Source organism: Neoarius graeffei, chromosome 24, assembly GCF_027579695.1.
Source record: "Neoarius graeffei isolate fNeoGra1 chromosome 24, fNeoGra1.pri, whole genome shotgun sequence".
Classification (NCBI taxonomy): Eukaryota; Metazoa; Chordata; class Actinopteri; order Siluriformes; family Ariidae; genus Neoarius; species Neoarius graeffei.
In genome coordinates this window covers 33945321-34089499 of record NC_083592.1, presented here as the reverse complement: position 1 = coordinate 34089499, position 144179 = coordinate 33945321, and the positions used below count along the sequence as shown (strand labels likewise).

Below are 144179 nucleotides of genomic sequence, written 5' to 3'. Positions count from 1 at the left end.
CCAATGTAATTATGTTATTTTTGTCCATATTTTGCAGCTCTGTTTACATCTATACAATTTAAAATAGATGACTTTGTCCTGACCATACAGTATTTTGCTTGCCAGGGGTCCCTTATAGCAGCATTTTATTCTGTAACAAGCTCAAAAACAGTGCAGGCCTTGTCCAAGTGATGGTGTCTTTCTCCTAACAGATGTCAAAGGAGGAATGACAGCTGTCACGTCTTATTAATCTACTGTGCTAGACTATGTGCTGGTTCGCTGGTCAATAGAGACTAGCATAGAGCCTGAGACCAAGTTGTTTGTACACAAAGGAAACTGAAGAATGTATGATTTTTAGAGGCTTGTTCAAAAGAAAGCATCACAATTTAAGATTACATGTCTTAATTACATGTTAATTACTACTTAATAGCAACTTAATAAGGCTCCAGACAATCTAGCCCATGGATCATTGAAGCACAACGTATGAATTTGTTAAAATGTGTTAAAAAATCATTTCTCACACGTATTAGACACTGATGAACAGCATATACTGCAAAATAAAAGTCCACATGGTCAAGTTGATGTGAAAAAACCAATTCACTTTATTGAAAATGGTTCATTGGTACAAAAATAACAGTGTGCAATATTTTATTTTGCCAAAACACACAATAAATGAGATGAGTGCTCGAGTTCATTTTTCAACTCTCTATCTTTTTCCAAAGTAAATGGATAATCGTTTAGCACTGAATAAATTGCTCTTTTTTTCCTCATTAACGTCAAACCCAGCCTGCTTCCTACTATATTCCTAGAACCAGTCTTCAAATTACTCACAACCACTAGGATGCACTTCCTCTCTCATGACATATTTCCTGTCTATGCTTATAATTAGATGATGCTGAGCCACAGCCATGAAAGCCATGACAGATACCTCCAGACTGATAAGGAAGAGCATATGGAAGTAGGAAGTAGCAAAGCAGATCCGTGTGTTTGTCTAGCCTGCAGGATGTGTTCTTTGGCCAAAAGCAGGCTTCTTCTTTTTTTTTTTTTTTTCCCACACACGGTGTTGGCAGGCTGTGAGTTCACCCATCCCCCTCTACAGTTCCACAGCCTGGGTGTCTAGAGTTATTGCATTTCTCTGCCAGCACCCCACACTGACAATCAGCAGCTACTGGGCTGTATGAGGGGCGACTGGTCTAGCATGGAACCAGGTATGATTCCCCCACTGACAGCCTGCATCTTGTCTGCTGGGTGAAAAATGAGAGTTCTTCCCAACAAACAAAGCACAGGAAAAACCATGCAGTGCATGCGTCATGGCCAAATTCAAGCAAATAAATAAATAAATAAATAAATATACACATCGTGACTATTTTATAGAGACAATCAAATGCAGGGTTGAACAGCCACAAATCCATGCAAGAGGAAATGTTTTGTTGAGTGACAATAAAAGAAACGTTGCATAGATCATTGATTTTACAATCATGTAAGTAACGACTTTATAAAAATATTTACCACAAAATCTATCCAGCTCCAATGTACACGCTGTTCGGATGGTGGGAAAATAATGTCGCGTTGCAGTCTGAGTGTCTGCCTGGCTCCCCTTTGGCTGCCCTCCATGCCCTGCTGTCTTATTTCAGTGTACAGGAGACTCCCTCATCTCCGTTTATTAGCTGCTGACAGGCCTGGCCTAACACACGCAGGAATTTAATTACACTCATCTCATCTCAGCAGTCTAGGGGAGGTTCCACACATCAGGTGTGTATGAGTGAGTGAGTGAGGGGGAGGGAGTTTTGCAGAACACCCCAGGAGCACATTTTCACACTAATCAACACGATCTAGACTTCCTAGAGGTGACGCTATGAGCTGTAGGCAGAAGAATATTTACATGCATGCACACCCAAAACTGGAGATCAGAACATAATGGGGCATAGAGGCAGTGTCACAAACACTGGGGATTTTCTTGGGTGTTACATACATATATATATATACATACATACATACATAAAAATGATTGATGGTAGCCAGTGTTATACATAGCATCATTACTGATCACCATATGATCAAAAGTCCAGGTTTGTTCAAAGGCAGATTACACCGTATCAGAGCTGTCGAGTCAGTGTAGCTATGCTTCGCTGCCACTTTCCCATGTACGACCTTGTACTTTTTTGACAATCCTTTCGATGCCAAATTCACAGATCTCCAAAGAAGCCCATTACTATCTGATTGCAGGTGTGAGTGCTGCGAGTAAGACCACATGGCATACATTCCTGAAAGAAAAGTAGAAAATAAACCCAAGACTTTGTCTGCACTGCCATGCCTCTATTCACCCCGGGCAATTACCTGACCAAGCTACAATAGGGTCCGACCCTGGTCTTTATATAACCATGCATGGAAGATATGCGTCTACCTTCTCTGTCACCTTACTCAGTATGGAAACGCTCTCAGTGCATGCGTAGCTCTTTTGTTGTATGCCTGCATATATGCCTGCTATTCAATATGAGCCCCTGTGTGTGTGTGTGTGTGTGTGTGTGTGTGTGTGTGTGTGTGTGTGTGTGTGTGTGTGTGTGTGTGTGTGTGTGTGTGTGTGTGCATGCCAATTCATGCCTGTGTATGAGTTGGGTGTGGGCGCATGGAACCAAGCATTAGCACTCATTTCCCGCACACTTGCCTCGACGGTGCCATAAGGGCTTACAGAGATGAAAGCGAAATGCAAATGCTGCTGCAGCGCTGCCCTGTTTTAAGCAGCCACCTTTGAAATAATTAAGACACTGAAGTGGATTGGGCCTGCCAGAACAGGGAACAGAAATTTGGCCAGGAAGAATCGCGATGGCACGATGACATGAATAAGACTGAGAAACCGAGACAATTAAAACAATTTGGCGTTAAGACAATTTCCGTCTCTTCTAATCAGTGTTAAAATGGGCTGAGCATTATCTAACAGCAATTGGCATCTACGAGAGATATGGGCACACCTTCATTCGTATCCAAAGTTAGATTGGAGCAGTGAGGATTTAAATATCAATATAATGGTTTACCAAGGTTCTCGCCACAGGCCACGTAGCAAATATATATTCATTTGGAATTTCTCCAGATCATGAGGTGCTATAGATGAATACAGTCTGTGATAACATGCATTGGGTTCCACCCTGCATTTGTGCAAAGGGCGCGTGTTGTGCATGGATAAGATGCGCCGCTGCTTGCCATGAGCCATTCGCATATAAAACTGATAGTAACAGGGGGAGGGGGAGTCGATGCATGCAAATGAGCCGCTCAGCATGCACGGCTTCAGTGATACTGGATAATTTTGTAATTGATGAGTGCACGTTAGCAAGGAGGATGCGCGAGCCTGTGCCAGCGGACATTTTAGGTCCCTACCCTCTTCCGCGTGCTCGCCACTGCTAAGCCCTTTAAGATGGTGGCACCTTGAAAGAAGGAAGCACTGTTGCACAGAAGCGGCTCCAGACCCTGCAGTACCACGTCGTGGACAGATCGAAGGGTACAATCTGCCTACCCAACCTCTGCCATCAATTTTTAATCCCCGCTCCTTCTAATAAGGATATTAAGCAGGCAGCTCCAGGGGCCGCCGCATATATGCATGAGGTGGTGCTCATCAAATTTGCATAACGTTGAGATTCTAATGTAAGCGCGGTTCACTGCATGACGTAGCCAGTGCCTGTGACAGGTGCAGCGTTTAAATTATTTAATTGGAAGGCTCGTGCATTTAGAAACAACAGCGACCACTTACAAACAGGATAAAGCCAATTTATTGCAGATTTGAAGGCAGTCTCAGGGTTTAGATCTTCTCTTGTTAATTCTGTCTCGTCTAAATTTGGACCAGATAATTAGGGCTTTGGTGAAATCAGGTTCTGGGAGCTGTGAAACAGTATTTGTGTCACCCACATACAGTAATTTAGTTTCTACTAGAGGATATTTCGAACAAATTCGTCCTCATTTGGGAGAAAAATCATTTTTAATAATTTTAACTCCTTTTTTTTCTCCTCAAACAAAGAAATAGATTATATTATCTTGTACTCTGTGAACAACTCGGTTGTGTTGGCAGTTATTTGTAATTAATATGTATAAGTGAATAATTCACCAGCATGAAATGTTATTTAGGTTTCTTTTTTTTTCATCTGACAGGATTGAGGTGTTTTTCAGTGTAATTATATCCATTTACTTATATCATGAGGTTCATTTGCATAATCTAAATTCAGCCGAGCGTCGCAGAATTTAAATGGACTCTCAGCCAGTCAGTTCCATTTGAACACGATAAAACCATCACTAATAGATGCACGCAGCCTCGGTCCTGTACTGAGTCAGGTTTTTGTATTACGGGGGAATTCTGAATTGTTTATGATTATACAGCAGAAAAAAAAATATATATTAATAATTAGCTCAGGGCAGCCAAGTTAGTGTAAGGCATGACAGATCTTTAAAATGGGACAATGTAGCACTTAAAATGAGCTAAATCATTCATCGAGGCTTTTACAAGCTTTACTCACCTGCTCAATCTGCTCTAAGTGTAAGAGCTGGTTTAAACCTTTTACCAATGAGTTACCTCTCTCTCTCTCTCTCTCTGTCTCTCTCTCTCTGTAGATCATTTCTGTGGTTCTTCCAAGGAACGTAATTAATACGAACACTAAAAAGAGCGCCGAGAAAAGCTCAGGACCAGATATCTGAGGAAGCAGATTAGGTTATTGCACAACTGGGCTGCACTGCCTAGACATGGATGCTATTTCTGCTTATTCCTTTATACAATCAAAATGAATATAGGACTACCATCCCTTTTTTCAGCTCACATAGAGAATCTCAGAAACCCATATCGTTCATGAGGCATGCTTGTAAAGTGGCAAGGCGTCATATCGTATTCAAATCGGGTGGAGCATTAAAGTGTAATGAACAGAGATTTGACCTAATGGAGAAGCAGGAAGATGAAAGGTGTCTTGTTATATGCCATATGCCGCAAACTCACGCATGCCTACACCCCTAATTTTGCACATACGCATTTATAGCGAATGCCTCAGATACATATGCAAATGCATACACATATACACACATATACGCACACACACACTGACACTCTTTCACACGCACCCTCTGAGCTCACCTCCAGTTGCCAGAGCGACACCAACCAACATGAAAAGCAAGGTACATGTGACAAGGACCAGCGCATAAAGGGGCGGGACCATGCACGGCTCCTGGTAGCATTGTGCTCATTTAAATGCTCTACTTACAGCCTTAAACAATCACCTACTCAATCTATTTTCAGTCTCCCCTTATATTGAGCTACAATAGACCAATAATAGAAACGTAGTATTGTAGGAGACCATCTGCTGTAATTGTTATTACCATGCGAGGTATCTTCCTGTCTGATCCTATTGACTGTGTTATACAATAATGGTTCTAAAAAACCTCAAAAAACAAAGTCGATTAAAATAAATAAAAAAGAAATTAATAAAAGCATATCAGGATTGATCCAGATGTTATCATTAAGCATCAATGAAGATGTCAAGTTCAAGCCAAGGCACTGGCTTGAAAGACTGTCACCTTTCATGCCGATAGATACAATAATTACCATACTGGCTTATCTTATTATCTTGATGTCATGAAGAAATCTCTTATAGCAAGTCATCTCTAATCTAAAGCATCTAGACACAATCAAATAACCATACAGTATATGCAGTACATAAACTGTCTATAAATGTGTATTAGGTTGAAGGGGAAATAATGCATTTAACATTCAATATTATAAGTTCAAATATGCCACTACAGTATATTGACATCAATAAGGTCCATGATAGTCATTTTAAAAATATAAATGGGTATGGATCTGAGACTTCCTACTATCAAGGGGGTCAGAACAGCCAGGCAGGAGGCCTTGGCATTTGAAGAAAGTGGAGTAGTCCAAAATATGAAGATTGCTCACCCAATGAATACTTATCAGCTGCCTCAGTCGCCATGGTTATACTATTCAGCCAATCAAAAAGGCAGGATTTTTTCCCCCCTGTTCACTGTAAATGTGCCCAAGACACACACACACACACACACACACACACACAATCAAGAAAATCTTTCATACAGCGTAGCCTAGTGCATGAACATTCATTACACTTGCAGTTATGTGCTGAAGTGATCTCTGCAAACCTCATACGTAACATGGCCACATGCATCAAATGACAAGCAGAGAATTAAATGTTTAATTCTAATTTTATCTCCTTTGTGAAATAACAATATCGGTCAGAAATGGGATAGAGGGGCATAAACCTTAAGAGAAATCCCAGCATGCATTTTTCTAAGGAGCATATCACCGCAGCAGCTATTCTACACAGAGCATATACTGGCTTGCCAGAATACTGATATCCTTGAAAAATGTGACCCATTTCTATCACTCAAAGCATGTGGCACTGCCATAATGAAAGACTCCTTCAAAATATAATTTGCAGAGATTCCAGTCCACTCACCACCTTTCTGCCATACATCCCTCCATTAAATCGCAGCGGTGACATTTAGAATAGATTCGAATGACTTTCTAACCTCTGTGCCTAACACTCGTTTAGAATAGCTGAAATGAAGGGCTCGTCAGCAAAGGCTCGAGATAAAAAGAAATACATATAAATAATCAAAATCGATTAGTGGAAACAATAAACAACAAATTTGTCTAGAATATTTTGCCACTGTTAAAAGTGTGATGAGTAAAATATCATGGACTGAGCTGTTACACACTGATTTCATTACAGTAATGAGAGAAACGGGCCATGGTAACAGCGTGGATCTTCACGATTAAAAGTGCAAAAGAGTGAGTTATTTTGTTTCGTCCAGCTAATTTAACTTGCTCCGAATGCTTAACACAACACTGATATGTCAAGTCTTGACAACAAGGACTCATTCAAAGGGCAAGGCAGCTGTTTCACTCTGCATTGAGTCTCAGTTCGACTCTGCACCTGAACACTTCATGCTCTCAGGGTTTTTTTTTTTTCTTCTTCTTCTGAGGCGTTGGATAATGGTAGTCTCACACACACACACACACACACACACACACACACACACACACACGGTGACACTATGACTTAGTTAATGAATTATTATTATTATTATTATTATTATTATTATGATGATGAACCTAATTAACAGCACCAATAATAATAATAATAATAATAATAATAATAATAATAATAATAATAATACAGGTCAAATTAGTGTGTAAAATTGAATTTGATATGTTTTGTGTGTGTGTGTGTGTGTGTGTGTGTGTGTGTGTGTGTGTGTGTGTGTGTGTGTGTAAGAAATAAATACCCTTAGGTCTGTTTATTTAGCTTAGACCTGCCATCTTATAATTGAACCTGTTCTCACGGTTTGTCTCCGTGAACCGGACCGCGTTTAAGCGCCATGTCGGGATGATAATAAAAGCAATATGGGCGTCAGACCGACCGAAAGAAAATCTGCCAGTTCTCAAGTTCAAGTACAATGCGAGCACAAAGGATGTGATGTCATCTTTTCAGTGTGCCTGGATGTAGCCCCTTTATTCTGTATAGGCCGCGTTGACGCGTTACTCTAAAGTGAACAATAAAATAGTTTAATAAAGGAGACAGAAGTTTCTGTTCAGCCCGCGGATCCAGAGGCCTGTGGTGTCGAAGCCCAGCGCGCGCTCAGCACTGCAGCTCGCCCGGTCCGGTCGGGGGCCCGCGTGCGCGCGCTGCATGAGGACCGACACTTTCTAAAGTGATGCAGATGAGTCGGGTGCGCTTCACGTCTTTTCATGACCCTTGTTGCCCACTCCACTTCTCTTCCCCCCCCCTTTTTTTTTTCTTCGTCCTCCCCCTCTCCTAAAGCCCACCAAACCCCGCCGGCTCTGTGTGTCATATTCGTTTCGGCCTGTGGCACCGCCGCTTGCCCCCGAGCGTGGGAATGGGAGCGTCCGCTCGTTCACATCTCCTGCGCTCCGTTTTAACGGAATCAATTAAGGAGGAGCGACTCCCCACCCCCACCCCCCAAACCCCTAACGCTGTCCCATGCGCCCACCTCTTTTCATTTTTTTTTTTTTTTTTGTCAGCTCTGTATATGTCCTAATTATTTCTGTTCGGGATGCCAGCGCCGTTTCCTGGCCAAAGGCGACAGAGCAGAAATAATAATAATAATAATAATAATAATAATAATAATAATAATAATAATAATAATAATAATAATAATTTTTACAAAAAGAATAAGAATAAGAATAAACAGTGCAAAGCAAAGCGTGCACGTGACTTTTGCAAGAAAGAAAGAAAGACTGTCACATTTTCCAGAACTACTGCCACTACAGAAGTTCGTCCAATGTGTGCAAAGAAGGCATTCTTCACCTCTGCATCAATAAAGCAAAGGGGGGAAAAAAGTGGGTGGGATTATTTAAAGACAATTTTCTAACACGTGTGTGTGTGTGTGTGTGTGTGTGTGTGTGTGTGTGTGTGTGTGTGTGTGTGTGTGTCAGACAGACAGAGAGAGAGAGAGAGATTTAAAAATATCCTCAACCTCGTGTAAGATCCCCACCCTCTTCTCATTTCGCAGTGTAAAACTTTAGAATGTTTGCATCACATCACATCAACATCAACATCACATCACATCACATGGATCCCACACTTTCTTAAAGCCATCAGGTCTTGCAGCATAGGCAGAGAGGTCGATGAGCATGGAGGCAGTTTTTACTTTCGGTTATCTAGCTTTATGACGGCCAACACACTCATACAGCTAGATAACCAAAGATAACAACTCGCTTCCAGGTCAGTTCCTGTGACACTAATCCGTCCAGAAGCTCTTCGATGGTGCACATCCACATAGTGAAGTTGTCCAAGCAACTCCTTAATTATCAGGTGGTCCTGAGTTTGCTCGCAAAGTGGAGCTAAAATGACGCTTTCCTCAGAAGTTTAACAAAAAAAAAAAAAATGTATATATAATGCACAAATGAGGCTATAGCCTGGGCTATGCTGGCTGTATAATCCCCCGGACTCGTGACATAAACCAATATTAGAGTTGGAGGGAGCGAGCGGTGAGGAAGGAAGGTGCAGCCATCCTTGCACAGGCCCTCATTTGCATTGCAATTTTACAAAAGCCTCCTCTGCTCCGATTAGAGTGCGCAGGCGGTGATCGGTCGCTTTCCCGCGGAACCGGCGGCCACTTTACAAAAGGAGAAAATCCGATTCCGGAGGAAGAGTGAACACATCAATGAATAACACCGCGCTGGTGTCGCCACAAAATATACAGCTCGGGCTTTTCCTTTTTTTTTTTTTTTGCATCATTTTGACGACGGGAGACGGGTTCCGTGTGCGGAAACGTATTAATCGCGAGAAGGGTGGTGGGGGGGAAATGCTGCCATAATAAAGCGAGTGGAGGAGAAATTCCGCTGCCGTCTCGCCGCTGCCACCAACGGTCTGAGGAAAGGCAATAGGGCCATCTCAGGGACTAAAGGGGGGAACTTAAGGGGCGGAGGGGACAGCCATGGCCATCCACTATAGCAAAAATCTGGACCAACCACACAAGGTCAAAGGTCTCGGACCAGCGGGAGTGTTAAGGTAATGATGATGTCATTAGAAACGCGGAGTTTGCTATATTTGCGTGCGCCGTCGGCACGCGCTATTTTAGCCGCGCTGTGGACGAGATGTGACATCGCAGGGGGGTGGGAGAGAGAGAGAGAGAGAGAGAGAGAGAGAGAGAGAGACGCCTCTCTCCCTGAAGATGGAGATTTTTCAAGCACTAAAGAAAATGGAGGTATGCAGGAAGCCATGCATGGTCAGTGTTGTACTGAACCTGGCACAGACTGTGAGTCGCCTTTATAGCCTGTGTGTGAATGTGAGATGCCTTTATATTCGATTCTGTTCCTGTAAGGCAGTCTCTAACCTTTTACTCTGACCATCTCCATTTTCAGATACATTCCCAAAGCAGAGACTGCCATTTTCCATGTGTGACATGCTATTTGGATTCTAACAATACAAATAATCCTCTTCAAAGCATGTTTCATTCTGTTATCACAGCTTAGGTGACAGACCTTCATTCCATGTGATGGCAGACAGATTTAAAAAAAAAAAAAAACGTGTTTGCAGGGTGCAAGGAATAATAAATAGACTGATGTAACTGTGGGTGAGAATGTGGAATACTTTTTTTTATGGGAATGTTTGATAATCTGGCTTGTCCTGATGAAGTAAAGAGAAAAAAAATCAGCATTAATTGTAGAAATTGTAGGGTTAGGTTCATACAAGGGAGTGGAAAAACACCACAAATACCTCTAGCAGTACACAAATAAAGCAATAGGCTAAAATGATTTTGTGTGTGTGACTGTGGTGGTGGTGGTGGTGGTGTGTGGTGATGATGGTTGAGTACAGGTGGGTGGTGCTGAAGAGGGAGCCACCTATTAAGCGTGGGAAAACAATAAAGTTTTCTTTATCGCTTCAGTTCTTGTTTCCTGTCACAGTACACCTAGAATACAGAACCTTGCTTTGAACCAATAGAACTAGGACCTTTTTTAGGCTGTTTGTGAATTTGTACTCAGATAAACAGGATAATTCTCTGTACTCATTCTCTGAGTTAATTACAGTGCAATGAATAAAACAAGCTACATGACTCTTATTGATTTTCCACTCTTGATCGATCTGAAAACATCAGATCCTTTCCTTGATGTGTGACTGAATCAGCTGACGAAATAAATGTCTTTAAAATTGTGGCTTCTATCGTAATTATTCAGATCCACTAATGTAGGCCCTCCACCTGATACACTCAGTGTATTTCAGTGTCTCCATCTACTGAAAGCTACTGATATTTCATAAGGAAACTATCAGCTTGCTTCACTCGCCTTGGTTTTATCACACGTCTCATATCTGACTTCTGAGATGAACACAATCCTTGCAACACATTTTGGAGTACAATCCCTAGAGTTACAAATAACCAATTTTAATAAACAAATATACCTGATGTCATGTGATCATATGGGTTTTAAATAAGGCACTCTGCATAAGCAGCAAAAAGACATGGAAATGACTGACCCACCTGAGAACCTGAGCTAACACCCGAATGCAGCAATGTAAGATCAGAAATACTGTCTGCAACATCATATAGCTTCCCAATGACGAGGCTGTTTAACTTTATGTTTCCACCAAGGCTGAGTTAGATGTGATACCGGATGCACCACAGTAATATGACCTTCAAATAATTGCCTTAACCAAATCTCGTCCAGGTAAAGATCCACCATTGTCAAGCAGAGAACTTCAGGACCTTTTATAGATAAAAAGCTATGAAACATACATTAATGCTACTTTTTTTGGGTCGCATTAACTTACACTTCAAAGTTCATCTATATTTGCGCCACACAGCTGGAGTGAAAGTGCGCGTCAGAGAGAAACTTTACAAGGAAATGAGTGCTCATGTCGGTCTATAGGGAAGGAGCTCAGGGTTACTCACTTTCTCTCCAAGCGTCTTTCCGGACATTCAGTATCCGTTCCCGGTGCGCAAAATCGCCGTCTCACTAACTACAACGAGTCCACCCTGTTATATGCTATATGATGTTGCACCCTGTGTGCATGTGGTTCAAAATTGCCGCTAATATACTCAGCTCATTACGCGCGCTTCCCTGCTCCGGGTAGTCCACGCGCGCTATAGAGACAGCACGAGAGTGTGTGAGGGACTGAGAGAGACAGCGCAAGATGGGGGGAGACAGATAGGAGGGGTCGAGAAGTTTCCCATAACCTATTTGTCTACAGCACCAAATGGGAAAAGTGCACTGTTGAGAGGAGAAGGCTTGGCATGGCATGATTTTTTTTTTTTAGTGTTGGGGTGGGGGAAGATTGGGGGGCGGCTGTTGGGTGGGTGGGTGGGTGGATGGGTGTTTGGTGGTGTGTGTGTGTGGGGGGGGGCAGCAGAACCTCTCCCTCTCTGTGAGAGAGAGAGAAAGAAAGGACGTGCTCGGAAATTCAAACAAGTTGGCCAGGTCTTTTGTTGGACTTGAACTGAGGAGCCATTGTTCCCCTTATTGGCGTGGACTGTATAGCCCCCCAGTTTCCCAGAGCAGGTTACGCACTGACTGCGCTAATGAATTTGCCTCGAGCTTTTTTTTTTTTCCTGCCCCACACGACACGAGAGGACTGACGGAACGCGCTCACCGTCTTTAAACACAGCGAGGACATTATTATAACGGGGGGGAACGCTGCTCTGGAGAAAGCATCAGTGAAAAAAAAAATTATCTAGAAGTCTAACTTTAGCCATAAGGCCACTCATTTATTCATTAAAAAAGCACACACGAGGCCTTAGCACTAATAAGTGAACATTGTTTGGAATAAAAGTGCGCACTGAGTATTCTAATACATCCAGAATATTCTAATAAGCCAATTATTAGCCCTCTATTATTATTATTATTATTATTATTATTATTATTATTATTATGTTCCTTGTACTCTTTCTCATCAGGTTTAAGTTCAAGTTCAACTTTTTTTTCTTTTTAAATAAGTTTTTTTTTTTTGTATTAGAAAATTATTAGTAATGACGTTACAGCACGCAATTCTGTCCCTCTTTCTAATTCCCCATGATTGCAAGCGGATTCGCGTTTAGATTTAACAACGAGGTCACGTCCAGTGACGTAGACAAGCCGCTCTGCTACGCGCAGCCATATTTAAATACATCAAGGAAATTAGCGCATCAAATATGCAAATCCCCTTACGTCGCCTTTCTATCTGCGCTCGGAGTAAATTTTTGCCCTCGTCGGCTCCGAAGAGGCTCGTCTTCTATTTAAACAGAATAGACCCGAATTGTTGTTTGTTTGTTTCTTGTTTTGTTTACTGTTTGGAACATGGTGGCGAGCTTCTTCCTCAGCATCTGCATGACGGGATCCGGAGCGCGCGCTGAAGGAGAGACCGCTGGCGGCGCGCGCGCTCAGGCACCGCTCGGTTCACCGCTGCACGCGCTTCCAGCATGTGTGTTATTTTAAATATTGATGCATATGTAAAAGGTATATTTGCATCTCTTTTGCATTCACCGTGACTGTGACTGTGGCTGTTGTTTTCTTTGATTTCTTCTTCTGTTGAAACACCAGCGGTCGGTTCTGAATGTTCATTTGTCATTGTTTTGCCTTTATAGTCTATTTTCACACCTCAGAGAGCTGCGCCTTATAGAAATGCGATTTTATAAAGTCTCGGATTTGCAATATATATGAGCCTATACAATTTCTTAGAATTACACTATTCAAATACAACATGCACGGACAAAGACAGCCGAACAAAAGACCAATAAGCGTTTAGGAACAATTTGCATCATTTTGCATGATCACTTAACAATACATGTGAGTTATAAGGCCTCATTGAAGTAGATACTTAAAATTGTAAATATATATATATATATATTTTTAAAACAGCATATTAATTCTATTAGGTGTGTGTGTGTGTGACAGACAGTCTGCACATCCTGGCTGTATTAGACTGCTATAACTGCATAATGAGGCTGCATGCTGTATGCAAATGAACTGACTACAGCTATAAACCACTCAAGTACTGTATTCACTGCTCAGGATGATGATGACGATGATGATGATGATTCTGTTTCCTAGCCTCTGTTAACAAGAAATCAGTAATCGGTTGCAGGTTCAGCTGTTATATACCTATAGTATTTAACTTCATATGAACAGACACATCATTTTGCGTCACACTTACCCTTAAAGCCAACCCTTAGTGTTCGATGCCCATTAATAACCTAATAAACCTTTTGCACGCTGATAGTCAAGGCAACACGCATCCCCGGAACTTTTTTTTTTTTTGGTGTGTCAGAGCTCTTCAGCTTGTGCACCTTTGCTCCGAGCTGCTCAGCTGAGGTGGCGCCCAGTAGAAGTGGCCAGGCGGCTGCACACGTAAAGATTTTCCTCCCAGGCGGCTCGAGACACGTGCTGTCCTAAATGCACGCGTGTTGCTCGGCTCATGCGTATTTTCAGGACAAGCCCAGTTTGCGTCTGGTTGTTTGTTATGCCGAGAGAAAGTGAACTTTAGTTGTACGGTAGTTTATCCACTGGCCCCCGTCCTCCAGCTACACGCAGTGAGAGGGCCCCAAGTTTGTGAAGCGCACGTGAGCGACGGGGCTACGCCTGTGCGCGACCCAATTATCATGGTGATGCATATTTACCATGCCATTAGAATAGGAAGGCGCTTGTCCCCCATAACAAAGCGGGGTGTGTGTGGGGGGGGAGGGGGTGGTGGTGGTGGTGTGTGTGTGTGTGTGGGGGGTTGTTGTTGTTGTTGTTGATGATGATGAACTTATCTAAAACAAAACGAGGATGAGAGATATCTTTTCAACGATTTCCTTTTTCCTTTTTTCATAACATGCGACATTCAGTACTATACATTTCATTCTTAATATATTCAATTTAATAAATGGGCTACGCGTTCATGATATGGACTGTTTCTACTAACACCTGCACACACACACACACACACACACACACACACACACACACACACACACACACACACATCTTTCAGCCATAAAAGAATTCAAAGCGACTGAACTGTAATGAGAAACGTAACCAATTAGACCACCGAGAGCATCAGTCACTCAAATCATCCTGATTAAAACCGGCTCTGGAGACCTTGTCCTCATCTACTCAACCACGTTTCATGTTCTTTAGGCTGGGTGTTTAATGCCTGCTTGGAAATCCTTGATGCTCATGCTTCTCCACCTTTTAAAGTCTGAGTATTTTCTTAGCTTCTTTCACTATTTTCTAACACATGATATCATTGTAAATAAATGAAGACATTATTATTATTATTATTATTATTATTATTATTATTATTATTATTATTATTATTAAATTCTTGGCGAAGTTTTCTAGACTATATTTTCTTTTTAACCTGAATTAATAATTTGTATGAATCTGTATGAAATATTACACGTGTCAGGTATCTATAGTTCTAAAATAATATACAATTTGAAAAGGAAAAATGCCGCTTTGGTCGTTTTCAGAACAGAAATATTACATGTAATGATGGATTATCCTGGTCTTTTCTTGAGTCGTGGTATAATAGTGCACTGTAATTTCGTTTACAAATCAACGAAGACAGATAGCCGAACTGGACATCAGTAAGTGAATGGTAGAAATATACAGGCCTTTATTATTTTGACACTTTATTCAGATTGCAAAATGCACGCGCTAAATATTTGCATGTAGATACACATAACCTAAGCCGTGTGTGTGTGTGTGTGTGTGTGTGTGTGTGTGTGTGCTATGTTTAACAAAAAGAAAAAAAAACACTGATTTTTTTTTCCTTATCACAAATGTAACTGGTGTCATATATTTTCGTTAGAAGCACAGTAGGCTTATAGGCTATAGGCCTAATTATGTGATAAAATGTTGCATATATTTGGGAAAATATTATTTCTTTGCAGCTGACCTTTTTTTAATGAAGTATATTTTATTAAAATGTTGTAGCTTATGAGATCTCTGTGCGTAGGTGCACAGCCACCTCCTCCCTGGGTGTCAGGGTGAATGTGTGACCAGCAAGAGTCTTTTAAAAGTAAATATTTATCATGCAGTTATCGCAGAAATGGTCAACAAATAAAGCTGCAAGTTTTTAATTTGAACACTTCATAGCTTTATTTCAAATTAAGGAAAATTAAATCTGGGTCAGTGGAAAGCTGTTCTGTGATGCTTGGCGACACCTAGCGATGTCTCCTGGTAAAACATGTGCCGTGTTTTATCCATTTCAGAGAAATTTAACGGCTTGTAGTGGATAAATGGGGTAATATATCTAAACATTTTTTATTTGTTCATATTATTATTATTATTATTATTATTATTATTATTATTATTATTGTTGTTGTTGTTGGTGGTGGTGGTGGTGGAAAGTACACATATTTTAATACACTTTTTTTATTTGTCCTCTCCTACAGAACATATCTGATATTCTCAGACTGACATACACACAAGTTCATTTATTTGACTAATTTTTTAATTACGTGTGAAAATGATCCTGAATTTTCAGTCTCACGCAAGGAATTAGACAATAGGATGTAATATTCGTTATCAAAATATTTCTTCAAATTGGGATATGAAGTGGACACAAAAATAAAAATCTAATTTAAAAAAATCAAACCGCCTTTCTTCTTCTTCTTCTATTATTATTATTATTATTATTATTATTATTATTATTATTATTATTGTTGTTGTTGTTGTTGTTGTTTCTTCTTCTTCTTCTTCTTCTTCTTCTTCTTCTTCTTCTTCTTCTTCTTCTTCTTCGTTTTTAACTGTGAGATAGATTTTAAATAATGGGCATTTCTCTAACCCTATACTGCAATCAGTCTTTTACACAATATTGCATTTGATCTATTAGAGGACGTGTTTAAAAAAAAAGAAGAAGAAGAAGAAAAGAAAAATACTGAGTCCGGTGTGTGTAATCTACCAAGAACAAAGCAGAGCAGATCATTCTTGAGGAATTAAAAAACAAGCAACAACAAAATAAAAAAGCCACAGTTTAGATGATGAATGGATGCAGTGAGGCTTCTTGTATCGTTCACTAAAATACCTGCACGTGTTCACGCTGCTTGTAGTCTACTTAGGTCACGTGTCCGTTTCCTGTTTCCTTTCCGAACGTGTTCCGGCTCGTGCAGGAGATCAGATGGACGCGTAAAGCGGCTACAATTATTTCCATCAGTGTTCCTCCTGAGCTCAACCACACACAGCACACTGATTAACCGATTACCTGATAATACCAGTCTAATAAGAAATTAACACTGAATGAAATGTAACAGTAGAGCATCACATATCTGAAACACTTTACATCTGATTATCTAATTGTTTCATTAAAAAAAGAAAAAAAATCAGATCAAGTTCACTGCACATCGTATGCACTGCCCATGTCGTGTTTTGCGCTTCCTGAGAAATTAAACTCAGCTCCACGTTTTATCAGATGCACCAGAATGAGATGATAAACTTCCACTAGATGTGAGTGAGCTCTACAGAATTTATTTATGCTGTAATGAACAGGGTGACTGTTCTACACGAATATTCATTATCAGCTTTCACTTTGTGCTTCCTGTTTGTTTGTTTGTCTGTTTTCCTCCTAGTGAAAGAAGCAGTCTGGCCTGCCATAGAGCTCATTTACACTGTACACAAACATGCTGTGAGTTCTGATCTCTGACACACTACAGGCTCATTTTCATTTGTGGTGTTAAAGGTGTATTTTATACTCAGTTAAAAAAAATCCACATAGCAGAAGAGATTTCTTTGGAAAGGCATTTCGAGTGTATTTCTTTTCTTTTGTCTCATATGAAGAATTGCTTTTGTAAAATGGCGCGATGGATTTCACTGTTTAGTGGAAGTTAATAAATTCATTAAGTGCTGCTCACTATCAATAATTTGTCTCCTTCAGGATCACTATATGCTCCAGCTGCAAACATGCCAATGTTTTTTTGTTTTGTTTTTTCTTGTTTTTTTTTCCTGTGAAATTATTGTTTCGTGCAAGAAAACTGAATAAAATTTCGCAAATGAATTATAGGATCTTTGAATGATTCTTTATCCTTCAGACATACATTTGATGCAATATTTTGCAAATATTAAATAAACATTATATACTAATAATCATCATGTGCGTTTCAGAATAACATAAGAGCAAAATATTTTGACTTGTTTAATCATGCTGAGAATAATCCGGGCATTTATTAGCCACCAGTTAGTTTCCGAAATGCTTTTAAAATAATTCTTTCGAAATGTGCTCCGTTTCTGAGTCACTTTTGTTATATATATATATATATATATATATATATATATATATATATATATATATATATATATATAAAATTTATTTATTTTTTTAATTCGACTGTTGGGACAAATGACCAACCCTGACCTCAATCCAAATAAAACCACTTTTTCCTTTTTGCATACAGCACCTTTTTATTACACAACAAACAAACAAACAAACAAACAAACAAACAAACAAACAAACAAACATTTAAAAAAAAAAGTCCGTCAAGGGTTCACTGGATAATTCAGTGTTCTTGGCTTTTTAATGTGGTTCTAATTCTTTCAGATAAACATTCTCAAAGGCATTAAAGGATCTTTCAAGGATTAAAAATTAAGTGTAAATTTTAAACTAGTAAACATTAAAATTCTTTTAGCTACCAAAATATCAGAAACTCGGTATCGGTATTACCATGAAGCAGGTTATTAAAGCTCATCAAATATCAAGAGGCAACTTTGGATCAACAGTGCCCTCTAGTGACTAGTAAAGTTACGAGTGGAGAAAAATAATACAATGCTGCCACCTCATGGCGATGTGGTGTGTTACACTGTCAACAGCAAACACTGCAAAGAGCAGGGGATGCAAAAAGTTTCACCTGAAGTTTAATAGTTGGTTTTAATTAAGGTTTATTTCTTGAAACATCCACCCACAGACATACTACTACTACTACTACTAATAATAATAATAATAATAATAATAAACGTGAAAACAAACAAACCTTTCCTGCGCCGCGAAAATGAAAGTTATGGTTTAGCGTACAGAACGTTTTCCTAACGTTCCCGTAACCTTTAAATTATTTCATCTTTATGTAACCTTCAGAGACGAGGGGCGTTATTGGGGAAAGTTCTCCGAAACATCACCATAAAAACCTGTTAAACTGGGATTTATTAAAAGGACATGAGGAAGGCAAGTTGAAAGGTCAAACTCAAATGTTGAACAGTCACGTGAATTCTACAACCCAGAAACAGATGGGAGCTCCGCTTTTCAGCAGTGCCTAAATCTACTGTGTGTGTGTGTGTGATTGTGAACAGGTGAGCCTTATCACAAGTCCTGTACCCGGGAACATGGGACATGTGATGGGTCATGTGACGCAGCAGTGGTTATAGAATATCACTGAAATATCAGGGAATATGGTTTAAAAAGCAACAATTTACAATCCCGGTTCAAAATAAATAAATAATAAAAACCACAAACTGGTTTGGATGCTAGTCTCATCTCATCTCATTATCTCTAGCCACTTTATCCTGTTCTACAGGGTCGCAGGCAAGCTGGAGCCTATCCCAGCTGACTACGGGCGAAAGGCGGGGTACACCCTGGACAAGTCGCCAGGTCATCACAGGGCTGACACATAGACACAGACAACCATTCACACTCACATTCACACCTACGGTCAATTTAGAGTCACCGGTTAACCTAACCTGCATGTCTTTGGACTGTGGGGGAAACCGGAGCACCTGGAGGAAACCCACGCGGACACGGGAAGAACATGCAAACTCCACACAGAAAGGCCCTCGCCGGCCACGGGGCTCGAACCCGGACCTTCTTGCTGTGAGGCGACAGCGCTAACCACTACACCAGCGTGCCGCCGGTTTGGATGCTGTGTAAAATGTAAATAAAAACTAAAAACCAGATTTTTTTTTTTGTAAATATACACTCATTCTGAATTTGATTCCTGTAACACATTCCAAAAAAGTTGGGACAGGGGCATGCTTACGACTGTGTTACAGCACCTTTTCTTTTAACAACTCAGTAAGCTTTGGGGTACTGAGCATACTAATTGCTTTAGTTTTGAACATCTCATCTCATCTCATTATCTCTAGCCGCTTTATCCTTCTACAGGGTCGCAGGCAAGCTGGAGCCTATCCCAGCTGACTACGGGCGAAAGGCGGGGTACACCCTGGACAAGTCGCCAGGTCATCACAGGGCTGACACATAGACACAGACAACCATTCACACTCACATTCACACCTACGGTCAATTTAGAGTCACCAGTTAACCTAACCTGCATGTCTTTGGACTGTGGGGGAAACCGGAGCACCCGGAGGAAACCCACGCAGACACGGGGAGAACATGCAAACTCCACACAGAAAGGCCCTCGCCGGCCCCGGGGCTCGAACCCAGGACCTTCTTGCTGTGAGGCGACAGCGCTAACCACTACACCACCGTGCCGCCTAGTTTTGAACATGAAATTCTTTTCCATTCTTGCTTGATATATGGCTTAAGTTGCTCAATAGTCTGGGTTCTTTGTTGTCATATTTTTCACTTCATAATGCTCCACACATTTTCAGTGGGAGGCAGGCAGGCCAGTTTAGCACCTGCATTCTTTTACTATGAAGCCATGCAGTTGTAACATGTGCAGAATGTGGCTTGGCATTGTCTTGTTGGAAAAAGCAGGGATGTCAGTGAAAAAGACATCGTCCAAATATGGCAGCATATGTTGCTCCAAAACCTGTATGTACTTTTCAGCAGTAATGGTGCCTTCACAGATGTGCAAGTTGCCCATGCTATGATCACTAACACACCCCCAAACCATCACATATGCAGGCTTTTGAACTTTGTACTGGCATTAATATGGATGGGCTTTTACTCTTTAACCTGGAGGACACACATCCATAATATTTAAAAACAATTTGAAATGTGGACTCGTCAGACCACAGCACACTTTCCTACTTTATATCAGTCCATCTTAGATGAGCTCAAGCTCAGAGAATTCGGTGTTGTTTCTGGATATTGTTGATGGCTTTCGCTTTGCATGGCAGATGTAATGACGAAATATGTTTACTGACAATGGTTTTCCACAGTGTTCCCAAGCCCATGTAGTAATGTCCTTTATACAATCTTGTTTTTAATGCAGTGCTGCCTGAAGGATCAAAGGTCATGGCTTTGCCACTTACTGTATGTACAGAGATTTCTCTGGATTCTCTGAATCTTTTGAATATATTATGGGTTGTTGATGGTGAAATCCCTAAATTCATTGCAATTGTATGTGGAGAAGCATTGCTCTTAAAAATATTGGACTATTCGTCCATGCAGTTTTTCATGAAGTGGTGAATCTCACCCCATCATTTCTTTTGAACAACTGAGCCTTACCAATTACCAATTGATTAAACTGATTACTGCTAGAATGTTCCAAACAGGTGGAGTTTTTTTTTAGCATTCCACAACTTTCCCAGTCTTTTGTTGCATTGTTTTTATTTTTGTACTGCACAGCATCCCAGGGGGGCGGCACGGTGGTGTAGTGGTTAGCGCTGTCGCCTCACAGCAAGAAGGTCCGGGTTCTAGCCCCGTGGCCGGCGAGGGCCTTTCTGTGTGGAGTTTGCATGTTCTCCCCGTGTCCGCGTGGGTTTCCTCCGGGTGCTCCGGTTTCCCCCACAGTCCAAAGACATGCAGGTTAGGTTAACTGGTGACTCTAAATTGACCGTAGGTGTGAATGTGAGTGTGAATGGTTGTCTGTGTCTATGTGTCAGCCCTGTGATGACCTGGTGACTTGTCCAGGGTGTACCCCGCCTTTCGCCCATAGTCAGCTGGGATAGGCTCCAGCTTGCCTGCGACCCTGTAGAAGGATAAAGCGGCTAGAGATAATGAGATGAGATGAGACAGCATCCCAGGGGCGGCACGGTGGTGTAGTGGTTAGCGCTGTCGCCTCACAGCAAGAAGGTCCGGGTTCGAGCCCCGTGGCCGGCGAGGGCCTTTCTGTGTGGAGTTTGCATGTTCTCCCCATGTCCACGTGGGTTTCCTCCGGGTGCTCCGGTTTCCCCCACAGTCCAAAGACATGCAAGTTAGGTTAACTGGTGACTCTAAATTGACCGTAGGTGTGAATGTGAGTGTGAATGGTTGTCTGTGTCTATGTGTCAGCCCTGTGATGACCTGGTGACTTGTCCAGGGTGTATCCTGCCTTTCGCCCGTAGTCAGCTGGGATAGGCTCCAGCTTGCCTGCAACCCTGTAGAACAGGATAAAGAGGCTAGAGATAATGAGATGAGATGAGACACAGCATCCCAACTTTTTTGGAATTGGGGTTGTATTTGGAAAAAGGCCTTCCTGAGAACAACCACTAAAATACAACACCTTTTAGTGTCTTGGGAACTCTTTGGCCATGAACACTATCAGCCTATAAAAAAGGGAACTTCATCCAAGGAAAAGACCAAAAACACACTGTAATGTATGATGGTCATTCATTCATTCATTCATTCATTCATTTTCTATACCATTGATCCATTGCAGGTGGTGGGTGAGCTGGAGCCAATCCCAGCTGAACTTGGGTGAGAGGCCGTGTACACCCTGGACAGGTCGCCAAACTATCACAGGGCTAACACAGAGAAACAGACAGCCATCCACACTTACATTCACACCTATCAGTACTTTAGAGTAGTTGACCTAATCTACATGTCTTTGGACTGTGGGAGAAAACCAGAGGAAACCCACGTGGGCACATGCAAACTCCACACACAGAGAAGCCCCAGTTGACTGTCATGTTTGAACCCAGAACCTGCTTACTGTGAGACACGGGCGATTGCTCGAAGACAACGAGGGAGGCTCAGCCTCCTCTAAAAATGACGAACATCATGTAGGATGAATTGCGCTAGGCTTATGTTATAGCTGACCTCATAACATTGCTATTTCAGATCCAGAATCATAGAAATATATGTGCTCAACCCAACTACAGTGCAAAATCATTCCGTTATAACTTTCCCCAGTTCGCCTAATGTGTGCATGAGTTTTTCCCCCTCGTGACAACGTGATGCAGCCCAGCCTCAGTGGACTTCAATGGCATTTGGGAGCTATGCGCTTTTCAATATCAAAATGCAAGACGATTATTGGACAAATACTGCGAAAACGCCCGCCCACGGAGTCCCACGGACTCCCAGCTTCAGTGGACTTCAATGGCATTTGGGAGCTATGCGCTTTTCAATCTCAAAATGCAAGACGGTTATTGGACAAATACTGCGAAAACGCCCGCCCACGGACTCCCAGCCTCACATGGGAGGGACATGGCAAAGCTTTCCGTGAGGAGACTGGTGATTGGTGAAAGCGGCTGGATATTTTCTTTGATTGACAGCTCGTTTCAAATATAGACAGGCAGCGGTGAATTTCAGTTCAGTCCCATGCGGATTCGCAAGTGCTGTGGTGTATTGTAAGAGATCAGCTTACATTTCGATTTCATTCATTACATACGGTTTCTACCAGCTTTTTTAGTTTGTATATATTTTCATTGTAAATAAAGTGTAAATATAGTGTTGTCAAGTTTGCTATCCTAGTTCCAGAAATTTCATTTATTTGAGTGACTGAACTTGAACTTGAGGGGGCTAGTCAGCTAGCAAGAAAGCTGCGCACGGATGCCAAGCATTGCTGATTTAATTTTGGCGAAGCCATTTGCCAGTCTTCCTTTCGAGGAAAAAATTAAAATTAAAGAGCAGGGTAGACCAACGCCTCAAATTGACTTGGTGAAAAAGGTAGGGAATAATACTCCTTCCTTTCAGCTCTCCTGGTACGAGAAAGTGAATTGGCTAACAGCAAGTGACCCACATCAACAACAGTAAATAGGCTACTTTAGTAATATGTCATGGATGGACCAAAAATATAGAATCTATTTAAAATGTTTATGCTGAGTATATTATATTGGAATATATATTTTTCTGGATATGAATTAAACACAGCTACAATTTGGAAAACATTTTTAAACAAAAACACAGCCGAGAACATTTCACACTACAGACCTGGATTAAAAGTGAAGGGTTATCAAAATTGTCAATAAAACATTTCTCAGTCAAAATAAGTAAAATATAGGGAAAGTGTCATTGAATGAAATGTGTGGCACCCAGCTCTGTGTTTGGCTCCCCAAGGTCAGTGCTTGTGCCTATTCCAGAACACTCTGCTGTTACTGCTGAGGTTCCTGATAAAGAGCTGCTTTCAATAATGATCAATTTTTAAATAACATGCCACATGCCACAATTTTAAAATATAAAATGTTAAAATATACCCCTCCCCAACACCACCATCATGTATATTGGACAGTAGGCTAATGGGCCAAAAGAACCTGTTATTTCACAGTTTGTGACCCTGCCAACAATCAGCCAGATCAGAGGCAAGAGTATGGGCAAAATTGATGTGTTTTTTCTTTTTTCTTTTAAAATCTGGAAATATCGTAACCGACCAGCCTCCCCTGTTTGAAAGACTACCAGCCACCACTGCTGTGAGATGACAGTAATAATCATTGCAGTGGTGAATCACTGGCCAAACCACATCCGTGCTCATATTCAGTACAACAGCATGTTGAGATTGCTTTTATACAGCAGTCTGTGAACAAGAAAATAATATCAAGTAACAGACATTTCAGACGGGTGGCACGGTGGTGTAGTGGTTAGCGCTGTCGCCTCACAGCAAGAAGGTCTGGGTTCAAGCCCTGTGGCCGGCAAGGGCCTTTCTGTGCGGAATTTGCATGCGTCCACGTGGGTTTCCTCCGGGTGGTCCGGTTTCCCCCACAGTCCAAAGACATGCAGGTTAGGTTAACTGGTGACTCTAAATTGACCGTAGGTGTGAATGTGAGTGTGAATGGTTGTCTGTGTCTATGTGTCAGCCCTGTGATGACCTGGCGACTTGTCCAGGGTGTACTTCGCCTTTCGCCCGTAGTCAGTTGGGATAGGCTCCAGCTTGCCTGCGACCCTGTAGAACAGGATGAAGCAGCTAGAGATAATGAGATGAGATGAGATTTTTTCAGACACAATATGGCCAAATATTTTGTTTACTTTTGCTCCACCAATGGAAAATAGTTCCCAAAGAAGCCACAACTGAGTAGAGTGTTGCGTGTTGCCATGCCAATGCACAGACTAAGAGCCCGTAATAAGTGTAGTAACAGTTTCAGTGTAATGCTAGAAAATGTATTGCTAGAATTTACTTTTTTTTTTTTTGTCCTGAACACAGACAGGCAGAATGATACACAAAGTGAAATGTCCCAGTGCTCTGATACTAAATATCAGCACACTTGCAAGTTTGCTTGTGCAAGCAAATTAGTGGACTGGAACTAATTATTGTATAAAATCAAATAGCTTTTTGCATAGACAACCCTTCTGAAAAATCCATTTCAGGCTGTGCAACCAGTTGCTGAACTGGTCAAACTGGTATACCATTTTAGTTAACTGTAAGTTATTTCCCAGTTTCCTTATTGCTTAATTAAATTAATCTATAAATGTTTAAGACTTTCTAATCACCTCATTCTTTTGTTGTTGCCTTAAAAACAACTTGTATATGACGTAACAGTAACTCAGAAACTGGTTTCTTTCAGTTAGCACTTACCAGCTGGCAAAGGTGGTCTCCCAATTTGACCAGCTCTGGCTGTGTATTGGTACGTAGCAGCTAGTTAGACTAAACTGGATTTTTCAGTAGGGAGCACATGTAGGAATTAACTGGCATTCACTGTCTGGATATCTTTAAAACAGTTTAGAAAACTAGTCTAAATTATAGGTTTCTCATGGAAAACGATTGCTGTGGTATTATATCAGTTGACCAGTGGCGGCTGCTGGTTTTTAAAACAGGGGAAGCCCATTTTACGCATTCATCGTAAAACCTGTAGGCCGGATATCAAAGCATAGAAAGGTGTGCCCCATTAGCATAGTGAACTAGACAACCCTACCTAGTGGCAGAAAGTATTTTTGCTTGTACATTTCATGTTATAGTCTGGCTTGCCAGGCTAGTGCCTCATATCCTTAATCAAAAATATCAAACATCCAAAAATCACTGGCTATTCAATGAAGAGCCTTGAACATCATACCCTGATATGCAACACAGAGTCTTTAACACAACGCCCAGCTGTGCAACACATCCTTGAACATCTTCTGCAACACAGTCTGGAAATTCATAACCAGGTAGGCTATGCAACACACAGAACCTTGAATATTATACCCAGGTATAACCTATAACACAGAGCCCACCATTCTCTTAACATTACTGAACAATATACACACTTCAGATTCATGAACATGAACACTATTTATACACAAATTCTGCCCTCCGCTCCTTTTCCAGAAAATGGTCTGTGACCCTGTCATACCAGCTGGTTGTGCTTTCCAGAGACTTCACCAATTTCTGTTAGCAGCTAGCACTGCAGATCCCAGTAAGGCTCAAGCTAGCCTACAACCAGATTGAACTACAAATGAAATAAACGAGTGAATTCATGAATGATCAAACTGATAGAATGGATGAAAGTTAACGGAGCACAACGAGTAATATTTACATTTATTTACAGGGTAATGTACAGAGACATCAATGAGAAGAACCGTTTATATGAAAATAAATTCGGACAGCACTTTAGTACACGACTACACTTTCTCGACATCCGCTAGGGACTGACTGATCATACTTCCGTGTTCCTCACCGAAGTACCGCCCTCCTCATGTCTTTCAAACACTACCTCCAATAATCCTTTATCAGCCCGGCTTCTTGTCCCTCCCACTGTCTCGTTTAGTCCCAGAGAAGCCCGGCTTCCCTGGAAGTGACGATTTTGTTGATTTTAACCAATAACAACTAGCCAAAATTGGCTGTTCAGAGCCTTCTCGTAGACTGCAACGGATACCCGGCTGCCAGTCAGTGTTGCCAGATACTGCTGACGTTTTCCACCCAAAATATGTTCAAAACCCGCCAAAATGCACTTAAAACTGCCCAATCTGGCAACACTGCTGCCAGTCCATAGAGCCCATTGAAATAAGAAAGGTTACAGCCAGGCTGGCAGCAAAAGTGATTCTCGTAGCGAACTGCAAGTTCGTCAGACATCACTCAAATAAGTTACAGGATAGTTATGAACATAAATACAATCTTGGGCATATATTATGTTATGCAAGTTATTGTTTTAATGAGAATTCAACGTCGTAGACGCCGCAGTTTGGGGAGAGAATTTTAGGGGAAGCTCGGCTTCCCTTGTTGTCTCTGAGAAATCGCCCCTGCAGTTGACACATTACCTCTGTTATCCACCAGACTACATGCATCAAAATGACAATTAATGAAGCTTCAAAACGAGGGTTATGTATATAACCGCGGTTCTATGAGTTTCGGATGACCGCCAGAGGCGGTGCTTTCAGCACATGGATATCCATCACACGAACGTGCAGGTCGAGTAATAGTAACAACAAAGTCACGTGTGACCTGGGTGATGTCACCCCGTGACCCCGGCATAAAAAACCGGTAAACCCAGGAAGTGACCTCTTGGCAAATCTTCTCGTGTACACTCCGAGTGACTGCCAAGCTCTGGCGGTCATCCGAAACTCATAGAACCGCGGTTATATACATAACCCTCGTTCTATTTCGTTTCTCCTGACCGCCAGAGGCGGTGCTTTCAGCACATGGATGACTAATACCAACCAGGTCATGAGGAGTGCCTACCCGTAGTCAGTGCTGCTGCGACGGGCCTGGAATGACAGCCGTCGCCACAGGATTATGTGGGACGACATTAAGACGGTAAAACCTGGTGAAGGTGCAGCTGGAAGCCCAGGAGGCTGCGCTGCATATGTCTGAAAGGGGCACGCCCTTCAGTGATACCCATGAGGCCACCACGCCCCGTGCAGAGTGCGCCCTGACAGCCGGAGGAATCGGGGAGCCACTGTGCCTGTAGGCATGTAATATGGCCTTGACTATCCACTTGGATAGCCTCTGCTTAGAGAGCGCCAGACCCCTCCTCGGCCCTGTGTGGCACAGAAACAGGGCATCATTCCTACGGAAGCCCTCTGTACGGGACACGTACACCCTGAGGGCGCGAACTGGGCACAAAAAGTTCCGACCTCTCACCATGGCCCGCCTCGAACGCCGCAAGGCTAAGGGGCTGGTTGGCGAAGGTAGCAGAGAGGGTCTTCAGGAGGAAAGAGGGGTTAGGCCACAGAGTGACCCCACTGTCGCCGGAGTGCCGCTGCAGGCACTCCCCACTGACTGACAGCGCGTGTAATTCCCCGACGCGCCTCGTCGATGTAATGGCCAGAAGAAAAGCAGTCTTCAGGGAGAGCCATGAAATGTCTGCCATGAGCAGGGGCTCAAACGGTGCGTCGCAGAGAGCCTGCAGCACCAAGTGAAGATCCCATGTGGGTACCCGGTTCCATCGGGGGGGTCTCAACCGGAGAGCACCCTTCAAGAAACGTGCCACCAAGGGGTGGGACCCCACGGTCCTTCCCCCAACTCTGGCATGCTGAGCAGAGATGGCAGCTGCATAGACCTTGATGGTGGCAGGAGTAAGACCCTTATCAAACAGAGACTGGAGGAACAGTAGAATGGTCGGCAGGGGGCAGCATGTAGGCTCCTTCCCCCGAGTTAAGCACCAGTTGGAGAAAAGCCTCCATCTGTTGGCGTAGAGGGCATTGGTGGAGGGTGCCCGAGAGCTTGCAATGGTGTTGACCACTGCCGGCTCACAAAGACCTGGCAGGGGGTGCGGCCCTTCAGCGGCCACACCCAGAGCTGCAGACAGGCTGGATCCGGGTGCCAGATCTGCCCTCCCAGCTGTGATAGCAGGTCCGTCCTCACTGGCAGGCACCAGGGGTCGCCGTTCAGAAGTTGCAGCAGCTTGGGAAACCACACTCGGCCCGGCCACCGAGGGGCGACAAGCAGCAGCCCGTGGTGGTCCATCGCAACCCTGTGTAGGGTTGGCACAATCAGCGGCAGAGGGGGGAAGGCATACAGCAGTTGCCTCGGCCAAGCATGCGCCAGTGCATCCTGGCCCAGGGAGCTGGGGCCGTGGAGGCTGAACCACAGAGGGCAGTGTGTCGACTCCTGGCAGGCAAAGAGGTCCACCTCTGCCCTGCCAAAATGTTCCCAGATGGCGAGAACCACCGCTGGGTTGAGTCTCCATTCCCCGGGATCGGGGTCCTGGCGGGACAGCAGATCCGCTGCCCTGTTGGCGGTGCCTGGCAAGTGCATGGCACGCAGGCTCAAGAGATGTCGATGGGCCCACCGCAGAAGTTGGCCGGCCACTTCCAAGCACTGGAGGGACTTGGTGCCTCCCTGGTGGTTGATGTAGTACACTACCGTAGCGTTGTCCATCCGCACCAGAACGTGTCTGCCGGCCAGGCCTGGGAGGAAGTGCTGTAGGCCGAGGAACACAGCCCGTAGCTCCAGCACGTTGATGTGCTGCTGTCGCTGCCCTGGACTCCAGTAGCCTCTGACGGTCTGGCATTGCCAGACTGCACCCCAGCCTCCCAGGGAAGCATCCGTGGTGATGACCTCCCTCCGGGAGGGGATAGCCGCCAGCGGAACACCCCGCAGAAGGTAAGCCCTCCTCCTCCATGGACGGAGGAGCCTGAAAAAAGTATCCGTCACCTTCACGAGCCTGTGCCCGTGCAGCACCGGGTGGAGGTGGAGATCGTTGAGCCACCTCTGAAGCGGGCGTAAGTCCAGGAGTCCCAGCAGGACCAGAGAGGAGGCTGCCGTAAGCATGCCCAGCAGGCGCTGAAAGGTCTTCAGGGTGAGTGACCTGCCCCGTCCGAAGCGGCCAAGCAGCAGGCGGATGTTGTGGATCCTGGTCTGGGAGGGTGTTGCCATCAACGACCTCGAATCCAGGTGCATGCCCAAGAAAGTTGTCTCCTGGCTGGGCACCAGCGAGCTCTTCTTGTAATTCACCCTGAGCCCCAGCTCTGCGACATGTGAGAGCACAGTCGCGATGTCGGTGTGGGCCTGAGCTGCTGACCGTGAACAGACGAGCCAGTCGTCCAGGTAAGGCAGGACACGCAAACCCCTTGCCTGAAGTGGTGCCAATGCCACTGCCACACACCTGGTGAACACACGGGGTGCCAGCGATATCCCAAAGGGCAGAACATTGAACTCGAAAGCCTGGCCCTCGAAGGCAAACCGCAGGAACTGCCTGTGGTGTGGCGCAATGGGAACATGGAAGTAGGCGTCTTTCAGGTCGATGGTGGCAAACCAGTCGCCCGCCTGGATGTGGTGTAAGACATCCACTGTACGCAGCATGCGGAATCTCATGGTCTTCAAGTGGGAGTTGAGGGACCTCAGGTCGAGGATCGGGCGGATACCACCGTCCTTCTTCGGAACCAGAAAATACCTGGAGTAGAACCCACCTTGCTGTCTCTGCCTGTCGACGGGAGAGATTGCTCCTTTCTCCAGGAGGGTGGAGATTTCCTGCCGGAGGACGAGGGACTTCCCCGGATGGCTCACGGTGGTGTGTTTGACCCCATGAAAACGTGGCGGTCGGCGGCAGAACTGGATGCGGTAACCCTCGGTGAGGGTCACCAGCACCCAGGGGTCTGGGGTCAACGCTTTCCAGCTTTGGAGCTGTTCGCTGGAAAAGCGGCCGACCGCTGGCGCGCTGATGTCAGCGCCGTCCAGAGCACCCCCGTCGGTCACCATGGGGGCGACGAGGAGTGGACTGGGTGTAGGGGGCGGCACCGCAGGTCCGGGAGGTGGTGGGGCGATGAAAGTCATCAACCCGTCTGGTCTCCTGGCGGGTGCGTGGCCGAGACAGAGTCGGTGTGGGCCCCCTGGAGGACTGGGCAGTATTGCCATGGCGGTGGACCTGGCGGAGGCCAGCGAACTGCTGCCGCGCCTGGACGACCTGGGCACTCCGGTACAGGGCTTGCTGAGCGGCCTCGCCAAACAGCTCCCCGGGGACAACAGGGAGAGAGCGCAGCACATGGCGGTCGGGCTCGGCCAGAGGGGACTGTGCCAGCCATATCTGCCGGCGGGCGAGGGTGAGATACGACATCAGCCGGCCCAGTTCCCGCGACGAGTAGGCAAAGGCCTGGAGAGCCGCGTCGCACAGCTCCCGTGATGCCGCGCTCGTCCCCTCCAGCGTCTGGGCGAGGGCCAGCAGCAGATGGGACATGGAATTGTCAATACGACCCATTCGTGCCGCCGTGTCGTATCCCCGCACGATGAGGTCGTCGGTTGCACGGCATTGGGTGCGGGGGCATCGGGCGTCAGGCCGCAGAGCCTCGTTGGGCAAAAGGACGAGGGCAGCCACGGAGGGCTCAATGTTGGGCATCTGCTGGAGGCCATAGGTAGGGGCGTCCTGCATTGCTGCCAGGGCCCTGCAGTCACTAGGGAGGTGGGAGAGGCGTCTAGGGTCCGCCCAACACCTCTGTAACTCCTCGATGTATGGGGCCGAGGGCGGAACAGACAACGAGGAAGGCTGTGTGGAACCTCTGAAGAAAGCGCTCTGATGCTGGGCCACCGGGGGCGTGTCCAACCCCAGACGGGCCAATGCAGCCCTCAGCGTTGGCTGGATGGATGAGCGTCCGCCTTCCGACGCTGCCACGGTGCCATGGCTGGTGGACTGGGAACTGGCCGTAGAGGTGGAGTCATGACCGTCAGACCCACCGCAGTCAAAGCTCTCCGACGCCCGGATCGACAGTTCATCCAGGCCGCGTGCATCAACGGCCGGTGACAGAAGCGGTGGTGATTGTGAACGGTCGGGCTGCCAGGCAGAAGGGGTGGCTGCGGGAACACTGCTGCCCTGTGGCGGAGGCTGGAGATTCACCGGCAGGGCCTTCATCTCCTCCAGCCCAGTGGACATCACCTCCACCTTCCGAGCCAAATCGCCTGAGCGCTTCTTTTTCGCCTTAGAAGCGGAGACGCGTGGGGGAGCCCCACGGCGCTTGCTGGGCCCCACTGCTGCAGCCGGCACCATGTCCTGTCCCCCCGAGGCCCGGGGGATGTCAGACGGAGGGTCCAACCGAGCCAGCCTGGCGGTCCGCGCAGCCACACTCAGGCACATGCAGTCTGCGCAGGCCATGTCCGTCAGCCCGTGCCGCAGGTGATCAATACCCAGGCACGAGGGGCACTCGCGGTGGCCGTCCTCCTGCTCGAGGGGGGCCCGGCAGTTGCGCAGCGAGAGAGTAGGTCCATGACACCTGGCTGGCAGAAGGGAACTTAAAAAATAGGGCGAGAACACCCCAAGTAAGTATCCCAATATAAACAATCAGGCGGCAATGAAAAAACAACCGGGCGAACACACCCGTGGTCGGGAATATTAACAAGGAGAGGCGCCGTGCGCCACAGAACTGATAAACAGCGGCGAGAAACACCGCTTTAATTTAAATGAATGAAAACCGCTTACCTGAGCGACAACAAGCCGGCCTCCAGCGGTGAGGACACCGCCTCGGAGGGCTAGTCAGCTAACTCCACCGAGCGAGAGCGCTCAGCTTAATGGAGTAACGAATACAACACCCAAGACAGCCGGCCCGTGAGCAGGCCGGAGACAAGGCTACACAAAATAAGGCGGTCGATAATATTAACAAGGATAGGCGCCGTGCGCCACAGAACTGATAAACAGCGGCGAGAAACACCGCTTTAATTTAAATGAATGAAAACCGCTTACCTGAACGAAAGCAAGCCGGCCTCCAGCGGCGAGGACACGCCTCGGAGGGCTAGTCAACTAACTCCACCGAGCGAGAGCGCTCAGCTTAACGGAGTAACAATACGAATACAACACACAAGACAGCCGGCCCGTGAGCAGGCCGGAGGCAAGGCTACACAAAATAAGGCGGTCGGGAATATTAACAAGGATAGGCGCCGTGCACCACAGAACTGATAAACAGCGGCGAGAAACACCGCTTTAATTTAAATGAATGAACCACTTACCTGAACGAAGCAAGCCGGCCTCCAGCGGCGAGAACACCGCCTCGGAGGGCTAGTCAGCTAACTCCACCGAGCGAGAGCGCTCCGCTTAATGGAGTAACAACAATACGAATACAACACACAAGACAGCCGGCCCGTGAGCAGGCCGGAGGCAAGGCTACACAAAACAAAGCGGTTGATAATATTAACAAGGATAGGCGCCGTGCGCCGCAGAACTGATAACAGCGGCGAGAAACGCCGCTTTAATTTAAATGAATGAAAACCGCTTACCTGAACGAAAACAAGCCGGCCTCCAGCGGCGAGGACACGCCTCGGAGAGCTAATCAGCTAACTCCACCGAGCGAGAGCGCTCAGCTTAACGGAGTAACAAATCAGCGAATATAGCGACAAGAGAAAAGAATTGGTGGACTTAACGCAGTTTCTTGGAGGGTGCGTAAGCACAGCCCCAACCCTACGGGTAATGAAACTAACACGCGTTTTGTCCAAATTCCAACTCGCAACCTGCAAACGCGAGAAGATGCAAGAGGTCACTTCCTGGGTTTACCGGTCTTTTATGCCGGGGTCACGGGGTGACGTCACCCAGGTCACACGTGACTTTGTTGTTACTATTACTCGACCTGCACGTTCGTGTGATGGATATCCATGTGCTGAAAGCACCGCCTCTGGCGGTCAGGAGAAACGAAATAGAACTACACATTGAATATGGCTATGCTAAGGAGATCAAAGTTAAATCCAACAAGAGTGTGTGTGAGAGAAGGTGTTGAGGGGTGCCGCAAAATATGTTGTTGTTGTTGTTGTCGTCTTAAACCGTGGACCTGTTGGGCAAAACGGTAAGACCAACATGAAGTCCAAACTGAAAGATGTCATGGCCATGCTGATTGACGAGCAAAACTTTGCTCCTCAGTTTATCCCCCAGAAGGAAGAGGTGGGGTGGAAGTGTGTGTTGTGTGATGTTTTTTTTGGGGGGGTGTTGTTTTAAAGACCTAAATTTCATTAAAAAGCAGCTTTACTAAGATTTAAATGACACTCCAAGGTCATTATGGTCATTATCATTGCAACTTTAATATCAATAAGACAGATCAGCCATGAAATTATTTTAAAAGAATCAAACAGAGGAGTGTTATAAACAGAATAATGTCCTTGAGAAGTGTATATTACACTAACTATTTTCATTTCCTTTGATGGTTATTGCCAACTGTTTACAGTGGTCATGCAACAGAGGGAAGTTCATGGAGTATAGTACCACTAATATATTCATTCAGAGTTCAGGCTCATGATGTGATCAGAATATTGTACAATGCTGAGAGCTGAAAAACCTCTTAATCAATATGTCCGCTGTCAAATTTGTAACAAGGTTTCCAGTGAAGGACAATTACAGTACATTCATTAGAGATGATCTGCCTGTTGAAAATATCCTTTTCTTTTCTAAGGCTCAGAAAAAAACCCAAAAACTGCTGCATAAAATGTCCTGTTCGTACCTGTAATTACACTGCTGTCATTATTCTGAACTTTCTGTGTAGCTTGTCCTCAAAAACGTTTGAGGTCTTGTTTTTTGAAAACACACAGACTACAGAATTCTAAATCCTTATACTGTGATGACTAGTGATTTAAAGGGGAAAAAATCACACTGAACAACTTGCATATCAATATTTATAATTCATATGTGATCTTTAGTGGTGCAAATTATTAAATTCTAAGTTGAACTTTTCTGGTTTCAACATCTTTCATTGACAAGTTGGCCTATTTTGTCTTTGCTTAAAAGAAAAGAAAACCCATTTTTAAAATACAGTTATGAAGATAGGGGCGGCGCGGTGGTGTAGTGGTTAGCGCTGTCACCTCACAGCAAGAAGGTCCGGGTTCGAGCCCCGTGGCCGGTGAGGGCCTTTATGTGCGGAGTTTGCATGTTCTCCCCGTGTCCACGTGGGTTTCCTCCGGGTGCTCCGGTTTCCCCTACGGTCCAAAGACATGCAAGTTAGGTTAACTGGTGGCTCTAAATTGACCGTAGGTGTGAATGTGAGTGTGAATGGTTGTCTGTGTCTATGTGTCAGCCCTGTGATGACCTGGTGACTTGTCCCCGCCTTTCGCCCATAGTCAGCTGGGATAGGCTCCAGCTTGCCTGCGACCCTGTAGAAGGATAAAGCAGCTAAAGATAATGAGATGAGATGAGTTATGAAGATAGATTATGATATAAACTAATGATTCATGTGAATAATTGAAAATAAGAAGCTCACACACAGACCCGTTGCAACAAGGTAGGCAGACTTGGCAATTGCCTAGGGCCCCAGCCCTCGAAGGGCCCCCGCTGCCGAACGACTGGTTATGTGTTCAATAGCAATGACAACTTTTTGAGCGCGGCAGCACAGCGCCTAATGACACTTGTTGAAATACCCTAGTTCCAAGGGGGGCCCCCTAATGCACAACAGCGCCTCCCTACATGCTTTGGCCGAAAAGTGCAATGACAGTCTGTTGTCAACCCCTCAATGCCAATCTCTGTCCAGTCAAGTGGTTGCAGAGCTCCGCGGCAAAAAAACAAAAAACAAAATCAAATATGAAGCGAAATTACCCCTCAGGGAGCCAGAAGAGAAAGAAGAAAAGGGAAGAGGAAGACAGAAAAAAACAAGACACTGGTAAGTGAGAATGTACACACTCATTAATACCAAGCGGGTCGACAAGCAAATTTGGTAGCTAGCTTACGTTAATGGTAGTTATCTTGTAGACAGTGTTTATAACAGTGATGTAAACGTTGTCATGCACAACAGGCTTACAAACTTGCAAGGACTGGCTAAAAATTATAATATGTGCCACACAAATAGGTGAAAGACTGTCAACTTCTCCCAGATTAACTTATTGTGTTTATCAAAATGTCATAGTCAGAGTTAGTTTCAGCGAGCTGCATGGCTTTCATCAGAAGTAGCTAGTGTGTCGTGAGCATGAATGGAGTAGGACAGGGGATGGCTCACAAGAAAGCTCTTTTTTACATAAACAGCCTATTTATGTAAAAAGTGGCACTGATGTCAATTGAATGTGATGTCCGCAGGTCTTTGGACATGGAGGGTATTGTGGCTGCCTTTGCTGAAGCCAAAGCCCGCAAGCAGCAGTTTTAGACATTTTGCCCATGATTCTAGTTGTGTATTCTTAAATTTTTATGTGTTTTTCTATACCTTTTGTACTTTTCTGTGTGTGCTGGTCCTTATTAAGATTCTTATTCATGTTTGTAATCATTTAATCACCATTTGAAGTTATTTCTACTTGTGTATATACTGTAAATATTTAGTGTTGTGTTATTTGCACATTTTATATTACTTTGTCTTATTTTCATATTTTATATATGTGTGTGTGTGTGTGTATTTTGTCTATTCTTGTGTTTAATTGGGTTTGATAATTATTTATAATAATGTAAAGAGTTCATTTATTAAGTAAAAATCGTAAGAATGATTACAATATGTGTGATGTTTATTTATTAAGTCTTCAGTGGGTAGGTGGCCATAAGGCCTTTCGTCGAGGGGGGGATAATTATGGGCCCCAGATCCCTCTTTGCCTAGGGCCCCCAAATAGCTTGAAATGGGCCTGCTCACACAACTAAGATATCCATCTCCAAAAATCAAGTTTCTATGCAGAATGGACGATTTCATAGAGGCCGCCATTGCAAATATTTTAACCAATCAGAAAAATCTCCCCGATCGTTTCCGGCAATGCTCTGACATCATTTGGGTGCGTGACACAGAAGCTGTGCATAGCGAGTAAGACTTGAAGCTGCCACTGGCTGGAGATTATGTCATTAAAAGTTTATATGAAAAAACAATTGAAATTCCATTTCTCTAACAAAAAAGTGGAGGGGGAAAGATAATACTGATGTCACTGATAAACAGCGAGGGAAGAGTGAACAGCTGATGTATTTCAATGTGACTGAATGCAGGGAGATAATTTTTCATATTTATATCCCTGGTACAGGTAGTGCTGCTGTGACAGCCTCATTCTGCAGACTGTAACCTTGCTAGACAACCTACAAACAGATCTGCATACAATCTGACTTAACTAAATCTGTTGAAGAGGCAAGTGCGCAAGTTTTTCTGCGTACCTGGAAGCATAAGCACTCGTTAGCACACTTAGTATGCTCTCAACTCATTCATGAAAAACTTCCTCGTCAAGACATCACCAGGCTAGTCTACCGTAATTACCGTAGTACAGGGGCGGATCTAGAAAAATATTTATGGGGTGGCAAGAGGGGGGCAGGAATTTTTGAGGGGTGGCAACGTATTACAGACGTATATATACTGAATTTAATCACAGTTATCACAGTTTGATGACAAATAGTATGTACACACTACAAAAGGGCACGGGCTGCCATTTACAAACTCATACAGACAAACTTAATCTCATGCTTTTATTGTTCACGAAGAACACACATTCTCAGATGAGGTCTATACCGTTTCTGGACAGTTTTATACTGTATATGCAAAAGATCAGACACTAAAAAACAACAACAATAACAACACTGCTTCAAGTTCAGCATGATTTAAACCATTTACACCAGTGTCACATTTTATAGTTTTTTTTTCTCACGCTTTGTAAAGGCTCACCAGTGAGCATAACATGAACTTGTCATGCCTACAACAGCTGAATGTGGCAATTTCCATGTTGCTCAGCAAAACGCTTCACAAATTCCTTGACAGACGTTGAATCAATATTAACTTTTGTGGCCGACTTTACACAAAACTAATGTCAGACCTAGCTAACATTACATGTATAGTTAGCTAAATAACATTCTCCAACCTGATTTTTATTCTTTCAAAATCAGCATCGCAACTATGCTAGCACTATTCATTCATTATAATTTCATTTCTTGATTGATAGTTAATCAGCTTTTACCTCTTTCCTCCCGTGTCTCCTTTCCTCACGACTTCTGGCTCCCTCGCTTCGCGCCTCTCAATTTTCCAAAACAACCAATCTCTGGCGTTATCTCGTGCTGCATTCGCCGGAGTCAGACATTGGAAATTCGCACACGTAAATGTCAAATTGGCCGTAATTTTTCTTTGAATTCGTTGCTGCCAACTGGGGTGGCAGCAGGGGTGGCAAGGCTTTCTTTTAGGGTGGCATTTGCCACCCTATGCCACCCCAGTAGATCCGCCCATGCCGTAGTAGAGTGTCCAACACCCACTGCAACACAGAAAGAGGGTAAACAAACACTGCTTCACGCAGCTCGTGTGCTCGGAACATTTTGAAGAAAATTGTTTCACTCAGACAACTCGGATGCACCGGCATTAGGAATACCGTACAAGCCAGCGCTGAATCCAGATGCGGTTCTCACAATCTTCGGCCAAAAAGCGGACAAGACAAACAAGACAACACGGTCAGTAGTCCACAAAAGAGACGTTCAAAGGGTAAGAAAACACTTTTTATGACTTCCCTAACTTTTTATTAAACGTGATGTTATTTTGAGCTCCTTTAAGCATAAATGTAATAATTGCTGATGCAGCTAAGTGGCTCGATGTTTGTTGGGTGTCTTGCTTTGATTCAGTGTTATCAGAAAAGCCTCGGTAATGACTAACTAAAACAACTCTGTAAATATTGTTCACTTGTGTGTAATCAATTGATATGGTAATGCTTGTTTTTCATGATCATCATCGTTATTCATATCATTGTCCAAAATACTTGAGGAAATCAGTGAAGAAATGTCGCTGGCACTGTGGTCCATTTTGTCAAATATGGCCCTGTATTGTAAGTGATGTCACACTTTAAGGAAAACATTCAGAGTTCTTTTAGGTTTACAGGAATTTGTTTGTGGAATAGCTGACCTCGATCAGTGCAATCTAGTCAAACGTGATAATTTCAAGAAACAGGTGAAGCAATTTTTATGGAGTAAATTCCAAACCCAGTTTTATGATGTGTATATAACTAATTTTTTTTATCATTTTGGTGCCATTTCTGTAATCTAGTTGTACTCTGGGATAATTACAGCTAGCATATATTGCTTTGTTTATGACTTTCATCATTGTTTATACAATTTTGTCAATTTATTATTGTCTCTTATATTTTATTGTTTCTTGTTGTCATCAAGAGGACTACATTGGAAATAAGTGTATTTTATACTATGTGTTATCCTCTGCGCTATTTATACTGTATCTTTTACATGTATGAATTTTACCAAATAAATCCAGACCATACCAGCAGCTCAGGTGTTTCTGGCAATATTTCCATCTTTTTTTGTACAAGTGCATCCTGCTGTAACATTCACATGAATCCTGTATAGTAAAGCAGTGTTTGTTTACCCTCTTTCTGCGTTGCCATGGGGGTTGGACTGCCTACTATGGTAATTACAGTAGGCTAGCCTGGGGACGTCTTGATGAGGAAGTTTTTCATGAATGAGTCGAGAGCATGCGAATGAGTAGTATAACGCATAGTTTCAGCCTCGTGTTACAGGTAAAGAGTTCAGGTTTGTCCATAAGTCAGGGTTGCAGCTCATTAATGCACTATTTCAGATGTATAGTGAAAAAATCGACATTGTTACCTTAGTAGACCTTTCACTTTGCCCCTTCAGTACTGAAGTATACACTCAGCCTTGCGCCCAAATGACATCATGCATCGCCCTTCCAACAGGCAACATGGCAGCCTCCTGGTGGCATTAGAGCAGCAATACAAAAACGCTCACAACTTTCTTATAAATGGTCAAACATGCCTGAAACTTTTCTTACAGGCTCTCAATATTACAAGCTACCAACCCATGCATGTATTTACTTTGCATTTTCTATTACTTTAATGGTTTCCTACATAATCCAGAATGGCATTTAACTACCTGCTCATAGTGGTGCAGTGGGATTTACCCCTCCTTCATCTGTACCTATAAAAGAGCAATGCAGCAGTGGTTTAGTCCTTTTGTCTGCCCAGTTCTTTTACCTCCTCACTTGTACACTCAAGAAGCTCAAACAGCTTCCAAAGCTTCAACCATTGTGCTTGTCACCTCGTCAATCACTAAGCAACCATAACTCATACAGCTGCATCGCATTCTGGAACTTTGAGTCCAGCATTTGCTGCCTCTACTAGGACTACACTGGATTTCTCATTAATATGCTGATCTATGACATCCTTCCCAGCCCATCCAATCTGTTCACATGGGGCAAAGTAGAAACACCTGCATGCCCCCTGTGTTCCAAGACAGGAACCCTTGAGCACATCCTGAGCAGCTGCTCCAAGGCACTGAGTGATGACCAGTATTGCTGGAGACACAACCAAGTCCTCAAGTCCATTGCTGAGGCAATCAGCAAGGGGATCAAGGATAGCAGATACACCCATACTGCAGCCAAGGCCATCCACTTTATTAAGGAGGGACAGGTGCTGAAGAGAACACCAAAAGACTGGTCTGTAGGTTTGCTCTCCACGGCCCCAGATTGGATGATGATGGTTGACCTGCAGAGGCAGCTGAAAATTCCACCACACTTCACCCAGTCCACATTGAGACCTGACATCATCTTAAAGACCACAAAGCAGCTGATACTGCTGAAGCTAATGGTACCCTGGGAGTAGAGGATGGCGGAGGCTCAAGAGAGGAAGAAAGTGAGATACCAGGAGCTGGTGGAGGGTTGTCGGAGGAACGGGTGGTGGACCAGATGTATGCCAGTGGAGGTGGGCTGTAGGGGATTTGTTGGTCACTCCCTGCACAAGGCCTATGAAACTCTGGGCATAACCGGTAGAAGAAGAAGAAGATCCATTGGTAACAATGTGGTGGCAGTCGAGAGAGCATCCGGATAGCTCTGGTTGAAGAAGGGGGCGCAGTGGGGACAGCAGAATGCCACTAGGACATGGGCCGAGGTCGGGTTGCCTGGAAGAAGGTGTCTGTTGTACCGTAAGATCTGAAACACCCAATGACTCCAGGAAACAACACTGATGATGTGTCCTAATGTGTGCATCAGAGAACGCTTTGGAGAACTGGTGAGTTAGAAGGACATAACAAAACATTTCAAAAATTTGTTTCCTATAAAATGCAATTTTAACGGTGCTCACAGAGTCTCTGTGTGACATCAGCATGGAACACGATCACCAACTTCTCACAGGGTGAGTCAAAATACATACTGCACCAACCAACCAACCAACCAACCAACCAACCAACCAACCAGTTCGAACCAGTATTGCTATCCACTTCCCAAATATGTGAATACAAACATATGTTAAATAAGTTAAATGCTTATTTAATGTGATGCATGAATAATAAAAAAAAATAATCTGGCCTAAATGCACAATGTTTGTAAGGGAGGCTTGGGCTTCAGCAACTACAATCATTGAAGATCTGACTTTACTTAACCAGTCTGGGTCAGACATGTACAGCAGGCATTTTCCCCTGGTCTACCACCAGTGTGCCCACACATGTGGCAGTGTGTGTGTGGGCCAATGGTGGGCAACCAGCCCGTGGCGAAGCTCGACTCATCCCCTGTGTGGTCCCTGACCACGGCGTTAGGTTGAAGCACCATAGCTGCAAAATCCTCCATGATGACTGAACAAATCACACATTTTTCTGCTTGAGTCATTTGTATTTTCACCATTACAGTGCATTACGGCACTCGGTCAGTAAAGAACAACAACTTCTAGAAGAGGCCTGTGGCTTTTCTGCAGCCTTCTACATCCTGCACACTTGAGGAGCAGAGGTAGAACCCACTCGCTCCAGGAGCTGATGAGTGAAAATTAGAGGAACACGTGTTAATACGCATGTTTCCCCAGCTCCCAGAGAGATTTCGAGGTTATTTGAGAGATATTAAAAGCAATGGAGCACTGCCAGGAAAAACCGGGAGTGGAATGCAAAGCCACAAAGCGTTCACACAGATCAGCATTTATAGGTAAAGTACACATTCATAGTGCTTGAATATTGTTATTTTGGAGGGCAGGAAATTTTTGTACATATAATACATTTTGTAATTTCATATGTGATTATAAGTATTGCCTACATAAAGTACAAAGCTTCAAAGATACAGTATATTTTTAAGTGATTTTTTTAACTGTCTGGTAATGAAATTAGTGCTTTTTTTAGTCTTATATTGAACCTATAGAGTTGTTTCATGTATGACATCTTATTAAAGCTAATATTCTGTTATTTCATTTAACGTTGCTTTATTGTTTCATTTACATTCATATACAGGAGAATTGTATTAAATAAAAACAAAATAACAAAATAAACACTATCCACTTGCAATTTAAGCTGTCTAATCATTTTTTGGTGGTAAAATGTTGAATGTTTAATCCTGCATGGTATTTCCCAGTATATAATTTCAGATTTAACTCAAAATAAGATTTATGATATCTACACCGTGTTTTGAATCGTGTTGACCTTTTCAGCTTGTATTACATAGTATTTGAAAATGACTGTAATGAGATGCAAAAAATAGACAACACACAAAAGAAATACACATTAGAGCACCAGTGGTAACTAAGAAAGCCAGTAACTTTACTGAGTTCTCTGCAAAATACAAATACCTTTTTGAATCCCAGCAGGAGAAAATGATTTTTTTTAATATCCATACATTAATTTTTCACTACATACAGCTGAATCAAGTCCCTTGAGATACAGAGATGTGATTTTTTTTTAATTTAATGACATCTTGTCTTCAAGTGGCGACAAAGTCCAGCTTATGCCGCTGAAAGCCTCTTTCTCCTGGTTTGAAAAAAAAAAAATAATAATAAAATAAAAAGGAAAACAAAAAGAGAGAAACACACTTCCTTTCCACCTTACCAATGTAGGTTTATACAAGCTACATTTGTTACTACATTTTTTTTGTAACTTTTTTGTTATTTGCATTTTTTTAATGGAAACAATATTTTAAGGAAAAAGAACAGCAAACCAAAAAGGGTGAACCAGGGAGTCATATGTGTACATAATGCGATATTTTATAGAAGAAACAATGGCATACTGAGTCACAATACTGTACATTTTTTCGGTTCTTATGATTTTTTTCTTATTTTTTTAAAATAAATTTTGTTTTGTTTTTATTTTTTTCCACCCCATTTCTCATCACAATTGGTTGAATGGTAATTTGAGGTACTGGGAGGGTGCATATGAGGTACCAGTATTATTGTAAATTACATAAAGCAAAACAACATATTCAGAAATATGACCTTCTCAAATCCCAAAGAGGATGGAATATAACAAAGCCAAGATAACACTGCTCCATATCTTTGGTAGAAAAGATTTTAACAAATGTCCAGGCTCCGATTAATGCGAAATCAAAACGATGATATTGTAGCGATCTCAGTATGATCAGAGGAAACGGGTACATGTGTTATTGTGATGGGACAAACTAGCAAAACACACACGATCAAGGATTCACATACATATGCCTCATCATAACCATGGATCCATAATAATAGCATGATATATCCCTTATTAAAAAACCATTAACTTCTCTTTTAAATCTTTCAGTGCAATGTCAATTCAAGTGAAACTACTGATTCCTTGTTTAGAGTTTTAACATCATCTGCTTTGGTTCACAGACTAAAGGTTTGTCATATCAGAAAGTTTGTGCTTCTTCCTAACCAAAGCACACATTTGGATAAATGTTTTGTGCTCACTGAAAGTTATACAGAAACACAAGCAAGCTGACCACTGCTATAGCAACAAGAAATGATCAATTCTGCTATGAATGTAAGTGAACAGGACCTTTATTACTGCAAAATGTGAATTTAACCATCAGCAAATATATCTGATAGTAGGTGTGCTTACTTTGAGAGCCTACACGTTCTTCACCTGAGTGTCATTATATCATTACTATGCAAAGAGGTGTATCTTTCCCAAACTAGATATTCAATTGATAGACAATTGCCGTTTGTGTAATTTACACTGAATCTAAGGTTCTGGCTGGGTTTCCATTGAAAGATTCAGAATGGAGCAAAAAGAAAAAAAAGACGAAACAAACATGTGCAACTGTACTTATGTAACCTCATACTGACAAAAAAAAAAGTTATGACCATAATTATTATCATATATATTTATATATTAGAAAGCTATACACAAGCATGTTAATTTCACAGATATTTAAAAGAATCTTAATATTATTATTCAATATTATTAGAAATACACATAAAAAAACTCTACAAAATGAAAAAAAAAAAAAACTTCAGCAAAGCAAGGGTTTTCAGATGTCATGGCTTAGTTTTGAAAAGCCCAAGGTTAATCACTCTTATACAACTATCATTTTTCATATAGGCAAAGCTTTCAGAACTCATTCTGGTTTATATAAACTACAAAACGCCACAAAAATGCTTTGCATTGTATTCCTTTTTATATGAAAATATAAGCAAGAGTATTATACAATTGTTTCTTTTTCTTGGGTTTTTTTTTTAATACTGAACATTTAAAGCAAGTCCTAGGTTTGTGATTTCATCAGAATAAACTAACATGGCTCTTAATTTAAGGTATGGTCCTTCATCTACTGACTGCCATTTTCACAAATAACACTCCCATTTCTTTAAAAAAAAAAAAAAAGCGCTTGATTCCTCAGAGGTTCTAAAATACTCCTTCTCCTTGACTAAAGCCTAAGGGGCTGTACATCTGTACAATCCTTCAAAAAATCTTGCATAAAAGCTTCCGTTTGAGATCAATGTCCAATGTCTGGCAACCTCAACCCATCCCCCTTGTCCCCGCCCGCCCTCTATGTACAATACGTTGAACCTGCAACATGACTTTGTCAATCATAACATACATTTAGCGAGGGAACATTCTGCAGAGAGTGGCGAAGACAACTAAATCTGTACACAAAGTACTGGTAGAGCAACTCAAGTGCTTGCCTGTCGGCGCTGGCCCTCAGCTGAGCTTCTCCCATGGCTGAATGTCGCTGAGGAAAGTTGTAAATACTTTTACAAAAAAATTCGAGAGTACCTGACGATTTTTTGTTACTATGCATATATGTACACCTACACACACGTGTAAATATATATGCATATATGGTTAAGTCTTGAAAGTCAAATCCACACACAGCAAAAGTTATGCATAGTAACCCCACCCACTAAAACCCTCTAATGCTAGCCCCTACCTCCCTTTCCCTCCCTGACACCCATCAATCACGACAACATGTACATTTGACACTCTTTGAAAAACAGAGCGAAAAACAAGTAAATTGAAGAAAAGCCCTCCTGTCTGTTTACATTGTGTGTGACTTGACAGAGCTTGGAGGGCTACGATTCATCAGAACAGATCGAGAGAACGTGTGAATGTGATGATGGACCGAGGTCAAGTGTGGGGGCTGCTGAGGTGGGGGCGTGGTTTATCATGTGGCCCAGCCCTCAGAAAGGCGGACTCGCTTGACAGAAGGACTGTCGCGCTCGTCCAGGCCAGGCCGCCCCATGCCAAGGGGTGAGTGGAAGTCGGGTCGGTGCTCATCGCGCTCACTGCCCTCGCTGCTCAGGCTGTCAGTTGGTGAGCGGCCCTGTGGGGGCGGAGCCTGTTGTGGGGGTGGGGCCTGATGCTGCTGCGGGTGGGAAGGGGGTGGAGCATAGCCACCAGGCGTGGCGCTGCTGGAGCGGTCTCTAGGAGGAGAAACAGGTTCGGACTTGATGTGCAGGCTTTGGGTAGAGGGCAGGGAGAGATTTGAACCCTGACATAAGTGAGTGCTAGTGCAATTTCTGTAGGAAGGAAAGGAGACGAAGGGGGTGTTACAGAACATGGCGAGTGCCCCGCGCACTCACGTACACACATACTGACACATATATCATTTACTATTCACTGTTAAACTATGTGTTCTACTTATTCTACAATTTTTAAAACCTAAATCAGGAATTGTTACTGACAGTGGATTGTACTACAACAAATCTACAACCAAAAATTTTAGCATTTGTATGTTTGCTAATACACTGGAGGTCTACTACAAATTCATTAATTCTTAACTATGGCCTTAAGATATACCTGACATCATAAAATGAAGACATTTAAAAAAATGTGAGTGAGAAATGTGTGAATCAAAGATGAGTGAAACATCATCACAGTGCTACAAACTAACAAGCAGGAGTGAATAATGTCACTTTAACGTGTGCACATGCGTGTGGCTGTGTTAAAGCTCACCCCAGCTGGCCGAGGGCAGAATGCTGCATGTTCTGGAGGTGCTGCTGCTGCCAGCCACTCATTGAGCCCAGGTGCAGGGTGTTGGCACTGCTAAAGCCAGATATAGATGACAGGTCGGCACTGCTTAGAGAATATTCTGGAGCAGAAAACAGCAGAACAACAAAGTTAGAAATCTATAAATCTGAGGTATTCACATGCTTTGAATTACCAGAAGATGAGGCAGAGTTTCGTAAGTCTATCAAAATCCACATTTGCGAGATAAACGTTAGCATTGCATTCAGGTTAGAATAATATGTGCATCGATTTACAAATGACAAAAACAGTAAAGTGCAGTAAGCATATTCACTCGATTATACACACATTATGTAGAAGTATAGCTGTATGTTTGCTATAGCTTATTAAATACAGTGGAGGTCTACTACAAATGCAGTGCATCTCATTAATTCTTAACTATGGCCTTAAAGTGCCATTCCACCATTGGATGTATTCTTTGGCATAAAATACAATATATTTTATGACAACATGACTAGACAGAGAAATCTTTTAGCTTCAAAATGATATATCAAACATAATTTTTTGACAACGACAAGTATATTAATTTTGCGACCAAAGTCACCTACCCTTTTAATTTCCGCGCGGTAGTGAAACGTGATGTCATCGGCAGGTTCCCCTTCTTGTGTACCACGTCACGTGTGACGTGGCACAGATTATCAGCAACGGCGGATAGAACGCGATTTCCACTTGTTGATTGCTGTGCCGATATTCACCATCGACAGTCTCCTTTGGGCATCACTTGCTATTTTCCTTCGCTTCTTTTCCGAAGCTGACAATCGCGTTCTATCCGCCATTGCTGATAATCTGTGCCACGTCACACGTGACGTGGTACACAAGAAGGGGAACCTGCCGATGACATCATGTTTCACTACCACGCGGAAATTAAAAGGGTAGGTGACTTTGGTCGCAAAATTAATATACTTGTCGTTGTCAAAAAATTATGTTTGATATATCATTTTGAAGCTAAAAGATTTCTCTGTCTAGTCATGTTGTCATAAAATATATTGTATTTTATGCCAAAAAAATACATCAAATGGTGGAATGGCACTTTCAGATATACCTGACATCATAAAATGAAGTCATTAAAAAAATGTGAGTGAGAAATGTGTGAATCAAAGAGGATAGCTGCACTTCCTATAGCTATCCTCTCAAATTATGCACAAGTCTGTACTTCAAGCTCACCAAGATCGTTTCTTTTCAAACTCAGAACCGAAGTAATAAGTTATCTCATCTCATCTCATTATCTCTAGCCGCTTTATCCTTCTACAGGGTCGCAGGCAAGCTGGAGCCTATCCCAGCTGACTACGGGCGAAAGGCGGGGTACACCCTGGACAAGTCGCCAGGTCATCACAGGGCTGACACATAGACACAGACAACCATTCACACTCACACCTACGGTCAATTTAGAGTCACCAGTTAACCTAACCTGCATGTCTTTGGACTGTGGGGGAAACCGGAGCACCCGGAGGAAACCCACGCGGACACGGGGAGAACATGCAAACTCCACACAGAAAGGCCCTCGCCGGCCCCGGGGCTCGAACCCAGGACCTTCTTGCTGTGAGGCGACAGCTCTAACCACTACACCACCGTGCCACCCCGTAATAAGTTATAGTGAAATAAAATTTGTGCAAGTTGAGGATAAACTTTGCCTTTTTTATAGGTGTAATTATTATAATCTCCCAGAATGCAGGCGATGATAGTGATACTGAACTTCACTTTGGTTTAGGGACTAAAAAGCTTTGTTGCTTTGCTGAGTTCTACGTACCAGTACCATAGGAGGTGGAGATCGCTGAAGGGTAACCACCCATGCCCTGGCCTGGTAGAGTGGGTGTTGCCACAGAAACCACAGGGGTGGCCAGTGACTGTGCGGACTGCGAGTTGTTTATTCTCTGATTCTGTGGCAAAAAGAAGAAGAAAGAACATACATGATTAAAGGAAGAAGATACTGGCTAGCGAGCTAACTTGCAGGGAAGAAATGAATCACTTGACACGCAGAACCACCAAACTCTCACAAACTATCATTTACAACCGCCTGCAGGGCGCCTTGTCGCTATAGTAACCCATGCAGTCTCCAAGGCAACAGGATCAGCAACAGCAGGGGGTGGGGCTGTGCTTTTTTTTTCTAGAATGATGACTGATGAGGTACAAATGTGCCTCGTTCTGTGGGTAGAGAAAAGCTTTAATGGAAGCAGAGATGGAGCTGAAGCAGAAATGGAGGGGTCAAACTGATTTGGTGGGCAGCACCAGGTGACAAAAGGGTGTGTTTACTTTAAACCACCACTAGGAGTCTCACTTGTTTCTCACTACAGCAGTTTTTAAGCAAGAGATGCCAAGTGTTGTTTATTAGATCAGGTGAGAATAAAAGTTACCTGTAGGGTTCACTACATTTTGGTGAACTATCATATGAGTAGGTGAGTGAGTCCTTGCTCACACTTTATATGTCATTTAACCTCTTCAAATCTGAGTTAAAACTAATTGCCATCTATTAAAACATGACAGCTGTTGGAGGATGACATATGGCCTTTAAGTCTATTAGTCTGTGTCACTGTTTTGAGTGACAGTCCCACTTACCAATAGAAGGTCAACATCATCAGACTGATGGCAGTAAAGAGGGGAGGGTGATAAATTCAGAATTAGTGTCAGTGGATGAGGGAGGCACTCGGCCAATCTAAATGATAACTATGGGTCAGAGCTACTGTGCATGATGTGAAAAACAGCATAACTACAGGGAGTTCCTGTATTGTCTATAAAACTAGAAAACTAGTGACCGCTCATGAGGACAAGAAGAGAATTGGAAGTGCAGAGACGAGATTTAGAGAAGACAGTAAAATACGGAAGAGCTACTTACAATTGAAGGCATGTTGTTCTTGGTTCCTGGTGGGATGAGCACGCGCAGGTCAGGCTTTCGGCTGTTCATACCCAGGTTCATCGGCGGAGGAGACTTGGCCTGCATGTTCTTGTTCATACCCCCAGAGGACACCAGCAATCCAGGAGAGTTACGGTGGTTTCCATAGCCGTTTCCTAACAGAAAAAGAAAGAAAGAGTCATACACACTTACACGGTGCCAAATATAGCACATCAAGCTTTCATTATAACACAACTTTTAATCGTGCTCCATTTGACTTACTAACCTCAACTAAAATATGCCATTTTCCAAGCCATCTACAATAAAGCTTCCTTTCAGGCATGTCTCAACATATCGTTTTATTTCCATATTCCTTTCACCAAGCATGACCATTAAAGAAACATCTGACCCGTTCTGGGGTATTGCACCTTTGATCATTTTTCACCTGAAATGTGAGCTTTTGATTTCATCATTTCCCCTAGTTTTCATGTGCACAAAGCCCTCACAGAATATACCTTATCCATCAGCGCTCAGAAAACCGCAGGGAATTAGCTATCTCTCATCAGACATAACCCTTTTCAGTTTTCCTTCCCTCTGGGTCTCATCATTTTAACACTTGTGAGCAAGGGAAGATTATAGAGATGTGGTTTCATTTTTAAGCTTTTAATGCAATGAATTTGGATTTTGGTGGTAAAATGAAAGATCAGTGTGAAAAAATAAAACATCAGTGGGAGCTTGTATGTGTGAATGAGAAACTGATTTGGTAACAGGATCACAGAAAGTGGTGTAAGAGAATAATCATAACTCTGTTTTTTGGACTGAGGTGCCTTTAAGAAACTTCTACAGTTATCTTTGAACACATGAAAATTGACTTTTGTTTAGGGGTTAAATGACGTCAAGGCCTGGCACTATACTCTTTTCTATACGTGCACCTCTGATGTCTGCCTTATCCGTATCTGCAGAGCAGTGAAGAAATCGCTAACCAGGGCACCTGGGACAAGCAGATTATGAGTCTGAGCTATTTGTAATCACCCAGCATACATGCAGGCTGAGCGGACTGCTGATATAGTGGTCAGAAACATATTTTTCTCCCATCAACCAATCAGAAAAAAAAAAGTCCTATAGACATTTTATTAGGATATTGACATTGTTAAGATATAATAAACAGTGACTGTGCAGGAGCACTGGATTTCAGAACTCACTCATTTTTGGTTTTATTAATATCCTTAGCTAGTTAAGCTTGCCATTCTTTAGGGCTGAAATACATCACCTACCTTCTTAGCTTAGTTCATCAGGTTTCCACACAACCAAAAACATGGGATGGGGCAAGTACACTAGAGCTTTCACTGGCCTGGTGGGCTAGCAACAAATTTATGATTTGTCCACTGCTGCTGAACATTTCTGTTCCATATAAACCCTGTAACCTCTCCTCTGAAAGCAAATAGCCTCCATCAGCTATCTTTAGAAAAGATGAGTATGTGTGTGTGCCAGAGAGAGAGAGAGAGTGAGAGAGAGAGAGAGAGAGAGAGAGAGGAGTCGCATTTCTTCCTCCTGTGGTTTTGTGGTAACGAGGCAGGTGGTTGGTGAATAGAGAAAACTTGTTAACTCTTGGTTTCTGAGAAATCTAATGGCTAAAATAAAAAGTTCATAAATAGTTTGTGTAAATATATGTGTAAATCACAATAAAATTACGATCAAATTTATTTTTATAATACCTGAAGATTTTCGATATCCTACTCAAACATGACGAGACAATATAACATCCTTTACTTGGTTAAAAATCATTAAAATAAAATCTTGCCTAAAATATATCAAAATTTTAGATGGTTAGAAACGGAAAATCTCCATTTTTTTCCAGTCACCATAAAGCCTGCTGTCTGCTTGATGACTGCGATTTGCCATAAATGATTAAAAAAAAAAAGTTTTTGACTCAAACACCATCATTTACCAATGAGGGAAAAATGCGTGTGCCTGCCCATAAATGACCAGCAACAGACGTGTAATTCCTAGTAACAGCTAGTAATAATACTAGTAATAGCTAGTTCACAGCTGCTACACCAACTGTTACTTCATCTACTCCATCAAATCCTGAGGTATATATTACAGTGGGAAAAAGAGACAGACGTATGGTGTCTTTGTTACTTCTGATATCCCATTTTCTTTGTGGCTTAAAACATGAAGCGCTTTTCACTTGCTGCCACTTAAAAGAGGGGCAGGAATTATATGTTAGACATAAATGAACTTCCTAATCATACGCTGAAGGGGAAAACGAGACACAGATGTTGTCCTCGGCAATTTTTCTGCAGTGATCTTTCTTTAATTTGAAGGCAATGGTTTTTTGTTGTTTTGAAATGAAAAGTCTGAAAAGCGCAATTTGTATGATTCGAGGAAAATGAGGGGGAGAGGCGGGTTGGGAACTAGGAGTGTGTGTGTGTGTGTGCCATTTGCAGTGATGTATTTCCTGCCTCCTTTCATACAGTGAAGTATAGGCTGCAAGCAGCTGGCTCTAGTACTTTTCTGAACACTTGAAGACTCAACAACTACAGATCATTGTTAATGATTCAGGCGGAGAGAGCGATACAGGGGACAAAATACATCCTTTTTCCCCTTTCAAAAACAGATGTATTCATCCTAAAACTACCTCCATAATTTAAAATAATTTCGGTAAAATGTGATGTATTGTAAGCCAGTCTTGTAAACATACACACTATAGAAATGTAAGCAGTTGAAAGTTCTGCAGATCTTCTAGAGTAGAGTACACTGTGGCGCTCTGTTTTACCCTGGTTGTCATGGAGACATGCTAGATTTCACAATGTGCGAGAGATTAAAATTGAGGGCGGCCATTACACGAAACAATCATATAGTGTTTATGAAGCTCTCCAATTACATCACATGATGAGTGTTGTGAATATTGTTCGGAAGCTGCTACTGATGCTTTTGAATTAAAGTGGTACAGCTAAAGTCAATTATTGCGAATGACAATCGTGTACAAAGATGAATGAAACTGAAAAAAAAATCAGTCAATACGCACAAAGATTTAACAGGCGCTTTAAACTGAAAATATACAGTGGATAAAATGCCAATATCAGACCATTAACTAACTACTAATTCAGTTGTAATTCATCAGCTCTATTTTGTCGTATTCGTTAGAATCCACTATCAATTGGATCGGATAATTCTTGAGGGTCCATTTCAAATCTCAAATACTGATAAAAATAAAATCTTCACCACTGCTGTAGGACTACACCACTTCTGTATTTAAACTCAGAGTGAGAAAATTCTGGACAAGTGAGAGAACAGTTGGCTATGGAAGACCAATCTCCAGAAATGCAACACGCCATTGACCTTCAAACTGTTCTGTTGCTCTGTGACTGAATGGTAGTCTCTCTCTCTCTCTCTCTCTCTCTCTCTCACTCTCCCATCTCACTCACAATGGGGAAGTGCTAAAATTACAGCTGGCCAGATACCAGCAGTCCCCTCCACCCGCCCAAATGACTTGATGTGTACCTTTGATAAAGAGCCTGAGGCTATTTCTGGGCCTTCGCAGAAGAGGACTAACTGTTACTGCACACGGACTGAGTTTCCTTGTAAGGGTCTACCGGGGCTAGTGGCCATGATAGTATGGATAATTACACTTTGGACATGTGCTGATGCTTTGTCTTGGTGTAATGGCTATATTGAATTTTTGTTTTGTCTATACATATCGTCCACTGGCCTTGAGGTTTTGAATGATGGCCAAGGTTTGCCCAATAAAAGAATATTATTGAAGTACAATTGCTAATTGAGTGAGTAGCACCTCATCAGCCATGGGTGAGTAGAAGCATCTTGATTTATTCCCGTAATTTGACGTCTCCCTGATGTGTTCACAAGATGCGATGTGGAGCTTTTTTCCACAGTCTAACTGACCCTTCTGCCATGCCTGATCAACATGTGACCTACTGAAATAAATGCACATACACACTCCAGTGCGCAGAAGTTGTGGTTGTCTGACAAGGCCACATTTGGCACATAAAGAACTGTATGAATGGAAAATTATCCAGTCATAGTAAACACACTGTATGGCAAAAGCTAAAGCCAGAGACATTGTTCCATTTTCCAAACGAGTTGTGATTAAGACTCTCTCGTGCTATTCATCATTTACTGTAATGCCATTTTAACCACACAGTGTGTCTCTTCAAATAGACTGCAGGGAGCATTTTTAAACAGCTGCCATGCCACGCTATGAAAAACCTCAGCCATGACTAAGAGCGAATTGGAGTAAAAAAAAAAAACCCTGAATATTCATCCCGTATGCCTAGTTGTGGCCCATTAATCTGAAGGACACTTGAATGGAACGTCTTTGAGTGCCTCATGACTTCTCCCTGGCTCTTGTTTCCAATCGGATGGCCTGTATCAGAGCTACAGTGTGCTCTCTGTTCGGCTTCCCTAGGACACAATGGTTGCATTGGACAGCCAAAGACTTTGAATGTTGATGGTAGAGCCGCTGCCATAAGAGGTACTTTTGTATAAGAGGGACAGTAAAGGAGAGGAGATAGACGGAGGGACCTCGGCCTCAACTCTCTCCACTGGCCCTGGGGGCACTGCAGGGCCAGACAAGGTTACCAGCTGGGCTAAACTGAGCTCCATGTCAGTTTCCAAGAAGCTACTGTCCTGATTTTTATATAGAATATAGCCATGCTTCTGTGGTGACCACTGCTGAGCTGTTCAGACAGACATACACACATACACCCATGCCCGCGCACACACACACACACACACATGCACAAACACACATATGCATGCATAAGCTGTCTCTGAAGCAACCACAAGTCAAAGCCCCAGTATGTATCCACATGCACTATAACTTTCCCTTTCAAGTGGATTACACACACACACACACACACCAAGAACATACACATTCCAAAAGCTATTTATGGGCAAACACACTCGTCCTTACACTCCAAACATATGCTAGTAGTTATGCCATACAAGAAATCAAGAACCTGAAGGGGCGTGGCCAGGCAAGTGATATGCATGTTGCAACATTCTGCTTGAATTAGATTCTGGGTCAAACAACAACAACAAAAAAAAAAGACCCTGACATTGTCTATGTTATTTAAAAAAGGTACTAGTATTTATGTAACTTGCTACGGAGACTAAAGCCCTAAGCTCATGGTGCATGCATGTAAGACTTAGCCAAACCTCAGAAGACGTATTCGGAAAATGTTGTGATACCCCCCTCAAACCTCCTAGTGTTCGACAATAATTGTTATTTATCCAGACAAAATGGGTCAAGTATTGAAAATGATTGTCATTAACTTGCATTAACATCATTACACAGTAATTACTTCCTATAATGGATGACAGGCATCGTTTATTTCAGGTATGCTTGCTCACTAGGTTTTGTTGTTTATTCTACATTTATTCCAACCCACAAACTGAATGTTAATGTGAATGTTAACAACTTCAAGAAAATCATTAGCACAAGCCTAGCCTTCCTCAAATCTTTTTAGTCTGCTTAGGCTGCAAGAAAATGTGAGTTGTGGGTGAGTAAAAGACAAGAGGGGACATACTGTAGAAGGTGGGGATGCCATCCTTACCAGCACTGGTGCCAGGGCCTGTGGTGAGATCAGCACCCATCAGACCACCTAGAACAGAGGAAGAGAGAAAAGAAGGGGCGGTGTTTCAATAACCTCATTGCACTTGACGTTCACATCCTACAGAAAAAACAAAACAACAACAACAAAAAAAAACGTTCCTCCAGACCTATCACATAATTTGTTAAGCTTCATCTTCAGCCATATCCCCAGCCAAAGAAAAGCCAAGGTGACAAGAAAGAGCATGTGTAAGTATGTACGAGGGAACAAGAAACTGCCCTTTTTTGTTAACAGTATGTTTAGGGTGGCTGGGGCGTTAGGGGGTGTTGGGGAGGGGGGGGCTGTGGCCAGAGAGGCCGGGCTTCTGCATCCAAGAAAAATGACACATTTTTATTTTTAAATCAGCAGTGTAGCGGTTGTGGTCAGGCAGAGCACGGGGCTGGGCCAAAGCTCATATTTAGCCGGCCCTCCTGTACTGGGCGGCTGATTGCATCAGGAGAGCATGACTGCTAATGACAGGGCTGAAGGGGCGAGAGCGAGCTGTTGCCTTAGCAAGCCAGAGACCTAAAGAGAAAACTGCGAACGGGGCTAGATGGTGTGAGTGTGTGTCACTAGGTGTATTTACAATGTATATGCAGGACAAAATTAGTAATATGCGCTCTTTTTGAATAATTATAGTCTACTATTTTATAGAAAGGAATCAGTGGCAAATTATAACAAGGTTAAACTTCATTATAGCTTCAATATAAGTCATCAGTTTTAAGGCTTGCACAAAAATGTGTGACAAATTAAAAGAAAACCCAGCATTAAGTGTTAGGCCATTGCAAGTCACCTGTACACAGCTCCAACATTCTTCCAAAAGATATTCCCTCAACTGGCATTTTGATGATAGTGGAGGAGAACGCTGTCTCACACGTCACTATAAAATCTCCCATAGGTGTTCAACTGCATTGAGATGCAGTGACTTAAATCCACAGCTTGTGATTTACATCCTATTCATCCTCATCAGTGAGCTCTAATGCTCTATGGATGAGGGTGGAGTCATCCTTGAAGCGACCACTCCCATCAGGAGAGAAATGTTTCATCATGGGATCATGGGCAGCATGGTGGTGTAGTGGTTAGCATGGTCGCCTCACAGCAAGAAGGTTCTGTGTTCGAACCCAGCGGCTGGCGAGGGCCTTTCTGTGTGGAGTTTGCATGTTCTCCCCGTGTCTGCGTGGGTTTCCTCCGGGTGCTCTGGTTTCCCCCACAATCCAAAGACATGCGGTTAGGTTAATATGGGACGGCCTTGGGCTGAGGTGCCCTTGAGCGAGGCACCTAACTCCCAACTGCTCCCCGGGCGCTGTTAGTGTGGCTGCCTGCTGCTCTGGGTATGTGTGTGTGCTCATTGCGCATGTGTGTGTTCACTGCTTCAGATGGGTTAAATGCAGAGAGGAAATTTCACAAGTGTGTGATGAATAAAGTTGTGTTTTCTTTTTCTTTCTTTAAAGATGATCAGTTAGAATAACTGTGTATTGATCTGCAATGACGCTTCTCTCTAAGGGGGCCAGTGGACCCAGCAGATTTTCCTTTAATTTGTCAGATATCTGTACATACGTGCAGCATGTATATGAGTATATATTATGTGTTACCTGCACTTGGAGGTCTGTGTGTGACACCTGGAGACATGCTGTTCCTCTGTATGCCGTGATGGGACAGTGGAACCAGGTTATGGTTGCCTAGGGATCCTCCAGGGTGGCTGTAGATCTGGTTGCTTACTGGGATGGACACTGGCATGTCGTAGTTGGAAGGGGGCACGGCCTAAACGTATGGAAAAGCTATAGTTAATAATAATAGCACAGAGCTACAGTGAACATTGCCAGCGACAATAGAAAGAATAGGGAAAAATCATAATTATCAAACGCATTTTACATCAATAGGGTAAAACACAGAAAACAAAGAAGGGTAGAGAAAGATAGAAAGTTGGCAAGAGAAAGAGATCTTATCTGATCTTCTTTCATTTACCACGTTACTCTATGAGAGGCTTAACCTTGAGGAGAGCAGACGTGTGAGCTCTTTCTCTTCCATGTTGTGTTTCCTAAGGAGAAAATAGCCCCTAATTGCAGCCATGTGTCCTAAGGGTCCGTAAGTGCTCATCTGGGGGAGCATCAGCCGGCAGAAACCGGAGACGAGAGCCTTGTCCCTCTCTCTCCACGTCTTTCTCTCTTTCTGTCCGCAAGGCTGAAGCAATCATTTGCTCAGAGCTGGGCAAATATTTTCGTTCTGTGTAGAAGGTCTCCTCTTTCCCTCGTGTGTTCACTTTTGCTTTCTTTCGTTATCCCTCCTCCCTCTGCCTAAGGTGTTCCCTGTCATATTTTTCCGCAAAAATCCCAAACAACTCTTCAGGTTTTAGTATCATGAATAACCCTTTGTTTTACTACTAAATTTATCCACAAGTGCACTCAGAATCCTATCATTTCTGTGATCATGCGGAGTGTCTCGTTTCTTCCTCCCTCTGTCTATCATGCACTTAGTATTTCGCTACATCTTTTTGCAGGCTGTTATTTGCGTGGTGCCATCCTTCCTGTTCAAGCCGCTCTATAACTCAGAGAACATGGCCGAACCACTGTGACCGCAAACTAAACTGGCCATCACAATAGCCACTATTCTAGACTCCACCATATACTACTCTCTCATGTTGTCTGTGTGTGTGTGTGTGTGTGTGTGTGTGTGTGTGTGTGTGTGTGTGTGTGTGTGTGCACTGCTATAGTACCACTTGGTAAAATGTTTCATATAAAACACATAGGAATAATTTTAACTGCTTAAAATGACCAGATAAACATAATTAGAATAGATGGTAAATACCATTTTCGAATATTTAAAAACGATTAGGATTGATATTTATTTAATTCGACACTTTTATTTCATAATATAAATGAGGTATAAAGTTTATAGTGAGTGGGGGTTAAGGGTGTTTCTCAAGAGCGCAAGAGTGATTCCCAGACTTCATCGGAATTCTACTACATCATCATCACCAGGTCTTTGGAGACTTCATCTGATGAGAAACAAGCGTGATCACGTAACTGTGTGTGTACGTGACTGTGGGAGAGTGTATGGCTGCCTGTACGATGCTGTTTTCTGCATAGGTTTTTTTTTTCAGACACATAACCTATTGCGCACTTTCAGCTAGCATGCTCTGATGAGAGGATGAAAGAAACTCATGCAAATTTAACCTTCAAAGTCAGCGTTCACATAAACCAGAACTGGACTGTATGTGAGGTTAGAAAGCATTTTTGACTAAATGTAATTAATAGATGTTTAGCTTTTTTGAAAAGTCGCATTAAGATTCTCATGACACACAAAGAACTGTTGGTGAATGCTGAGTCAAGACTCTTCATCTTGTTTGAGGATGACTGGTGACGGCAACAAAACTCAAACCTCAAACCACACGATTCAATTCAGCAAGCACGGAATAGGAATAGTTAGCAACATGCTAGCTTTTGTAGCTAACCACGAGCTTCTTCCAAGCCTCCAATTCAAATGACTAGCTTTCCTGAGAAAGTGGTTAGCACTACTATAGCAAGGTAGCATGGCTGTTAGATCTCTGCCTGTTGTCCTCTGTAGCTGCTGTACTTACAGGGATTTTATAAGTCTTGATCATATGATCAAACTCTTCGTTAATCAGTTTGTATTTCTCTTCTGTGCGTGGAGTGAGAGCGAGAGCAGACTCAAGCTCCGGGCTCTCGCTGCCCTTGTTCTCCTTCTTGCTCAACGCCTGAAGGCCACAGAGAGAGAGAGAGAGAGAGAGAGAGAGAGGGAGTGAGAGTGGTGTTTATGGATGGAGGTACTTACACACAGTCTCTGTCTGCTGATCATTAGGTCTATGTCCTCGTTGATTTTGCGGTACTTGTCCTCAGACTCAGGGCTGTGACCGACTGAATCGTCTGCGTCTGGGTCGGGGCTGTCACACCCATTTAGGCCCTTCTTTCTCAATGTCTGTAAACACAGCGTTAAAATGTCATCAAACGTGGAAGAAACTTTAAGTCAGAAATGTAGAGCTGGAGTTTTTTTTTTGTGTGTGCTTTTTTGTTATTTTGATGATTCAGTACTAAATTAATTACTTGAAAAAATATCTTGTTTAATTAGCTCAAAAAATTTTTATTTGTAGGACTGAACATGTGTCACTTTGGAAATCTATATAAAATATGTACTGTATTTTCGGAAAGAAATACTTATATCTGTAATTATATATCGTATATATTGTAGTGAATATATGGAAAATGCATGAAACATGGTACATGCATATATATATATAAATAATAAAGAGACAAAAAGGCTGAACTCATGAGATTTATAAGCATTAAACACTCTCGGATTCATGGAATTCTAGATATTCCAGAGTATATCCACAGCCAGCAGTTTTCCTCTCAGCCACCTGATGGCCACCTTCTAGTAGAAATAACACTTTCCTCACATGGTGAATTCAGCCTCAAAACTGTGTCTGTACTGTACCCTATTTTGATTGTTCAGCACAAACAGAATACAGCACCACAGTCTGGCTTTTTTCCACATTCATTTCCTAAATGACTTCATCAGTGGCTGTCTGTATACATGTACACAAATAGCCGGTGTCCTCTTGCGAATTAAACAAGTCTTAACTGTCACAAAGTAACTCGTAACAGGCAGCTCAAGATGCTTCATCAAAAACAATGCGAGAGGGTATAATAAGGAGACATTAGCGTATATGGGGGCACAGCTACTCGCTAACGACGTGCACGGTTAGCGCACTCGCACACGCTTACACAGACGTGCAGCGTCCCTTTCATCTGCCTGTCTACAGCACAAACCCTGTAATTAAATTTACTTTGCAGTCGCCAAGATTTGATGAAGACGGACAAAGAAAGTGAGATGAGATGAGTTAGGATTCATCTGCATCAAACACACATATAACAATCTGGTGTTTGAAAAGAATAAAAATATTCTACTTACACGTGGTTTTTTTTTTTTACCTTACCATTATAAGAAATATAGTGAGTGGTCATCAGTAACATTCAACACTATTCTACACTATAAAATCCAGAAAAAAAAAACTCTTAGTACTAGGTGGTCTTTAAATGAACTTGGCTGAATGCAGTGATATTTAGATTCACTGCAGCACTAAAGAGTAGTGAGTGACTGAACTGACGGAGGGAGTGTACTGTTGGAGAATTGATGGCAGTGAAGGGTAAAGAGGCAGTGTTGCACTGATGTGAGGTCATGCTGGCATGCGGAGCTTTCATGCAGGGCCTGGCAGTTTAAGAGCCAGCGTGGGGCCGCCGTGGGGGCCGCTTGCAATGCCACTCATTCCACAAATGTGCACCTGTCAGAGCGCCCACACCTGTCACCAGCCGTCTCACACACACACACACACACACACACACACACACACACACACACACACACTGCAGGGGGGCAGGAGAAGAGCCAATCATGAGTTTGGATCCAAAAGATGGCCATAGATGGCTCGCTGGCTCTTGATTCTCGCTCTCAATTTCTCCATGTCTTTCTCTCCCCCCCTTTTTTCGATCTCTAACGGTCTAATAGCTGGCACATGTAGCACATATAATCACAGGTTAAATTAAATGACTACACACGACAAGCTTGATTAAAAAAAATATCTGACAAATAAATCAATTTCCCAACACACCACTCTCCATCTTTAATGTTTCCAGTTTGTGTGACTAAAAATACGCGGCTACAGAGAACGGACCCTTTTTGTACCTGAAGTGAGTGGAGAAATCATTTCCTAGTCTGACATCTTAATAGCTTCAGTAGATGAAAGCTGCATGATCTACCGTCCAAAACATTATTGATGAGGAGTAATCAATCTAACAAAGCGGAAAATGGCCTTGCAAAGAGGAGGAGGAGGAGGGAAATTCAGGGGCCAATATGGTGGAGCGAAGAAAGAGACAGAAGGTAAAATGGGAGGATAGAGCTAAAAAAAAAAAGGCAGACAAAGACAGTGAAAATAAAGCCTTCAGAGGCACACTCCTAATTAAACAGCTTCCTCCTGATGCTGCCTCGCCACTTTGGCCTACATACACTCATCTTTTCTAACCTTCAGCCCAACACGTGCACAAGCATGTGTGTATGTCTGTCAAACCAAATGTCATACCAGGTTCTGCTGTCTATAACAAGTGTAGTCTAAACACTTTCCGTCCATTAGGTACTATTTAATAAGCTTAACTCCTATTCTAACATCCTTTGCCAATTCAGTTGTAAACCTGATGAATTAATCAAGCAACTCAAGGTTCAGAACCTCAGACCAGTGCATCAGACAGCCTCCCATGTGCCCACTTTATCCTCTATCTACTGTGTTAGCCTTCAGTCAGTCACGGCTGACCTTCAGACACACTGGAATCAGGCCCAGAAATGTGGGGGACTAAAGTCTAGACAAGCACTACAGATTTGGGGTTAGCTGCAAGAATCATACAAAAAGAGGCCATCTATTCCTGGGGCAACTCTGGCATCCTAGCGATGTGGAGAGAAGCCCACATTTCACAACGTGTTTATGAAGGCGAAAAGACAAGCCAACAACAACACAACAAAACAAATTCGGCCCCTTTTCTTACTGTAAATAGCAGCTGAGCCATGCTGCCATGTTCAGACCATGTTTCATGAACAAAAAAACAAGCTCATGGCCCTGAAGGCTTCAAACCCAAGTGAAATAAAAGCTCACCGAATACTAATATATTTTTTGGTGAAATCTCATAACTGTAGCTTGGATCTCTGTCAAACCAATATACTCAAGAGTCTGGTCCTCTGATAAATCGTGTTCGCAGGTCATGTGAAAAAAAAAAGAAGAATGTTTTCATATGAAGTTCATATTTCAGCAGTTGGGTGGTTTGCCTTATTCAGCATGTAGTGGAACAGAAAGCCTTTTCCATTCTGCACTATAGACTCATGCAGAAAGCTGCCGACTCTGAGGTGGTCCCATTAGGCCAGCAAAAATGACTTCATGCCACTCAGCAGCCCCGCCTCTGTCGTGTGTATGTGGGGTGTGTGAGGCTGCGGGAGAGGGCGAGAGGGTGGAGAGTTCCACACACTCTATTACACATCATTTTATGGCACCTTGCTGAAACTCCATGTGTGGAGGAGATGCTTTTACACACATATCAACACACACACAAAGAAAGACTCAAAGCAGACCCAACGGCCCACACATTCAGCCAAGCATCCCATGTGTCTGCTGTGTCGAGCAAATGAGATCCCCTTCCGAGAGAATGCGAGAGAGGTCGCAGCTTATTGGAAGCAGGTGGTCGGCTGGGAGTAGGGGAAGCCGCTACTTCATTAAGTGCGGTTTGAACATGCTACTACGGATGGAGATGACAAGGGGCAGGGATGTCATATGTGTGCATGTGTGTGTGTGTGTGTGTCTGAGAATTTGTGCCTATATGTGCATCAAACCACCTCTCTGTGGTATATTGGGAGAAGATTTTACAATAAAGACTCTCCTCCTTACACAATTACGAAAAATAAAGGGCTTTTTGATTCGCCAAATGCACTAGATTGGTTACTTTACCACACACACACACACACACACACACACACACACACACAGAGTGTCTCCATCCATGCAATGAAATCTAGTATCAAAGAGATGAGCTTAAGACCCATCAGCCCACAGTTGAAGCAATACCGCACTTTAAGGATGTAATTACAGCTGTCTGTGGTTTACGGGGGGGGGATGGGGGTCAGGCTCAAGGAAAATCCATGCACACAGATAAATTCTGTCACTGGGCGCTGCTCAATATGAGCTAATCCCAGTACAAAGACATACAGTATAGGACTGTGCAGACAAATGGCACAATAGTGAACCAAGTGGCACCCTATTCAAGAACCCAGCTGCTCCTCATAGAAAACATCCATGTGCATCAAAAACGAAGAACCATTTAATTATCTGGGGCTTTTAACGTATCCTAAGGGTATGGATTTTATCTAAGGCTTATGCTTTTCGAGCAATACTTTCCAAAACCCATCAAACATGTTTAGTGCATTAAGACTGAAATGAGTAAAGATAGATAAAAATTTATAACGCCATATGATATCACTGCTTCACTATCCTATAGAGAATAATGTTTGTTTCACGTCATTGAAAGACAGCATCTGTCTGTTTGAGCTTTAGGAGTGTAAAAAGCAGCATCTCATGTCCTCTCACTGTGTTTGCATTAACAAGAAGGACACTGAAGTCTTTCATTGTTTATGACCCATCCCAAATCCACACAATGGCACCCTAGTCATTGGATAAAGCGGTGCTTATAGCATGGTCATCTTTCTATACGCTACACATCTGAGATACTGACTTTCTTCTTTATTTTGAGAGATGGATATGTGTGCACACCCCCTTCACACACACACGCACACAAACGCGAACAAACACGTACAACATGCTGCAAATCTTTTTTTGGCTGGTGGTGAGTTAAAGTTTTCTCTCTTAAGTGTGAAAACACACACACACACACACACACACACACACACACACACACACACACACACACACACAGATCAGTTATCAGCTTTTGTCTACTGCATGGCCTCTTATCGTGCAGCTGCATTACAGGAAGAGGCTGAGAGCTTTGAGGAACAATGAGCAGGCACCTGACCTCTCTGGCATGACCTTGTGTTTCCACACCCGGCAGGCCCGAAGGGAGCCCACGGAGTGCTGCTGAATGCCATCTACACCCACAGCCCAAAATAGCCTCTCGTTTTTCCGCCCACACTCACAGGGAGCACGAGGAGGGTGCGACTCTCATTTTATGTTATTTTGAAATTTAAAAAAAAACAACATTTGATTACTGGTATATCACATAAAAATTCTCTGTGTCTGACCTCCACATGTACTGCACTTTTCTTCTACTCTCGCTTATTATTGCGTTTGTGGAGAAAACAAATGTGGTTGAAAAACGCCTGATCTATTGTCCTTTTCTTTCCATAAGAACACAGCAGCATGAGGGTAAGAAAGTCACATTTGACATTTTTTGCCCTCTTAACAAAAGCAAAGTGTTTCACTTTACTGCTACTGTGAAGGAATGAGAAAGATTGGGAAAAAAAAATCTCACACACACACACACAAAACTGAGGCGTAAATAATAAAGAACCTTTATCCTGACGATCAAATGTTTATTGGCACCCTGAGGTCTGGTGGTACAGGAAAGGGGAGATTTGAGTCTTGTGCCTTCGCTGGCCAAGGGCAGCAGTTCATCGGGTGCTGAATGAATAGAGGCTTGCTTACTCACCCTGTCTCTCCACGCCTATTCTTCTCCATTCGCTTCGCCAGAGCAGTAAGCCAAGCGCTAAATTTAGCATCGTTGGTTGCTATTTTTAGGCCACTACTGGTTTTTTTGAGGCATTTATTAGGGGAAGAACACTAAAAAAACACACAGACTCTCACGCACACACACACACGCACACGCGCGCACACACACACACACACACACACACGGAGGGAGTGAGTGGGAGGGAGACAGAAAGAGAGGGAGGAGGAGGAGGAGATGGTGGAAGGGGCTCCCAATTTGGACATCTGAAATGCACTCGGTTTTAAAGTGTTGCTGCGTGTGCTCTGCAGCTGTTTCCAATCAGATGACAGCTAGGGAAAACAAGAGAGAGAGACATGCACACACTGGAAGAGAGAGAGAGAGAGAGAGAGAGAGACAGAGCATGCAAATGCCCCTTAAGAATTCATCAGCCACGAGGTATAAGTACAACAAGTTGTTCTGTTGCCGTCTGTCCAAACAGCTTTAGATGAGGAGGCCTGGGAGGCTTGAAGAGCACAAAGAAGCTCCTCACTCTCTGACTGATTAGCCTTGCTTTGAAAATTGAAAGGAATCTCACAAACAGAGAAAACAATTTTTTTCAACTGATCTTACTTGTTGAAAAAGGACTGTGGCTCATTTCTGCTCAGGGGGAACTGCATGATATCTTCATAGAAAGACGTTTTTAAAAATGGTGAATAAGCCGAGCAGCAGCTAAAATTTTAAAAATGGACATAAACCAATTTAAGCATTACTGAACTAATTACTGATATAATATTCAGTTCTTTCTATTATTCCATCTTATTTGATTTCTCTGGTTCTCAACCGTAGGATTTCTTCATATGGTGTGTGTGTGTGTAGGGTTACATACATATTTGCCCTATTTGTTCTTGAAATGAAATCTGTGCTGTGATCATAAGGTGGTCCTTAGATACAAAAAGTTTAAGGAGCCCTGCTGTAGTGGTGTTACAGCACCACTGTGCCACTAAGAGGGAAAAAAAAAGAAAGAAAAAAAGAAAATGACACAACTGAAGAAAAAAAGGGTACGTCGACCTTAAATCCAAAATCCATCCAGAGTGACAGAAGTGATTGCTCATATTCCATCTTATCTAATATCCATAAAATGTATACGATTTGCTGTTACACACTTGGCCTCTAAACAGGGGAGAAGGACAGGAGAGTTTATATTTTGCTCAATCATGATAAGCACAAACACTTCAACTTATCTGATTGGAGCTTAAAAGAGCATTCTGAGTTAATGTAGTTGTTTTGGTGAGTTATCACATAGCAGCTCTTTGTAAGTAGAATGAATAGTCCTTCATATGCAGTGCTGAGAGAGAACCGCTCTGGGCGAATGATCCTTCTGATGTCGGCACTACAAACAAGTCAGGAAAGAGTGAACGAGACGTCTGAGGCAGAGTGCTCTAGCAGGCTGTTGACGTGAAAGCACTCACACGAGCCAAATATCTTTTAATTAAGTCATAACGGCTACTTTGAAGAAAAATTAAACTGAAATCAGTCCAATTAATTAGCGTTTCTTGGCAACATTAAGCATTCTGCAAGACATTTAATGAACCTGAGTTGACGCTTCTGTGTAGGATTTTTTTTTCCTTTCCCTTCCTTCACTCCATCTCTGCTTCAGGCAGGCAACAGTGTAGTGGAGGTGAATGCCCTGCATGTGCGCTCTCACACATCTCACCATACAGAGAACTATACGAGGGCAAAACATCGTGAGGGAGCTTTGCAGAATCTCATTAGCTGAGCAGGTAGTCATTAACAGAATGACCTTTGAAAATAATTACCGACCTCTCTTCTTCTCACACGCTGTTCCCTCAACACCTCTGCCACCTTTATTCGCTCGCTCCCATTCAGAAGTTGCAGGTGGAGGATGGTGCTAGCACTAGCCAAGATTAAAAGGTGAATGTTCAGATTAGGTTAATCTGGACAGGGAACGAGATTGGCCCAAGATGTCCACTGGCTCCATGTGGATGTGCATGTGAAAGGGTTGACTTGAAGGTTGTTGTGCTGTTCCCATATCCTCTTATTTATGTACTTATCTCACATTTGCTCACATTAGGAAAAGAACCCCACAAATTATGTGATAATGATTAATGTCAAATCCTAATTAAGACTGTAAAATAAAGCTTGATATATTGTTTCATCGTGTAAAAAGCTAGCCAATTAAACCTGATCCTAGAGTGAAGCCTTGTTAAAGGATAGGAAGACTTTGAAGAGCATCGCCAGTAACTAAGCACTTTCGGTGCAACATAGCTAGTCTTCAGTATCACTAATTCATGCTGGAAATGAATGTAACAGCCCGCTGATTTTCCCAACCCTGTCTCGGCTCTTCTCTAATGCACCTCACATGTCGGGTAGCCTTGCCTGGCAATTGCCGTTATAGGAACTCTATCTGTCTGTTTGAGTTTTTCATCTGCTGCCAAATAAACCATTTGCTGTATCCGTGCCAGCACAACATTTGACATCCCACTCCGTCAACTGTGTTGCGCTGCTTTCTTCCTGCTAGTCTGAAACAGACTAATTTTACCTTATGTAAGCACCTGTAATTTGGTCCTTCTTTGCAACTTTACATGTAATTACCTGGACCTGCCCACCTATTGTCGAGCCTCAGATGTTGCTTTGCAGGAGACTTTAAATGGGTTTTTGTGTAAGAAAAAAAAAGTGCCAATGAAAACAATTTGCCTGAGATGAACCAATACACCAAGAAAGCACAACTATGTTATGGCCATATTCAGCCGGCTTTGACAGTGCTGTGAACACTGATTTGTTGTAAGCGGTCTTTTCTGAGTTGGCATTGCTTTAATAAGTCTCAGTCGGTGCGGGTTCTCCAAAGATTCATCACATTTAACGCATCTTCGATTTCTTATGAGTGCTAAAACATACTGCAGGAATGCATAAAAAGATGGTTTGGTTTCTACTCATTTTGACATGAATCATTAACACTGGAGCAAATTCTCTCTTGATCTTTCTCTTTAGCTCTTTTTGGCCTTTTTTTTTTTTAAATGTGCTGTATGTAGAGTCTTATTACAGCATGCTGGATTGAGAGGCTAATCTAGCAGACATTTAGGTTAAAAGAAGAACTGTCCTGACCCTGAAGAGCCAGGATGAAAATCAAGCGAATGGAAGAGGAGAGAGGCAAAGTGTGATGATGAGTGCTGGGGTGAAGGAGTAGGGCCTTCAGGCCCTCGCAAACACAGCTAAAGAGGCTGGGCAGAGCCTGCTGCTGCCACTCTCTCAGCAACGCTAATTATCAGCCGAAGACATGCTAATTACATGGAGCTTTATTGCTAATGTAGCAGGCCGCTCTTCGAGACGCCCACATGCTGTGCCCAGCTCCCATGCCTCTCCTTATCCTCCCACTGCACCCTCCAAGGCATGCTGGGCAAAGACAGGAACAACTACGTTTATCCTTGAGCTTATTTTTTTTGAACCCTTATATGAGCCTTTATGGATTCTTTCATATCTATCTATCTATCTATCTATCTATCTATCTATCTATCTATCTATCTATCTATCTATCTATCTATCTATCTATACACAGTGCTCAGTGTAAATGAGTACACCCCCTTTGAAAAGTAACATTTTAAACAATATTTCAATGAACACAAACAATTTCCAAAATGTTGAAAAGACAAAGTTTAATATAACATCTGTTTAACTTATAATGTGAAAGTAAGGTTAATAATATAACTTAGATTACACATTTAAATGTGACTGGATGCTGGATGGAGAGTGATGCTCAACTTGTCTCTTCAGAATTTCCCAAAGAAAATAATTTCTTTACATCACAAAGGTGAAGGCTACAAGAAGATCAGCAAAGCTTTACTTATCAGTCAGAATACTGTAGCAAAAGTGGTGCAAAAATTTAAGAAAGATGGAACTGCAACCATCTCACAGAGACGTCCAGGTCGTCCACGGAAGTTAACACCTCGACAGGAGCGTCTTCTGATGAGAAGGGTTGAAGAAAATTGGCATGCAAGTTCACTGCAGTTATCTAAAGAAGTAGAAAGCCAAACTGGGGTGACTATTTCCCGTGACACAATACGGCGTATACTGCAGAGGAATGGCATGCATGGATGCCGTCCACGAAAGAAGCCTCTCCTAAAGCCCAGGCACAAAAAAGCCCGCCTAGAGTTTGCCAGGGCCCATGCTGACAAAGATGAAGACTACTGGGACTCTATACTCTGGAGTGATGAGACCAAGATAAATGTTTTTGGAACTGATGGCTTCAAAACTGTATGGCATCGCAAAGGTGAGGAATACAAAGAAAAATGCATGGTGCCTACAGTGAAACATGGTGGTGGCAGTGTCCTTAAGTGGGGCTGCATGAGTGCTGCTGGTGTCGGGGAACTGCATTTCACTGATGGTATCATGAATTCACAGATGTATTGCTCTATACTGAAAGAGAAGATGCTACCATCACTCCGTGCCCTTGGTCGTCATGCACTTTTCCAACATGACTAAACACACATCTAAGGCCACTGTTGGATTTCTGAAGAAGAACAGGGTGAAAGTGATTCAGTGGCCGAGTATGTCTCCTGATCTGAACCCAATCGAACACCTATGGGGAATTCTGAAGAGACAAGTTGAGCATCACTCTCCATCCAGCATCCAGTCACTAAAAGAGGTCATTGTTGAAGAATGGAAAAAGATCGATGTTGCAAAATGTCGCCAACTTGTTCATTCCATGCCTAGAAGACTTGGTGCTGTCATTAAAAATCATGGAGGCCATACAAAGTACTAGATGTAGTAGTTTTTGTTGTGGGGTGTACTCATTTTTGCACCACCCTAATTTGAGTAAAACTGAAAAATGTGTAATCTAAGTTATATTATTAACCTTACTTTCACATTATAAGTAAACAGATGTTATATTAAACTTTGTCTTTTCAACATTTTGGAAATTGTTTGTGTTCATTGAGATATTTAAAATGTTACTTTTCAAAGGGGGTGTACTCATTTATGCTGAGCACTGTATATATATATATATATATATATATATATATATATATATATATATATATATATATATACAACCCCGATTCTAAAAAAGTTGGGACAAAGTACAAATTGTAAATAAAAACGGAATGCAATGATATGGAAGTTTCAAAAGTCCATATTTTATTCAGAATAGAACATAGATGACATATCAAATGTTTAAACTGAGAAAATGTATCATTTAAAGAGAAAAATTAGGTGATTTTAAATTTCATGACAACAACACATCTCAAAAAAGTTGGGACAAGGCCATGTTTACCACTGTGAGACATCCCCTTTTCTCTTTACAACAGTCTGTAAACATCTGGGGACTGAGGAGACAAGTTGCTCAAGTTTAGGGATAGGAATGTTAACCCATTCTTGTCTAATGTAGGATTCTAGTTGCTCAACTGTCTTCGGTCTTTTTTGTCGTATCTTCCGTTTTATGATGCGCCAAATGTTTTCTATGGGTGAAAGATCTGGACTGCAGGCTGGCCAGTTCAGTACCCGGACCCTTCTTCTACGCAGCCATGATGCTGTAATTGATGCAGTATGTGGTTTGACATTGTCATGTTGGAAAATGCAAGGCCTTCCCTGAAAGAGACGTCATCTGGATGGGAGCATATGTTGCTCTAGAACCTGGATATACCTTTCAGCATTGATGGTGTCTTTCCAGATGTGTAAGCTGCCCATGCCACACACACTAATGCAACCCCATACCATCAGAGATGCAGGCTCCTGAACTGAGCGCTGATAACAACTCGGGTCGTCCTTCTCCTCTTTAGTCCGAATGACACGGCGTCCCTGATTTCCATAAAGAACTTCAAATTTTGATTCGTCTGACCACAGAACAGTTTTCCACTTTGCCACAGTCCATTTTAAATGAGCCTCGGCCCAGAGAAGACGTCTGCGCTTCTGGATCATGTTTAGATACGGCTGCTTCTTTGAACTATAGAGTTTTAGCTGGCAACGGCGGATGGCACGGTGAATTGTGTTCACAGATAATGTTCTCTGGAAATATTCCTGAGCCCATTTTGTGATTTCCAATACAGAAGCATGCCTGTATGTGATGCAGTGCCGTCTAAGGGCCCGAAGATCACGGGCACCCAGTATGGTTTTCTGGCCTTGACCCTTACGCACAGAGATTCTTCCAGATTCTCTGAATCTTTTGATGATATTATGCACTGTAGATGATGATATGTTCAAACTCTTTGCAATTTTACACTGTCGAACTCCTTTCTGATATTGCTCCACTATTTGTCGGCGCAGAATTAGGGGGATTGGTGATCCTCTTCCCGTCTTTACTTCTGAGAGCCGTTGCCACTCCAAGATGCTCTTTTTATACCCAGTCATGTTAATGACCTATTGCCAATTGACCTAATGAGTTGCAATTTGGTCCTCCAGCTGTTCCTTTTTTGTACCTTTAACTTTTCCAGCCTCTTATTGCCCCTGTCCCAACTTTTTTGAGATGTGTTGCTGTCATGAAATTTCAAATGAGCCAATATTTGGCATGAAATTTCAAAATGTCTCACTTTTGACATTTGATATGTTGTCTATGTTCTATTGTGAATACAATATCAGTTTTTGAGATTTGTAAATTATTGCATTCCATTTTTATTTACAATTTGTACTTTGTCCCAACTTTTTTGGAATCGGGGTTGTATATATATATATATATATATATACACACACACACACACACACACACACACACATGGGTGTATATATATATATATATATATATATATATATATATATATATATATATACACAGTATATATATATATATATATATATATATATATATATATATATATATATATATATATAAAATGACAGAATATTTACTTGTGGATGTATATACGAACGTTAAGTGCATGGATGTATGTTTGCTGCAGATGTACGTCTTTTCAGTCTTTTTCTTTTATTTGCACAAAAGTATCCATGTGCTAAACTAGCATCCACCTCCCAGTTTCAGCCCTCTTCCTGAAGCCCAGCTGAAGGCTTCAACCCTATCCTGCCAACGCAACAGTAAGTCTGCTTTGTTTCTCTTGACCTCCCGCTACCCCATCTCCCCCGGCCGTGATGTAACCTAGCAGCAGCCAAATGGGGGCCCTGAAGGAGCTCGCATGCTCGCAAATCCAGTTAGCTTGCTGCCTCAGGCGCACTCCCAATCAATTTTCACTAGCACAAATCTGCCAGGGTGGAGAACGAGCTAGCACTAACTCCTGTTTCTTCTCCAACCGCACTGTTCTTTTCTTCACACCGCTTTCCCTTTGGCACATCTGAACAGATTATCCTCAGGTGGTTTAAATTATGGATCTTTTATAATGTGCGCTTAAAACACCCATGTTTGGAATTTTGGCTGTTTGTCTCGATATTTCACTAAATCAAAGCTTCCCAAACATTTCAGACATTGTGTAATTTGGGCCAGTTTGGAACGTGTGCTTTCTATAATCAGTTATGAATGACATGACAGCCTGATATAAAATGACGTGACCCAAAATGGCATGGTCACTTATTTCTGAGGTGGCTGCTTAACATTTATTGTTTTTAAATGTGATGTAGCCTTCGGATATCTAATGCTACCAGATATGCTCTTATCTTACCACTTAATGGATAGTAATGCACTTATGCACTTTGGTTTCAAGGAATTCCAAAGTGAAGCAAGACAATTTATAATTCATTCCCTGGCTGAAGTTTAGGTCTAGACGAGATTAAAAGTCTACGATACAACATGTCTATAATGCATTAAGGGAGCGTAGTGGTCTCCTGTCTTCGCTTGGCAAGCATATGTGCTGTGCTCGAATATGAAGTAGACAATAGGTTTTATCCAGTCTCAGTATGGTATACAGTTCACAATCAAAGGCGATTCTTATCAATAATCTGAAATGATGATCACAGCACATGTTCTTCACTGCTCTTCTAGATACATTTCAAGTGTTTATTCAGTGTGTAAGGATGCCTCAACATTATGAATATACAGTATGAAGGAACAAAGAAAGGGGAAAAAAATCTTAATTTACAGTAATATTGAGCAACTGAAAAAAAAAAGCTTTTGTATACACAGGCTTGTGTGAAATGGAGATGAGAGAGGGAACTGAAGGAAAGTGTGCTGTGACTCTGGAGAGTTTATGCAATATTTCTGAGAGACAGAGAGAGAGAGAGAGAGAGAGAGAGAGAGAGAGAGAGAGAAAGAACAGAAAAAATGGCCATCTGAATCAATGGCACAGTAAAGGATAATTCTAGTGCTATTTAACCACAACAGAAGAGCTTGATTAATTTTGTGTACTGTATGATTCTCAAGCTTTTATAACGAGAAGGGTATATTTACATTCTTACTGTGAAGCCATCATTTGGAATTAAAAACAAGCAAGTCAGGTGGAAGATTTAGCTTCAACTTTTTTTTTTTGAAAATGATCACAAAGATGGGCAGCACGGTGGTGTAGTGGTTAGCGCTGTCGCCTCACAGCAAGAAGGTCCGGGTTCGAGCCCCGTGGCCGGCGAGGGCCTTTCTGTGTGGAGTTTGCATGTTCTCCCCGTGTCCGCGTGGGTTTCCTCCGGGTGCTCCGGTTTCCCCCACAGTCCAAAGACATGCAGGTTAGGTTAACTGGTGACTCTAAATTGACCGTAGGTGTGAATGTGAGTGTGAATGGTTGTCTGTGTCTATGTGTCAGCCCTGTGATGACCTGGCAACTTGTCCAGGGTGTACCCCGCCTTTCGCCTGTAGTCAGCTGGGATAGGCTCCAGCTTGCCTGCGACCCTGTAGAACAGGATAAAGCGACTAGAGATAATGAGATGAGATCATAAAGATCAAAATGGCATAATTGACCCAAATCTTCGTTTATGTTCCTTAACGATATGTACATTCCCAGTCTTGTGGATGCTCTTTTCCATACTGGAAACTCACCTGAATCAACATACGGGTAGTAATGTTGAGCTGACAAGCTGAATCAGAAAGAACACTAGATTATAACCATATTTGGATGGCGGCTGGGAAAAAGGGATCGCTAAGGTGTGTCTCTGGCTGACACTTGTACCAATCCAGAGAGGACAAACAGCATCTTTTCCCATAAATCCTTAAGTGCCTCAGAAGCCCTTGAGTCCTTGGCCACGTCTGTGTGGAAAGCTTGTTGCGCAAGCGACTCACGCTGGGCTTAACATTTGCTACTGGACGTCTGCCTCGTGATTGGCCTCTGTCATGGCTGTTTAGCTCGGACTGAACCCGGCTTTGGTTTCAGGAACGAGGCCAATGCTGGCGCAGCAACCAGCAGACAGCATGTCTCTGAGGCCTGAGACTTATCCAAGGCTTTAGCATGTTTCGATCACTGTTGTGAGACACAAAGTGGCCAGAGACAGGCAGGATACAAGGAGCTTGTGTCATACACACTGGCTAATGTCTGTTTGCTAAAACAGTAGCAGTGGTCTGGCACTAGAGCATGCCCTCTAGTAACACTACGGTTCTCTCTTACTCTACATGCATGGAAGAAGCTTCACATGCAATTGGGATGTATTGCAATTTATGATTTTGTACTTTATCTCCCCAATGAATATATTAAAACCCACAACACCTATCACTCTCTGCTCCATTCATTTCTCTTCAATTCAACTTGTACATGCAGTGTGTATGCTTCAGCTAGCTGAAGTACAACAGATTCCTCACCTCCACAATATCAGAATTGGTCCTGCTCTCATGAGGCTCGTTGTACTCTGTGTACTTCAGTAACACTTTGTCCATGTCGGTGCTGGCGTATTGGAAGAGCTTGTTGGTGCTGTTGAAGATGATGAGGGCAATCTCACAGTCGCATAGCACACTCAGCTCATAGGCTTTCTTCATCAGTCCAAACTTCCTCTTGGTGAATGTCACCTATGTTGTGACAGGATAGGGAGAGAGGGGGTGGAGGGGGGAGAAAACACTGTTTAAAGGGCATTACACAAGTTTGGAAAGGTGTGAGAATATTGTCTTGAATCTCTCTCGTTCATGAGCTGCACTGAACAGTAATACTGTTGGAAAATCAATGTTTTTCGTTTTTTCTTTTTTGTTCATCCAAAATGTCTGGGAAAACAGACGCTGGCATAATCAGACTTTTTCCACTCATATATCAAGCAAAGGTTACAGAAAAGAATTTCTTGCAAAAATCTGGGTTTATAGAAAAAAGTCAAACCCTGTGTGTTATTAGAACATGCTTAAGCATTAAAATACCTCAGATTAACCTCTAATGTCCTGCCTTCAGACAGACTCGGTAGTATACAACTGTGAAGAGATAATTATTCTGACACTACTCAATTATAATCACTTCTTGTTTAAACTTCTTCTTATTAAAGTTTGTATCTTGAATTTGCTAGTGTAGTTTATAAGGCAAGGTGAATCTTTGAGAAAGAAAATGGATACAGCTGGAACTTCTAACTCCGAAAGAATAAAATCCCACATATATAGACAGATTACACACACACACACACACACACACACACACAGAGTGAGAGAGAGAGAGCGAGCGAGAGAGAGAGAGAGATCGTCATCTCTCATTGCTCACAGTGCTGACATGTAACTTCTCAGTAAATGTTCCTGTCTATCAAATTAGTAACATTAAAAATAAACACCCTTGGACATCCCCCAGTGCGTGTTTCAACATGCTCGGTCCTGAGAAATGCATCTTTACTGAAAACACGATACTGATACTGAATAAAAACTGTTTAGAAGAAATGAGTGCAGCCTTCTAGACTCAGAGAAAAATAAACAAAGCAGTTGAATTTCAGATAAACAAAAATACCTCAGGTGATATTTCAGGAAGTTTATAAGCTCACTAGCTCAAACACACGTCAGAACAACATAATTAAGATGGAAAAACGGAATATGTTAAACACACACACACACACACACACACACACACACACACACACACACACACACACACACACACACACACAGAATCACACCAAGTTGCATATGTGCTGAAAATGAAGCTCATAGTCTCTCATTTCCCCCCTTTTGTTCAGCCCTGCCACTCTTCAAGTTCAAAACAAAAGATTCTTTCAGGTAGCAAAGGAGCGATGACCCCAGGGCTGGCCCACACTTTCATCTGGCTCACATACGGTTGTGGAATGCCCTCAAAAGAATCCGCCTGCCACAGCAGGGCCACAAACACTGCCTCGATGGGACCACATGTCCAGTATAGACCAGAATGTAAAGTTTTGTGCTGCACAATTTATAATACACGAGCATGGAATATGGCCCAGATTACAAATGCTATTAAATATAATACACAGTTCCACTGCAGGAACCGTTTTAGGAAACCAGGCACTCGGTATCTCTGAAACATTAAGCACATTTCCCCTGGAGGAACCAGGAGCGATTTCTGCTAAGACATAGTTACAAATGTTCCCGAATCTAAGTGGACGTGTGCTTCTTAAATGTAGTTGCTTATAGTTGGTTCACTTTTGTCTCATTCTATATGCATTGCTGCTATTACTGACCCTTATGTGCCATATTTAACTCAGAACTGCCTAATACTGCATATGGGCTTGCAACAAAGCCAATTATTTGGGGTGTGATGCTGTACAGATACGACAATACAGCATTATGCTAGAGTTTTATGCTCAAATATGTATCTTGAAATAAAGTTCAAAATTTGTTCTGATAAACTGAAGGCTGAGCACTATACTCTAAACAAGTGTGCTTAAAAAAAAACGATAACTATAGTTTCCCTAACTGATTGCTGTAGTTTTATATGGCTTTTATTTATTTATTTTAAATAATTGTGATGCTGTAAGCATAGTGAAACTGACTGGAAGTTCTGCATAGGGCGTTCCTCTAAATATAGCAGTATACATGACAACACTGTATAACATCTAACTAGTTTGATAATTCACCACAATGTTGTGACTAGCTAGCTGAATAGCTTTGATAATTACCTAATCAACATAACCCTGTGTAGCTGACGAGTAAGTATCAATTTCAAAATAAGCATTCATGACAGCATTAATTTCAAATTTGCCCATTCTTCTATATCCTTGTACTACTGATCAACTGTTATAGAAGTTATCCTGTTATTCATTCATAGCTGCTAGTGTGGGCGAGTTTATTTGTGTTTTGAAGCACAAAATCATATCTTAGTATCTCAGAGCAATATTAGCTACCTAAACATGTTTATATCCAAGCAACACAAGCTAGCCAATGTCAACAAACTTTTACAACAAAAGCTAGCAAACATCACAGAATATCCCCAAACAGGGTTTGCTAGTTAACATCCTTAAACAAAACCAGCTAGATAAAGTTAAAGAATGTGCCACGATAAAGCTAGCTAACACTGGGGAAAAATAGCCTGGATCTGATTCATGTGTATCATATATCTAGCTAACAACCTACGATATTACCCGAGAGAAGTAGGGAGTCAATTGGTTATTCAAATAGGGACAATATTCCTATGTGTAATATATTGAAACCTGTGGTATTTATTTGTATGATTATCATAGTGATTTTTTTATGCCTAGATGTTTGACAAAAGGGTAAACATATCGGCTGTGACACAGTAAATCTTTCATTAAAGACTGAAACAAAGCATTGCATTAATTAGTTCACCAACTCAATATCTGACATCTGCTGTGTTTTTGATACAGATGATTTTAAGACTGTGTATGCACCCACACACAGTACAAACACACACACACACACACACACACACACACACACACACACACACACCCTGACATGCACCCACACCTGTCTTCTTCTTCACAGAAATGCCATGCAGTTGGTGACAGTACTGTGCAGTGGCAGATACCTGTGGCCTCTCCCACTGACAGCTCCTGTAAAATAAAATTACTTCTATGGTTACTTCTACTTGTCTTGTCAACGGCCTGCTGTCATTCCTCTCCGCTGAGCCAAAAAGGAAGTGATTATGTTTTGATTATATCTCATCAGCCATGTTCATTAGGGAAAGTTTGGAGAACACCATCGATTGTTTTGACAGGTCTGCTTCTATTGAAGTGTAGGCCATGATGATGAGAGCTTTAACAAAAAGTTGGTGCTGTAGAGCCCACTGAATGTATGAACTTTCTTCATGATGCTGTTGCTGACTCAATTTGTAGATGATGAAGAAAGTGTAAGCCAGGTTTGAATTTTTTGGTGTGTCAGGGAACATCCGGTTCACACATTAGAAGGACATTTGTAAAGAATTACATGTACCACAAATTGCGAGAAAAGAAAGAAAAAAAATCAGAGTCAGCAAGCCATAGGGGGATACACCCAAACAAAAACAGGACCCTGTGCTAAAATGTGGTTTCAGGTTATGTGTATGCTCCCATCGTGACAATGATTTGTCCTCTTCTTTGGGCATACAGTAGATGATCCATTGGCTTACAGTTGTTTTAAAATCAGAAAATCTTTGTTGTCTCCTTTATTCATCAGTGACAACAACACAATGACAGTCTAATAGGGTACTCGAATTAATGGAGACAACACGCTCTGGCCTCACTAATTTCTTGTCTCTGGTCACAATGTAGGTGAAGTAAATGAACATTTATGCTGGGGCTACCACTTATTATTAAAAAAAAAAAGATCTTATGCTATAAAATGATGAAGTCACTGTGGAGGTAAACAAATTATATCATCTCGAGCCCTTTTAAGAGCCATTCCATGCTATGCAAACTTCTCCACTTATACTGCTGCTGTTGTAATGGCAAGACACAAGAGCCTACAACATGACTCTCTTCCTTTTCTCCGGTTCTCTGTTCAAGCTGCCCCTATGGTGTCATGCCTCAGTCTTCCGGGTGCTCTCGAGCCTTCGGCAAGTCAGTGCGTTAATTGCTGAAAACAGCACTTATGGCACCTTCTCCACTACATAGTTAGTGGGTGAGAACAGTCAAGAGACTGCTGTGCAAAATCAGTTGCAAGAAGGGTTACTACTAATACTGGCTTGAAGACCTCAGTGTGAAATACAAACACAGTCACGAACTTGAACACTTGGTATTGGCCAGGCGTCATCAATCCCTCTATATTACCAAATGTAATACAGAAGAAGTACCAGCTCTAACAGGACCAACACCAGAGGAATTGGTTGACGCATTTAACTTTTAAAATCGTACCGCAGGGTGCTAGTGACCTATGACCTCGTTTCTCTCCTCGAAATCATTTCAGTTATGTGCTCACTCCCCTCATATTTCTCAATCATTAAATACATAACTGGTAAAATAACATTACGTTACAATACTTATATTTTTTACAATCAGTTGTGAGCAGCAATCTGTATTGTGTAGCTCAATGCATTTGTGATTCAAGTGACAATCAAAAGCAATAATCTAACCAAAAATACTTTACCATTTTGTCAAATATCTTGATGGTTTAACCCTGACAAGGTTGTTAATATGTTAGTTTGCCAACAACCTAAACTATGTATAAACCATTGGTCATGCATTAAAGGGATAATAAGGACGGCTGTATGAAGAAAAACAAACCAAATGGCGAAACGATTAGAAGAAACAAGGTCAGTAACAGTCTGACTCCCTGGCCCTTCATGAGAGGGGGTTGGAGACATGGGGGCAGGAAGCACATTTCTGTGTATTTCCTCTCATAACAGGAAGTGCCTGACGGCTTCCCCTTCACAATGGCTTCGCTTCTGCTTCCCGCCTCCCGGGCTTGCTGTTTTCCCCAGGAGAGTTCTGCCGGTGGACAGAGACAGAGAAGACGAGTAGTCATTTGTCACCATGCCGCCCCCCGCCCTTATGTCCCTCACACTGGATCATCCACATACTGCACGCAGACCCTGGAGACCCATTCTCCTGTACCACCCATTTACACACATCTTAATTGGGGGTGTGCACGCTTAAGCTTGACAGTGAAGCCTTTTGTATGACTATGTGTCTTTATTTATGCTGACTTCAACACTATCTCTATACCCTTCTGAGTGACCCACATTTTACAGGAAAGAACACTACAAGTATCTATCAGAAGATGCGTGTGAAGAAGATTAAAGTATTAAAGGTGAACTCTATCGCGTAAATTTGGCTTGGAATAACACACATCAGTATAACGTGTCTTTCTCGCCTAACTGCCAAAGTTTCCCTTATTCATTCAGTTTCCTTATTATTCATTAATAATGTAAATTGTAAACTAGGAGGAAATGTGTGAAAACCAAATAAAAATGGTGGGCTAAAAGAGGAAGATGTACAATAATAAGAAAAAAGAAGGAATAATAATGAATGCAAGAGGAAGTATAGGACTTGTGGAGATCTAGTTCAAAGAAGAGTAATTTGGAGAATTTGTTAAAATAAAGGGACTTCGAGAGGAAGAAGAAAAGAAGAAGAAGAAGAAAAGAAGAAGAAGAATTCAGTGCAGTGCATTTTTTGAGTAGACAGACGCAAAGGAAACGATCAGAGGAGCAAGGTGAGAATCAGAGGAAGGTGAGTAGGGGTGATGGGATACCCAGAGGGCCTCATTATTTTCCTGCTGTTAATTTCACTCAAACTGTTTCACACCTCACCACTGTTGATTGGAGAGATGTCTCTGTTGTCACGAATGCTGAGATCCGGCTCCAGCTCAATGCCATCACTCCACCATGAAGTGCAGATGAAGAGAAACTGTACTCGATGTAAAGTCGAAATTCTTAGCTAAATCTTTTAATCTTAAAATACTGGTGAAATGATAATTGCGGGGGCGATAAATAAACAGATCATGCTGGACGTTCAGGAGAACTTGTTTTATACTTATAAGCTATAAGCACGCTGAGTACTGATAATTATTATTATGTGGCTTTTTCAAATTTTACATCAGTTGTTCACACTGTTTGTCCTGTTAAAGTGTTGTGTTATGAAGATAAGATTTTTATTCAAGCTATGTCTTGGAGATGTCATGGAAAGGCTTTTATGCAAACGCCATAATGCATTTTGGGCCAGCGTCTTAAGAAACTGGGAGGAATAAACTGGGAACGCTACGAGAAGAAATAGCAGCGGTGTTGCTAATCCAAACTGAACTGTTACATCTAAACAGCTAATGTACAATTAATGATGTGAATTGATTTGGCAATGGTTCATGTCCATTTTTCAAAATGTAATGCAGCATGATGTAATCTCCAGATTTATACCCCTCTACACACGCACATTTCTCGATATTAACTGAATTTATAAAAGCCATTACTTCTGTACTAACATGCCAAAAAAATGTCTTCTGCTTTTTCTTCTTCTTCTTCTTCTTCTTGAAGCACAATGGGTCAGCTGCAAACCATTTATCCTTTCTATGACTAATGACATCCCTTATCCTGCCCACTGCCATCAGGGGCCACTTCCTCCCTGGCCTCTCTTGACCTGACCCAAGTTTGTTTCACCACCTGGTCAGATGGATCACAACCCTGAATTAGCCACCCTCCATTAGACCCAATTACAGCCGACTCCAATGAGGCTACTTCCCTACTGGCAGTGAGGCGTCTCACTTAGAACGATTCCATTTGATTCAGCTGTGATCTGATGCGACCGTCTCATTTGCCCTTTGTTTCAGAGAATCTTTATGAGAATGAACTGCTGCTGGATTGAGAATTCTTAATGAGGAAGAGACTAGCAGCGAGTTAGCATGGTGGCTAATGCATTTTAGCACACAGGGGATCCTTTCATGTTGATGCGCCCGGGAAAGTGTTTGAGTGGTCAGAGGGCAGGTAGCCAGGCCTCACACACTAATGCCCTGTGTGGCCGTCCGGGCAGTCAGTCAACTGGCCATGCTCTGGGGAAGTGCTTTCGAGGGTAGTGGAGGTAGGGGGTTCAAGTGGCCGCCCAAGGCGATGAGGGTCCGGTGCCTGCAAGCAAGGTACTGCAGGCAGGGTGGCCAGCTATACACTTGCCACTCAAATGAGGGTGATATAAGAGATAAAATGGTGTAAAAAAGACATCTGTAACTATGTTTTTTCAGTGTTACAGCTTGTGGTGACTGTCTCAAAATATTGGCATAAAAACTGGGCATTGGGGGGGGGGGTGTGTATATATACAGGAGAATTATTGGCCGAAAACCTAGCTATTGGAACAAACTGAACTAATTTAAACATTTGGTTTTTCTCTCAGTGATAAAACAGTGGGGTCTTGCTGAGGAACTGGATCATCAAACACTGAATGTGATGGTATTTGCATGAAAGCCCTGCAAAAAATCTCAAGAATGTTGCACCAAAGGTAACACCATTGAAGCGGGCAGCTGTTTATTTTGCTTTGGTATGGAAAGATTTCCTTAAAGGGGAAGTGAAAATATGCAAAGGCCCAGCCACGACTTCAACAAATTGAGGGCAGAGGGGAGGGGAGAAAAAAAAAAAAAAGGGTTGTGAGTCAAAGGTCCTTCATTCTTGTCTTGTGATGTCTGTCTTCATGGTTTCCTTGTATCACACAGAACTAAGTACTCTGATACAGTCAGTCAAAGATCTTTATTGGGGAAGGACAGCTATCTTTAAAGATCTTTGATAGGCTACATCTGCACACAACTTCTTGATACAGACATAAGCATTATTTTTAACAGTGTAATGATAATACTGCAGGGTTTTTTCTCCCAGTTCCTATAAACTTAACACTATCACTAGTCTCATAGCTAGTTTTATTCACAATAAAAACATATTACTGATAAGGTGTGAAGCTACTTCTTCTTTTCTAAATAAAATCCTAAAAGCGTCTCTAGTTTTCTTATTGCCTCACTTTGCCCTCTTGTTCTCCCTCTTGATCTCAAGTCCCGGAAAGCTGTGGCATCGACTCTCATCAGGTGTCCTTCCTGTATCAATCTCTGATCTTGAGGGATGGGAGGGAGAAAACGTGAGAGAGTAGGAGAAGGACAGCAAGAGAAAGAAGGAAAGAGAGTAGTGATAACACCAGGACAGGATGCTTTCTGTGCAATACGATAGCCTCCCCCAAAAACATCCTGACCTAGACCATGCATCCTTCTTGTTCTCTTTCCTCTTTCTTTCTCTCTTCTCTTCTATTGTGGCTATTCATCAAAGAATCTACGCCTCTGCCCTGACCATTTCTACTTCATCATATCATCTCAACACATTGATTATAAATTATTACTGAAAGAGTGAAATGAAGGGTGAAGAAACAGTGCCTTGAAAGAATCTTACTTAAGCATATTTTACCTTATTAATGCAAAATAAAATAAAATAAATAAATAAATAAATAAAGCCAGTAAGAAGGGCTGCAAAACAGAGTCTTGAAATTATTCAAAGATTACTAGAGATGTATTTTTTCCCAGCAGTCTGAAGAGAAAAACAAGAAGAGACTGCTGGTATGATAAGGGCTTTGACTCATTTGTGTGAATCTTTGGTTCTCCGCCATGTGCATGTGAGCCTCTGGTTTCCTCAGGGGGGAGAACTCACTCAACCCACGAGTGCCAAATGACTAATGCCACCGTTCCCCTGCCGTCTGTGCCGCCTGACACACCCATTACTTTCCACTCTCCTCTTCCTCTTCTCTCCCTCACTCCTCCTCTGCCCCTTGTTCCGCCTTCAATAATTGATCAGCCCTTCCCAAAGTCCAGACAGCAGTCATTAACTGGAGTGTGGACCTGTTCCGTGCCATCAAAACCGCTGGCTACAGTAAGTCACAAAAGGTTGGGTTTTTTTTTTGAAATATACAATAAAGTCACAATAAGTGAAAACTAGAGTCTCTCTAGATCTTGCTGCCTTTGACAGATTGCCCTCTGAAGGCACCTTTAAACTCCTATTTCTCTGGCAGCTGCCGAGCGTAAACATCAGATGCACAGAGAAGAGAAGAGCTCATTGATCTTGCTGTAAAACAAGTACCTATGTTACTGGCACCACTATAATCGATACAAGTACAGAATTTGTTAGATATGATATCTGTCTGTGTTTGCAGCCCTGGCTGGCTGGTGTCTCATGTCCTGAGTGTTTAGGTCATGAAAAGACTCATATTAGTAACCTACATTTCATCCTAAATCCAAATGAAATCATTCAGACGATAAATAGCAAAACTTAGCTCGGACTATATAATCCATCCCCGAACATAATGATTACAGTCATTTCATTGTGTTTGAAGGTTGCGTCATTACAGACAAGAATCTGAGGATATGTGGAAAAATACCAGGTTATAAAAGATAAAAACAATAACTGTAGAAAGGCCACATAGGCCACGAGCATGATGTCATGCTAAGGGCTCATATCCCATTGGCCTCCACCTACAACCTGATCTGTAAAAGGAAAACTACTGGGCCAAGTGGTACGGCCCCAAAGATCCGCCCACCTCGCAATTTCTCTCTCTGCGTGCCTTAGAGGTTGTTTGTCTGTTTGTTTGTGCTCCCCTCCCACTCTGTACCCACCCCTGCTAAAATAATCTTTCACTGACATTAGCTACAGCTGGTGGCACGTCGGCCATGGGCCATATGAAGGGTGTTGAGAGCCGCTGGTGCTATTTTTAAAGGATCATTTCAGTTTGAAAGTACGCCACTCTCAAAGTTGTCAAACGTCTGAATTCAGTGTTATATAGCCATTGAATGGTGCATCTTACCTGTCTGTTGCGTTCGTCCATAATCCGCGTGATCTGAATCTTTTTTCTCCCCATTGTCCCGTTTCTTTCTTCGCTCTCTTCTTTCACCAAATAACTTTATGGCCTTCTCTCTGTCTCTCTCTCGTTCTCTCTCGCTCTCTCTCTTTTTTGTGTTTCCTCAAACCAAGCTTTCTTCTCTGTACTTGCTCCACTCAATTCAAAGATTCCAGCAGCTGTACCTGTGATACACAGAGAGAGAGAGAGAGAGAGAGAGAGAGAGAGAGAGAGAGAAACAGAGACAATCTTTATGGCAGATCGTGGAGAAGAAGGAAGCAAAAAGCATAATCTCAGCACATGGGATGGTGAATAAAGACAAAAGGATCTGTCAACATTTTTGTGAGAGTGCTCTGTTTTTCACTGTCGATATCATGCAAATCAGAGCCAGCACTTCGGTGCTCTGACTACGAGAGGAGACAGCACTGTCACGCTCTCTCCACAGTCGCCCGGATTTTGACAAGGTTTTATGAAGTGACACGAACTTAACGGCTCTAATCACGCACAATGTAATATTTATGCCATGCTGAACAGCAGTGAATCTAGTATCAAAAAAAAAATCCTACTCTCAGAAAATGCTAGCACATGTATTACAAGACGCAAGACAACAACTCAGTTGATTTCATGTTTAAGCATGACTGATTTACCAAACCACTTCAGGTATTAGTGGATCTTAAAGAGAGGCCTGATGCCAAAAACTGGTGGTCTAGTTTGTTCTGCAATACACACTCAGTACGTCTATCTCTGCCATGAACCTGTAAGCACTTCGTGGCTCATCTTTCCTGCCGAGAGCTCGGTTTGAAAGGGCTGCCCTCTCTCGAGCAGCTAACCTGGCTTCGCATAAACCATCTCATCTTTGAGACATACACATATTAAGGGAGCCAGCAAACACAAACAGCATGCGTGTGTAAGAGTGTGTGCGTGTACGCATGTAAGTGCACCTCCCTGGTGCTGTAAAGTAGGCCAACCCAATTCATCTCAGGGAGGAGCAGCAGAAGTGTTGTTGTGTTTTCTTCTGACAGTAGAGGTGATAACGTCCCTCGTTATGCAAATGAGCATCCCATTATTTAGGCTGGGTGTAATGCAGCGAAGCTGTCAGTGGTGTCGCATTAAAATCTCTCCATCGTTCACCTTCTTCTTGTTTTTTCTCCTCTTCTTCTTCTTCTTCTTCCCTTGTCCCTTCTTCTTTTTGGCTCTTTCTGAAACACATTTCCAGGCAGCTGCCAGAACGAGTCAGAAACACTGATGTTGATACGTGTGAAAGATGTGTCACTCTGTCTTCCACTCTGTCTACATATCTGCCTCTCTCTCGCCCTTTGATAAGAAGATCTCAGAAAGTTAAGTAAGAGATGTTCGCACAGGCAAACCCTGTACATCTTGCTTGGTGTTAAAATGTTGTATCTGAGTGAGCGTTGTAAGGAGAGAGTCTATGTTGTTGAGGTCAGTGCCACGAGTCGTTCATTATACAGAGCAGTTCACTTCTGTCTCAGTGTTCTCCATATCATCATGCCATGTGGCTATTTCATAAAATTCTACACGCAGTTATTAAAATCTCTCGTGACGTATTTGTCAAAACCTATTTGTCAAAGACACACATTCTTCAAGATGAAGAAAAATTTAGTGCTGTTAATAATCAGCCGGTGTTTGTCTTCTGTGGTCTCTATTAATAATGAGCCTCGATGTAATGCCTTATTAGCATCCGCACGCCGCTCGTCACACTTTGTGCGAACTGTTAGCCAGCGTGTGTCTTAGCACCTGCATGACGAAATTAAAGCTAGCGTGATGATTGTTTGAAGGACTACTGCTGAACAAGGAGCTAAACAACTCAGAGACAAGCTGGTGATAATGACTAGATTACTGGGTAAATATTTACCGAGATGCAGTCAAGAAGTTGGCACAAGCCATGTTCACCATGCTCAATCGTGCTTGGCCTAGCTGAAAGCTCAATCAATTAAGCAGCTAAATAAATCAGAGAGTGTGTGTTGTGTTCACATCACTCAAAGAAACACTCTTATTAATTAAATAAGCTTTGTTCTTCCTGGTTCGTCGGGTTGTTTAGGGGTAGTAATATGGTAAGACAGTCAGAGTTTGAAGCACAACACACACGTCCACATCATCATCTGCATCATCATCATCATCATTTTAGATTACCACAGATGAGCGCAATCCAATTTATACTAGAACGATGAACTACTGTGTAGACATGAGCACAGCTGGTAAAACAACTCTGTCAACCACACACACGCACACATTGGGAAGACTGATCTTCCCACACAAGTGTGGTCGTCCGGATGAGAATAATCTAGTGCTGCTTGTGTACGTGTGACTGGGTGTGTAGACTATGTTTGTGTTTCAGGCTGACAGATAGACAAAGATAGAGAGAGACAGAGATAGAGAAGGACAGAGAGAGAGAGAGAGAGAGAGAGAGAGAATGTGTTAAGCCAATTTACTAATCCATGGCCAAAGCGTATGAAGAGAGAGAGAGAGAAGGAGGAGGAGGACGACAGGAGAGAGCCAAGAGTGAGATCCTTGGCTTACTGTGAGAGAGGTCATAGTGGATGCCATAAGACTGTGATGGCAGCTTAGTTTGATAAGCTGGGTCCTTATGTAAGTGTGACTGCAAGGACAGCAGAAACGAGCAAAACATGAAGAGAACATGGGAAAAGCAGAGAGTATGAGAGAGAGAGAGAGAGAGAGAGAGAGAGAGAGAGATGTGCTGTTGCTGACCCTCCCATCTGTTAACTACGCCTCTTTTCTACTGTCACAAATAAGAATGCTGGAGAGGAAGAGAGTGTGAGCGGGAAGAAAAGAAAGACAAAGAGAAAAAGAGCTCCAGCACAGAGATGTAATGAGCTGCTAGGCATCTTTCTTTCTTTCTTTCTTTCTTTCTTTCTTTCTTTCTTTCTTTCTTTCTTTCTTTCTTTCCATTTCCCCCTCTCTCAATGAGAACTGGAGCTAAAAGGGCAATGGGTACGAACAAAAGCAGGCGCAATTCTGGGTCGTTTCATTCCCAAGTGTTCCACTTAGGAAGAAAAAAATTACACTCAATTGTATTTGTCAAAGTCTTAATAGAGTGAATATGACTTCTTGTGCTTTGCTTATCAGATACAGGCTGCAATGTTTAAGTGTATTAGAACACTACTGTGTGCTTGGTTAATGTGCTGTAATGAAACGTCATTACAGCAACTACACATTGATGTTGTATCATTTTACAGTCCTGATCCTAACACAGCACATATAGGTCAAAACCTTTAAATCATAATTATGAAATCTCCATTCGTATCCTGTATCAGGCCACGCCGAAGACCTTGTTACCCATCTCAGCTTGCATTGTCACCACAGTCGTCTCTCTCTCTCTCTCTCTCTCCTGAACATCTGCAACATATTTGGTAATTGCATGTGCTTGAGAAAAGGCAAGTACCCTCTATCCTCATAGGGAAATGTGGTCGCAGAGATTTGAAATAACATATTACAGCACAGTAAGTAAACCTTTTAGGAGGTGTGCGATACATTAAATAAACCCCTGCGCTTTTCAAATAAACTCCCATTTCCTTGAAGAGACCAGAAAAAAACGTCTTCAATGGTTCTTCCCGAATAATTTGCGTGTTAGGACAATTTCTAGTCGAGTCTCACACTTGGAAGTCTTTTTTCCTCTTCTTGCTTAATCCCTGAAGCACATTTTCTTCCTCCCCTAACTGCGTTTATTTCCTTAGAGCCGATTTTATTTAATGCACTTATTTGCAGACAGGCAGCTGTTTATCAGCGATAGTTAATGGCGCACAGGGAGACAGGCAGGCCGTAGCGAGTGGATCCTGGGAGGCCTATTGTCTCTCTAATGTCATTACATGCACAGACTCTTGAGTGTTGTACTGGCTGCTTGGGGGAGATACGAGCTCTGACGACTGGCTACTATTGCTGTCCATCCAATATGCAATGGGCTGAGTGACCTAAACCGGAGATTCGGCTTGGCTTTCACTGCGAATGTTAGCTTTCGCAGTGTGACGCTTTACCATCTTTTGAGCTTAGGAAGACTGTACGTGTGGGTGTTAAGCAATGTTGAAATACTGCAATAAAGATAAATCGAGCATATGAATTATATTTGGCACCCATTTTGTTTCGCTGTACACAAATATGAACATGATGTTAATATGAAGTGTAATGAAGAATAATAAACATATTTTCATACACCGGTATTTCAGGACTGGTCTTACCTTCTAACACGACTGGACAGAGCAACAGGAAATACACACAGACTCACACAAACAGAGAGCCTGGAGGAAGGATATGACATCAGCAACCACAGACAATCAAAGGTGTAAAGGTGCTTCCTTTCCTAAACTGTTCCAGAGTGCACAAAATGGGAACCAAAACTCCTGCGCTTCCTTCTCCCAGCCAGAAAAGAAGAGACAAACAGAAAGAAAGAGAGTTAAGGCTGTCACCGCCACCGCTTACTGTAACCAAACGGCCACGTTCTGATGCAAACGCTGGAAGCAATGGATTCTGGACCGAGAGGGCAGCAGAGTAGACACACAAACCATCTTCCAAAGCCATGTACGAAATGACATCACTGCACAACCACCAATGGATTTGAGTCTGGTCATTGCACATTACAAACCTCTAATGGCTATATTTTTATGGCACCCAAAACCAGGACTCCACTTCAACACATGAAAAAGAGAGAAATGTCACAATACGTGGCTTTATTAGCAAATGTGTGAAATTATGGATGAACTGCATCTCTGTAGGGCGGTATTTGGTGAATAGCTCTTTTCAGGTGCTATGTGAGATTAGGGCATTCGATGGAAAAGGAGAGGTTTCATTTACACCACACAGAGTGTTCTTTCAGGGTCCCTCCACTGCAATGTTTCACTCCTGTCTCTCTCGCAATCAGCTGTGCATTTTTTTTATTTTTTTTTAATAACGTTAAACAACATTTTGGACTTCTCATGAAGAAAAACCTTTCTTTATGAAATAGCTCCATGTCTTCTAGTGTTTTAACAAATGAGGAGAAAATATGACATGTTTATGCTGTGCTTTGCACTACTTTCTGAGTCTGTTTCGGTATCCAAGCGCTTGTAGTTAAAGTGATTGTTTATAAACAGCCTACAAACAATGCTGTACGGTGAAAGATGAAGGTATTTCAGAAGGTTGTCTTGATGAGCTGATTTTACCTTGATCAAGTATGTGCTGTATTTATCTATCTGAAATGATCAATGCTGGAATACGGCCTTGCACTGGGAACATGTGACCACACAAAGTGGCAAAAGGGTTGGATGGATGAAGGGGTGCTGACAGCAGTCTTGTCCCTCACTCAGTCAGTAAACAGTGAGTGTGGCCCAGCATGGGTAAAGCGGGCCAGGTGAGAGCCGTCTGTCAGTTAGCCATTGCAAAGCCACCCAAGGACAATTTGGCTCGATACATGTGTCAGGGAGGAGGCAGCTGCGCAGCACAGAGATACGGCATGCTTTGTATTAACCGAATAAATCCCACTAAAACTGTCCACTTGAGACAATTTTTGATGCAAAATAAAGTCTTGCAAATGTTCTAAAAAGAATGAAGGATGTGTTTGAGCTAAAATGATTAAATGTATCTGTAATTATCAGTATCACAGCTGTGTGAAATCTTTATCCTATAGGCTTTAAAGCACTTGTGGATGAGTTCATAATACCGTGGAAGCTGTTTAGTTTGGTTGGGAACGGAAATTTAAAAAAAAAAAAAGTTAAGAAAGTCATGGGCTGTGGGAAAGAAATCATGGAGGTCCTGATCAAGGAGAAGAAAAGATGCTGAAGTTGCAATTAATTTTAATATTTTACAGGCACATAGTGATACATGGGTGATTTGACTAAAGAACCACAATCAGGCGTTTAAGTTCTTCTCTTCACACATCTGCAAGAGCAGAGTTGTGTTTATCAGCAAATGGCTAACCACTACCACGTCATGCACAGTGACTCCAGATCCAGGTGCAGCCACAGCATTTCTGGTGGCTTGCGCAAAAAAAAAAAATGTTAGGACAATATGAGTATCAGTCAACAAAGCTCTATGAAACAAAACATTTTAAACAGTGAATAGAAAAGATAGGAGTAAAAACAAGCAGGAGCCATGTTTGCTTGGTGAGTAAACTCCCACATAGACGAACACAGCCCTGGGTTGTGTCACTTGGTAGAGACAAGACCCGGCAACATCGGCCAATTATGTTATCAGCTGAGGATGAGAGCATCTTATGATGTTAGCCTTGTTCATGGGTCAGCGGGGCACTGAGGGGCTGCGGCATGTCTGCAGGCTTAGATGATCCTTTGATTATTTCATCGCATTTTTTTTTTTTTGTCGTGCACTTCCTCCTCAGCCCCCTCACCATCTCAGCATTCTAATCAGACTAATTAAAAGCTTTGTTCATTTGGAGCTCTCCGATGACAATTTGTTTCACCCTACCCTACAGCGGTCCTGTGAAAAAGAGAATTAAATTTGATCTTCTGACAGCAATTATTAAACGTTCCCTCCTGGCTTCAATTAAGCCCAGAGGCTAAAGTGGCTCAGAGACTGAGAGCGGGTGCCAACATACCTCCTTCTCACTTCTGCCTCTTCTTTTCCTCTTTTTCGTTCCCCTTTATATCCTTCTCTTCAGTTTTTTTTTTTTATGAGGCAAATATGTATGGTACAGTAAGCCACTGAGGCACTTGATATTGAAGTGTTTTACAGAAATTGAGATTTTTTTTCTTCTTCTCTCTGATTCCTGGCCAAAAAGTCAGAGAGAGAGAGAGAGGGTGAAAAGGGAAGTTAAGCAACCTCCTCTTTTATCCCTATCAATCAGCATGTTCAGTGATTTCACAGTTCTTTTTTTTCCCTATTGAGTAATTCAGTAAAGATGGTAAAAGAGTTTTTTACCAGAAGTTTTGGTTTAGTTGCAGTAAATTTATAGTAACAAAATCTGGAATAAATCTTCCAATACTAGACATACATTCCTGAGTTATATAAGATCTCTTCCATGTGATCTGTAATTTATATTAAATGTATAATCCGGTATAATCGTAAAAGTTTTAAGTTGCATTTTAACTGAGTAACTGTAACACCTGCTCCTTTATCAGTGAAAGCCTAAGCTTTCTGTTTGCCTCTCTAAGCAAATGATGTGACTTTCAGAAATTTTGCAGCAGGTTCTGACTGTCACATATTTCAAATTGGAGTGTGCAAATATGTACATCCAAGGCCAAAATGTCCAACACACAAACTAATCATCAAGTCACAGGTCGTTCTTAGAAGTTGAATATATCGCCACAGACATTTTGTCTGAGAAAAGGTGAGACAGAGAGACGAAAGCATGGCACTTCAGTAAGGATGTCCTTCATAAGTTCAACCTGAGCGTTTCTTTTTTCTTATCTTTCTTTCTCTTCAGTCCCAAAGCACTGTACAGAAATGAAGTAACCCAGATTGAGGAGACGATGGAAAGAGAGGGTGTAAACTCTCCTTCTGTAAAAAGCGATACAGTCATCCCTCCACCTCCTGTTTTCCGACATGATGTCACAGTCATTTCAGCATTACCACAAGCTGATTGGGCTGATTGTTGAGAGCACTGCTGTGCTGTTGATCTCTCGCATCATTTAACTCTGATTGCTACAGTTGGGGTTTGTCTAAACAAGCAACATGGCTGCCATTTTTCTTTCTTTCCTCCTCATGTCCTTCTATTCTTGCTCTGTGCCTCAATGCCTCAATTGGTGTGTGTGTGAGGCTCTTCTCAATATGTAATTTCCTGTCCATTAGATGATGAGGGAAGATGTAAAAAAGTCAGTTAAGCCCATATCCTCTTCATGTCATCATTCTCATTATTCATCATTGGCCAAGCCAGATCATAACACAGCTTTTATGCAATTAAAAAAAAAAATCAGAGAACTACTCTCGGCTTTCTAAGAAAGGCATAGATACGTCCAGACCCAGGGTGTAAAGTGTGAAGGAAGGAATATGGCATCCCCCAAGGGCTAACCCAATCCCTAGTCTTTCATTATGGGACCGGCGTACCCTCCTCCCTTCTCTCCTCTCCACTCCACAGTGTGTTTGTAGTGGTGAGAGAAGTCAGCAAATGCCGCAAAAAAGCCGGGCGCGCTCCATCCTGGCAACAACTCGGGCCGACCTCATCAAAGCAAGCCCTCATAATTTGTCACAGAAAGCAACCAATTAAAATGCGTTAGGGGAAGAGGAAAGCCTACAAGTGGGGTGGGGGGAATGACAGTGAAAGGGTGGTGGGGTAAACGGGCAAAAAGATAGCATCTGATTAAAGAGTCCACACAGCTGTGGCGAATCAACCGGGCCCAAACTTTCAAAGGAAAAAAAATACTAAAGGCTCAAGAGGGAAGCAAGGAGAAGAGCAACACTGGCTGGATTTGATGCACTGTGTTGATGTTCAACACTTCAGAATGACGCCGAAATACAGCGGAGAGAGGGTTGAGCAACACTTACACACAAAGTGAGTCTGTTTCAAACCTCAGCATCACTAACACATGCCCCATCTATCAGCCCTCCTATTTTTTGCATACAGCAAACGAGGCATGACCTGACTGATATTGAAAAATCTGTATGGTGTTTTTTTTTTTTCCTTGAAACATTTGTCAGAGAACACATCATCATTGCTGTTAAAGTCCTACTTCCTACCTTCTTACCTCTTCTTCTACAAGAGCCTCCTCCTGAACAAATAAAACACTTCGATGACATATTTTATATCACTTTTATATCCATTCTTCCTTTTTGCAGGAGTATCTTGTGAAATATGATGGGTGATGTGTACGTATTTTTCCATGTTGTTGGATATGGTGGTGTGCCTGTGCACATTTGCATAGCCTCCTTTGCAGTGTGTTTCTTGTATCTCGCAGCTGTGGCAGGCATGTATTTTTTTTTTCCTTTCTGTTTTCTTGCATGAGATCACAAAAGGGTGACAAGGAAAGTTTGGGTGTTTTAGCCTGTCTGATGCTCTATGCTGATTAGTCTGGCTTGTGCTTCTCGTTCATTTTCTCTGTAATGGCCCAGTGGAAAAAAAAAGGCATAAAGCAAAGCAGGACGAATAATAATAATAAAAAAACCTAAAGTCTTTTTCAGTTGAAATGAAAAAAAGAGAAAGAAGGTTACTGCATCTTTGTTTGGGGGAGGGTATCAAAAATAATGACCCTTCTAATTACTGTTATTCTGACGCTAATCACTAGCTCTTGCTGAATACTGTGTGTTTCTTGATCTGGCTGATAAGAAAAGGAAAGAAAACAAGGAGAGGCAAGTGCCTACAGCCAATGGTGTATAAATCAAGTGTGTATGTATGTGTGTTTTGGATCCTGCTCCAGAAGCTTATCCTCTCCATCTTTGCTACTTTTTGTTTTTTTGTTTTTTTGGGTTGCTTTGGGAAAGTGCAGGCTGCGTAGAAGGGGGAGGGAAGCTGGTTCACAAGGCCTCAGCCACTCAGCACAGAGACATGCACCAATTCCCTCTGCACCCTCTCCAGCTGCACCGTTCACATAACCTCGCCTGTCCCCTTCGGCTAATGATAGCAGAACCCGTCTCTCCCTTCTCTTCCTCTCTCTCCCTCCCTCCCTCATCTATACTCGCACCCACAGTCTTTTCCACTCCCTTACACCACTGCTGGGCACACATCCCTCATTCCCTCTTCTGTGAACTTTGCTTTCCCTTTTTGTTGACATGAGTGTGTTTTCCGAGCTATTGGCCCTCCTTTTTTCTGTGTTTCTCCACCCTGAGAAAAGTCCTGAGGTCGTTTGACTCAAGGAGGGACTGAGAATGCAAGAGAGACTACTCACGCCGACCCCCCCAATGATAACTCTCCTCCAGTTTTTCTCTTATCGTCCTTTTTTCCAATATATCCCTCACTCTGCCTCAGTGTGCCTGGGTCTGCTCCTGGCTGCAGCGTTTGGGCCAGCGCTCCTGCTGCGCATTATCCCAAATAAACAACTCATTACACATGTAATTAACCGAGGGGGCTATTGCAACAGCGGAAGCTAATCCGTGCTAACATTTGTGGAGGAGGGAGATGCAGGGGTTTTGCGTGCGCGCGCACGTGTGTGTTGGGGGGGGTATGTAGCATTGAGAAGGAAGAGGAGGGCAATTGAAATAAATCAAATCCACGTCCCACCGAAAATGAACAATTGTTCTCCCCTTTCTATCGCACTCACTATCTCTCTTGCACGCGCTCTGTCGTGTAGGGTAATCCCCATGGATTTCACATTGCTCTTGTTTTCTGAACAATCTGAGAAATGGGTCATCAACATGCTGCATGGCTGAGTTTTGATAAAAAACTGAAAATAAGGCACTTTCACTGGTAAGAAAAATCATGTGCTTTCTGCAAGAGACCTGCTTAATTAACACAGAAAGAGTCAGACAGTGAGATGGATAGATGGCTGAGGCGGTGGGAGGATTAAAATACTGCCTAATTACAATGAAAATGCAATAGAGCCTGATGAGGACACTTTCTTTTTATTGTTAAAGATGCACGAGTTCAGTAAGATTAGGCCTCAGATGACAGAGCACAGAGGAAGTATCTCAATCGCTACGATTCAGGAAAACTTTCTTTCCCTCAAAAGCAGAGACATGATCTGAAACGATACACCAAATGTTGTGTGTATGTATTTATATTTCATATGTATTCATTTCAAAGTTGATAGGAAGTAGGCACAGGGCCTCTGCCCACTCTGTATCTCCATCACTGTCGCTCTCTCCTTCTAGCTTATAATTCACTGGTCTAAAGATCATCCCTGCAGGAGACACATACAGATAGCATGCATCTGTGAGGACGTTTCCAGAGTCACGTTCAATCACACTACACCATTAATTCAATTCTCAGCACCACCCACATGCTAGACTACTGAAAAAGCAACAAAATCATGTTCTCACAAAGCTGTTTTTTTTAGACATTAATAGTAAGCCACACCTTAAAATATCCTCAGAGGAAAAACACAAATCTTACATCATATTCTATCACTCTGTTTTCCTGGGGTGGGCATAGACAACAAAAATACAAAACAATGCTTGTAGACGTTTACCCAATACTTCATGTGTATCTCATCCTTTGATTTTACTAAGTCTTGCCACCAAGTTGCAAAACACGCAATGCACCAACAAAGTAGTGCCAAATTGTAAGGACCATATGTTTAATCAGCTTCATAATATTTTATTCATGAGCTTGTTGCCTTCACGCGCTGTACACCTGGCTGAAAACTCTTTAAGAAGTTTGCAGTGCTCTACATATGCGCGGGATCCTCACAATGCGTTCGCAAAAACATAATGTGATGTAATTTCTTGCAATAACAGCAGCATATTGTCATATCACCCAGACCTGGTGTGTATAGGTAGTGGGTGAGCAACTTAGCAAACATATTTCAGTCCACAGAATTTATGAAGAAATAAAACAAATAATTCATGTATAAAAGTAAGGCATGTTGTGGACATGGAACTGATTGCGTCTACGCAAGAACTTTGCTTGCCTTTATTAACACCTCTTTCAACGCTTGCAAGGGTGTTTTACCGTGGTTGGGGGGAAAAAAACTGTAGAATATATACCTGTATAAAAAGAGCTACACCAAATGAAGCAAGCGAGAAACAGGAAGAGAGGGAGAGAGACACATGGGTGCTGGATGTCAGTGGAACTGCTAAGGTAGCCAGAGTCTCGGCATGTATCCCCTCACTTCCTCTGCTATTTATAAACCTATTCACAGCTCTGGTCCAAAAATAATACAGCGACCATTTTAACCCAACAATACTGTGAGCTCACACAGGTAGCGCACATGGGATGAGCCGAGTGTGGGCGATCACGAGGGGAGAAAAGTCAATCTCATGGCTGAGCAATTTCTGCCGGGACAGCGCTGTTTAGGACGTCTGGGCCGCAGGCAAGCTAGCAAGCTTAATACCACGCCCGTGTTACTTGTACTCTGACATAGGAGCTCCCCGCTTGTCAGGGTTGAACACACACGCATACACATGCACACATACACAGTTATAACCACACAAGGTTATTTGTTTTTCCACTGGGGCCTACAAGAGCAGCTGCAGGTGAACACAACCACCCCCGCAAGTCCACTCATTCAGAGAGAAGGAAGGTCCCTCTCGCTTTCGCATCTCTCTCTCTCTCTCTCTCTCTCTTTCTTTCTTTCTTTGGTCTTTCCTTCTCTAATCACTCTCTTTCTTCTCTCTTCTCCTCGCTGCTCTCCCAGCAAACCTTGAAGTTTCAAATGAAGTGCTCCTCTCATTCATTATGCATACAACTCTGCACTGCACATTTCCTCTCTCTTTCTCTCTCCCCCCTTCTTTCCTTCTCTCCTTTTCCAGACAGTGCATCTGTAATAAAATTAATGACATCATTGGCTGCACTTTGGAGGAACTACTGGAAGAAAAGTCATACATCAAAGTAAACACGCGGTGCTGCGGACAAGAAGGAAAGAATGAAAGAGAAAGAAAGAAACTCAGGGAGACATCTATAATAAGCCATTTGCCCACTTTATTTCCATCACACGGTTAGACAAAGCAAAGAAATAAGTGATGGACAAGGAAATGTGTGCTAAGTGTTGAAAACACTTTTTTTTTTGAAGGACAGAGTGCAAGTCAGCACTGATCGAGTCAAATCCACACCGTGAAGGGCCTGCTCTCTTCCTCAGCAATTTTCTGAATCCAAAAAAGTGGAAAGTATTACATTTAAATGAGGCACCTATAATGGAAACGCAGATGTTTGTCACATAGGAAGAGACATTTTCACAATGCATGATATACCGTACAGCACAATATTGACTTTGTTTGCTAACAAAGTGCCAACACTGGCGTCCTATTAAAAAATAAAAAATAAAAAAAACAACAACAATGAATCTAAGGATATTTCTATTTGCAAAAGACTACAGTAAAACAAAAGCCGAGAAAATAGATTTTAGCATCTAATCGGCTACTTGTTCCCTTAACAATGAAGTTAATTAAATGTTATAAAAGTGCAGATGATAACAATTTCTCAGAAAAGTCATTTATGACACTATTATAGCGCTGCATTGCTCATTGTATTGAAGTTCCTCAGTTTTGAACATGTTCAAGTAAAAAAGAGAGAAAATCTCACATAACTTCTACTGAGTTACGTAAGTAAAACAATTATAATGATTTAAAACATTTCCAGGAAAAATTTCTATAAATTATTTTCAGTATAAATTAAAGTTGCTCTGTGTGTGTGTGTGTGTGTGTGTGTGTGTGTGTGTGTGTGTGTGTGTGTGTGTGTGTGTGTGCAGATTTTAAGCTAAAGCAGCCTGAAGGAGAGAAGCAGGAGCAGGAGCAGGCTCATTTGATGGGCCGCGAGGTGACAGCCTGTTGAAGGGCCCTGTACAGCAGCCACCCCAAACACAAAGGCATGAAGTGTCATAACGCCAGCCCCTCACATGCCTCTCCTCTCTTTCTCTCCCTCCTTCCTTTTCTTTCTCACTCCCTTCTTCTGCCCCACTCACAGAGCACGTCCACTGCTGCGCATCTTTTTCTCTTGCCACTTCAGCCCCGTGCTTCGATGGCAGAGTACCGTTGATAAAGGTGCAGATGATTGTGGAAATATATACAGGTGTGTGCTCCAAAAACACAGGAAAGGCTGAACTAATGCAGTGCACGTGCTGCCTAAAACTCAACCACGAATGGAACAAAAACTTTACCCTTTAACTCTCTATTCTCAAACTGAGTGAGATGGTGATTCATGCTCGTCGTGTTTTGTCCCAGTAGAGCTACTGTAGTGTTTTTCAATGCTGGCTAACAAGAGCATGAGTAGAGTGCGTGATAAAATAACTGCGTCACGACCCCTTTTGAAAAAGCGTCTCGAGGACCTCCACCTTTCGAGCCCATTGTGGAGACAGGATCTACTAAAAATATCTCATAGCTTTTCAGATGGATGCTGCTCCTGGCTGGGACACAGAGGACCCTCTGTCCCCCTCCTTCACTCCCACCAGAGGATGTTACAGAGTGACAGGGCTATGCTGCCCCCACTGACAAAGATAAATTACATTCGCTGGAAAATATTTCAGCATTCCCCCCCCCCACACACACACACCCACCCACACCCACACATACACACACTTCCTTCAGCATCTCTGGGTTTTTTTTCTTCTTATTTTTCAGCATTTCTTGGGCATTAGCCAGCACTACGATAGTACTGTGACATGCCATTGCTTCATGATGGGACCTCGAGTTTCCCTTGCTGAGGAGTGCACTTGACAAACACACTAGGCTGAACGTAAAAGAGTTGCAGTCCTGGGTGTGTTTTGCCAAGGATTTGGATTGACCATAAAATCAGGATCTCAGAGAGCAATTTTCCAGGTTATATTTGGGATGTGTGGTAGATTTTATTTCACTTGCAGGGTTGATAAAATAAAACAACAACAACAAACAGATATGGCCTCGAATACGAGCCTGGCGTCTTTAATTACTGGATGCTCACATTCACAGTGAGCACATATGTGTATGCCGCTGAAGAGGAAGAAAGAAAGTTGTATCTTTTTTTCAGGCTTCTCCATAAAGGTGTGATCCAATATTGAAACAAATCCTTCTCTCAAAGTTTATCTCTCTTATCTGCTCCTTTTTTTCTCTCTCTTCCTTTCCCATAAGTGTGCATATTGAAGACACTTGGACATCACTGGTGATATTACATAGTGGCGAGAAAGGCCAGGAGTTTTGACTTTTCAGACCACCCAGTACCATGCATGTGCGTGACACAGAGGGCGTAGGAGCAAACAGGAGGTTCCTTCAGTACTTTACAGTGCTATTTCGAATGAAACCTCCGCGATACTCTTAGTGCAGCGAGATTCAGAGCTCCATGTGGATCATATGGATGAGAAGACTGGAGTCATACTGTCTTCATAACCACGTACACACATCAATACACACACCTCCTTCAGCCTCTTTCAAGTCGGCTCTGTCATCTTTCACAGCTCTCCTCTGTCTGCGCGTACACAAACACAGACAAAAATGTACCAAACTCCTGCACAACCCCGCCGCCCACCCACCCACCCACCCACCTACCTCCCCTCACACACCTCACAGGATTCCACCCGAGCGCACACAGCAACGGTGTATAACATGAGAATGAGCCCGTAACACATGGCAGAGCTTCGCAAACGAGCACTGTTCAGCTCAACGTTATGCAGAAATATGCTGAAATGTGTTTTATAATGTAAGTAGACATCAAAGGCAGTTTAATTCCTTAGTGATCTCACAAACACCCCTGCCAAACAAAACCCATATACTCTCTTCCCTGTTACACTGACAGAACAATGCTAGGCATCACTGTTAATTACTAAATAGAAGCAAACGCAGAGACGCAAGTCACCAGGACAGGATTACGTACTTCGGATACGTTTCCCTAACGCTGATGCACCGGATCTATTCAAGTACAAAATTACAGGTCTGAAGCAGGCTTCTCTGCTTCGTGTGTAAAGTAATTAGGCAAAAGGGAGAAAAAAAAGAATAATTTAAAAAATAATAATATCAATATATTTACACAAATCTCAATACCATTTCCTGTAAACAAGCTTTAATTGTTAATAAAAAGTTTACTTTTTTCTTGGAGTGGCTTAATCACCTGTTTGCGCTGGAAACTTACTGAGACTTACACGTCTGCCTCCGAGCTTAAGAATTAAAAATAAACATTCGCTAACCTGGAAGGCAAAGATCATAGAGTGACAGCAAGGCACCCGCAATAAATTTCGCTCAATCGACAGTGAAAATCGTTTGCTTTTAACAAATACATTTACTCACACATGCCACCATGAAGTCCTTTATAAGAAGGCTCCCCTTTGTGCAAAAGATAAATAAGCAGTCACAAAACTGCAAGACACACTGATTTCCTTACCTCTGGGCAAGAAAAGTGCAATTACTTCTAATTACTAATTACTGCTAGATCTTGCCAATCTGAACTTGCAAATGGAAACATTTTTGTAAACTCTTTATGCCCCTGACAAACATTTATGGACGATTCCTAAGCTAAATGCTAAAGCATAATAATGTGGGCCATTAAACAGATTAATTCTGATGACGCTAAGTTAGCATTTTAAAGTTTATCAGGAATGCCTGTATGATTTCCTCTCGCTAATTAGGTAGCAAAGCACTTTTACAATAGTTGAAACGGCGATTAATAATTTTAAATGGAGCCACTGCGACATCTGAACAGCAGAATTTTACAGGCCATCAGGAGATACAGAGTTACAGTATTGTGAGACAGATATACACTGTATGCTCCACACCCCGACAATCGGTTTAGGTCCTCAAGCCAATCCTAGTGACACGTGTGGAGCTAATCCCGCTCTTTGGGGGAACTGTAAGGCCATGTTGTCACTGTTGGTTTTGTGAATCGACACTGGCAAAATCCCTAGTGATTTCCCAGAGACGACAGGTCTGAGGAGGACCTCTGTGTGCGTGCATGTGTGTATGTGTGTGTGTGTGTGTGTGTGTGTGTGTGTGTGTGTGTGTGTGTGAGAGAGAGAGAGAGAGAGAGAGAGAGAGAGAGAGAGAGCGTTCTGTATATCTTCATGTTAACATGTGAGTGTGTTCACCTTCCTGCTGGGCAGATTAGCCAAACACTAAATCCCAAGAGAACAACAGGTGAGACTAACATGCATGCATTTACACACACACACACACACACACGCACACACGCACACACACACACACACACACACACACACACACAGTGCGGTGCTTCATTGATTGCCTTTAATATGTGAGAAAACACAGAGTTCACAGAGTGTGTCTGAGGTCACTTTTGTCTAGTAAACACACCAAACCTAAAACACACACACACACATATATATATATATATATATATATATATATATATATATATATATATATATATTCCAGATGACCGACTGTAGACTGTACTGTACTCTTACGGCCAATCCTGTTGCCCAGAGTTTCAATACAATCAGGATATATTGCGACGCTCAACATCACTCTCCCCATCATACATCATAACTCATATCACATATTACTCATAAACCCTTTTTCATGATTATATCAGACTGTGATATTTTGTGGTTACCTGTTTAATTAAACGTGTACAAGGCAATGAGAGAAATCTAACTCAACACAGACGCACCGAAATCTTATTACGAGCAATATTTATATTAGAGTTTAATCCCTGAGAGGAATAACACGGTTTATGAACTTTAGGGTTTGCAGATGGAATTTCAAGCAAAATAACATCCTCAGCTCGATATATGTGTTTACGTAGGCTATTTCTAAACTTTCTCCACCACTTTTAGAGCTGGAAATGTCAATGTACTCACACAGCATTACGACTGTCGTTATAATTAGAATTATTATTTTTTATTTAGAAATGGGCTGAATAAGGTTTGAAATCAGTACATGCCTCAACTGCATTTTATATATATATATCAATATGACCAGCTTTGTTTGAATCAAAGTAATAAAAATATATTGCTAATAATGAGCTGCAAAAAATAAAATTAAATAAAAATAAAAATAATAATAATAGGGGGAATTGTTACAGTAGTTTAAAATACAGTAAACAAGTTGTGTCTTTACAGCACGAGCATTTAAAATAACTCTGAAGTGTTAAACTTTACATTTAAAGTGTATATAATAAAATAAATTAGATTTTTTCCAGGATAAAGTTTTTATCATCTACTCATAAGCACATGAACATGGACTGAATCAAAATCAGTGTAATAATCTGAGGCCAGAACTTTTTTTTTTTTTTCCCAGCAAGTCATGACAGAAATTAAATTTTAAAATAGTACAAATGGGTCTGGGTTTGTTTTAAAGTTAGGAAAGAGATGTGAGTAGAGCAGGAACATACCGCTGTGTGCTGTGACCCTGTTCATCTCTCTCTCCCTCTCTCTTCTTTATAATAAGGTCATTCAAGACGCCGTTCTACATTTATATCCCATTAAACTGGAGCTTCATAGCTATCATTCGACGTTATGTTTCTTATTACTCATTATTATACCTGTCAAGCTTAAAGCTCTTTTAGTCTTTCCAAACACTATCCGGCGCCTGTGGTAAAATGTCCTGAGTGTGTATTTTGTGCTAAAAATGCTAAAGTCGCGTGAGGGCTGAAATGTAACGGTCGCCTCATAACTTTTATACTCAGAAGTGAGCGGCACGCGCAGGCTCTGTCTGTGTGCTAATACTGACAAAATAATATCACAGCGATGGCGGACACAAACAGTCACAGTGAACAAATCTGGACGCGAACGCTGTCACGGTGGGGTTACTTACTTCATTCTGTATGAAAGGTGTCCGGTGGAGCGTCTGTCCTTCCTGCCGGAGTGACAGAACGCGGAGAGGCGCCGGGGTGGTGGACCTGTAGGACCTGGTTCTTTTTTAAATCCACCACAGATGGGGAAGAAACTCAGAAAAACAAAAACAAACAAACAAATAAAAAAAAAAAACACACGCCACGCAGGCAAGTCGCTTTGTGTGAAACTAAAACGGCAGAGCGGAGTGTCGCGTGAAGCTCGTGGATGTGTGTGCGCGCGCGCGCGTGCGTGCGTATGTATGTGCGCGTGAGTGTGTCTCGCGTGAAGCCGCTCGCGTCTCCCGGTCGAGGCTGAAGGATGTTCAGCTCTGCTCTGTTCCGCTCCGCTCGTGCACTTCTCTCCCCCTCAGTCAGCGGCGCGTGCCTCTCCCTCGCCCTCTCCGCGCCACGACAACTAATCGGGTTTACTCATGAAGTGGGGGGCGGGCTCACACCACTCCTGTGTTTTAATGGGGGGGGCGCACACGTGTAATAACGCCTTATTATCTCCATCTCATAGCTACCTACCTGGTGTATGAAGCAAGCGCGTGCAGCCAACACCGGACACCTTTTCACTAGTTCGGGATGGCGCTGAAGAGTTTTCCAGACTCCGGCACCATGATGAAGTGTGCACTCTGACAAAGTGTACTTTTAGGGTACTTGCTGCTTGAGGTGACCTCAAGTCTTTTTTGTACACTACCGTTCAAAAGTTTGGGGTCACTCTGAAATGTCCTTCTTTTTGAAAGAAAAGCACTGTTCTTTTCAATGAAGATCACTTTAAACTAATCAGAAATACACTCCGCCTCACAGCAAGAAGGTCCGGGTTCGAGTCCCGGGGCCGGCGAGGGCCTTTCTGTGCGGAGTTTGCATGTTCTCCCCGTGTCCGCGTGGGTTTCGTCCGGGTGCTCCGGTTTCCCCCACAGTCCAAAGACATGCAGGTTAGGTTAACTGGTGACTCTAAATTGACCGTAGGTGTGAATGTGAGTGTGAATGGTTGTCTGTGTCTATGTGTCAGCCCTGTGATGACCTGGCGACTTGTCCAGGGTGTACCCCGCCTTTCACCCGTAGTCAGCTAGGATAGGCTCCAGCTTGCCTGCGACCCTGTAGAACAGGATAAAGCGGCTAGAGATAATGAGATGAGAGATGAGAAATACACTCTATACATTGCTAATGTGGTACACTCTAAAAAATAAAGGTGCTTCAGTGGTTCTTCAAATCTCTGGATGGTTCCATGGAGAGTCAAAACTCTGTGATGAACCATTACATTATACGAAAGGTTCTTCACATTGGAAATGGTTCTTCAGACCCTGGCATTCTCTTACCATTTGCTGGTCAATGCACATAGGCTATGTTTACACAAATCTGTCTTCACTGCTCAAACAAATGGTTTAAATGGTTCTTTAAAGAACTGTTGCATGAACGGTTCTTTGAAGCCCCGAAAAAGGTTCTTCTATGGCATCGCCCTGAAGAACCAGTACTGGCCCCATTATTTTTTAGAGTGTAAATGACTCTTCTAGCTGCAAATGTCTGGTTTTTGGTGCAATATCTACATAGGTGTACGGTATACAGTTGCACATTTCCAGCAACTGTTACATACATGTCAACCTTTGGTCAATCAAACCTGTATAACCAACCTCCAAAATCCGTATTTCCCTTATAAAATCCGTATAAGATGCAAATTAAAATAATTTACCTAAAATTTGAATGATAATTAACAATGATGTATCCCAGTTACTTTTTATTCAATATTAATAACAATAAACCTTCAGAATGAATACAAAGCTCCAATGTTTGACAAAAACACAAAGTGTTATCAGCGTAGTTACGAAGGAAATACTTCGTTGCTTGGAGGCAGGTTTCACCGAGCGGCTATTATGCGCGAGACTTCATATTAGCCACAAAGTCAGGAAAATCTGTTCGTAAAATTACGTTATAATGACCAAATACAATGAAAAGTATTTTTCCAGTCTCACCTGTGAAAGGTAATCCCATGTGATCTCGTTTGGACGGTAAACCTGTTGGTACAGTTAAACGCAGCACATGAACGAGGCATCTTTATTCTCGGGCGAGGATGATGTATGATTCTACGCAGAAGCCGGCGTCTATGACTTCACGGTTGGCGGGATTCTCGCAATGCGGTGTGCGCATGATCAAAAGTGGAACGAAGTCTTGCTACCACAAGATAACGCGCGATTTCATAAGACTCTTTACTGGCTGTCTGTGATGTACAGTACGTTTGTAAATGTTATGCGTTCTTTTATCATCGTGGGAATTGATTATAGCTCTAAATAAATATTGAAGTTTTTTTTTTAAAGAATCCGTATAACTTTATTTATACGCCCGTATACTACGTTTATTGAATCAAATCCGTATAAAATACGGACATTCTGTATAGGTTGACATATGCTATTACTCCAGTGTTCTAATGGTACAATGCTGGGTGCGATTTGCTGGGGGGGATGGTGGGGATCATCCCCCCCTCTGGTTTTTATCTCTGCTGAAAAAAGATCCTCGGGGACAACCCCGTCAATAAAACAAACAAACTAAAAAAAAAGTTGACATGACAGGCATGTTGTGACACAGTTTTCTATGGTCTACATTGCACTCACTTTCAAAATGACCCGAAGTGGCAGCTTTGATGTTCACGAACGTCCCCAGCAAATAGATACATTGTAGATAATAACAATATCTTTGCGATCGCAGGGATGCAAACAGCGCGCCTTTTGGCGGATGCCGCCTTTTTCACGGCCGATTTTTTTTTTTTTTGGGGGGGGGGCGTTGGAGTGTCTGATTATAATTTCAAAGTAAATTCTGTATTAAAATTACTAAATAAGCAAATCCGTTACAGTCCATGAAACAGGAAGTATAAGGATGAGAAAAAAAACAGTTTAAATCGGAAAGCTGCGCACAATGTGAACTGCGCCATCAGAGCAAACTGTTCATTTAGTATTCATGTATTTTAGTGATTTTTTGAGTCACTGTCCATTTAATCCGGAGGGAGAGAAACATCACAGCAACGCGACGAGCAATGCGAACTTTGTTGTGTTAGTGTTCGTGTATTTAGTCAGAGAGATAGGAAGATGAATTTACTATCTCTGGTTTAGTGTTCGTTTTCATTTAGTGTTATTCATTTGATATCATCGGATGTTATTGAGCTGTTAGCCTATTGTTACCTTAATTTTGTGACGTTTCATGATTAAAAAAAAAAAAAACATCCCCCCTTCTGGTTTTTTGACAAATTGCACCCTGGTACAATGTGTTTGCTCATTGCCTCAGAAGGCTAATGGATGATTAGAAAACCCTTGTACAATCATGTTAGCACAGCTGAAAACAGTTGAGCTCTTTAGAGAAGCTATAAAACTGACCTTCCTTTGAGCAGATTGAGTTTCTGGAGCATCACATTTGTGGGGTCGATTAAATGCTCAAAATGGCCAGAAAAATGTCTTGACTATATTTTCTATTCATTTTACAACTTATGGTGGGAAATAAAAGTGTGACTTTTCATGGAAAACACAAAATTGTCTGGGTGACCCCAAACTTTTCAACGGTAGTGAACAATTTTTAGAGACCCTGGTCATTAAGACTGTATTAATAATAAACTGTCACGTGATGGGTCACGTCATTACTCTGCTTTCATCGCTCTCCTATGATGAACTAAATTTCATTGTACATTTGTGCAGTGACAATAAAGGCATTCTATTCTATTTCTATTTCTATTCTATTTACATTATAGTGTACATGTAAGTGTGTGTGTGCACTATAGGATCACTCCAGACAAATTCCTTATATGATCAGGCATACATGACCAATAAAGCTGATTCTGATTCTGTGTAATATAATAAACCTAGAAAATGTTGAATAAACACTTAATGGTGCAATTAATTCAACCCGAGGTGTGTGTTCAACAGGTGAACTGTATTTTGCTTGTACTGTTTTGTACTTTGAGTGGTTTATCTGTGTAGGACTGTGTAGTATACATTTATAACTCATGTAAAGACCGTAGATGCAATGTTGAGTTACATTGTTTACCTTATTGTTTATCTTACAAATATAATTACAGTAATTTGCACAATAAACCATTAGGTGTCTTTCGAAGCAAGAGAGGACAAAAGTTGTGTCATGCATATGTTTTTTATAATTAATACTAAATTAAGACATTATTATTATTATTATTATTATTATTATTATCTTATATTCTCGGTGCATCAAAACCATTTTAATGATTGTATCTCCATTACCCCCTTCTCTCCAGCTCATCTTTCAACAGGTTTGCTTCAGCTCTTTTGATTACATCTGACATGGATTACAGATGCTAAACATGAACAAGCATGCTGTGATTTAAAAAAAAAAAAAAAAAACATCCACTGGGTTAATATGCTTAAGACAAGTCATGCTGAGGATCATTAACAGGCTGGAGTATTTAATATTTCATATTTCATACATGACCACTGTGCTCAAACTTAGTTACACTGAGATTGTATCGTAATGCTGAGGGAATGATGAAAGGAGAGAAACCATGATTATAGTAGTTCTTTCAGTTCCTCCTCAAATCCCGAAACACTGACGTCTATTTCTATATTTCTTCACAGAAATATTGCATTACCACATCCAGCTTCTGTATAAAAGGTCTGCGTCTCTGAGTTCAGGGACAGCAAGCTAGAGTCAGAGGTAAAACATCAAACAGGTTAATGAATTAATCAAAGCAGGTAATCTGTCTGACAGACTGCAACCTGACCTGCTGGTGTCAGTTTACATGCAATCTCACCTCTGGGTCCCAACTAATAGTGAGCTTGTGACGCATTTCCTCTTGTTCTTCAGGCATTCAAATCAATAGGCTGTGGTTAGAGCAGCTACAGAACTGCTTTATAGCTTACAATCCTTCCATAATTTCTGCCAGACTTATAATGTATACCTGAAGTGTTAATGCTAATGAAATTTCTGTCAGTTTCATGGGTTGTAAAGCACAGGCAGTGATGTAAGGCAGTTATGAGCTGACTTTTCTGGGAGTTTGGAAACTTTATGTCTCACCCACCACATTCGCAGTTCCTTCAGCTCAATCACTCACTCCTCCAGATCGTCACGCATGCAGCTGCTCTAGAAACGCCTTTTGGATTTCAGCGTGCGCTCGCACTTGTCTTGGTTGGCATCTGGTGGAGACAGAAAGAAGATGAAGAACAAAACAGATTCATTTAGGCCTGTAGTAGGACCACAGTTCAAGTTGCTCAGCATGGTGGGGGAATACCAAAAAAAAAAAAAAATGCTGAGCTGTCTTGTGCATATGTATGAAGTGAGAAGGGCCTAGAGGGAATTGGTGTGCGAAGAACTGTGTGGGAAATGCTCTGATTTGATTGGTTTTCACAATTCCTGGAACTCAGAACATGCATTGTCAAGGGCTATGGACATTCTTCTATGTATATAGGCTGTCTTGTAAATTGTGAAATAAATATTTTAGCACTTTTCAGCCCAAACAACACTTTGGATGATGTTGTTTATGATCCCTTTTTAAAAAAAAATGAAGCTGGGAATCTGCATAGTTAAAATCCTAACCAGATCAGGTTTAACGTCCTTAGATATCTGATATTTCTTTGTGTGAACCATGCGTTCTGGATCCTACATCAGAGCCTTGATTCCTATGAGTCCTGCTCTTACTTCTTCCATTTCAAGCTGTCATAATATTACCCCAAAAAGATATTAACCTGAACCTTTCAGAGTACAACCCTGTCACTGCGTCTGTATCTTTGCTACGTATCTTTTTCATAGGAACATGTCTGTAATGTTAAAAAAATGCCTAAGGGTCACTGTCATGGGTGCATCTACTTTGAGGATCAAAAATGTACATGTACATATAAAGAAAGCATGCAAAGTTTTATTATGGTATTCTGTCTATCCTACTCATTTATCAGACACTCTGCAGGATGTAGGATTTGGTAAATTGGTGAACGAACTATTTAAGAGCCCTGATTTGAATTGCACTCGAAAAAATTAAAATGACACAAGCAATAGCCAGTTGTGTCGTGCATGCCTGTATGTTTAGACTATTTGTAGTATCAGAGTAAATGATCTAGTTAAATATTGAAATTGGCTCGGTTGATAGACTGAAATACACTTATGAATTGCACACCACATAGCATGTCTCATATGCTATTAATACCCATATATGCATCTTGATACTAAATAAGATATTTACACTACACACAGATGCATTTGTTTAACATCACGTGAGATTTCAGTCAGCTTTCCAGTGACCAAAAAACAGCAAACGTTATGTGAATGATTCTTTTTTAAACACCCCAAATTCATTCATTCATTCATTCATTCATTCATTTTGTGATTAAAATATCATTTTTTTAGTTTAGATCTGGCTGCTGTGAAACACTGAAGGCGTTACTGTCTCACCGTGTTGCTCTCTGGCCGGCATAATGCGTGTGTCATTAACATCACATTTCTAAATGGGTTTTGTTAGAGGAAGAAAGAAGAACAAGGCTCCTATTTCCTTAGAACATGATAAACATCAGTGCATTTCTCTTGGCAAACAGAAATCATCAAGCCCGTGTTTGCACTGTGTGTATGTGCATGTGTATAATCTGCTCATGTGAAAAGCAATCTGTCTGTCAAAGCTGATAATGTTGTCAAGCGCTCAAATCAGAGCCTTCACACTGAGCACTGCAGCAGTGGAGAAAGAACGGACAGATCACACCTCTCTCTCTCTCTCTCTCTCCTTTCCCCCCATCCTCACTTGTTCTTATGTCATCTACAGACTGGTGACAGATTAAAGGAAAAACCAACATCGGGTGTCTTATTAAGGTGTCAGGCCTTGGCACAGATTGTACAAATCTCTGGAGCTGTAATGTAGGGATGAAAACAATTTTTACAAAGATATTCCCTCAACTGGTGTTTGATGACAGTGCTGTCAGTTCAAAATCTGCCATAGGTGTTCAATTAGATTTGGAGTTGGTGTCTGTGCTGGTGTCTATGGTGTCTATGGTGACTATGAAGGCCATATGATTTACATTTTAATACTTCATTACCACTCAGTGATACCTTGGGATGTGTGGATGGGGCGGGGTCATCTTGGAAGAGACCACTCCCATCAGGATAGAAATGTTTCTTCACAGGATAAAGGTGATCAGTTAGAATAAACGTGTATTAATTTGCAGTATTTCGTGACCCAAACAATGCCTGGACGTTGTTTCCACAGGATAACACTGATTCTTCTTTAAACATTTAATTTGTTATAATTTGGAAATTTAAATAATAATTCAGACAGATAGATAGATAGATAGATAGATAGATAGATAGATAGATAGATAGATAGATAGATAGATAGATAGACTGAAGAACCTGGACTTTCTCTGAAGTATACTGTATATTTTTTCCAAAACAGATAAAATTCATAACAATGCTACAAGTCTGAGACTAGCTAATGTAGCGCTCTCATCTATGCACTCATAAATTATAAAGTTGTTTGAGTTTGCGTAATTAACATCAAAACTCATATTTTGATAAATACCCATCCATCCATCCATTATCTGTAGTCGCTGATCCTGTACAGAGTCGCGGGCAAGCTGGAGCCTATCCCAGCTGACTACGGGCGAAAGGCAGGGTACACCCTGGACAAGTCGCCAGGTCATCACAGGGTTGATACATAGACACAGACAACCATTCACACTCACATTCACACCTACGGTCAATTTAGAGTCACCAGTTAACCTAACCTGCATGTCTTTGGACTGCGGGGGAAACCAGAGCACCCGGAGGAAACTGGAGCACCCAGAGGAAACCCACGCAGACATGGGGAGAACATCCACACAGAAAGGCCCCTGTTGGCCATGAACCCAGAACCTTTTTGCCTTGAGGTGACAGTGCTAACCACTACACCACCGTGCTGCCTCTATTTTGATAAATAAATCTCATCTCATTATCTCTAGCCACTTTATCCTGTTCTACAGGGTCGCAGGCAAGCTGGAGCCTATCCCAGCTGACTATGGGCGAGAGGCGGCGTACACCCTGGACAAGTCGCCAGGTCATCACAGGGCTGACACATAGACACAGACAACCATTCACACTCACATTCACACCTACGGTCAATTTAGTCACCAGTTAACCTAACCTGCATGTCTTTGGACTGCGGGGGAAACCAGAGCACCCGGAGGAAACTGGAGCACTCAGAGGAAACCCACGCAGACACGGGGAGAACATCCACACAGAAAGGCCCCTGTCGGTCATGAACCCAGAACCTTTTTGCCTTGAGGTGACAGTGCTAACCACTACACCACCGTGCTGCCTCTATTTTGATAAATAAATATCTTTAAATATCACACAATTGTCCACAGACAACATAGAAACTGACCGCTTATGACCTTTAATTAAAAAAAATAATCAAGATTATATTAATGGAAATACGCAAGTCAGGCAAGAAGCTAGTTATGATTGCTCAGTGGTATTTAAAAATTATTTATTTTTGTAAAATTCTGGGCATTTCTACAATTCTAATGCATCTCAGAAACAATACTACCTCATCTATAATAAACAATATTAAAACGTTCTAAAAATTACAATTTTAAAAGCAACTTCATTGTCAAAAGTGCAAAACTTATAACAAGTACTATTCTTGTATTGCAGTTCCATTAAAGAGTTACACTTTTTTGTATGTGTGTGTGTGTGTGTGTGTGTGTGTGTGTGTGTGTGTGTGTGTGTGTTGCCCATGTCACTGTGAGGTTGAGGACACAGTGGTCGACTCATGTGGGATAAATGTGGCAATTTGCATGTTCTGTTGGGCAAACAGCACATCAGACTACTACCCCTTTGATTCATTATAGATGAACCATGAGCATTGCAACACCAGCTACGCCTTTGTTCAGGTCGTCGCTCTTGTTTCAGACTCTTGAAGAAAAAAGTCTCATGGTGTTCTAGTTAACTGAACAATGGTGACGTCTTTATCTCCCTTGTCAGTACACCTGCGCTTTGTCCCACTCACCCCAAGACCCTGCCACTATACAGCTAGACCCAATGATGAAAATACTTTTTCAAATTTCAGAAGCTTTAGACCTGTTATAAGCCTCGGATCTATACGTGGTCTTTTTGTAGTCTTTGTCTTATGGGAGTTGCTAAATAAGTTAAAGATGTTTGAAGGAGCGTTTAATACACTCCTCAGCCACCAGGGGCAGTCTAGAGCTTTCCGAATGCTGTCCATCAAGTCAACATTTTAGAAAGGAAATAAATCAACCATAAGTGCATTCAATAATGTATTATTTTCTCTTCTAATGCTAAAAGCAGCACTTAATATGGTTTCATAAACACTGAATTTGAGATACTGCATCAAATCAATATAGAGATGCTTACAAATGTATTTATTTTTACATGTCTAGTCAATCTTGCTTGTTATCAAGATCATTGGCTGCACTTCCTGTTGTGCAGTGATCTGACTTCTCAATTCATTAGTACTGAAAGGCAAAAATATAGCTGCAGTTATGACGGACAGTAAATTTCCTAGAACGCTAAAGAGCTTATGGATTGTGTTTCTTGCTCAAATTTCATAAACAGTGCCTTGAATACAAAAAAGAGTAGTAAAAAAAAGGAAAGAAGAATAACTGCGACCATTCTGGTTTCTAATCAGGTTGTATAGTTGTGTTTAGGAAATAATATACCTAAACTTTAATGTTTTATGGGAATACACATTTTGTGTAATTGGCTTTGAAACCCAATTTGTAACATGCAGCAGCCAGAAGCAGCTGGATAAAGTCTCTTTATTCAGCCCTTTCCAAGTCTAATATTCCAAATCCATGGCCAGGTCAGAACACATCATCATCATTGGAGGCAAATTCATAGAAACTTGAATACTAGGTGACTGAGAAAACATGAAGCATGACATGCATTAAAATGGCAGTATAACCACATGCAAGATCACAGATTTATATTAATGTGGTCGTTGTACTGTATATGAATATGTTATCATTTATGCACAATAACGGCTTGTATGGCAGGCGCTCCACAGACTCCACAAATGGATGAAAGTGCCTAAGTGTTTCTTGTATGAAAATGTTTCTTTAACATTTTATGGAAGGAGTCTCCAGTGTTAGCACTTTGTAATCATGAGAGATTAAAGGGGAACTGAAGTAATTTTTAAACTTGCTTTATTTCTTAATTACCGTGTTATTCAGTTACGTTTTCGGTTTTAGTAACCTTATATCGTGACTCGTATTGACAACAAATTGCGATTAAATATTATACTTATCGACCTATTCGGTTTTTAGCCATGTTGAATTTAGCTTGTTTGGTCCACGGCAGGCGTCGCTTATCCGCGCGATCTTCACCAGACTTGTGCGAGACTTCAAAACGTGAAGTGTCAGCCAGGTGTCAGTGCCGCCATTTTGAAACTGTTTTCCAAATGAAATATTGCACAAAAACGCATTTAAATGATGATTACTGCTTACTTTTTTCAAACTTTCCTGATTGCTATCAAAACAAAACTTCCGGCTTGATTACATCAGCATTTGAAAGAGAGCATGCGTGTCTTTTGACAACGTTGGCAGATGTCGGTCGCTTTGATTTCCGCTGTACTTTTACTTCCGTCCTACGATGTCTCGCACAGGTCTCAACGAATCTCGTTTACAGCCATTGCTTTGACATAATGGACTGATATATTACATAGCGTATTTCAAACACTCATAACTTGCTATATCAGTGACAAAATAGCTGTCAGAAATGCAGTCCTATATTTAATAAAATGAGATAAATAGAATTTTGATAATGAAAAATTTGCCTTCGGTTCTCCTTTAAGCTTTTTAATGTTTTCTGACAGAGAAAAGTCTTCAGGACAGGGGATTTTGTTCTTCTCAGTAACATATCAAGATGTATTTATTTTGTCTCATTACCTTCAAGAGAAAGGAAAAAGAAAGGTTGGTAAGCTGACCAGTGTTTATCGCTGCTACAAATTCGGTATGACTGTTTCGTGAACATTAAACGTAACTTTAAAAAGTAGGACATGTCATGCTTTAAGAAATAAAAATTGCGAGCACTGGCAAATTGCTGTGGTTTATGAGGACAGGATAGGATAGAATACAGTAGGAGTGTTTATAAAACACTTCCGCTTCATGCTGGACTGCTTTGCACCACACTTCTGTTAATTATTTTCCTATAAGAGCATGCACCACTGTGTTTTATTCCTTCTATATTATGGCATTTGAGATGCAGCTAATTTTAAGAATGTGTAGTGTTACATTCAAAATACAGTACCAATCAAAAGTTTGGACACCCCTACTCATTTATAGGTTTTTCTCATCTCATTATCTCTAGCCGCTTTATCCTGTTCTACAGGGTCGCAGGCAAGCTGGAGCCTATCCCAGCTGACTACGGGCGAAAGGTGGGGTACACCCTGGACAAGTCGCCAGGTCATCACAGGGCTGACACATAGACACAGACAACCATTCACACTCACATTCACACCTACGCTCAATTTAGAGTCACCAGTTAACCTAACCTGCATGTCTTTGGACTGTGGGGGAAACCGGAGCACCCGGAGGAAACCCACGCGGACACGGGGAGAACATGCAAACTCCGCACAGAAAGGCCCTCGCCGGCCACGGGGCTCGAACCCGAACCTTCTTGCTGTGAGGCGACAGCGCTAACCACTTTTCTACATTGTAGAACAATAGTGAAGACATCAAAACTAAGAAATAACATATGGAACACATATGGAATTATGTGGAAAAACATAAAAAGTGTTTAAAAAAACAAAAATAGTACATTCTTCAAAGTCATCATCGTTTACCTTGATGACACTTTGAACACTACGGGCATTATCTTAACCAGCTTCATGAGGTAGTTATCTGGAATGCTTTTCAATTAACAGGTGTGCTTTGTCAAAAGTTAATTAGTGCAATTTCTTGCCTGCTTGAGCAGTACGGTGGTGTAGTGGTTATCACTGTCACCTCATATGTAGCAAGAAGGTTCCAGGTTCAAACCTCACAGCTGATGGAGGTCTTTCTTCATGGAGTTTGCATGGGTTTCCTCCAGGTGCTCTGGTTTCCCCCACCATCCAAAAACATGTGGTTAGATTAACTGGTTACTCTAAATTGCCTGTAGGTATGAATGGTTGAGAGGAGAAAACCACTATAATAATCCAGGAAAAAGCAACATGAAGCCACTACTGTAATTCTTTCCGAGAAACTTTGACGGTTGGAGTTGTCAGAGCGGCCACATCACTGTAGTGATAGGCCACATAGATCGACTTGCCTTTTTATTGCATTTTAGATCATCAAACAGTAAATAGTAAATAATAAAAATACAGTAAATAGCCTGATTATACAACTGTACTAATACATATTATTCTATCGACATTCACTGGATATGAGCAATTGCGCGCTCTGATTGGCTACTCTACTACTAGGCTATCAGCTTATATACCGTGAGTAGAAAAAAACAAAATGGCGGCGCATGTTGCTGAACCAACCGAGGACGAAATAAAAACTCTACTCGAAAACAAAAACCCCCAAAATACAAAAAAAAGCAACAAAATATGGAATAAAAGTATTTGATGGTAAGAACGTATCTTTTTTTATTTTTCAAGAATTATTATTATTATTATTATCGCATTTTTTCACAAATTGCTCCTGTCATTTCACCGGTTTGTTTACGTTCTAAGTGGAAATGATTTTACTGGACATTTTGTATAAAGTTTTTATTTATCAAATTTGCAAAAAATAAAAATGCTTTGTTTCTCAAAATCCAGTGAATGTGGATAGAATAAAACAGTTATTCCACTCAATCTCATCATACATGGCTTATAGCCAACTCTGTGCTATGCATCTTGTCGTCTGTTAGCTCATGTACGACTTGATTTCGTGGAATAACTGTTAATTATGTCAAGAACCATTCAACTAAGTAAAGAGAAATGACAGTCCATCATACTTTTGAGACATGAAGCATGTTTTAATTGATAAAAATAAAGTGTGGCACAGTGGTGTAGTGGCTAGTACTGTCGCCTCACAGCAAGAAGGTTCTGGGTTTGAGCCCAGTGGCTGGCGGAGGGCTTTCTGTGGAGTTTGCATGTTCCTCCGGTTTGCATGGGTTTCCTCCGGGTGCTCCGGTTTCCCCCACAGTCCAAAAACATGCAGTTACGTTAACATGGGGCGGCCTTGGGCTAACGTGCCCTTGAGCAAGGTATTTAACCCCTGACTGCTCCCCGGGCGCTGTAGTGTGGCTGCACACTGCTCTGGGTGTGTGTTCACTGCTTCAGATGGGTTAAATGCAGAGGATGAATCTCACTGTGCTTGAAGTGTGCATGTGACAGATAAAGGTTTCTTCTTCTTCTGAAAAAAAAATTGAATTAAAAGGTGTGTCCAAACTTTTGCCTGGTACTGTACCTTATAAAGTATAGACTTTTAAGTTATTTATAAGTTAAGCTGGGCGGCACGGTGGTGTAGTGGTTAGCGCTGTCACCTCACAGCAAGAAGGTCCGGGTTTGAGCCCCGTGGCCGACTAGGGCCTTTCTGTGCGGAGTTTGCATGTTCTCCCCATGTTCGTGTGGGTTTCCTCCGGGTGCTCCGGTTTCCCCCACAGTCCAAAGACATGCAGGTTAGGTTAACTGGTGACTCTAAATTGACCGTAGGTGTGAATGTGAATGGTTGTCTGTGTCTATGTGTCAGCCCTGTGATGACCTGGCGACTTGTCCAGGGTGTACCCCGCCTTTCGCCCGTAGTCAGCTGGGATAGGCTCCAGCTTGCCTGTGACCCTGTAGAAGAGGATAAAGCGGCTAGAGATAATGAGATGAGAGATTAGATAAGTTAAGCTTCTAAATGTATAAAGAAGGGCTATTTTGATATACAAGATACACAATATGTGACAAGAGAAATGTAACCATAGTTTTCAGTCATGGATGGATGGGGCATCCTATATGGGCTCTGATTTGGGATTAAGAAATATTATCATGAAATCAATAAAACACGGGCTAAATACTGATGATTCTGAATCCAAGCCTGTTTGGGTTTACTGGGTAACATTCAGATGAATGAATAATGTAAACTGTTTTTTTTTTTTATTTCTAGCACTTCTGTTTTCCAAATTTCTCCCTTTTGCCAACATTGTAGCCAACAGTGGTTCACGGCAATGACATTACAGTTTAACTCTTTCGATAAACAAAGAACTAGCAGCACACTGGTGAATTCATTAACAGAATAAAATCACATTGTGATCACTGTCTTGGCAGTTTATTCAGGCTACCACTCTTTAAATCAGTGCTTGTCCTTCACTTGGCAGCACACGGACATGCCACATGACAACACTGTCCTTTGAGAGCTGCCAGAATGATGGCAATGATTTGCTGCTGCTGTTGTCATATGGCTAATATACGCATATGGAAACTCTCAAAGACATCCAAGTCAAACTTTACATTTAAATCTTCCATAAAACTGCTAAGGCGGCACGGTGGTGTAGTGGTTAGCGCTGTCACCTCACAGCAAGAAGGTCTGGGTTCGAGCCCCGTGGCCGGCGAGGGCCTTTCTGTGCGGAGTTTGCATGTTCTCCCCGTGTCCGCGTGGGTTTCCTCCGGGTGCTCCGGTTTCCCCCACAGTCCAAAGACATGCAGGTTAGGTTAACTGGTGACTCTAAATTGACCGTAGGTGTGAATGTGAGTGTGAATGGTTGTCTGTGTCTATGTGTCAGCCCTGTGATGACCTGGCGACTTGTCCAGGGTGTACCCCGCCTTTCGCCCGTAGTCAGCTGGGATAGGCTCCAGCTTGCCTGCGACCCTGTAGAACAGGATAAAGCGGCTAGAGATAATGAGATGAGATGAGATAAAACTGCTATTTAACCTTGTGATTATCACTCCTATTGAGTATTATATCGAATGTGTTGAATGCATATGTTGTATGAATGCCATGTATGTTTCTCAACTAATATATTAATATATACTTTGAGTTCACCTTAACTTTGGTCCAGATGGTAGGTTAGTGTGCATCTATTTCTAGCTTATCTCTGAAGTGTAAAAGGAGGTTACGAGGACTCCACTGTTTCTGTAGACTGAAAGTCTGGGTTCATCAGGCAAATATGTCTGAAGTTCTCTTAGTTAGACAGTGTCTACATTTCATCCCAAAACTGCTCCATTCATAGCTATTCATCTGTATTATTTGGATAGTTTATATTATTCTATCTACATTCACTGGATATGAGCAGTCGCATGCTCTGATTGGCTACTCTACTACTAGGCTATCAGCTCATATACCGTGAGTAGAGAAAAACAAAATGGCGGAGCGTGATGCTGAACAAACCGAGGATGAAATAAAAACTGGTTGAGAGGAGAAAACCACTATAATAATCCAGGAGAAGGCAACATGAAGCCACTACTGTAATTCTTTCCAAGAAACTTTGATGGTTGGAGTTGTCAGAGCGGCCACATCACTATAGTGATAGGCCACATAGATCGACTTGCCTTTTTATTGCATTTTAGATCACCAAACAGTAAATAATAAAAATACAGTAAATAGCCCGATTATACAACTGTACTAATGCATATTATTCTATCGACATTCACTGGATATGAGCAATCGCGTACTCTGATTGGCTACTCTACTACTAGGCTATCAGCATATACCATGAGTAGAGAAAAACAAAATGGCGGCACGTGTTGCTGAACCAACCGAGGACAAAATAAAAACTCTACTCGAAACCCCCCCCCCCCCAAAATACAAAAAAAAAACCCACAACAAAATATGGAATAAAAGTATTTGATGGTAAGAACATATCTTTTTAAAAATTTTTCAAGAATTATTATTATCATTGCATTATTCACAAACTGCTTCTGTCATTTCGCCGGTTTGCTTACATTCTAAGTGGAAATGATTTTGTCGGACATTTTATATAAAGTTTTTATTCATCAAATTTGCAAAAAATAAAGATAAAAATGCTCTCTTTCTCAAAATCCAGTGAATGTGGATAGAATAAAACAGTTATTCCACTCAAGCTTGTCGTACATGGCTTATAGCCAACTTGGCGCTATGCACCTCGTCGACTATCAGCTCATGTATGACTCGATTTCATGGAATAGCTGTTAACTACGTATTACAGTTCCTATTCAATTATGGCTCGCTAGCTCTCCTTAGTACAGTTTTTTAGTCTCCCTTACAATTTTCTGAAAATACATCAGACTGCTAGTGAATGTTAACATTACTAGGTAAATGATCTTCTCTAAGATAAGAGAGAAGGTACCATCATGTAGGCAGTATTTTCCCAACCATTAGCTTCAGTCTCATATTATTGCTAATGGAAATGACACAAGCAAGCAAAGATAGACTGAAAATAATTTTAAAAGCAACTATACTGGCTGGGCCAAAAAGTACACTTTATGTCCAAACTCATGCAATTATGGAAATTTAATGCATTATGGCTATTCCAGTAAACAAAAAAAAGAGGCTTACTAACAGTAATATAGCTTTGCCGTATTTGACCTTACACATCACACTCTCAAAAATCCAACCCTGCCAGACACACAAATGCTCCCAAGGAAAGTTTCTACAACTTCCTGAGTTCCTCTCCTTCTTTTTAGTGTAGTATGGTGGTTTCTTTGTATATTTTAGCCTGAGGCTCAAAGTTCCCCTTGTCCGTCGATTGCTTCACATGAGAAAGCGGGGGGAAAAGAAAAATGCTTCTAATGATTTTTCCTCTTTTGAATGGTTGGAAAGTCATAAACTAGGTGAAATCTGGACAATTGTTATATTGTTTCAGTAGTTCTTTTTTTCTTTTCATAATGGTGGCACTAAAAAAGATGCCAACATGCCACATTTTTCTGTCTCTAGACTCTGGGTGCCAACCGGTGTTTCCTGAGCTTGTGCAGCGGCCTGACAGATGTTGTGTATTATGGACACGCAGTGGAAAAACCTACATGTCCTGGCAAATAGACTAAACTGGCCATACATTACTTACTGGGGCAGACAGTATATATATGGTGTGCGTGCTATAAAATTAGACCACGGTAAGGCAAATGGAGTGTTTCGAATAAATCATACAAGCTGCTTTGAGGATTTTAATAATTTGCCATTTATTGTTGTCTGACATTTGAATGATAGCTATAATACATTTAAACATGTGTAACACCCTCCTTCTATTTGCTTTTGCTTCTATTTTACTTTTTTATATTGGAGCCCCTTCCCTTCATGTCTCTCTCTCTCTCTCTCTCTCTCTCTCTCTCGCTCTCTCTCTCTCTGTCTGCCTCTTATTCTGCTTTTTCTGTGTTTCTTTTTCTCCCTTTCTTTGGCTGGCCACAGAAGCACAGCAGTCAAATACAGTATATAAGGAGCTATTGTACTGCTTTAACCCAGCTGCTCCCAACACCCTTCAGGTGGTAAAGAAAACTCACCCCCTCTGCTGAATAATTCCGTCTACGGTGAAGAGTCAGTCTCATTTAGCTCGTCTCACCTTGAGCCTTAAAAGCCCATGGCTTGGCCATGACACTGCGGCCTTACTTTCCTTTGACCCCTGAGAATGGGACATATGTACTACAGGGAGTCTCATGGCAGTGGATATTATAACACATCCCCTCACAGCATGTAACACACATTTAACAGTGTTTGAGCCATCCGTGAATAGGCATGCTCAGAACGAGCATCGCGGGTCACAGGCTTTACGATGAGAGTTTGTGTATTTGTTCTAAAGATTCAGGTACTTTTTAATTGACTTGTAAAGATTTTCTTTGGATTTCCTTACTAAACCCTGCCAGGTCCAATCATTTGCTGTTCAAATAAATTGGAGTTGTGTTTGCGGTGAGATCCACTCACCCTTGATTAACGATAAGAATCTAAAGCCATCTGGGACCATTTGCTGCTAGGAAAACTCAACTCCCCTCCCACACAGGCGATACAGAGGTTCTCCCATGGTGAACGTAGATGGATAGGAACTTGCTGTGATACAGCAGTCACACAAACTCTAGCGCAGGGCAGATTTACAGAACCAGGCGCCGTCTAAACCACTTTGTGGCATCAGAATCACCCTAGACTCATTCTTATTCAAACAAGATCAGACATTAGGCAGGCGAGAGAGATTAGCCTGAGATCAAAAGGTAGTGAAATGTTATGTTTTGTAAGTATATGGTGGGGAAGAGAAAGCAAGCAAGAAATACAGAAAGAAAGAAAGAAAGAAAGAAAGAAAGAAAGAAAGAAAGAAAGAAAGAAAGAAAGAAAGAAAGAACAGAGGGCCTAGGATGCACCCTTGGCATGCAATACTACATTTCAATTATAAAAAAACACACACACACACACACACACACACACACACACACACACACACACACACACACACACACATACACACACAGAGCCTGATCTGGGGCTATGGTCTGTGTAGAGTTTTCCATGTTTTCCCCATATCTGTGGGTTTTCTCTGGGTTCTCTGGTTTCCTCCCACCTCTCAAAACATCTTGGTGACTCTAAATAGCCCCTGGGTGTGAATGATTGTGTGTGTACATGGTGCCCTGTATGGATTCAAATTCAGAATGTATTCCCGCTTCACCCCACTGCATTCCCAGGATAGGCTCCCGATCCACCATGACCCTGACCAGTGGTTAACGATGGATGAAAGAATGAATGAAGAACACACAGAGACAAAAGAATTACAGTAAGATGGCTGTCATTGGAACCATCCTACAATACTACGGAAGAAAGTAACTTCTTTTCTTTCCAGTTCATCTCCATGACTGTTTCCATGTGTTTAACATGTCATAGTTAACTAGAAATTTGTGTTAAACATGAAATACTTACTTGACAGACTATAATATGGGCCGTGTAACTTAAGAAGATGGCATCTGGATCTGCAAAAGGCAACATGGTCACTACTGCAAAAGCCACATGCCGACTAGGATTAATATAAATAGACGTAGGGGTTCCTTTCTGTTTCAACAACAGAGTTTCATGATTAATGAGTGTATTTATTCAAACAGGACAGGTTTTAGCTCAGAGTTTGAAATTGCTACACTTCTACTGTCTTGTTCAGCTCCTTATATAATCAATAGTTAATAGTCTACTACTGTCAAACTACCATTTTTCTATAAAAGCACCAGGATAATTCGCAGTCACTGAAAATTTTATATAAGCCAGAAAGAGCTCTGAAAAAGATAATAACACACACAAACACAAACAGTACTTCTACACAGCTCCTGCTGAAGTGCCAGATAGTGACTCAAAGGGCCAAGACAGGATCGACGGCAAAGAGTGCACCTTTTTTGCTGTAAGAAAACAACAGCGCTCTTCCCCAGCCGCCGTTCTGATCAAAGGTTTGTGTGACGGAGAAGAGCTGGGGTGGGGGAGTTTTCAAATGAGGAGCAGGGGAGCTTTTGTAAACTGGGTCATAGTTGCCTTGCCTCAGTCTCCTAGGGGAAGCGACACGGCACTGCCTGAACACCCAGGAAGAGAGGGATTAGATGACAGAGATCTTGTCAGTGGCACTTCTTCCAAAAATGCTGCATCAGAAATATAATTCTGCGAACGTAAATAAATCTTGGGCTTGTTCATGGGATCGGAGACTGGGTTGATATTAATGTTTGTTTTAAGTTGATTTATATCATAACTTATCACCATCACATTTTTTATTGACTTTATTTATTTGCATTTCTTTCTCTTTTTTTCATATGAAGACTATTTACTCATTTCACATGAAATTAAAACAAGTCTTTTTTTTATCTGGGAGAAAAGAAACATTCATAGCACTTCAATGATTTGATCAGACAATTGCAAGTAGTGCAGCGTATTACATGCATTTAATTAGTACCTAAAATCCTTCATACATGGTCACAATATCATGTTAGGCCACTCCTACCAGTCCGAAACTTTTATTTCAACAGCTTTCTTTGACATATGTGGAGTAGAAAATGTTCAGTGTCATGAATAATACTGTACTTCGCATATGTGTACCGAACAGAACCCTATTTTTAGATTTATTTTATATTTCCAAAATGCCTTATGACTTTTCCATCAATATGAAACTTTGACACCAAGCGTACAGTATAATATATATTTCTATATTAGTTTGCACTTCATAGCACAGAACTTTCTGTAATTTAAGATATTACAGGTTCTGCCGCGGTCAGTGAGGCTGCTAGATCACTAACTAATTCTAAGGTGAAAAAAAAATACCGAAGGATTGTAGGCAGACTTTTCAAGTCATAGATTTTCAAGATTGTAGGGGGAAAACCACTTTTTTTTTCATAAATATTTCATATTCTCATGCGATTCTCTTTATGAAGCTGTATAACTTCATGTGGTATGACTTGTGTCTCATTTCACTTCAGAATATGTGAAATCCAACGCGACTGAAAACTTTAAACACAGACTGTCATATCATCCCATTATAGCACTGAATAATTTAATGTCAAGTCCTTTACAGACAATTCAACATTTTCAGACAAAGTTCAAGCACCTATTGTGTCTCGTATAGTAAAGTGACTGCTTCACAGCAGCACAATCCCAAACATGAATAATATTTAAATGACAAAATACCACTAATTGTACCCTCAACATAACTCTACCAGGAAGAAATCACAGTGTTTAGCTGTAATTGAGTCCCAAAACTTTCCATGGGCACAATTTCTTAACTCAACTAAAGTGGAAGGAGGAAGGGGAATGTTAGGGGAGAAAAACTCACCCGTGTCGTTTTTGTGCTTTTCCAGGAAGTCACACCCTCCAGTTCCTGCTGTGGGCCAAGTTAATCAAACATTCACTAGACTACACAATATTTTACACACACACACAAAAAAAATGTCCTGCATTAATTAAGCCAGACCAGCTGGCTTTGAACGGTAACCACCCGATTTGGGTTGTCTCCCCTGATCCTTTTTCGCCTCTGAACAGGGTGTCATACACACACTTCGACATGAAGCCCATACCCCCACCTTCCAGCCCGCAAAAACACACACCCCGTGCCAAAAAAAGCGACCTGTAAGATTTGGGGTCTAGAGACACTAGCACTTGGCAATGCCCATTCTCCACCTGCTCATGCCACTCCAGGCCAGAGGGTATATTTAGTACTTTAGAGGTATCAGTATCACCCAGACCTTTGTCACTGGTGGAATTCGTGACCAGGATTACCGCTCACCCATACCCCATTTCAGCTGAAAGCATGCCAGAAAGAAACAAATCCACATTCTGTGAAATCCACTAACCAGGATATACAGCCTATATGGTTGATCATCAACATTGATAAACGGTGTTAGTCCAATGAAATTATAACATGTTACCGTACAGCTGGATATTTTTGTACATTTTAGGTACGCCAACCCTCCAACTACAACTATCGAATGTCACACTGATCGTTGTCATTTATTTATCCTTGAAAATGCATGCGTTCGCATTGTTTCCTGTCACTGGCTTCATACGCACTTTCCGAAGGAATATTCATTAGAGTTCAGCTTTCCCCGAAATAGCAGAACCGCGCGGAATTCGCCTTTCCCGCATCAAACAAGAATTCCCAGTGGGTTCGGGAAATCCCATTCTCTTCGGACCATCCTATTTGTATCGACCCTGTAATAGTATTTACAGTGTCCAAGGGATTTCAGCCCATCGGTGGTTTTGTTTTAGTATGACGGAATCATTGTTGTTATAGGTGGCTAATGTTACGGGAGTGTAATGGGGATGTAATTGCTGTGAAATGCAAGACAAAAAGCCATGAAAATGTACAGTTACTGTAATAACACTGAGCGCAGAGTGCAGCTCTGGGCAGTGACAGGATTGTCGGTGGAATCTTTGAAGATAAGCAGGCAAGATTTCGGTTATATTAGCCTTAAAGTTTCATTCACTGGCAATGGTAAAAAAAGGCTCTTTATCCTAAATGTCTGAATTTTTTTGTGCTTTGTGAATAGCATAAAATCTTGCTCTGTACATTATTCATAACCAATGCCAGAGAGAGAGAGAGAAATAGAGATAGACAGAAACACAGAAAAAGAATGAAAGAAGGAACAAAATTCTGTAATCCTTGAGCCATAAACTGTCCTAGCTAAATCCTTGGGTCAGTTTAAACCCATCTAGAGAACATTATTAGCATTTTTATATTTAACAGGTTGTAATGCTCCAAAATAACATTCCTGCAACGTTCTAAAAACATCTACTGTGGGAATGGTTGCTTGTTATTAAAATGCTCTTCATACACCGTTAGTGTTAATGGTCACACAACTCAACTAAAACTTTGTAGAAATGCAAGCAGTATATAAAACATTCTCAAAAATAAATAAATAAATAACACACACACACACACACACACACACACACACACCAGAAAACACTGGACCGAACGCTTTTCTAACTAAATTGTTAGCAGCGATGTCTATCTTCCCTTCTGTCTCTTTGCGCTTGTTGTTGGTCAGGGTTGTGGCCAGCGCGAGAGCAAGGCGCTGTGAGTCCGTTCTGTGTGTTCCACTCAGAGGGACAGCAACTGCAGCAGCTCACAGGAGCCTGGCTGTCTGCACGGCTCTGGAGGAACGAGAGCGACTGTGGCAACGCACAACAGGCCGAGACGCCCCAGCCATCGACCACAGGAGCCACCGCGACTCCCCCAGTGGAGCACCCTGACTCGACCTGTGTGTGCTCGGGGGGAGAAGGAGACCAAATGAGAGCAGGTTTTGTTTTGTGCGTGAGTGTAAGCGTGGGGGAGCATACATAATTTTTATATATGTGTTTGTGTACATGTGTGTATGTGTATAAGCGTGAGTGTACGTCTATGTGTACAGCCTCATATAGCCTGATTTATGGCTGCACAAGGTTGACCACCGTTATGGAGGTGACACAGGAGCAACAGGAAGTCCAAAACGGCATGCCTCCAGAGAACGCCTCCTGTGCAATTAGAATTTGAGTTAAATCATCAACAGCAAATTAGGACTAATTATCTTGATGAAGCCACTGACAGTTTCATGTGGACCTGAGCGGGATTTACAACTGTTTTTATAACAGCGCTGTTAGTGCCAAGTTTATGTGGTGTAACACAATATAACCTGGTGGCGACTTTTTCGAGTGAAAATAATGTCTTAAAATCTGGCTGATTATTAATGTTTGGGAGTCTGTGTAGCATAAGTTTATTTAAAATAGCAGCAAAGTATTACATAGTGCCTATTTGTTGGCAGGAGTTTTCAAAAGCAAAACTGATGTTATTCCAGATATATAATAAATACTGAACAATGGCTAATATGAACAATGTTTAATTCCTGGGCATGACTAACTTCTCTCTCTCTCTCTCTCTCTCTCTCTCTCCGTGTGTGTGTGTGTGTGTGTGTGTTAGCCCATGGAGAGCCCTTTATCCATGGCGCTGAGTGGTGTGAGCTGTGTCATGGCCCTCTTCTCCACACAGAGTCGCTCTGTGTGTGTCCTGCCCAGGAGACTGAGAGGAGCCCACATCCCTTTCACACACACACACACACACACACACACACACACACACACACACACACACACAGTCGCCAACAAATATACTTCTCCCACTCAAACCCACACAGCTCCGGAACATTCGGATGAGTACTGCTTGTTTTCCTGGGGAGGACCCCAAAATCTGATAAAACACAGCAGGTGAGAGCAACAGAGAGAGAGAGAGAGAGAGAGAGAGAGAGAGAGAGAGAGAGGTGGGAGTCTGAACACCTCCCTCCAAAAACAATATTTTGACTGAAAGGTTAGCCATCTGGATCTTTTGAAGGCAGGATTATTGCTGGTGGCTCGGCCTATTTTTCCCCCCTCGTTACTGCGCCAGTTGCCAGCATCCACAGACAGCCACAAGCTGGCACCAAGATCCTCTCTCTGATGACAACCATCCTGCTGCTACATGAATGGAAGTGTTCCTACCCCCACTCCCCTACCCCTTGTTATATTTCCTTCTCGTTAATGACAGATGAAAAAACATTCTTTGGTAAAAAAAAAAAAAGTCAACTTCTGACATTAACATGTTCATTAATAAAATCACATTCATTATTGTGTTCATTATCATAGTGATATTGTCTTTATCACCTCTATTAGGGCTGCCCACAACTTTAATGCTGATATTATTTGCTTTGCACAAAGTACTTAAATAGGCAAGTAGAGAAAACACAATGCAGGCTAAAAATACCGCTTTTCCCTGGCTGCTTAACGCCGCGAGGCAGATGCAGCTCCTTTAGTCCTGATAGAGATGTACTGCGATCCGGACGCACTGGCAGGTGGCCATGGTAACCCGATTGTATCTGCGTATGTGTGTCTGAACGAGCCCTAAAGCCCATGGTAAGTGGCAGCTTTTATCTCCTAATTAGATGGAGGCACTCACCTCTAGGCAAGGGGAATCAACGAAGGGCCCACCACTGAGGTCATCTCTGGATCGTAGATTGATTGTCGTGATTTGGATTCAATTGAAATGACATATATTGTGCCATGTATCTTGGATTAGTGATGCATACAGGGATGACACATGTTGTCCCATGTAGTGTATGAACAAAATCACGTGCATTTGCACACACAGACACTTCATTTAAATCTTATATACAGTACTGTATGTTTCATTAATAACAGCAAACCATTTCCTAATTGCAAGATACTTTTTGTCGCATTACTGTTGAGAATATGGAATTTATGGTTTAGTTGGAACATGATAGAAGAGTAATATCCAGATAAACAAGCGAATTCATGGCATTGCATTACCGGTAAATTAAAGGATGGCTGCAGTTATATTTAACATCGACTACAGTACATGCCAGCTCTTATATTTACTAAATCAGCTACACATCATGTTGAACATCAATATATTTATTACACATTTACAATGGAGTTTTTATTTTTCTGAAAATACCACAAGCCGTAAATCAGGTTTGGATTGGAATATTAATACTAACTGGATTATTATTATTATTATTATTATTATTATTATTATTATTATTTTAATTATTATTATTATTATTATTATTATTATTATTATTATTATAATAAATTGGGCAATTTATGCTCATACTACAGCAGGTATGAGATTTTTATCAAGATGAATCTTCAATAAAAGCTAATAAACTGCCACTCATTGTCCATTGAGCCTGACCTCAAATGATCCAATCCCCATAACGGGATAGTTTATCTTGAAACACATAATGCAGAATTTATTCTACAACTGTAAATCTACTGTATTTTCCTCTCAACTTACTTTTATTGGCTAGGTACTTTCAGCTAAGTTCAGTATATAGCATTTTCACATATGTAAAGCCTTCAGCTTCTCTCCAGCTTGGACTCTTGGCAACTCCATCTTCTCACTCAGAAGATCGCATGGCAGGGAGAACAGATGGGGTGTGAAGAGTGAGGTCTTCTCAGGTCCATTTCATGGTGCATTTGGCCGTGCTTTGCATCTGACAATTTAGGTGTCATAATAAATGTTCCCATAATAGCTTTCAATCCAGCGGACACTTCTAGACAGGCATCACTCATGAGGCTCATTTCTCTCTCCACCCAGCAAGCGAGCGGCTTCAGGCATCCTTTTGAAAGCAAGAGCCTGGCCAATCAGACAGCTCACAAACTAGAACTGATTTAAAAGACATGTCAAACATATTAGCTGGTTAAGTGCAGGGCAAAATTCAGACAGTGCTTGATTAAACGAGTCTCATTTCGCTTTTTCAAGTAAATTTCCATGTTTATCATTTAATAGCTACACTAGCAGTATCAGTCATCATTTAAAGCAGCTGTGGTGTGAAATTAAATTTGGATTTAGACCTTAAGGCTTTTCCTAATAGCTACTTGCTGATTTTTACTCAATCAGATACTTTGGGTCACAATTTACCCAAAGGAAAAAAAAAATACACAAACTCCAAACACATAGCAGACTTTGTACAGATTTAAATCCTGTAAATGTGATATTGGTTAGATTTGTTATGCTAAGCCTATTAACTTTGTATATTTTAACAGCATTAATGAATTAAACTGTACCCAGAAATGAAATAAAAATCTCACGTCACTATAGGCTATCTTTAAGCTTAGATTAGATTAATTTGTATTTTTATAAGGTTATTTTGAAGAATTGAGTTAGCATTTACCTAAAGCCAATGACCACAATACTAGTATATGAGTAAATATATTGTCCAATGTACAAAAATAGTCACGACCACTATTGATCACAGATTATAGAAATTCACTAAGCATTACACACACTAATAATAATATACTATTAATGATGTTCTGTATGTAAATTTTGTCTGGATAATGAGATATAGAGTATACTTACTGCCACATCAAGAGGTTCCGAATGCCTGATTTTGTTATTCTTTTCCTGCAGATTATTTTAAATGATAGAGAATGCAGTATCCCTAACTGTCTTGGACTGTACTTGAGAAAAATAGATGGGAAAACCCAATATTTAGTGGTCAAGACCAACAGCCTACCCTTGAATTAAAGTCCCACAACACAAAGAAACAACTAGCGCTTAAGATGGAAAATTCTATATATTTCATTTCACTGAAACTCAATTGTGGCTGGGGAAGAGCTATGTAGTACTATTTGGGATTGATTTTAAAAGAAAAATATTTATACACCCCCATGCATGTGCCTAACAACAAGTAATAGAGCATTGAACAAAGTTATGCAATTTGTAATGCAATATACTCTGTTTACCAGAGTAAAAGGTGGAGGTTAGATTGACACAAGCAAAATATGCAAGAGTTAAGTTGTTTGAGAGCGCATTAAAGGCTCTGGCAAGGAAAACAATATAACCAGGCCAAGCTATGACATGTTTTCTGGGGAAAACTGCCTGGTGATATCCCAATTATGGAGAAGTAACCACTAAATTGTCAGTTAGAGAACCCCACGCATCTTCAACACATGTCTTCAGAGTGGGTGCTGTTATGTCCACCTTTCACAGCTAAATGGGCACCAGTGCCATTCATATTATCCCCAAATCCCCTTCACATTATAATGTTCCTAATAATGTTGTCACACGCCCTAGCTGCGAAGGGTCATTTTCTGATGCAATTCAGATGCTCCTGCAGCTTTGGCATTGATGGGAGAAAAAAACAATAACAAACAAACAAAAAAAAAGGGCAAGAGAAAATGTAGCAGAAAATGTGGAGAAAAATCCAACATGAACCTGTATTTTCAAGAGAATAGAAGGAAAGGACCATTTTCTAACCTACCAACACCAACATTCTGCAAAGTCAATGGAAATCAATTAAAAAAAAGTACAACCGTCATCACATCTTTCTTTGAAAACAAATCAGACAGACAAACATCACTCAATGAAATGCTCTCGGCTGAAGTTTCACTCCCTACCATCCAAATCCAAGCAATTAAAAACAAACAGCAGATTCATTTTTGCGTTTTGGGAACTGATGGTGCAGTTATGGTACGGTATAATTTAAAGTATAGAGTTCGAGTCTATCTGATCTCCATGCTAGCACTGACATAACAAAGAACTCATTGGAGAGGTTTGGGGTGTTGGCTCGACTGTCAGCTCTTTTTAAGGTGATACTGGACAAATCATTATGGAACCACAAGGATATTTAATCTCTAAATAGAATAAGTGGAAAAAATTATGGGTCGGGGAAAAAAAAAAACCTTACTGAATGTTCAACTTAAATGAGTGTCAGAACTAAAGAGAAATGCAGAATTTCTTATAGAAAAGATAAAAGAAACAGAGCAGTTCCTTTACTGTACATCATCCATCCCTTTCAGCTCAAGATTTGAATAAATAAAAGGCGATGAAAGAAAACGCCGTCCTTATTTGCCTAAGTTCTTCAAGTTCTTTCTTGGTACATGCAGTTGGTTTTAATTAGATGTTCATTAGAAGGTGTCTTGCATTCCCTCAATTAGTCCCTGTCATGGCAGCAGTGGCGGCACAGTAATCTCCATGATTAAGCGCCGTTCTTGTTTGTCTGTGCACTGTCTGCCAGGCTTTCTTAGCCTGCCGTTGTCCTGGAGTCCTGACATGGAGAGTAATCGTTGTGTGCAGTGGCCCTCCGAGGCCTGCCTTGCCTCTATTTTGCAATGCTTAACAGCAAAGAGCGCTCACTTCAAACATCTGCCCCCATTAAGCCCCTTTGCCATTTTCAATTATACCTTTCCACCCTACCATTTGGGCAATTTTCTAATCTTGCCATGGTTGGCGTGATGCTGGCACGGCAGGCGTCCCGAGTGACAGATGAAGGCATGGGGACTAGGAATGCTGGAGAGGTGGAAAACATGAACAGGAGGGTCACAGCTGCACCGTTTTCTCTCCCATGTCTTCTGAATACTCAGAATGGCCACCTGTGGATCAAGACTTCTTTCAGTCCATGCTGGATATGTGCTTCACAAGGGGTGATGCTCAGTCTACATACAAGGCTGACATTTGGGACCTGATATTCATGATCAAACAAATACAGAACTAAGACATAACATTGCAACATTGGTGCATGTGAGTGTGCTAGAAAATGGGTAGACAAATCAGAAATTCATTATCAACCCTATAGAGCAATTAAACACTCCAGTGTGCTTTCCTAGACTCATGTTATGGTTGCCCAGAAATCTAATCTAAAAGTGGTAGTTAAAATGATGTAATAATGTAAGACAATATTATTAGCTAGCCAAGTTCATTACTACAGACTAACCCTGTGTCCGAAATTGCTCCCTACTCACTATATGGGGCACTATACGTATAGTGAGGACGCCATTTTGTAGTGCTGTCCGAAACCTTAGTGAGGATTATTTACACCCTATATAGTGCACTCATACACTGTAAAAAAAAATATTTGTTGTTTTAACTTAAAAAAGTTAGTGCAAGGGCTGCCTTAAAATTTTGAGTTAACTGGAATTCACATAGTAAGTTAAATTGTTGTGAACTTACTATATTAATTTCAGTGAACTCAAAATTTTAAGGCAGCCCTTAAGGCAACCCTTGCACTAACTTTTTTAAGTTAAAACAACAAATCATTTTTTACAGTGGAGTATCCCACAATGCATCACGAAAAGTAGTGTACAACCGATGGTCACTAACCAAGCAATATATCCCATCATGCATTGCGGTCGCACTGAAAGAAATCAAATTAAAAGTCTCAAATTTGATTGAATAAAAGGCAGCGACAAAAAAGAAAGTATTCAACCTTGATTTAAAAAAAACCCTGAAAGATGCAGGTACTTTATGTTGATTAATGCAGGAAATGCGCTCAGTATAATATGCATTTATCACAAAAATACATGCATGTATTTATTATTTTGAAAACCCACCAGCCGGCTGATCTGGCACATTTTAATTGTGCGACAGTAATGACGTAAATACCAGCGTGACGGACTAGTGTCGAGAAGCATTTTTTTTTTTTTCATTTTACCAATGAGTTCACTATATAGTCCTCTATATAGTAATTCCCTATATAGGGGGTAGGGAATAGTGAACGAGTGAGTGATTTCGGACACAGAGTAAGTGTAATGAACAAGTATATGATCATTATCCTCTTCTGAAAAAGTTATTAATGTGTGACCGCATTGCGTCCTTGACAAAAAATCACCACGTAATTAGTCAACATTTTGAATAAAAGCTCTCTATATGTTTAAACGTGATGCAACTGGGTGTTGTGCTAGCCATCAGGGTTTCCACATACCTGCCTGTTCCTGATTCTGAAAGGCCGTCTGTCATCCATGTACACTACTTAACCCACCAAGACAGATAGTTTGAGGTCTGGTAAACCATCAAGGTTCATCACGCCACCGTGAAGCACATTAGGTTTAACCATACAAACTCAAATCTGTTTTTCTTATTGTTGAACCTTCTTGTCCATCAGGCAATATATAACTAACAGCTCAGACACAAATTCTACTGGTCTTAGGTGCTACTTCCTGTTGTATTTAGTTATTTAGTTATTGGTTAACCTATTTTTCTTCAAGTCATAAAAATACCACTTTGCACTTGTGTCCAAGCAAAAATATGTTCTGGTAACTTTTTGGAATCAAAATGAAATCCCAGGTCATAAATCCCATTGAGATGGCAAATTTCACATGGCACACTTAAGGTGACGATACATGGGGCAACTTTTTGGGCAATGTTGCTGGGCAATTGTGCTTCGACACTTTCCCATTGAGATTGGGTAACATAATTTCTACCTGAACAATTTTGATCATTTTGGGCTACTTTTTAAGATCATCCAGTCAGAGTGCTAGCTGTGAATCACATGACCACCTGAGAGCTTCTGAAATTTTCAACAAAGATGGCAGCGTCTCAACAGCAGTGGCGCGAAGAAAAAGAGTGACAACTTATGTCTTTTTATGCCGGTAAGTTGTTATGTGTAAACCCAGAGTGGTGAATTTATCTCATCAAATGCTCAGAAAACCAACAGACATCTATTTTTATGTGCTCAGGTTGTAATTAAGACATCATGTTTTGTTTTTTCAGCTAAGTGTAAACTGCTGTTAGCGAACCACGACTCCATAGAGATTGAATAGGATTTCGCTAACTAGCTGTGTTTTTTGCTAACATAGTTAACATAGGTCTACAAAGACCTCCACCAAGCCATGCAACAAGTACCAGCCAGTGACCATCTCTTTATCCTTGGTGACTTCAATGCCTGTGTGGGATCAGACCACCACTCTTGGCCATCTTGTCTTGGCAAATTTGGCGTTGGCAAGATGAACAACAGTGGATAGAGGCTGCTGGAGTTCTGCTCTGAGCATCAGCTGTGCATGACCAACACCTTCTTCGACAGCAAGCAGCGACACAGAGTCTCATGGCGCCATCCCAGGTCATCCCACTGGCATCAGCTGGATGTTGTGTTTACAAGGAGGAACAACCTGAACACAGTGAAGTCTACCAGATCATACCACAGTGCAGATTGCGACACAGATCATGCATTAGTTCTCTCCAAAACCAAGCTGGCAAAGAAGAAGTCCCATTCTACTAAGCAGCCCATGATCCCAAGGCTAAACACTGTCAACATGTGTGACCCTGTCAGACGAAGTGAATTCACAGCTAAGCTCACTGACTACCTTGAAGACCAAGGACCCAACACCAGCACAGCACAGTCCATCAACCAGAAATGGAAAACCCTGAGCTCTGCCATGCTTGAATCAGCAATGGATACTTTTGGGAGAAAGCAGAAGATGCATGAAGACTGGATGGAAGAGTATGCTGAGGTTCTGCTCCCTCTCCTGGAAGAGAAAAGGAAAGCACTGTTATCCTACAACTCCACACCCACCCAGTCACACTCAGATCGACTAAAAAACGGCAAAAGTAATCTTCAAAGGGAATCCAGAAGATGTGCAAATGAGTATTGGACCAAACTCTGCTCCAATATCTAGAACGCTAAAGATGGAGGTGACTCAAAGATGATGTTTGACAAAATCAAAACTGCAGTGAGCCCAAGCAAGACCAAGGTGGCCCCCATCAAGTCCAAAACTGCTGAGATTATAGTTGATAAGAAGGAGCAGCTAGAGTGCTGGGATGAGCACTATTTGGACCTCTACTCAGTGGAATGCCATCTGGAAGACCAAACACCGCTGATCACTCTCCCTGTGATGACTGAACTCGATACAGTCCCAACAATAGAGGAACTGAGCAAAGCAATCGACCAGCTATCTGGCGGCAAGGCCCCCAGAACAGATGCCATCCCTGCAGAACTGCTAAAGCTGAACAAAGCATCCCTCCTATCACACCTACATCAACTCCTGTCTCTTTGTTGGCAGGAAGGAACAGTACCATCTAACATGAAAGACGCTAACATCATCACACTCTACAAACAGAAGGGTGATAAAGGAGACTGCAACAATTGCCGTGGCATCTCCTTGCTCAGCATTGCAGGAAAGGCCTTTGCTCGTGTCATCCTTACAAGACTACAGCGACTAGCTGAGAGAGTGCTACCCGAGAGCCAGTGTGGTTTCCGCTCAAAGCACGCTACAATTGATATGATCTTCTCCCTGAGACAACTGCAAGAGAAATGCTGTGAACAACGGAAGCCCCTCTGCATCACCTTTGTCGACCTAACCAAGGTGTTCGACATGGTCAGCAGATCTGGATTGTATACAGTTCTCAGAGCTGTTGGATGCCCACCAATCTTACTGAAGCTCATATCCTCCTTCCATGATGGAATGAAAGCCACAATCCAGTTTGATGGAGTAAGGTCAGAGGCCTTTGAAATTAGAAGCGGGGTCAAACAGGGGTGTGTACTGGCTCCTACGCTCTTCGGTATTTACTTTGCCATACTGCTAGAAACAGCATCCCAGAACTCTGAAGGGGATGTACTCCTACACTGGAGGACTGATGGCTCCTTGTTCAACTTCGCCTGTCTCAAAGCCAAAACCAAAATCCTACAGACAACCCTGCATAACCTGCTGTTTGCAGATGATGCTGCACTTGTTGCTCACAATCCCACCACCCTTCAGGAGATGATCAACAGCCTGAACGAGACCTGTAAGGCCTTCTCCCTGGTTGTGAGTGTGAAGAAAACTGTTGTTCTCCATCAAGGCACACCTGACTAGCATCATCATCCTCCACACCCGATGGACCGATCTTCCCCTGCCACAAGTGCAATTGTCTGTGCCTCTCCAACATCAGCAGAATCAGTCATGAACGTGCTTGTCATACATCCACAAGCAGCTGCTAAGACCATCTACAAAGATGCAAGAGCCAAAGAAAATTAGCTGAAAGTTATCGCTAGCTATGAAGGGATAACATTGGGTTGCTTGCGTCAAGTTAAAAGTGATGGGCAGCTCATGATTTTTTTTGTGAGTTCTGTTTACTGATTGGTTGTTGCCAATTGCCTGTTGCCCTGCAGTGGTGCTTGAAAGTTTGTGAACCCTTTAGAATTTTCTATATTTCTGCATAAATATGACCGGAAACATCATCAGATTTTCACACAAGTCCTAAAAGTAGATAAAGAGAACCCAGTTAAACAAATGAGACAAAAATATTATACTTGGTCATTTATTTATTGAGGAAAATAATCCAATATTACATATCTGTGAATGGCAAAAGTATGTGAACTTTTGCTTTCAGTATCTGGTGTGACCACCTTGTGCAGCAATAACTGCAACTAAACGTTTCCGGTAACTGTTGATCAGTCCTGCACACCGGCTTGAAGGAATTTTAGCCCATTCCTCTGTACAGAACAGCTTCAACTCTGGGATGTTGGTGGGTTTCCTCATATGAACTGCTCGCTTCAGGTCCTTCCACAACATTTCGATTGGATTAAAGTCAGGACTTTGACTTGGCCATTCCAAAACATTAACTTTATTCTTCTTTAACCATTCTTTGGTAGAACAACTTGTATGCTTAGGGTCATTGTCTTGCTGCATGACCCACCTTCTCTTGAGATTCAGTTCATTGACAGATGTCTTGATATTTTCCTTTCAAATTTGCTGGTATAATTCAGAGTTCATTGTTCTATCAATGATGGCAAGCCGGCCTGGCCCAGATGCAGCAAAACAGGCCCAAACCATGATACTACCACCACCATGTTTCACAGATGGGATAAGGTTCTTATGCTGGAATGCAGTGTTTCCTTTCTCCAAACATAACACTTCTCATTTAAACCAAAAATTTCTATTTTGGTCTCATCCCTCCACAAAACATTTTTCCAATAGCCTTCTGACTTGTCCACATGATCTTTAGCAAACTGCAGATGAGCAGCAGTGTTCTTTTTGGAGAGCAGTGGCTTTCTCCTTGCAACTCTGCCATGCACACCACTGTTGTTCAGTGTTCTCCTGATGGTGGACTCATGAACATTAACATTAGCTAATGTGAGAGAGGCCTTCAGTTGCTTAGAAGTTACCCTGGGGTCCTTTGTGACCTCGCCGACTATTACACGCCTTGCTCTTGGAGTGATCTTTGTTGGTCGACCGCTCCTGGGGAGGGTACACAATCTGTCTGACTGTGGATTGGTGGAGTCCAAACTCTTTAGAGATGGTTTTGTAACCTTTTCCAGCCTGATGAGCATCAACAATGCTTTTTTTTGAGGTCCTCAGAAATCTCCTTTGTTTGTGCTATGATACACTTCCACAAACATGTGTTGTGAAGATCAGACTTTGATAGATCCCTGTTCTTTAAATAAAACAGGGTGCCCACTCACATCTGATTGTCATCCCATTGATTGAAAACACCTGACTCTAATTTCACCTTCAAATTAACTGCTAATCCTAGAGGTTCAGATACTTTTGCCACTCACAGATATGTAATATTGGATCATTTTCCTCAATAAATAAATAACCAAGTATAATATTTTTGTCTTATTTGTTTAACTGGGTTCTCTTCATCTACTTTTAGGACTTGTGTGAAAATCTGATGATGTTTTCGGTCATATTTATGCAGAAATATAGAAAATTCTAAAGGGTTCACAAACTTTCAAGCACCACTGTAATTAGTTGCCCTGTGTCTCACCTGGTTGCTCACTGGTGGCAACATTGCCTGGCAACATTGCCTAAAAAATTGCCCTGTGTATCACCTTTACTGTTGCCATTCCAGCCAAACCATGATCTTGAGTAGCCTATAATAACTGGCCAAAACCAGGAAAAAAGTCTTCGGACCAACCAAACTAGCAATACACCAATGTTATAGCAATAATTTACACTTGCAGCCTGAGTTTATATTGGAAATGAAATGCTTGAGTAAATCCAAATCTAACACCAACTCAATTAAAATCTCTAGAAAACTCTAAAAGAAGCCCATTTTCCTATAGATTCTTGATGACATTTTGTGTTCTTCAACTCCAACACAGTCCCCCTGTTCATGGTTTTAGAATTATAACAGTACAGTGGTCATCATGTATCATTGTATAAATTTGTTTTCTGCCTTTTTGGCCAAACCTTCAGTTGGTCCAGCTGCCATGCTGAAAGGCCAGCTCTTGGTGGAGCTCAGCAAGGGTGAAAGAGGTCAGGCCAGATGGATGTAGAGTGCAATTACCTCCCCTGAAGGGTTCCAGTATTAAGGTCTGTTAGGTTAAAGTGCCTGCCACTCAAACAGAAAAATAGGGTCACTAAAAATCGCACAATAGCTAAAAGCCTGTTATAAGGGCTAGCTATTATGTGCAGAATGTGACCACCAAATGATTCCAGAGAGAGCGAGTGGACACAGGGGGCTGTTCAGCACAGAAAAAACAGTGTGAATATGCTTTCTGGTCCTTGAAAAACCTTGTCGCGACCGTTTTGGCAAAGTTCGTGTCTTGTTTTGCTGAGAAATAGTCCTGTTTAGTTATTTTTTTAAGCACATACACAGGCCTGCACTTTAGAGTTGTTTTTGTGTTGAAAAGTGTATATGTTAGTCCATAATCACATTAGCGTTCTCGCTGAAGCGCATCATGAGATCAAAAGCAGATACGGGGGTGGAGATCATGTGTTACTTGTTCTGTAATGCATCTTTCTGCACAATATCTAATCTGTGAAAACATGCTGCACAGTGGGGAGAACAGACTGTAATTTCTTGACCGAGGTTTACACAAATGGAAAGAACTCTACAGTAATTCACCACACCATAGAAAGAAGAAAAACGACAGAAGAAAACACTGGTCTCTCTGCACTGGTCTCACCAGCTTCTCCTCTCCAAACAATTAGCATCTCACATTGTCAGTTTTAAATCCAGCAGCGGCAACACTTAAAGGTCACTTAGTCAATTGACCGCTGAGAGTTGGAAGGGGAAGTTTATTTTCTGAAATTATACTCATGCACATTTTTGACTACAGCTTTTATGTCTGATTTTCTTACCTGGAGAGCTATAACTGAATAATTACTCCTCCCAGTGCTTTGTTATTATGATGATCAGGCAGTGGGATTAGCTAATGATCGTGTGTGTATGTGAGAGAGAGAGAGATTTCATTTTAATTGATATCACACTTATACCTTATAACCTACTTATTTCCCTGTATACACAAAACAATCAAACTCATTTAGCAGTCTTCCTGTCTAACCACATACTAGGGCAATCTTATATTATCGATAAACAGAAATCGGCGTATCTGTATGATGATTAAACTCACTCTTTGACTGTGTTTAAATTTTAACATCCTGAAAATTAAACGTTCTGTTAAATAATCAATATCAGTCTAACGTATAGCAAGTGTAACAAGTGAATTGATGAGTTAATGTGACTCAGAATGTGCAGATGTGGATTATTACCAGTTCATTTACATTGAAGATGCATTAGAAAAGGTGGACCTAGATGCAGTTTTGGACAAGCTTAAAATGAATAAAAACCTAACTACAAACTGTCTCAAAACCAGGATTTAACAGATTAACCAAACAAAAAGGGCAAAACAGGAGGACAAAAACAGAGAATCATCCATCCCATCCATTATCTGTAGCCGCTTATCCTGTTCTGCAGGGTCGCAGGGAGACTCATACACAGGAAAACAAACCAACAAGTAAACAATACAAGCTTAGTAATGTAGGTGACGATAACAAACAACACTTAGCAAAGAGCTAATCAGAATGAGATGAATATAAAGATGAATGAAACGAGGGAATGACAGAAATTGGAAATTGAACAGAGTGATAGGAATGGACCCGGGGAAGTGGGTGTGGCGAGAGGACGAGGATTTTGGGTGTTGGAATTCCTGGGCTATGGAACAGCTGTGACACAGAGTTCACATAACTCCATGACATGCAAAGAAGCACCAGTAGGCAGGAGCTTGTTTTAGTGCAGCTGACATTTTCTGATTGGAAAACACTTAGTTGTAGGGTTCTACTGGTATATGGAACCTTTAAGGGTTCTTCAGAAGAACACAGGAAGAACCCTGAAGCCTCAAATGTTGAAAATGATATGTGATCAAGCCACATAATAAATAAATCATTGCCTTTCAGACCTCTTTTCTGTAGAGTCCAATAAGTAGAAATAATCCTTTCATAAACTAAATGAGGAATAAAAATTCAGTTATTGGAAAGCATGAAACAGCAGGAAAGGAAACAGAAAATGTTTGGGAAAATGCCTTCAGATTTTTCAAAAAAAAAAATTCAGTAGTGCTATACCATAATTCATTGTTTCATTTTATACGTGTCAAAAGACCCCATAACGAACCTCTTTTGAAATATTTTTGTGCATTTTATTTCAGGTTTCATTGTTGCATTGATATACACTGATCAGTCATAAGTTTATGAACACCGACAGGTGGGATTTACTCAGAAACACGCCACTTATATTTTTCATGCGAACTACAGTACGTCTGGGACACTGAGTAACATATTTTCCAATATCTTCACTTGTGAGGAAGTTGATGAATTGTTTTGATAGATTTGGGTACTTTTTATTTGTGAATGTGTCTATATAATAAAAAGAAAATCACATGTCGGCTTGAAGATATGAAGTTTATCCTCACGTGTTGAAAAAACTTGTATTTTTCATACGAAATACATCACGGATCTGACTGACATATTTAACAGGTATTCCACAAACTTGAGTTGTACATGAACTGATAGCCGAAGAGGTGCATAGCACTGAGTTGGCTATAAGCCATGTACGACGAGATTGAGTGGAATAACTGTTTTATTCTATCCACATTCACTGGATTTTGAGAAACAGAGCACTTTAATTTTTTTGCAAATTTGATGAATTAAAACTTTATATAAAATATCCGACAAAATCATTTCCACTTAGAATGTAAACAAACTGGCGAAATGGCAGTAGCAATTCACGAAAAATGCGATAATAATAAGTTTTGAAAAATAAAGATATATTCTTATCATCAAATCTTTTATTCCATTTTTAATTTTTAATTTTTTATTTTGGGGGTTTTGTTTTCAAGTAGAGTTTTTATTTTGTCCTCGGTTGTTTCAGCAACACTCTCCACCATTTTGTTTTTGTCTACTCACAGTATATGAGCTGATAGTATAGTAGTAGAGTAGCCAATCAGAGCGTGCGATTGCTCATATCCAGTGAATGTGGATAGAATGAATGAATGAATCTGGTAGTGTGCAAAAGTCTTAGGCACATTTAAAGAAATGCTGTAGACCAAAAATGGCTTAAAAATAATTAAATGAAATATTTCAACATTAAAAAAAATACTACAAACAGCAGTAAGACATCATAAATGAAACAAAGTCAATATTTGGTATGAGATGACCCTTTGCTTTAAAAAAAAAGTCTCAGGTACAGTGAGTGCAGTTTGATAAGGAAATGAGCTGTAGGTTTTACTGAGCATCTTACAGAACCAGCTACAGTTCTTCTGGACACTTTGTCACACTCGCGTCTTCATTTTGCACCAAAACCCAGCAGCCTTCATTATGTTTTCTTTTTAATCTGAAAAGTGCTCTCTTATTTAATATGCTGCTGAGATACAAACTTTTTTTTTCTGTAACATTTAATTTTGTGCTGGAAAATGAACATTTGGAACTCTAAAATGTTTTTGTACTGACTTGATAATGTCTCATCTCATCTCATTATCTCTAGCCGCTTTATCCTGTTCTACAGGGTCGCAGGCAAGCTGGAGCCTATCCCAGCTGACTACGGGCGAAAGGCGGGGTACACCCTGGACAAGTCGCCAGGTCATCACAGGGCTGACACATAGACACAGACAACCATTCACTCTCACATTCACACCTACGATCAATTTAGAGTCACCAGTTAACCTAACCTGCATGTCTTTGGACTGTGGGGGAAACCAGAGCACCCGGAGGAAACCCACACGGACACGGGGAGAACATGCAAACTCCGCACAGAAAGGCCCTCGCCAGCCACGGGGCTCGAACCCGGACCTTCTTGCTGTGAGGCGACAGTGCTAACCACTACACCACCGTGCCGCCCCTAAGATCATAATGTCTGATATTTTTTTTTTAACACACAATAGGTGTGTGTGTGTAAAGTTTTTTTTTGAGTCGTCGGACCCACCCACCTCCTGCGTTCCGGGACCTCCCACTTCACAAATTAAGCACTGGTTATACTGCTTATATTGTTTGAGTGTTTAGTCTAGTTCATATCTAGTGTGTTTTATATTGTCTGAGTGTTTAGTCTGTCTTGTTATTTAGTTATACTGCTTATTTATACTGTTTATATTGTTTGAGTGTTTAGTCTATGTCTAGTTCCTATCTAGAGTGTTTATATTGTTTGTTTTTTTCAATTATTCTATTTTTATTTATTGCATTGCCAGTTTGAGGCAACAGCGCTAACCACTACACCACCGTGCTGCCCAACTCGATAATGTAGAAGTCATAAAATATAAATCTATAACAAAAGTTTGTATAAAAAAAACACCATAGGATGCCTAAGACTTGCACAGTACTGTATATATCAGTACTGTGTGGGTGTGTCAGTTCATGTACTGATCGATTGACAGTGGCATCATCCCAGTAACATGAATTGGCCTACAGCACTAGGGCTAGAAAACTAGGTAGCACTTTTTTCTTTACACCAAAATGTTGTGGTGATCTGATAATTAAAATAAAAATGCTAGCTACAGTAAATGCAGTTTCACTTACAGTTGCTCAAAGAGGCTGAGTGAGCAGAAAAGAAGTTATTTCGGTTTTGGTGAAAGCAGATGGTGAACTGTGACTGGACTGTAGGTTTACCGGATGTCACCTCGACCAAATATGGTCCTGCTCAACTCAAATCAGTCAGCAAAAAAATGAGATCAACGGCATCATGTAGTCAATAGTACATTCTACACTACACAGAAGCTCATCATGAAAATAATTAGCTAGATTGCCAGATTTAACCAAATTTCATTCTATAATAAAGTGGTTATTTACGATGTTCTTATACACACACTTTTAACCACATTCACTTGCCTTGTACATGCCCTCTGTCTTAGCCCATGTTTACATTAGACCGTATCAGCGGATCATCAGATTAACATTTTTAAAACGATTAGTGTGCACACAGCAACACCAATACACGATTTGCGTGCACACAGCAACGCCAATACACGGATACGCTCGGCTCCGCAGGCATCCTGCGCTCCAAATCACTCCGCCCTGAACAGCGAGTGCCCTCTGGAGGGTGCGCACTCCGGCCCTGCGCAGCTCACACAGCGCGCGAGTGAAGTGCACAAGCCACGATTCGGGACTGAGCCGCTGTGTGTGTGATCCCAGCGCATATCACTTACCACTTGCAAGTGGAAGGATGGCAAGCCTAAAGACAATCATAACTACACAATGGGCAGTATTTGCATCAGTATTTGCAGTATTTTCATACTTTTATACTCTTTAATGAAAGGTGATACAAGGCGGAAGTCCGCGCCGTTTTTCAGCAGTCGCGTCACATGACCAACACCAGCGAATCAGGAAGGTGGATGTCACAGTGACGTTGTCCAATGAGACGCCAGCTAGAGCTCAGCACAGCGTATCCACGTATTCTGAATGTTTACACAGCACCGGAGCTGACACGATCTGGATTGAATACGTGGATGCTGGCGGATTCCCGTTTCCCGGCGTTTCCAGGTGGTTTAATGTAAACGGACAGTGCATCCGCGAAGAAAACGAGACAGATACGGTCTAATGTAAACGTAGCCTTAGAGGTGACACTAAGATCTGTTCAAGTCACTATTCTTTTTCTTCTCTCAGCTCTTTCTGCACTGGACATTCCACACTCAACACTGGTGATTTATTCTGTACATAAAGGAGGTCTCAGAAGCTCTTGTTTCCACGACACCCATCGTGATTAGGTAATGCCTCTCATTACGAGCGCAATGCCCCATTTCTGCTGGCAAATCAAAGTGGTTCCAGATCAACGGCCCTTAACTTTAGGAGTCATTACACATCTAAGCAGGGGTTTTAAAGCACAACATCTGCTTTTGGTTTCTCAGCAAGTTTACCTGTTCCGAGCCATCGACTTGGCGTGCGATCAGCTGCCAGGCCAAACACTGTGGGAGAATCTGATGACATTGTCTTAGGATTTTTTTTCTCCCCCTCACTTGTTCACTGACACAAATGAGCTGCAGTATTGATGGCACAATGACTTGCTATGAACTCAAGGCATGGACTGCGAATATTATGAATATCACAGACAATATCTTACCTCACCATCTCCCTTACTTTTGTCCTCGTACACACTCTCTTCACTCACAAACACTTTGTTTGATTCCGAGTGATAAATACAGAATGTGCTATCCCACACAGATGTGACAACTTAATAATGTAAACCCTTGCAAACACAGACTGGCTCTTGTAAACCATCTGTTATCCATCCTTTAAATGGCACACCAAATTATATTTAGTGTCACTCTACCTGGGCATGTGATCCTCAGTGATTTCTATCACACACACCCGAATTTCTGAGGCGACAGACAGTTTACTTGGTAAATTGTATTCAGCTAATATTCTCAGCACTGATCGTATCTTCAGGCTAATTTATTAATAAGTGAATGATTTGAATCTTTTATTAACAAAGCAGCTGTCTGAGAAAACTGCATCAGGAAAATGGCTGTTATTGTGACATTTAATATGGTGTTTAGTTTATTAATAATAATAATAATAATAATAATAATAATAATAATAATAATAATCTCATCTCATTATCTCTAGCCGCTTTATCCTGTTCTACAGGGTCGCAGGCAAGCTGGAGCCTATCCCAGCTGACTACGGGCGAAAGGCGGGGTACACCCTGGACAAGTCACCAGGTCATCACAGGGCTGACACATAGGCCCTGTCCACACAGCAACGGATTCAGGTGACTCCGATACAATTGCTTATCGTTTAGGCCTGGCGTCCACACGGCACCGGCGTTTTGGGTGCCCAAAACGCAATCTTTTTGAGAACGGGTTCCAGAGTGGAAAGATCTGGCAACGTTGCCATTGTGAAGTCGTCTGGATGAGTAGAACGGATTTGTTTACGATGACGTCACAACCACATGACTGTGAGTGCTTCACGCCGGGTAGAAGTGTAACGAACTCGATGCAAGTTGTCAACAAATCCTATAATTTGGTTCATGAAACACACTTACAAAATATTTCACTGTGAATATTTATTGTGTAATGGTGCAAAGTGAGAGAGAGAGAGAGAGTCAATCCACCAGCAAAAATAGGGAAAAAAAGGAGCGATCTCACCTTTCACAGGTGAGAAACAACAAATTAATCCATCAACGTGTAGCATTCAATTTATTCCGGACCATTAAAGACGCCTCCTTCCGAGTAGAATCATACATCATCCTCGCCGCCATATTGGATAGGTCAAAGCGGAGAATAAAGATTAGCTGCGTTTAACTGTACCAAGAGGTTTGCCGTCCAAACGAGATCACATGGGATTACCTTTCACAGGTGAGACTGGAAAAATACTTTTCATTGTATTTGGTCATTATAATGTAATTTTACGAACAGATTTTCCTGACTTTGTGGCTAATATGAAGTCTCGCGCATAATAGTTTATGCGCATGCATCCTTACTTCTTCTATTGTTCTGGTGTCTCCGAAGGGACCGTCTTACAGCGCCCCTAGAGGTGTGGCATGTGTATTGCATCGTTTTCAGCAAGCGTTGCGTTGCCATATGGACCTGATATTTTACTGATCGTTGCCCATTTCGACGCGATATATTTTTAAATAACATCTCGTTGCCGTTGTCGTGTGGATGTAGCCATAGACACAGACAACCATTCACACTCACATTCACACCTACGGTCAATTTAGAGTCACCAGTTAACCTAACCTGCATGTCTTTGGACTGTGGGGGAAACCGGAGCACCCGGAGGAAACCCACGTGGACACAGGGAGAACATGCAAACTCCACACAGAAAGGCCCTCACTGGCCACGGGGCTCGAACCCGGACCTTCTTGCTGTGAGGTGACAGCGCTAACCACTACACCACCGTGCCGCCCAATAATAATAATAATAATAATAATAATAATAAAAGGAAAAAAGAATAAGTGTACTTTCTCTAAAGGATGTGCAAATGTCATCTCATCTCATTATCTCTAGCCGCTTTATCCTTCTACAGGGTCGCAGGCAAGCTGGAGCCTATCCCAGCTGACTATGGGCGAAAGGCGGGGTACACCCTGGACAAGTTGCCAGGTCATCACAGGGCTGACACATAGACACAGACAACCATTCACACTCACATTCACACCTACGGTCAATTTAGAGTCACCAGTTAACCTAACCTGCATGTCTTTGGACTGTGGGGGAAACCGGAGCACCCGGAGGAAACCCACGCAGACATGGGGAGAACATGCAAACTCCGCACAGAAAGGCCCTCGCCGGCCCCGGGGCTCGAACCCAGGACCTTCTTGCTGTGAGGCGACAGCGCTAACCACTACACCACCGTGCCACCCGGATGTGCAAATGATTAAATAATAAATGGAAGTGATGTGCTACCATTCTTTAGTTCTGGATCGAAAGCAGATCATTGTGTCAGCATGTGTGCCCCATGTGTGCACCAGTAACACACTGAAACATGCAAACGGAAATGCAGCTCGATCTCAACAGATTCCTCACCATGACCACAGCGAGAGCGAGACAGAAAACAAAGTTATGTTCAAGTTTTCCGATTGATCTGCTTTAAAACACTTGTGCAAACTTCTCTCTCTCTCTCTCTCTCTCTCTCTCTCTCAAGAAGTCCAG

At 41.8% G+C, this 144179-nt stretch overlaps 1 protein-coding gene across 5 annotated transcripts; it reads right to left on the bottom strand.

Annotated features, from left to right (window-relative positions):
* Positions 1 to 41680: 41680 nt before the first annotated feature.
* Positions 41681 to 121616, bottom strand: mef2cb (myocyte enhancer factor 2cb). Of its 5 annotated transcripts, XM_060907095.1 has the most exons (13): positions 121424 to 121616; positions 120001 to 120176; positions 105831 to 105945; positions 100780 to 100879; positions 82522 to 82739; positions 72707 to 72910; positions 57614 to 57757; positions 55414 to 55582; positions 53759 to 53833; positions 48210 to 48382; positions 47127 to 47256; positions 45308 to 45443; positions 41681 to 44871 (listed from the first exon to the last, which is right to left on the bottom strand). In XM_060907095.1, the coding sequence occupies exons 5-13, from the start codon at positions 82573 to 82575 to the stop codon at positions 44517 to 44519; spliced, it is 1440 nt and encodes a 479-aa protein (XP_060763078.1). In that variant the 5' UTR covers positions 82576 to 82739; positions 100780 to 100879; positions 105831 to 105945; positions 120001 to 120176; positions 121424 to 121616; the 3' UTR covers positions 41681 to 44516. The 5 variants fall into 5 exon arrangements, with proteins under 5 accessions (XP_060763078.1, XP_060763075.1, XP_060763079.1 ...); XM_060907092.1 differs by lacking the exon at positions 120001 to 120176; XM_060907096.1 differs by lacking the exon at positions 120001 to 120176 and having other exon boundaries at positions 53786 to 53833.
* Between the last annotated feature and the right edge of the window lie 22563 nt (positions 121617 to 144179).

What these genes read in the sequence shown, in the direction of transcription:
- mef2cb (XM_060907095.1), bottom strand. Translation starts at nt 82,575, where the DNA reads ATGGGGAGAAAAAAGATTCAGATCACGCGGATTATGGACGAACGCAAC. An exon ending in ACACAGACCTCCAAGTGCAG is followed by an intron (nt 53,834 to 55,413) that starts GTAACACATAAT and finishes CCTCTGTTCTAG; the next exon opens with GTGGTCTGATGGGTGCTGAT. An exon ending in TGGCATCCCCACCTTCTACA is followed by an intron (nt 48,383 to 53,758) that starts GTATGTCCCCTC and finishes TTTTTCTGTTAG; the next exon opens with GAAACGGCTATGGAAACCAC.